This window comes from Oryza brachyantha, chromosome 2, assembly GCF_000231095.2.
Source record: "Oryza brachyantha chromosome 2, ObraRS2, whole genome shotgun sequence".
NCBI classification, from domain to species: domain Eukaryota; kingdom Viridiplantae; phylum Streptophyta; class Magnoliopsida; order Poales; family Poaceae; genus Oryza; species Oryza brachyantha.
Window position 1 is genome coordinate 6,905,312 of NC_023164.2, and position 138,974 is coordinate 7,044,285.

A 138,974-nucleotide genomic window follows, 5' to 3' on the forward strand; every position below is an offset into this window, starting at 1 on the left:
TCTCCACCCCGTCCTGCAACGCCCGCCGCGCTGCCAGTGGCTTCTCCACCCCGACCGACGAGAGAAGGCAAAAAATGACAAGGGTGAAAGGAAGAAGACAAATATAACACGTGGGTCTCACATATTAGATGGGAAGTAAATGGAAAACGTGACACCGGTATGATTTCAATATTATAAAATTTGAGTGGCATGACTATAAATAGATAAATTGTAACGACATTTATCTAAATATGTACAGTTACGATGGCAAATATCGAATTAACCCATAATTTATTTAGGAACATGATGAGCCAATCATGTTGCTCTGCTTCCATCACATTTTTCTGCAACCTTTATCTGTGTCCAATGCTGCACCAACAATACAAGGCTATTTAATTACAGGTGGCAACATTTGCTGCTTTTCTTTCAGCTACTGTTTCAGCTTGAGAATCATCCGGTGGTATTGCCACTGACAACTATTGCATCTTTTTTTTTCTTCAGATAAAAAGCATATAGTTCGCACTTGAGAGCTCACTTCACTTAAAGATCAACCCGAGTCTAACGACCAATACATTTGATATATTTATATATTTATTAATTATTTAATTATGATTTGATTTATTATGATAGTTAATTATACAAAGCTATAATAGTCACCGTTAACTGGTGGTATGCCACTATTTTATCAGTATTTATTTAAATAATTAAATTAACAGATACTTGATAAGAAACAAATTCAAATATTTGGTTTACACATGATTGCATTAAAAAAATTTATAATATCTTATTTACATTATTAAATTGGCTGTAACTTTAACACAAGCATATATAAACTTAAGCCACAACTAAAAACACCCTCCGTTATGCATTTTGTGGGGCCACACATCCACACATACGTACGTGGTTTTCGAAATAACCACCCATGGAACATGCGGTTATCACGGCAGAGCGTTATTTCGCGATTGTGGTGTGTTTGGAGGACACATCGCATCGCATCGCATCGCATGGGTAGAAACGCTGTTTGGTGCAAAAAGCTCATTTTGCATCCATGTGAGTGGAGCGAGTCAGGCAGCCTAGCTGGGACGGACGGACTTGTGCCCACATCTGCTACAAATATGACACTGTCACAACAATTTTTTGCGAGGATTATAAACGCTCATGATTGATTCTCTCGACAGGATATTTCGAGGCAGATGTTGCTGCCTTCATTCCGATCAATAATTCGGCAGCTCAATAAGACATCCAGCACGAGCTGTTTCTGTCTGCTAATTAACTAGCCAAGTTGCCTATCTTTTGGCTTATTCGAGCGTGTTTATAAACAAAAAATAATTTATAACAAAAAATTTATATACGTATTCTTAACAAAATAAACTACGATGAGAAAAAAAACCCAAAATTAACTCCAAATTTAAGGTTAAAATTTTAAAATCTAGCTTACAAGTATAAACATATGTGAAAAGATAAGAGTGCAACTTGCTTTAATTTTCGGAGTCTTCGTGATGATTATAATGCATTTTGGGTGGCATATGCAAATGCTGCACTGCTGGTGCTGGCTTTGGCGATCAGATAGAGCATTCATGTTCGAATTTAGAAGGAAATCTTATAACTTTTTAGAGGGAATCTACCCATATATTTAATTTTGCTTATGCTTGTAGCTAAATTTTAAATTTTAAATTTTAAATTTAAATTTGATTTTAAGGTTTTTTATCCCAGTTTATTTTTAGCCTTAACTTGTAGATGTATAAAGTTATATTTCCAAATTATTATTTTATTTACAAATATGTCGTTAACAATAACAACCCCCACACACACATATGCCCCCACACACACATATGCCCCCACACACACACATATGCAAAATTTAGAGGAAATCTAGCATGAACACCCATCTCGAGAAGTTTCTTTAATATCATTCCTTTTCAGATTCATGTATTGTTTTCCTACAAAGTTTGAGTAATTCAAATGTTTACATTTTTTAGTGTCAAGTCGACGTGCCATTCTACATATCATGTTTTTCTCTTCTTGCTGTTATCCCAAATAATTAATTCAAAAAAGAAAGCTACCCGGAAGATAAGACCATGCGAGAAGTAAATCTAAATTAATAAAAAAATAGCTGCGATTTATATGCTGTAAATTAAATTACTAGCAATTCCATTAGAAAAAATGATAACCATGTTATAATCATGATTAAGGGTTGACTGACCCATCTAAGGCTCACTATCTCGATACCGGGTTAAAAACCACTTATAAACAGTATCACTGGATTTCGCAAAATCCATTGATAAGCTGATGAAAACTGATGAAATCCTAAAATTCAATTTGAATTTATTTGAACTGGACAAAGTATACCAAACAGTTTATATTATCATTACGATCCAGGAAGTTTGGATGTCGAAATCCTAACAGATTTCCATCAGCTCTATGAACTATGGAACCGTTAATGTAGGTAAGTCACAGGTTCGCAAAGTGTGTTGCAAACTTCTCGTCGCATACAAAACAGAGTGACATATTAGTTATCGATTAAAAAAACCCTAAAAAATAAATATAATTTTTAGAACAACTCTTCTATATTTCTTGAGACAAGCTAGGACACGGCTGAAACTAACCGGACCCAAACCAGGTCAATATCCAGCTAGTAAAAAAATGACATTGAGGTTAATGGGGCCGTCCACTTCCACCTTTCACGACCAGTGCGAAACGGCCAACGGTCAGGGACGGGCGGCAGCCGCTTGCTGCGAGCCAGCTAGGTGTGTTATTATCGAACACGAATTTTTTTCCTGATTTTTATAATAATTATTTAATAGTATAATGATAGAATTAAGACGATAAAACCATTCGGAAGAAAATATTTTATTTAATAGTTCGAAAAACGTCCATATGGAAACGAAGTAAAAACATGACAAAAGGCTAAGACAGCAACGTAACCAAGGCCAGCGTGGGACAGTTTGGGCTTGAGCCCTACGCCTGGTTAAAAAAATTCATTAGAGAAGTACTAAGTTTTAGTTAAAATTTATAAAAAAACATATACTCAATTATTGAGCCCTAGGCTTAGGAATTTCGTGGTTCTGCCCCTTGTCCGAGGGCATCTAAATCGAGCCCGAGCTCTTGAAAAGCTAGGAATGGCAATTAGACACACGGTCCGTGGTCCAACGGGTTTAGTACCTAGTGCTACATGTATGGGTAGAGATTTGCACAAATGGATTTACGTGTATAGTGCCCCATAAGCAGTAGGCTGGGTACGGATTTTAGATTTAACCCATAAGTATCCACTGGGGTCCTAAAAATTTAGCGGCACCTTGAAATATTCGGTAGGGAGTATGCTTAATGTCTAGTATTATAAGCCAAGAGTACAAGACTATTGTTTATGTATGATTGATCGCTTTCATCGATATGATTGGATGACTAAACGTTAGAATTAGACGATACTATCGTACTTTTTTCATTTTCTTGTTGCTATATTAATCAATCGACTATATTTATTTGTTTGTTGCCTGTAATTAAATATTTAAAAACTTTAATGTATTCACAGAGATATCTCAATTAAAATATTTTTGTTTATCATGGTTTCACCTGGTGAGTACCCATTGGGTTTCGATATCCAGCGGATATGCGTATATGTTTAATTTTGCACGTATAAATATTCATGGGTATGAGTTTATCGTACCGTCACGGATTTGGTTCGGCAAAAACCCACCACAAACTTGACCCATTTGCCCATCCCTGTAAAAAGCAGAGGGCACCGCGCGCTTTCAACGGCTCTCTTTCGCAGACCGCAACAAACCCCGTCGCGCATACGAGGTATTTTTATCGTCACCCCGTATTGGGTCCCCTACTAGTTGCTTTGCATGTGGAAAAGCTAGCTAGCTGTGCCGTTAATTAATATATTCTCTCTCCCTCTCTTTTTCTTCGGGTTGCAAAAGCGCAAGTAGCGCTGTAAACTAATACAAAAAAAAGAAAGCATCAAGTTGCAGTTTCATATGTTCGTTGGCTGCTACGTACAAAACATGAGCCGATCGGAAGGATAACAAATCCTTGGACAGTTCCAAGATGAGAGCTTATGGAAAATGAGGTTTAGATGCTTAAATACCCGGTTATGTCACAACAGTGTATAGTATATATTATTATCTTTAGTTCAATCGGAGGTGAAATAGCTTTGAGCTAACTTGCTACGTGCATTTTTAAAGACAAAACGAGGCTATAGTAGGGATGACAGCAAGGCTACATTCGGATGTACCCCTACCTTACCTAGATTCACTCGTTTTTCACGCGTACGGTTCTTGAGCAACTAACGGTATCTTTTTTATATTTTTTTATAAAAAGTTACTTTAAAATATCATATTAATCTATTTTTTAAGTTTTTTATAAATAATAATTAATTGATCATGCACTAATCTATATATCAATACGTTTCCCATACCAGATAACTTACCCCAAACGAACTAAAACGAACACGGCCTAAATTAGGTTGGACACGGGTTGAGCAAATTCATGCATGACCACCGTCCGACCTATGCTTGATAGAGTTGGCGGTAGAACTTCATGTCCGTATCCATTACCAGTGGAGCTCAGTATACCTAGCAGGTACCTAGCGGGTCTCACGTATATAATATATGAAATATATAAAATTTAACAAAGAGTTGCATAATCAATAAGTTATAAAATTATCACTAATGGTTCAAAGAGCGACACAAACTATCACCAAGCTAGCATAATTTTATCAAAGTTCAAAACATTAAATGGACCAAGTAGGATTAATGGGTCGTAGAGATAGACAAAAATCAACTCATACATTTATCTTGCGTTAGGCATAAGTTACACATGGGTAAATTATAAACCCGATTGTCATATACAAGGTTTTCAGGTCTTGAATGGGCATTATCAATGAACAAAAAAAACTAAACCCACATACATGCCCATCAGGTGCGGCACCCACATATACCCATATCCACGCATAAAATTGACATTCCTAGGCTAGAGTCTTATGTGATATTATCTGTAGAACTAGGAGTGCAATTACCCTTTAAGATGGGCAAATTACACATAATCCCAATTTAAGCAAAGAAGGACTAAAAAAGATTGGGGGAAAATCAATCAGATCCTTCCCTATTTCCGTTGTCTACCTTCAATGAAGGTAGATTGATACAAATTGATGGATGAAATTCCTGATGGAGAATGATGCAAAAACATGGTAGTTTGCGGATGATGAAGCCTTAGCACTAACCCAATCGGGGCCTTACAAAGGAGGTGAAGGCCTTGGCAATCTAAATAACTATTCAATCCCTTCTTGGATGAGCACCGCCAGGACTAAAGATAGCCAATGTTGAAGTGGACTGGGGATTATGACCACAACTTTGGCAGCGGCGATGGAGGCAAGGATTCCACGGCAAGCTGCAAAAGAATGCACATAGGAACTTACCTGACTGGGGTTTCGACATATTAGAGGTTGATGCTTCTAAGGTACCACTAGAGAAGCTCAACTACTTGTTGAGAACTTGTTGCCGGTATCAAAGAGGTGAATTGTCGCCCTTGAACAAGGTTCATTGGATGTAGGGGAGACGACCGTTGCAACCATCCCTTGACCATTTCTAGCGCACTCCTAGTTAACGGCAATGAAGATCAACCCAAAGACTTAGAAGTTTACCGGGACGAGTTTTGATAACCACCTCCATGCATTCCGAGAAGAGCAAAGAAAGTGGTGATCACCTTCTTACCCGAACAAAAGATTACCCGAACAAAAGAATAGAGTAGCAGGAAACCTCGACTAAACAAGAAGAACCCTACTAAAAAAAATGGTGGATCTATTAGGAGGAAGGAAGCCTGACCCCTCTCCCTTTATTGTCAGTAATGAAGCCATTGGAACTAAGGAAGAAGAGGGCTAGAAGGGAGGAACATTTTTTTTGTCTCTTTCGCTAGAGAATTCACAAGAGCCTTCGCTTCATTGGTCAAGCTTGTGCAACAACCCTCTCTCCCTACCAACTACACGTATTTGGGGGACTCTTAGGGCTAAATAAGGGCACAAGGAAGTAGCTATATACAATTCTTTCTCATGTCATCTAGCCAACCAATGGATGACATAATGGATAGACTTTCATCACTTTACTCATCCTTTTTCATGAGCCTAATCGATTAGTGCTTTCTTTTTACTTCTTGTATTTCCTTTTCTCTCTCTTGTAGGCTAGAACCATAAATGAAGTAGTGCCTTGCGATATTGACGCACAAGAATGAGTAGAGCTTTCTAAGGTCACAACCCCACCTAGGCAACCACCAATAGTAGCCCCACACGTTAGCTAGTGATTCTTGTTGCCATTGTCATGTCCTTTTGTTCATTTCTTTTTGATATCCATGGTAACTTTGAAATGTTTGGGGTGAGCTTTTCTGCTTTAAAACACTAACCTAGGTAAAAGGTTATGTTTCTCATTTTATCCATTTTCATAACAAAAGCTATATTTTAATCAGACTAACTCTTAATTTCACTATAGTTTTGATTATCTATTTTTTAGTATATTTCTTCAAATTTTGAGCCAATGTATTGTCCAAAAATGTAAACCACAATTGATTTATTATAAAATATATCCTTAATATCTAACATTGTAAAAACGCTTCGAGACATGATTCTACCAAATTATTGTTTATGTAGTAAACATTAATCAGAATCCATGAAGTTTACACCATATAATAGTAGTATGTGTTATAAATAAAGATCAACGGAACCATATAATAGTAGTATGTGTTATAAATAAAGATCAACGGAGGACCTATAAATCTTTTCATTAGTTGATTGATTAACCCTTTTTACACACCGACCATTTTTGTTCTCCTGCATTAATTAACCTCTTCAATAATCACAATCCATTACTTGAATCTTCTACTGAAAACCACCACTGAACTCCCTACCACCAAAAAGGTCAATATCCCATGGAGAAACAATTCAATTTCCACACACACACACAAAACCATTAGGAGAAAAAAAACAAGAGTTAAAACACACATAAATCGCTCTCACATGAGATATCCCGGATCCATTTCCTCCAGAAGCTTTCAGAGACAAGAAATAAAAAATAAAAAAAGAAAAAGACGGATAAAAAAAGAGGAAAGAAAAAAAAACAGAAGCCCTCGAAACCAGGCTTTGGCCCCGTTAGTTCTCAAATTTTTTCCTCAAAAACATCACATCGAATTTTTAAACATCTAAATGAAGCATTAAATATATAAACACTAAAACTAATTACACAGTTATAGAGGAAATAATGAGACGAATCTTTTGAGTCTAATTAGGATGTGATTAGCCATAAGTGCTACAGTAACCAACATGTGCTAATGATAGATTAATTAGACTCAAAAAATTTGTCTCGTGGTTTCCAAGCAAAATCTAAAATTTGTTTTATAATTAGACTAAGTTTAATACTTCAAATATGTATTTAAAGTTTTGATATGATATTTTTGCAAATTTTTTTTTCAAACTAACAACCTCTTTGCCTTTGCTTTGCTGTGCTGTGCTGCCACCGGCCACTGTGTGGGCTATACCCGCCTGGGCAGTGAGTGCGTGAGACGGCAAGTGGCCCCACCCGCGGCTTGTATTTTCCCGAAAACTATATATACCTCCCCGCTCCCTCCCCTCCTCCTTTCCCTTTCCTCCCCCACACCCACCCACCACCACCCCCAAGCCCTAGATGTCCCCCTCCCCCTCCGCGTCCACGCGCTGCGCCGCCGCCGCCGCCGCACGCACCCACCGCCGATCCCGCCAGATCTCGCGCGAATCGGCCCCCGCGCCGCCCCCGGAGGCCCGATTCGCCGGCTGCGCCGCCCGATTCGGCGCCGGTTCGGGGGGATTTTGGTAGGCGTGGCCTGGCTGGCACGGCGGGCGTTGCGTTGCCCGGAGAGGAGGAGGGTTTTTTTTTTTTGGGTCCCCGGCGGTGGATGGATGCCGTCGAGCTGCCGCTCCCGGCCAAGGTGGATTTCGGGAAGATTTTGAGTTCCGCCGCGGTGGAGGGGCTGGACGGGGGAGCGGGAGCGGGAGGGGGAGGCGCGGCGGGTGGGGAGGTCTTGAGGCGCTGCGCGGATGCGGATCGACGGCACGGCGGTATGATACTCTCTTCTCGGCTCCTTCTGTTCTGCTTGGTCTCCTGCCATGTGCGGCGGGCTGGAGGGTTCTTCTTATGGCGGAGGCGGAAGAAATTGGGCGTGATTTGGAAGTGTTTACTGGGTGCCATGTTTGACTTATCCTTGGGGCATATGTTGAGTGAATTCTCCTGCGGCTCGTGGATTTTAGTGGGGGATGCTAGGATGATTTATTGCAGCGGGGAGCAGTTTCCTTTCTCTTTTAGGGATTTGGGTTGCCGGTTAGACGTCACAGATTTTGTCGTCTGTGCTCGTGCCTGGATGGTTTTGCGCAAAAGCAATTTTGATTGTGTGTTGCTCCGATTTACTCTCCGCTGTGTCTTTTCATATGGTTTGGTCTCCCCTATGGTGCAGGGAGTGCCACGAAATGTTATGATTTGTTTGCCGTGTAACGATTGACTTGAGGGGGCGTTTTCTGCAATGTTCTCATCGTTCGGGGGAGCTTCGCTAGCTTTAGGGTTGGTGTTTGGTGCTCACCTGCTGTTTCAGGGTGCAGGGTTTTTTTGTTGTAGGCAGCTAGAACATTTGTTGAATTGCGATCCGTTAAATTAAGTGGCAGCTAGAACATTCTAGCTGGTTAGTGAATTGTGATTTGTGAAACTAAGTGGATGCCTCTATGAGAATTGCAAAGGTTTTGGTGTTGCGATTTTGTTCATCATTTGTTTCATGATTTGTTATAAGGTGCTCTCGATCATTGGTGATGTGTAATTAGTTGTATGACATGTCATGCGGTGGTGCTCCTTGTCTTACTTTTTTTTGTGGGTGATTCTGTCTAGCTCTCCTTTTACTGTTAACCTGTAACATTATATTAACCTAGATATTATTGTTCTGACCTTACATCTTTTCTCTTTGCTAGGGATGATTTGGTAGCTGTGATGGCTTAGTGCTATTTCTTGATGAATATACATGTTCTTTTGTTTTCCTTTGAGCATGGTTCAGTGGTCAGTGGTGTAACCAAGAAGAACGTATGTGAATTACGGTCACTATTAGGTCACGTACATTTGACCCCTTGATACCAGTAGGCAATGCATTGTAACTAATTTTGAGGATTGATTTCTGAAATTGATGAAAACACCGACCTGTGTGATGTGCCGACTTGTATTTTGGCATGAGTATTCGCTACGTGGTATATACAAAAGTTCACTTAGATATCTGTTTGGCAGGGCGTGAATAAAAGTTATCTGCCGACAGAGAGCTTATTGTCTATATCTTATCATATTTTAGGTTTTTTGGTTGGCAGTAAGTTATTGCCCCTTTGCAGTATTTTAGAAATTTACCTCAAACATGGGCACTGGTGTACATCTTTTGGAGTGTTTTGACTACAGCTTAACTGTTGGCAGTTCAATTTAGTGCCTGGTTTTCAAAGGGAAAATTTAAGCTATTCATTTTGGAAGAGAAATATATTCAGGTCCATCTAGCTATGAGTATTGTACAGTGGCCAGATTACTCCCTTTTGATTTTTAAGCAGTGAACATAAACTGTTATATTCTGTACCATCTTACGACAAGATAGTATGTCCTTCTGCATTTGGTTTAAAAAGTGATACTACTGAACTGGTGCTTAAGGTTTGGTTACCTGACTCCTACAGTAGTAGGTATTCTTGTTCCTTTGCTATTTTGTGTGACTAGGAATGGCCCTCGCGCATGTCCTGGAACTGGTTCAAGCAATAGCAGCAGTCCAAGCTGAAGCAGCTCCAGTCCAATGAAGTTACATTTAGGCTTGAGATAGTTATTAAGTTAGAGCGTTCTACAGATTTGAGATTAGATACTTAGCTATTTTATCCAGTTATTTATACTTTAATTATACAAACAAGATACTTTCTATCTTAGTTACCTTGTTAGGGCTAATTCTCTGTTTAATGGATAGTGGCGTATGATTATGAATAAAGGATATTAGAGGAGTCTCCCTTCCCCCTCTTGCGCCAGGTGCATGCCTCCTCTCTCCCATTCCATGGCACCAACACACCGTGGCCCTTGGCCATGCTCATTCCCTTTTCACGTCTACAATCTGTACCAATGAATTCGATGTCACTACAATGATCCACCTCTAATTGGGTCAATGAATTTGCAAGGAATGCATGAGACATGACCCAAGAGCTATGGACATACCAAAATTTGGGAACCATTTCACAAGGGTGAATTCCTGGGGATATTACCAGAATATTGGCTATGAAAACTGCAGCAATAGACAAGCTTACTCAAAGTGTTTATAGGTTTCAACTGAATTGTTTCACCTTGAGAGCATAAGTTGTGATCTTCCTTGTTATTTTTTCTGCGTATTTAGAGGAAGAATGAACAAAACTTGTTGCCATGTTATGTTTCCAACTTGTTTCTTTTTTGAGAGAATTTCCATGTCGGTAACCTATGCTTGTGATGGGAAACTTAGCCATACAAACATCCCTGTAGTATGTACTGCCATCTATGTAGCATATAATTATATAACTATGTTTTTATGTTTGATTATTTGATTAAGGGATGCAAGAAATTCGTTCATCTTCAGTTTGGGATTGTGATGTGAACAACATGAGGCAGGCATGGGCACATGTCTTGCAATGTTGGTTGGTTCTGTAGGCATCATCCTGAATCTCATATGACTAATAAATGGGCCACAGCTAAACAAAAAGGTCTGGTACATATGACATGTATCACGTATCCAGTTATCTGGGGGTATCTGGGAGTGATTGAGGACAGCATATGGGATAATGAACGTACCAGGTATCTGGGAGTGATCGAGGACAATATACGGGATAATGCTCCATCCACACTTCACCTGATGAGCAGTACTTTCCTCTGTCAATTGTCAACACAGAGTCAGAAATTTCCAACCCCCATCCTGGATGTACGAATTCTGCCCATGAGAATAGGGAATTGTGCCCCCATTGCCATCCCTAGGCAATACTGCAGCTAAAGCCTTAGACCAGTGTCGTGTTGTCCACTGAAAAATGGATAGTTTCTTTTGTTCCTTTAAACTGATGTTGTGATCCACATTGTTTGAAGAAACTATCAATGTATCTATTGACCACATATTGGGTTGCAGAATTTGCATGAACTCTTCTTGTTAGTGAAGATTAGCCCAGTGCTATGGCCTTCAGTTTGGGAAATATTTTATTTATGATTTCTTTATCCTATGAGTCATAAACTCTTCTTGTTAGTGAAGATTGGCATACCTTTGTGAGTTCAAAGTTCAAACTATTTGATTGTCTTGATCATGCTATCTAAAAATTTGATAAGACATTGCTATGTGACCAAAGAAAGAGAGGTGAACCTACAAGTCTGATAGATCTTTTGTTAGGAAAAATGTGAACCTTCTTTGCACTAAGAAGCATTGCATGGACAGTTAAGACACTTTGTGCTGGTATAGAGTCTCCTCCTTTAGAGGGCATCACGTGCAAATGCACCTAAGTGTGCAAACCCGTTCATGCACACTTGTTTGTGTGCAAACTATTCTCTTCCGAGCTTGAACATTGCAATGTCGTTTCCTCTTCCACGTGAAATTAACTGATGCCCTGTAGACTTTAAACATTTACCATTCCTTCTTCAAAGTAATGAAACATACTTTGTTCCCTTGAAAGTTCATGAGATCCTATATTCTTTTTTTCCCACATGTTTTATCTGCTATCTGGTTTTTGTTTTCTAAAATATTTCTCCTGATTTTCAACGAGTGATTTACTAATCCGCAGACACATGTATTGGCAGATGTCAAGCAACATAATCAGAATGCAGATAGCATTTCATCCTACAGAATTAAAGGGACTTCCTCAGAGGTCTCTATGCAGAAATCTCTTGCTCTTGGCATCAAGTCTGAAAACAATGGCAAACGGGATTATATCGGAACTGATACTGGTCAATCGTTGCATAAGCAAGATACCAAAGTATTGGCCAAAAAGACCATAAAGTTGGATGCCCCTCCTTGTTCAAAAAGGCCAAAGCTAGAGCCAGTACAAATCACCAGAGAGACTGAATCAAAGGGCCATGATTTCTTGTTGCAGAAAAATGTGCCTGAATTGATGCAATGCACACCATCTGGTAAATTATAATCTTCCGTTGAAATTCAATATCAATAGTTGGAGTGTTACTCCCTTCTCATTCTTCACCCTGGCTATTCGAGTAGTTAATGGAAGTATAATTTTTAGGGAGCATAGTCTGGTCTTTTTAGGAGACACTGAGTTAAATTCTAACTAGCAGATTTGCAACAATGCTCAAATATTTAGCGTCGCCATATCCAAACAGTATCTTCATCGGGCCTTTATCTGTTTTCATACTTTAAAGTTCCTTTCTAAATGTTCAATAGCAATTATAGCATATTCATGGGTCTTTATCCATTTTCATCCTTTAGAGTTCCTTTAAAATGTTCATCGTCTTGGTCAATGTTCCAGACCTCCTGTTCCCATATTCTAGTGCGATAGACAATTTATCCATGATCTGAACAAACCAATTAACACGCCCACTGTTGATTTAAATCCGGTAAAGTATGCATTTGGTAGATCTAGTCTGCTATATATTCTTGCTGCTATAGTATTCAAGTGATTTTATGTACACATCATGAGGGGATTCTTGAATGTGATGCTATAGCTCCATGATGGCCATTTTGGATCACATGCGTTTTTTACCATTTTCCTGACTCGGCTTTTGCAATTCATGTTCGATGTAATTCTACACTTGTCCGTGTGGTTATTTGTTTAGTCGTTATAATTCCAGTGCTTTTGTTTACCATGAGGCTTTGACATTCTGACAACAAATGCTTATACTCTTGTCCTAATTGTACACAGAAAAATCTCGTCTGCTGAAGCAGAAGCGCATTTATGATGCAAAGAGAATTGACAAGAAGAATTTTAGGTCTGGTGTCAGGTCTAAATATGATTGTTTCACATCAAGGACCGGTTTAGGAAATTTCGATCCTGGCTTGGGAAACAGCACGCTTGGTATGTGGTAACTGGTTGTAGCTACATTGTAATTTTGTTTATTTATGCATTCTACCTGTTATTTATTCCTTTATTGTCTATATTATAGCTACTCTCATATGTTAACCAGTGTCAAATTCATTAGATCTTCTGTCAATTAAAACCACTCAAATAATTAGTTCAATTTAACATGCAATTTCCCTGATCTGAGACAGTTATTCTTACTCTTCTAATATATTTACATGCACAATCAAATTTCTAAAAAAAGGTTCAAATAAACATCTGGACTTCAACTTGAATGTAACATGGGGTTCACTTTTACTTGAAGCAATCCCCCTTTTTGTTTCATCTACCCTTTAACTTTTTCTATAAAAGGGTACATATTTTTCCTTTGTGCTTTGCTTCTTTTTACTCTGAAGTCATTTTTGTGCTCTATCAAACTTCTGCCTCTCATTGTAGGTACACAGTTGATTTTTTCACAGACCATTGTTTCTAATTCCGTTCTCTTTTTTCTTTTCTTTTCTTTTCTGGCTTTTGAAACCATATTTGTTATCCAGTTAAAATGTTGTCAACTGTGTCTTTTTCTATCTCTGATATTCTTTTGATGATTTACATCCCCTTTTATATTGCTTTGCATCTTTTTTAACTGCACATATTAATATAATAACATGCTGCTGCCAAATTCAACAATTGTTTAAATTTACAGATTGATGTGTGCATTTTTATTAGAATGCATGATTCTTGATCAGCATAACTCATATGGCCTACCAGTGACTTTTGCATTATATGACATCTCTCAGTTTCATCTGATTTGAGTAACTTAAGAATGATTAATAATGTATTTTACAATGATATTTGTTCATGGATTTTTATTTCAATGTGCAATATTTCACATCATCACGGCTGATTGCATGTCATTGCATTTGCATTGTAGCAGAAGAGTATATCTGCCAGTTTCATCTAAAAAATATCAGTGTACTGGAGAAAACTGTTCCTCTTAAGTACTTATTCTGGGTCATTAACTATTCAAATTCCATGTCTATTTCTTAATCCATAATCTAGCCTGGAACATAAAAGTGGTTGACATCTTATTTCAGGGACACATGGCCTTAGATCTGATATCCGTGACATCACAAATCACATTGAGAATCTCTCGTTGAGTGAACTTCTCAATGGAACTTACAAATATTCCAGCTTAGGAAGAGAAAAAGGAAAGAAAGTTTTGCGCACGAAAGATGAACTTCTAGTATCTGTCAGAAAAGCTTTTTCCATGCTATCTGGCAGGGACTGTAGTTATAATAAGGATCCTAATATCCTCCTGAGCCCTAAACTTCCTACAGCAACCATGTCCAGCTGTGACGGCAAAGACCAATGTACCGAACCAATGAAGGTAACTAAAATTATCAATGCTTTGACTATTGGAAATTTATTATGATCTGTCTTTTACTTTACCCTAATGCAACTACTCAGGGCCCTTCACAAACTGAGGTCTGTGATTCCACAATTCATTGTCCAAAAGATATTCTAAACCGTTTAACACTTCCCCAAGGACATGATCTGGACTCTCTTTTATCACCTGCAAGTGAGAGTTCAGCTACAGTTAGGCCTTCTTTACCTTCCGTGACAACTCATGGAGCTAGTTTGCCACCATTTCCTTGGTCGCACTCACAAGCGGGAGGTTATCGACCAGGTGCTGACTGTGGTAAACATGGGTCGAGTAGGAGTAACTCCCAATGGCAGTGGGTGAGAGTCGGAACCAATCTCACTGCTCTAGATAGTGAAGATTCATCTGTGCATAAAATTGATGATCTTCTTCAAGAAATGGATACAGCAAAAACATCCATAATGGATTCGTATGGCAAACAATCTAGTTTATGCTGCACGGAATCAACTTCTGGTTCTCTTGGACAAATTATTCAATCAAGAAAAAAGTTGAACGGGCATAATTCACAGCAACTATTTCCCATGGACAATGGAGATTCCTCAGATGGCTTCCAGAAGCATGACAGCGAATCATTTCTTCTAAGAACACCTCAAGGTATACAGTTCATTAAGGAAAAGCTTGTCAGCATACCATTTTTTTTATAAACTCAACTCTTGTAATCAATTTTAATATCAATCTCCATTAGTTGTGGCTATGAGCTTGCTGTTGACATGTTGGTAGTATAAAAATTTTAGAGAAAATCTAACAAATGTCATTGACAAACATTTAATTCAAAGAAATGCTATCAACGGGCGTGAGTTCTACAGAATGCTATCGTACAAACGAATTTGTCTAAGAAATTCCATCGCCGTTAGGGTTCTGTCAGCATTTCCGTTAAGTGCTATAGTATAAACAGTGTATTTAATGGCACAAATAGACGGAACCCTAACGGCGATGGCGTTTCTTAGACAAATTCGTTTGTACGATGACATTTCTTAGAACTCACACTTGTTAATGACATTTCTTGAACTTAGATGTTTGTCAATGGTATTTTTTAGATTTTCTCAAAACTTTACTGGACTGATGCCATTTGTCCTACAGCACTCGAGCAATACCTAAGAATGCACAAGTTCATGCTGAGAGATTTTGGATTTATTTCTTTTTCCTTCTGTTGTTGGAGCTAGTTGCGTGCAGTTTTTATTATGAACCTTATTTACTACTAGTTGCATGTTTGATATACCTGGTTGCAGTCTTATCATGAATTGCTAATATGAGTTTTTTATGAGCAGCGTCACCAAAGGTATTGCAGGCTGCTGAGATCCTATGTGATATGAGAAGCAGCACAGATGCTTGGAGTTCCCAGGTATACAGCAATGGAACAATCAAGTGGCCAAAGTCACCTTCTGAGAAGGTGATGAAGGCCCGCAAACCTTCATCACCATTTGGTACAGCCGAGAGCTCATCCGGATCTCGGAATAGTGATGCAGCTCGTACTGGAAACAATCACTCCAAAAAAGTAGTTGATAGGAAGAATGATTCTCTACGCATGAATAACCCTGGGAAAGGGTCTATTAGGTGGCCTGTTCCTATTGAAGATGGTGCATCTCCTGTCAAGCCTGAGAGGGGCCTTACGCTTGATACGAGGCAAAACCATGGCAATGCTGCAAGGCATCCGATCCAGGTGTCGTCGCAGGCCAAGGAGTACGAGAACCAGCAGAAGCTGAGGAAAGCAACATTGACCTCATCTCTAGGATCTGCAGGAGATTGGAATAGGGACAGGAACAAGAGAATGTGAATTGTACATTATTCCCCTTGGAAACCATAGTCTGCGATATAGAGTCTGGGGGCAGTGTACCCAGACAACTGTTCCATAAGAGTAACAGAACATTGGGAGATGCGATAATTTAGGTGGCGGATGATGTATTTATTGGGCATTTGTTGGTACAATTGTTGTAACAATTGTAGTTCTTTTTACTTGCCATCTTACCAGAGGTCTCTCCCAGTCTCACCATCTTCTATTGTGTATTAGTATGTCTCGATCTACTTTCAGCCAAAGTAATAATTGCACGGGGTGGTTAATTCCATTGAGGGAAATATTCATGCAATATATTCTGCCTGATCCAAGTTTATGTTTTAAGTGCATTAGGTTTCGTGGAAGTTATCCGTCAAATTTTGATCACTTCAATGCTCTAGTTGTCTGAACTTGTTGGCTGTTGCTGTGGTGAATCTTGAGTAGAGATGATATATGAATCATCGAGATCTATTCATGCATTATTCTCTGGTGAATGGTCAAGGCTTCATCAGCATCAAAGATGTATGTTTGTCGGTTAGTTGGTCCAGCGGAGGATCTGGGTTGTGGATTGATAATTTGGGACTGACCTGTAGAGGTATGTTTTACATGTTCTCTTTGAGTTTCACAGCACTTTAAGAAATACTTGTGTATTAACTGATTTTGTCCATCCATGTTTCCCTTGTTCAGTTGTGCGTGCCCATCTACTTTTATCCACGCCACTCTTGTTTTGAATCCCAAAGAGCTTAAGGTGTGACCCTTGTAGCATCTCCAAGAGATGTTCAAAATAAATCCTAAAAACTAAAATTTAGAAAATAAATTAAAAAATACTTCACCAACAGGTATCTAAATCTATTCCTAAATTTAGGTATTCTTAATAGCACCTCAATTGTTTCCAAGATTTGGGGCAATCTTGTGCATTCCTAAAGAGGTCAAAGCATGCGAAAAGTGAATACATCGCAATATTAGCTGTCACTGCCACTGCTTCAGACACCAACGCATCTAATTCAACCAGTGTGACAGGAGGTATGAGTAGAATCTGTCGTATTGTTTAAGAATATGTAGTTTTGCTCATTAATTTAACCATAGATAGAGTAAGAATATGCAGTTTGGATCTATTAGTCTAGTATGTTCAATGCATTTGCAACACTCATAGTCATAGTCAAGAATTAGTTGAAAAGGGCCCATATTGATGATGTGGCAAAATTTAAAGTTAACAACTCTTAGAGAATTAGGTGACATTTTAGTCCAATAATTTTTTTGGAATGTTCCTAATACATAGAACTCTATTTTTGAACATCTCTTGGAGATTTCTCTCCATTTCAGAACATGCAAGGGTGGTACTAATTGATGTCATACATTTGAAAACCCATGAAAGAGGATGCCAAAACCTTATCAATGATACAACTTGGAAGACCACAGCTTACCAGAACATTCTAATCATATACTCCACTACAGAATAACACCAATCTGCCATGGTTTCACTGCCTTTGGTTACTTATTAATCAGCAAATTAATTAATCTCGCATTCACTTCCACGACCAAACCACTTGCTACTCACCACTTAATCTGCTTTACACTACGCTTCACTTGTACTACCATGCTTTCCTTACCTTCTCTCCAACCCCTCTTTGCTGTCTATCCTGCCGGCCTCGCGGTGACATGGACGCCGGCGCCGCGAAGCCGCGGGCGCGGCGCCTCCGCGTCGCGCTCCTCGCCTGCGGCATTGCGTCCGCCGCCGTCGCCGCGGTCCTGCTCGCCGTGACGCTGACCGTCTTCCGCGTCCGCGAGCCCGTGATGACGATGAACGCCATCTCCGTGAAGGGCTTCGGGGGGGCCGCCGCCGCGGCGCCCACGCCGGGAGGTGGAGGGTCGCCGCCGCTGCTGCTTACCGTGGTGGCGGACGTGTCGGTGAAGAACCCGAACGCGGCGTCGCTGCGGTACCGCGGCAGCGAGACGGCGGTGTACTACCGCGCGGCGAGGGTGGGCGGCGCCGAGGGCCCGCCGGGCACGGCGCGCGCCCGGCGCACGGTGCGGCTGAACGTGACGGTGGACGTCGCCGTCGGCGCGCTCCTGGGCGACCCGGGCTTCCTCGGCGACGTCGCGGCGGGCGCCGTCGCGGTGACCACGGCCACGACGGTGCGCGGGCGCGTCGCGGTGCTCGGCGGCGTGGTGCGCCGGCGCGTGGTGCTGGAGATGAACTGCACGGCGACCATCGCCGTCGCCGACATGTCCATCCGCAACCAGAGCTGCCTGCACCGCGTCTGGTTGTGACATCGTCCACTAGGAGCACATTTACTTCCGGTAAATTGTTCATAAAAATTGTTATTTACGCATGACAAACATCAGCCAGTAATCCACTCTTTAATGAATAATAGCTGCAATGAATTCTTTTTTCAACGTATGCAAAATAGTTGGATTAAATCAATCAGAAATTCGTCTCAAAAAAAAAATCAATCTGAGACTAACGATACACACATTGAACTATGCACGAGAGGTCGATTACATTTTGTCCGTCAGTTCTTTTGAAGATGCTAATAGGGTGAGTGTACGATTACGTATATAAGCCAAGGATATAAGGGTTACACCAAACAATATTCTTTTCGTTATATCGGTGTTCAGTTTTTTTAATTTTGAATGGTTTGAATTCTCGTTTCGTTTATGATTGGTTGCAGAATTATTGATGCGATGAGAATTACGAGAAACTGAGTATCAATCCTTATATTACAAATAAAATTTAGATACTAGAAATATTTATATTTTAAAATGGAATGAGTATTTTATAAAGAAAATGCTATCTTCTTGCTTATAAGCTCATACATATATATATTAATTTTACTTTTACGGATGGCATGCTTACATAGAGCATATATATATTTCTAAAAAAAATTGGAATACATGCATCTAGATGGTTGGTAAGAGATGCATGCACATCTAAAGTTGTACTGGGATTTAAAATGCATGCATGATCTCTGTTTCTAAATAGCTGGTTTAAGATTTGGAAGACTGTGTTAATGTCTACATGTCACAAGGTTCCAATGAGTGAAAACAAGGTTATTACCAACGTACTTTTTGTATCTTATTTTCCTCGAGAAATTTCATGGTTAGAGAGAGATTTTGGCTACATTTAATAAGAGAATAGTAAGGGGTGATTGTGAAAAAACCAAACGGCATATGTCGCATATATGCAAACGAAAAATAATTTATGAACAAAACTTTTATATATGTAATAGGAGTAGGTGAAGCCTTTAGTGGTGGTGGCAGTGAATCTCTGCCACCACCATGTGAGGCTTTTATAGTAGTAAAGATTCTTAGCGATCTAAAATCCAATGTTGAAAAATAAAGTTCGATAAAAAAATCCTAAAATTAACTCTACATTTGAGGTTGAAAATATAATTAGCTTATAAGCATAAGCATATGTAGAAACGAAAGGAGACGTATAATTACATCTCTAACTAATTACATTGAAAATTAGAAATAGGAGACAAACTACTCTCTTCGTCGACAAATATAAGATGTCCCTCCGTTCAGCACAAACTTTAGCTTTTTACTCTCTTTAATTGTCCAACAAAAACCTTATATTTAGAGTAACTAATGTATTGGAGTTAAGTAAAATGAGGAACAAACATACTAAAGATTGCCAACGTAGGGGACCGATACATTAGAGTTTGAAAATGTCGAACAAATGTACTAGAGTTTGTTAAAGCAAAATTTATTCGTCTTTTAGTTTGAACTAGCAAAATGCCCATGCTTTGCAATGGGTCAAGGGAAAAGAGTAAGATAAATTTTACCGTTTCCGTGCACTCAACCATACATTTTTTTAATAAATGCAATTGTAACCTTTTATATATACTACAACAATTCATCAAACTTGCCCCTTTACAATAGTAAGGTAACCATGAATTTATGCTCCAACAACATCATCAATGGAGGTACAGAAATAGAGTCAGATATGGTCTTATAATCAATATATCAAAATAATTTTTTATTATCCCATTATTTTTATCCACCTCATGCAACAAAATTTCTAATAAAGAATGTTGTACATGCCGTGAGACAATTCATTTCAAAATCTGGGATTATTCCCTACCATGACCAATATATAGTAGCTTAGCTTTTCTTGAGATTGATCGATATATATCTGCATGCATTGAGCTTCTACCATGTTTATCTCTCAAACACCGGCGTACTGATATGCCAACTCCTAAAATCAATTTCATCTCAATCAAAAATAAATAACTTAGGTCTTCTATTCAAGATTAACAATATATAAATCTAATCAAGAATGAAAATAACCATTTTATAAACTTCGAATGTTGCTAAAACAGAAATAGGAGCTATCAATAATTTATGAGCTTATGATGCCCTCTCAGAAAAGCCCCATGATTATGCTCTGCTTGATTATGAGTTTAAGGTGGTATATATGCCATTGCTTGATAATTCTCTGCATGCATCTTGCTTCCAAAAGGTCATCAAAAGGTCATGTAGTATAGCGGTGAGTATTCCCGATGTTGATCCGGTGATCCGGGTTCGATCCGGCTGTGCACTTTTTTTCCATCTTTTGCAACGCGCGTAGCGCAAGTGGGCCGACGGCCTGATGGCGAGCGCGGGCGGTGCAACCGCGAAGCAGGCCGTCGAAGCGATGCGAGTGGGCCAACGGCCTAACGGCGAGCATGGGTGCAAGTGGGCCACGAGCGCGCGCGCAGAAGCGGGCCGATGGCTCGGCGCAGAAGCGGCCCACGAGAAAAATACTGGCAGAATCAATACCGCTTCTTATAATATTATAGATATAGATTGGTACGTGTGAGATAAACTAAAAATTAAATCTTTTTATGACACGGAGAGTATTAGTTTTTGGCACACCCTCCAATGTTAAACTTCAATCATGATATTTCTTATGGCATATTAAAAATTAGCATCATACACAAATGCTTACAAACAATAAATAAGTATTAACACCACTTATATGGCACTAAATACATACTCTTCTATCCAAAATTGATTTTCATATTAGACCTTGAGTTCGAGATCAAGGAAAGCAAACCGCTCTTATCAACCTAGTCCATTGTGCAACTGCCTATGCATGCAACACCGTGGAGCTCCTCCTCAATCATGGCCACCATGCATGATGACCTGGGAATCATGAACTTCTGTCCCGCTATACGTATTATCTATGATCTAATTATACTATCTGAATACGACTAAAACACTGCAATCATTGATTAGGCAAAAAGGGTCAAGTGAGTGGTATTGAAGCTGTTAATTAATTAGATCGTACGTAAATCAGATGATTGAGTCGTACGCGTAGCAATTTCCCATGAACTTCTATGTCACCAGTGCAAGGAGTCCACCATGGCAAGAACATCGTCAGACATACACAACCACTCATGACCATGGTGCTTGCTCCTCATAAGAGTGTCTGCTTGCTTCCCTCCACTTTCATGGCACTAGACAACTACACGACGAAGAAGATGTATTGTCATTGAAAAGTGGAAATGATGAGACATTATTATTGAGCTTTATTGCGCAACACATCAGATTGTGGTAGAGTACTTTCAAGAAGTAACACACGGTGATAGAGTAATTCGGAGTACAAACTGAAAAGGCCAAAACGTTGGCCCTAGGACGCAATTGGCATTGCCTAATGCTAATTTCTACAATCTTTCGTGGAGATATGATTCTTGGTAATATGACGATCAATATTGGAAAGTGGGTTATGTTATAATCTTAATTATTATTAAAGATATAATTTTTATTTTTGTAAAATACATGCACATCTTTTATTTTCTAGCGGATAGAATGTAATAATAACTAAAAACACCTCGAGCCAACAAGAAAACCAGACAACTTGTTAAACTAAAACGGCCAAAAAGACCATGAACTCAACCAAAATCCTCTACCATAGCATGGCCACCTACCAAGCTTGTCCCAAACCAAAACACTTTTTGCCCTAGTTCCAAATGTGTTCCTCCAAAACAAACAAAAAAAAAACAAAAGAAAGAAAGAAAGGTGCCAAATGTGTGTTGGATTAGCTGGGTACCCCTAACACTAACCACTTCTTCTCTAGTAAAACTCACACCGCGAGAAAACAAGAAGCCGTAGCAGCTAAGCAAAAAAAAGAGGACACCGCACCGCTTTGCTCAAGGTCTCGGGGATCGCTTGCTCGGCCGCCATGGCTGAACCCGCTGCGGAGGCGTCCCCGCCGGCGGACGGCGTCACGGAGGCGGAGGCGGCGGCGGCGAGGCCAAGGGGGTTTAGGCTTCTTGGGGAGGACAAGTCCGTGCATCAGGCTCTCGGCGGTGGTAAAGGTGCGGGATTTTTGTTCGTTTCCGTGCCTTGTGGTTGCGTTCCGGGGTTGTTGATTGCTCGTTATTAGGACAGGAATTATCTCCGAATTATGTGTTGTTTCGCTGTTACTAGTAAGTGGTACTCGCTGATTGTTTTAGGGTTCTTGGCCGGGGTGGATATGATTACTCGAGTTTGGTTGTCGAGCTCTTGAGCTGTTGGCGTTAGGCCTTATGGCTGATAATACCCAAATAGACGAGGTGGGAATAAGGGCAGCTTGGTGATGTTTGGATGCTCAGCTAAAAGGCAAATTTGGCAATGATTATTGTTGTTTCTCATAATCTCCTTTAGAGAATTAGAGGATCTATCTCTCTCTCTCTCTGAAGAATTATGATCAAAATAGTTTCTTTCTCATCTTATAACTAGTTTTTGATGTGTGTAAAGTGAATTCATGTCTTTCTCTATCAGCTTAGCCTTTTAGGTGCAACTGGCTGGTGCATGAAACTTAACACTAGTGGTTATAGTTTTTCTGTTCTTCTTGAGAGGCTTAAGTGCCATGTGAACTCTGCAAACATTTCTTATGTGCTGATGGGCATTTTCATTTTATATTTATTAAGTGTTATACTTTAGTTTATTTATATAATTATATTGTTAAAATAGAGCCACTAGTTATGATCTCCTTGAGCGATGGGATGTTTTACCTTAGCTGCAGTGCAGATGGTACTAGTTTACAAAAGAATTGGAGAATGGGAGTTTATTTTTAGTAGTTTATCCAGTACAGAGTTATACCAATTACCACCCGAAAGCTTGTACGAAACATTAAAATTAGGCGAACCATAAGTTTGTGATTTACTCACCCAATATCGCAGATATATCATCCTTCCCAGGTTGGTTTTTGGGTTTTCTAGTTATACCAATATTTATTGGAGCCACATGGACAAACAGCCAGCTCTGTGGTTTGTGTTCTTAAACATAAAGAATGCTAAGTTGCTGCTGTTAGCTCGTTGTAAAGATTCTCCAGAAGTTATATTACTTTCAGAAACCAAATCCTGAATCACTAGAACATAGTACAAGGGAAAGTGGTTTTAGCAATTTAATTTTTTTTCTCAAGAATTCAAAGGTCAGAGATGTCCTTTCTTGTTAGATGTGTTTAATGATGGAGGATAGGACGGTAACTGTGGGAAGGTTAGAGACCAAATCATGGCTATAAGAAAATAGAGAGATAGACCATATAGTTGCTCATAGATGGTTGGTTGCTTTGACAAAAAGAATCGTCTGATGTCCATCCATAAAGATAAAGGCATAAATGATCTTTCATATGTAAAGTTGTTCAACATAGTATTCAACTAACCAAATGGCTCCTAACTCATAGTTGCATTGTGTATGAAATCCTGATTCCCTTTTTGCATAATCATCTTGTTGCCTGCATTCCTTTGTGCAGCTGCTGATGTACTGCTGTGGAAAGACAAGAAGACCTCTGCTGCAGTGATAGGTGGTGCAACTGTGTTGTGGGTTCTGTTCGAAGTTGTTGATTACCATTTCCTGACTCTGATATCTCATGTGCTGATTGGTGTGCTGGCCATCTTGTTCCTATGGTCCAAGGCAACCATCTTCATCAAGAAGTGAGGATAATACTAAGATTGTTATATGTTAACACTGATCCAGTTTATTAATGCCAACTATTCTATTGTCAGGAGTCCCCCTGATATTCCAGAAGTAAAGATATCTGAAGATCTTGCTGTGAATGTTGTGCTAGCACTGCGCACCGACATCAACCAAGCACTTCACTTGCTTCGGGAGATAGCTCTGGGGCATGACCTGATGAAGTTTTTAGGCGTATGTTCCTATTTAAAGAATCATTTTTTATTTGATTTGCGTTGACAGATTACTACGTTATTCAGTTTGGCTAAGTTTCTGTAAATCTTTCAGGTGATCGTTGGTCTCTGGATTCTTTCTGAAATTGGAAGCCTCTGTGATTTCCTGACCCTGTTTTACGTCGGTAATGATTCTTTCATCTCTTAACTCTCTTTTTTCCTTGATTGTTAAAACTCCCAATGTTGTTTACTAAAGAAAATAACAAATTTTCATTTTTCTTTAACAGCTGTGTTGATGCTCCACACGGTGCCGATCTTGTATCACAAGTATCAGGACAAGGTGGACCATTTTGCTGGGAAGGCGCATGTGGAGCTTAGCAGGCAGTACTCTGTTCTCGACGAGAAGGTTCTCAGCAAGATCCCTAGGGGTCCAGCAAAAGATAAGAAGCAGAACTAGAAATGGAACCGGTATCACCCTGGAACTTGACTTGGGGAGTGTTGCCATGGAATCTCTCATCAGATATTGCTTTTGCATCTTGAGTTCTTGACCTGGTTTGGTTTCTTGTCGATACTTGGTACATATATGACCTGTCTGTAGATATGTGTGTTGGGAGTGCCTGTGCAGTAAACTGTCGATCTGTGTGGTTGATTGGTGACTTGGTGTGCTGCAACTGTGTAATATTAATATATACAAGATCTTGCTGTAACCACATACCGATAATTAATATCGTGCTCGAGTAAGTGATGTGGCTCTTTCTTGTTTCGCTCCAAGTTGTTTTCAGTTCTTTGTTACTTTTGCTTGGCTAATTGCTTCCAGTGCTCAAATGCTAGGCCCTCGGCCGCCCGAACCCTAGGGCGGCAGGGGCGACCAAATCCTGCCCGCCGCTGCCCCTTCCATCCTCTCCCTCCCTCGCCGTCACCCGAGTGGCCACCGGCAAGCCAGCCGGCCACAATGACGGTGGCGGCGAGGCTCTCTACCTCCTCCACAGGCGCCCGGCAGGGGGAACCGGAGCGTCCGCGACGGAGGGCGTGCGGCGTAGGTCGGCAGCAGCGAACGGCGATGCCGATAGGCGGGCAGGCTCACGGCGGGTGGCGGCAATTGACGCGAATGGCGCGCGGAGGCTCATGCCGGGCGGCGGCGCATGGCCTCGCGACGGCCGGCGGCGGCTCCAAGCGCCGCACGACCGGCGGCGGCTCCAAGCGACACGCGGCCTCGTGACGGGCGGGCAAGCTCACGGCGGGCGGCGGCGACTGGCGCGCGAAGGCTCGCACCGAGCGGCGGCTTGCGGCGGCGCGCGACCTCGCGACGGCCGGCGGTGCCCAGTGGCGCGCGGCCTCGTGGTGGCGCGTGGTGGCTCTCGACGGCGCCCAGCGGCTTGCAGCAGAGGGGAGCGGTGGGCCGCGCCCGGCAGGGCCTGGAGACGGCGTTTCGGCGGCATGTGACGGAGGGGACCAGAACGGCGGTGCTGCCCGGAGGAGCACTGCCAACGCCGCCGGAGGCTATGCAGATCCACTTCGGTGGCAGATCTAACGACGACGCTGGCTGGGGACGACGCTAGATGTCGCCCAACGGCTGGGGGCTATGGCCCCCTTTGCCGGCTTTGACAGTGATGGCGCATGGATGCGGGGTACTAGGACATCGTGAATGGCTGGCAATGACCGGGGGTGTGTGGGTAATGGTTTATGTCTGGGTGGAACTCGCTGGCGAAAGCCATGGTCGGTAACCGACCTGACGACAACGACGCCTTAGGCGCTGTTACCCTCCTTGGAGACGTCGTTTTAGCGTCTGTCCACCAGTCTCTTCTCCGGGTGAAAACCTTGTCCTCTTTGGACGAGCGGTGGCGGCGTTCACGTCGTGTCCTCCTTGGGGGCACCGTCTTAGGAGAAACTTACCTATGTATTGTCGGTCTTCTGCCTCCCTTGCGTCGTTCAGGTAGCCTAGGTTATTCGGCGAGGCTCTCGCTGCCCTAGCCCCTCCCTATCCCTAGTGAACTATCAGCGCTCGAGTTTGGTTGTTGTTAGGTGGAGTCGGAGCTATCTTGCTGTTGGGGGTGCGGTGAGGCTTGGCAATGATAACGCGTTGCAGTTTTTCTCGGGTGCTAGTGCTTACTAGGTCTAGGTTCTGGTACTTGATAGTTAAGGCTGAGGTCCAAGTTGTGACATTGTTGTTGGTTTGGTTTGTTTTGGTTACATCTTGACATTGATGACATGATTGCCGTGCAGTCGAAGCTGCTGTGTCGCGTGGCAGTAAGCTCGGCAACGATGACATGGATATCGTCGAATCATAGCCTTGATGTACCTTGCATCCAAACTAAACCACGTCACCTCGCTTTGGGCCCTGCCTTCGTCTTTGGGTAGTTGTTGTAGAGTTGCGGTGTAGCTCATGTGTTGTGAGTTGCTCCGGCCATGAGTTTTTCTTTTCTGGAACCCGTCAAGGGTTTTTACTTCTTCTAAATGAAATCAATCGACAGTCCTTCCGCCGGTTTTTTTTTTCAAAAAATGCTAGGCCATCCACCTATTTTAGCATGTGCTCCGACTGGCTGTAGATTCGTTTAATTCTTATCAGTTGATTATAAATTGTTGATCATCCTTACCGTTGTGGATCATCTGGTTGGTGATCTTTTCTTGTGAGATTTATTAAGGGTATAAATGACTAGAGGTTTATGGTATTTGCGAGGTATGTGTAGGTACTGAGAGGTCGAGTAATATGGACCGTTGATCATGAGAGTGGCAAGGTATAGATAAAACTATTGTAACAGGTGCTATGCAGTAATTAACTAAAACTATTGTAACAAATGTTAGGCAGTAATTAACTATAAATGAATGGTTATTATTCTTCGTAATTAATAAACAATAATGATCTTTTATAATTCATCAGCTATGCATGCGTAGCCTACCAAAAAATCAAGGAAGATTCACAAAATATATTATCCCTTGAATTATGCACCAAAATATTCTCATTTTATGGTGTATCGTAAAACGAATCAAATATATATTATTTTTGTTCATGTTCATTGGCAAAGAAAATATATACCATGTAAATTTGGTATATTGAGGATGAATTATGTATGCACCAAACCAGTTTTTTTTTTTTTTTGAAGAAACTACTCCATTGGTTTCACCGAGATCTCATGTTATTTAGGGATAAATATAAATCTTAAAAACAAACGTGCAAAAGTTTAGTGATATTCTATCCAATCGTATCCTTAGGAACAAAATGTAAATCTCACAAAAACACACACAAAATATTCTTAACATAAAACCAGTGATGAATTAACTTACCACGTATATACAGTACCTATCTACTGTCTTCGTCTCACAATATAAACATTTCTATTTCTATTTAGTATATATTTAGGTTGAAAATAAAAGACTCAGTACCTATTAATAATGACAAATAGACGAGGGTGAGAGGTAGGTAGAAGATAAAATAGGAAAAAAAATCTTGAATAAGAATGTTCTTATCTTTTTACCTTGTGCTTATGCTTATAAGCCAAAATTTGAATTTTTAAACTTAAATCTGAGTCAACTTAATTTAGGATTTTTCATCGTAGTGTATTTTTTAGCCATTGATTTTAGATTGTTAAGAACACGTATATGCAAATTTTATTTACGAAATATTTTTCGTCTACAAATATGTCATTTAGCTATCACCCCGGAGTAGTTGATACGACAAGTAGTATTATGAATAGTTTTAGAAATGCTTATACTTTAGGACAAGATTTCAAATGCTAGAAATAATTAAATTTTAGAACGGATGGGGTACCTTAATATCTTAATACGTAGGTGCCTATATCAATACTTAAATACCTTTTACATTGTATCTTTTCTCATAAATGACTTAATTACTTACTAATACAAAGTAAAAATTTGTTCTTAAAAAAATCAAATGGGGAACTTTTATGAAACGTATCATCTAATCTGCGAGCTTTGAAAAGCATGTCAACCAAAATCCCAAGGAAGGTTGGGGGGAATTGCTAGGAGGGAATGGGAGTTTAGGTGGATTGAGAGTTTAAGTTCGTAGTTTGGTTGGAGGAGAAAGGAATTTGAGAGGGTTTGGGATGAGTAATTAAGGGGTCCAACTCCCACTGATCCAATACCTGGAGGACCCCAGGTAATTCACGAGCTTAAGGGGGAATGCCCTTATCTCTGTGCCCTCAACCGTTCTCCCGCAAGCCGCGCCTTCACCAGGAATAACGCGCGAAAAAAACAATCTCGCCCCCCACTTGTCATTCACGCGCGAAGAAGCGATACCACTGCCGCCAAAAACAAATCAGGCGCATGCGATTTCTTTTTCGGCTGCAGATGTTACTTTGATTCCCTTTGTTAGGATTCTCTTCTCTCTTCCATCACCATAGCAGTATAGTTGGTCAGATCGTTTTCTTTTTCCCCCATAGATCGATCAAAAGATAGCAGCTAGGGTGAGGTGAAAAGGCTGCGGTACTACTCTGGTGATCTATTCTATAGTTTTCTTTCTTATCCTTTTTCTGTTCATCTGTTGACTGAAGTTTTAGATTTGTTTTTTTAACTATTGGTTTGCAGATCTGCAGCAGAAAACTAGAAGAGCACTGAGGTGATGCTCCTCCTTTCTAATATTTTTTTATTGAATCTTTCCTTCCTTCCTGTACATATGGTTTTTTTTATAATTTTACAGCTTATTTTTTTCTTGTTTCTGTACGGTCAGCTACTGTGCGTATAAATTTTGTTTGACATGCATAAAAATAAATATTTAAACATTAATCTACTACATATGTATTGTAGTTCTATTTGTTATATTGTTTTTAATTTTAATAGGAAGATACATAGTGTGTTCCTCAATTTATTACCCGGTATATACAGAATGGAGGGGGATTTTATCAGTGCCAAAATGCATCATGGGGGTTCTTTCTCAAAGGAAGGTGAACTTTGTTATGTTGGAGGTGAAGTCTCAATTTTTCGCAAATGTGACAGTGAAAGGATGTCATACTTTTGTCTAGTAGACATGGCTAAAGATGTAGGTTTCATGGCTGGAGATGAATTATTCTATAAAATCCCTGGTTATAATCTTGAAAACGGAATCGACAAACTTCATGATGATCATTCTGTTCGTAAAATGTTGAATCTTACAACAAAAAGCAAGTCGGCGGAACTTTATGTTAATCATCTTGAACAAGGTGTAAATGCTACTCCAAGATTTGCACAGAATGTTGAAGATAAGCATGTGGAGGAGGTATTGTACATAGAAACATTTTTTTCCATGTGCATTATTATCTGATTTGTTGTTGTGGTATACTACAAATATTCTGCTCTAAGTTTTTTTTAGAAATTCTAAGTTTTTCTTGTGTGTTCTGCTTGTGCATCTTTCTGGTCCTCATGAGGCATTGCCTGTTAAAAATCCTAATTGGTTCACAATATATTTTTTTTCCACAGACATGGCTCGCCCTCCAAGCAACCCAGAAGTGCTAATCTTGCATAACACAACGAGAAAACGTAGACTGAAAATAATCATAAATGTGTACTTGTTGATCCAAATCCTGGTCATATTACTTAAGAGGTGCCAGCGTAGCATTGTTCGAGTTCGGGAGCCTTCTTGGTATGATCCAATTACCCGATCACAAAATTTGAACAATGTCATCGGTGTAAGTGATAAAGAATGTATATTCTACCTACGGATGGATAGACGTTGCTTTAGAATGGTCTGCTCTTTGGTTAGAGAAATAGGTGGGTTAAGAGATACTAGGAATATGAAGTTAGAAGAAATGGTAGCAATGTTTTTGCACATACTTGGACATGATGAGAAGAACCGGGCAATACACATTGATTTCCAGCGATCGTCTGAGACAGTAAGTCGAAATTTTCACAAAGTACTCGGTGCGGTTTTAAAGCTTTGGACTGTGCTGCTTAAGAAGCCTAAACCGATTAGCACACAGTGCAAAGAAGAAAGGTGGAAGTGGTTTAAGGTATAGACCAATATTCCAGTTCTAGCCTCACATTTCAAATTAAGCTTTGTTTATTATTCAACAAATATTTGTTGTATTGTAGAATTGTCTAGGTGCCTTAGACGGGACATATATACAAGTTCATGTGCCTGCAATTGACAAACCAAGATATCGTTCAAGAAAAAATAATATTGCAACCAATGTTCTTGGTGTATGTGCACCAGACATGCAATTCATTTATGTATTTCCGGGTTGGGAGGGGTCTGCAGCCGATGCAAGGGTACTGCGTGATGCTTTGTCAAGACCAAATGGCTTTAAGGTTTCCCGTGGTAAGAGATCAGTTTAATAAGCATAGTTAATCTTATAATATATTTGACCGTATAAATTATAAGAACATTAATTTCTTTTTAAAATATAGGTTGTTATTACCTTGTTGATGCTGGATACAAGAATTTGTGAAGGGTTTCTCGCTCCATATAGAGGGCAATGCTACCACCTTAAGAAATGGAAAAATCCACCAATAAAAAAGGAGTTGTTTAATATGAAGCATTCATCAACAAGGAATGTGATTGAAAGAGCTTTTGGACTGTTGAAGATACGATGGGCTATAGTTAGAAATCCCTCCTACTACCCTATAGATACACAAGTTGACATAATTTTGGCATGTTGCTATCTATATAACCTTATCAGACAAATGGGTCCTGATCCATTTGAAAAAGAACTAAATGCATTCATGGCAAGACAACAGGATGATGAGGATGATGAAAATATAATCCATTCCACTGAAACATCACCTCATTGGAATGAAAAAAGAGAGAACCTAGCTACTACTATGTGGGAAGCTTCGGGAGCAAAATAATTATATGAGTGATCTGTTAAGCCATGTTCCAGTCATAGTTTAGATGGTGGTTACTTATATGTGAAGGTGTCATATCTCTTATCTGTTGTTTTCACATTTATTTTTCTCAACATTGTTTTTCTTAATGTAACGTGCCTTTATACTTGTAATCTGGATTCTATAAAAATGATCTTATTCCATGTGTTGCTATGATTTTCGCTTTTGAGACAACACATATATGTACATATGTTTATTTTGATTTCAATGCACTAGCAGAGTAAGAAGTCAAAAGAGAGCAAATTGACAGCTAAAAAGATTGACAAGAGAACTTGTACAGCTGAGGAGGAAAAATTGTTGATCGATATTCTTTATGATATGAATGATTCTTCTTGGAAGGTAGACACATGCCACAAGTCTGGCTACCTCACTTTCATTGGAAAGGAGATGGCAAAAAGCATTGCCACATGCTGATCTGAAAGCTGATCCACACATTAAATCAAAAGTCAAAATACTAAAAAAGCAACTTTCATATATCTTAGAAATCCAACAGAATGGCAGTGGTTTTGGATGGGATGATGATAACAAGATGGTTATTGGAGATAGAGAAATATACATGGGTTGGGCAAAGGTAATCTTTGATTACATTTGCATTGCAATATTTTTTTCATTCCAAGAGAAGTGCAATTATTTTTGCTATACTAATTTGTATTATTATTTTTTTGCCATGTAGTCTCGTGAAGGAGCTGGCCCTTTGTACATGAAGCCATTGCTTCATTTTGATAAGTTGTGTGAAATTTATGCTAGTGATTTGGTTAAAGGAGTGAATGCTAAAGGTCCTGGAGAGCAGCAAGCAACAGAGGATTATTCTGTTGTGGATGAAGATGATCATATTTGTCATCCTATTGATAAAACCACAGCTCAAGCACCTGTTACTGAAAACCCAACTGCCCCAGGAGGAAGTAAGAGGGTTTTTGCTGATACTGATACTCTTGAGACAAGCCTTTGCAATGTGTCCAATTCATTTGCAAAGTTCCTGGATGCAGAAAAGGAGAATGGGATCACCTTCAATAGCATGCAAATGGCAATGATGAATAGATCTGAAGCCCATGAGGATAATAAAAAAACCAAGCTCTTTGATGCTATCAAGAAGTTGCCAAACTTTTCTATTGAAGAGGCTGTCATGGCTGTTCGTATCCTTGGTAGAGATGCTGGGAATATTGATCTTTTCTTAGCAATGTCTCTTGACTACCAGGTGGTATTTGTTCGCCAGGAGCTCGCTGAGGCGGCAAAAAAAAGTTAAATGCATATATATGGGCTTCAACTTGAGAACTACAGTTAGTTTTTTTATTCAAGATTGATAGCATATATTTTGATTTGTAATTCAAATCTTATTTCGCTATTTTAAAAATTATTTGGTTGCCTATTTAAATGCATGGTTGAGTTACTTCTGGTAATGACAGGGCACCATTTGGTGCAACCCTGTCATGTTAGATTGTAGTAATATTGATTTTATTGTCCCAAAAAAAACATGGCTCACTATTCGATAGATTGTGTGTATATATGCTTCTATCAATTTTTCTCGAGCCAGCATGAATGTCAAAGTAGTCTGACACATGTATTTCTATTTAGTTGTTCGAAACAACAACTGGATTTATTAATTAGGCCATGGGTATTTTAGTGATGCTAAACTTTCATCCCATTCCCAATCCCACATGCCAAACGGAGGTTTTAAACACATCTCCATTCTAACCAAACAAGGATGGGGATTATAAATGTAACTCGCATGACCGATCCCACCGTCAACTCCCTCTTGCCAAACAGGCCGCTAATGTTATTTGCTTGTAGCTGATGGGCGGAGGTGAGGACCGGGAGGCGGCCTGCGGGGCAGGCAGTGCGGCGGCGGGAGGCAGGGTGGCGCGGGCGAAGGCGGCCATACCTGCACCTGGCAAGCGACCCGTTAACTCCCACCGACCAGGAGCCAAACGCGACCCGTTCGTCTTCCTCGGCGGCGTCCCCTCCACGGCGTCCTTAGACAACTATAACGACGCAGCCAACAACCACTCCCCCGCACTTGCCCCCCGTCCCCACCGCGGCCCGTACTAGCTACCTCCCCCGTCTTCCCAGGCAATGGCGCCGCCGCCGGCTCAAGGTACCGGCTTTTCCTCCTCTACTCCTCCATAGCTATCTTCTTGGATCCCCAGGGGAAGGCCCGAACGGGAAATCCGGTTCCCCTCCCTCACTCCCAATGTCACAGGCGAGCGCCGCCAAAAGCAGCCATTGGCGTCGTTTTGACTGGTCCGATTCCATGACGCGCCGTTTCTCTGTTTTTTTTTTTTAAATCTGTATTCGTCTTTGCAGTGATGGCGGCGTCATCGATCTCAGCAGCCATACAGCCTCGCCGATTCCCTGTGCTGGCTACTGGTGGTAAGAATCGCGGATCATGCTCCTTTATGTTGCAACTTGTATGTGCTGGAAATGGGAGGTTTTGGGCAGTTTTATTCTTCTCCTAATTTGGTACCTGAAAAAGGGGAAATCAAGAACTGCATTTAGATATGCGCATCATATATTGATATATGTATGATAAGCACTGGTACAAGGTTGTAAGCTATAGCTTGGATACTACAGTAACAAAGCTACCTTGTCAGATTTTAAGTATACTGTACCATACCATGTGTTCTTTGTAAAATCTTGTGCATCACTGTTCTCCTTGTTTTCTTCTTATTAATTAACAACTTCTCAACTACATTCTTGGATCGTATCGTGAAGTTATATAAGCTGTACTTATCTACATGTGTTCTGGAAATAAAAATCTTGGCATCACTGTGCCTTTTGTTTTTTTCTTAATTAACTAACAATCTCTCAACCACATCCTTACCTTTCTCGTACAGAGATTATATAGGTTGTACTTATTTAACTAAGTTGTATCAAGTATTCTCTGTAACACAGTACTTCTCATTCACATTATTCAATATACTGACCAGACATGGTTTTCTCGAACAGGGAATTCGGAATTTCCTCTGTTTAAAACATCATGCTTGCCAATGAACCAAGGCATTGTGTGCAATACCATTGCGTCCTCATTACCAAATCAGGGAGGTGTTAAAATTATCCAACCTGTAGTCAAAATGTGTGGCATCACATCAGCTAAAGATGCAGAAATGGCTTTGGAGGCTGGAGCTAAACTTATCGGCATGATACTATGGCCAAACTCGAAGCGCTCTGTTGTGTTATCAGAAGCAAAAGAAATATCAAGAGTTGCACAATCTTATGGGGCTGAATCAGTAGGTGTCTTTGTGGATGATGGTGAAGAGACCATCTTACGAGTGTCTGATTCATGTGACCTTAATCTAGTACAGGTTCGAATAAACTATGTTGTTTTTGTTGTCATGCGCTTCTTTCATGTTGTCTTTGCTGTGCTTGTTACTTGCAGTTTTTCTCATATGCAGCTTCATGGAGATAAATCTCGTGCATTACTTCCTGTGCTTTCGAGGAATAATCGCATCGTTTATGTTCTAAATGCCGATGATGATGGAAAACTTATCAATGCTCCTCCTGATGAAAAATATGAGCTTGATTGGTTCTTGGTAGACAGTGCCAAAGGTGGAAGGTCAGATTTTGCTCCTATTGCTTCTTCTACGGGAAGTAGAGAATTTGCTCCTAGTGCCAAAATCCTGTGTGTTTATTCCTTAATATGAGAGGATAGTAGGATCTATAATGAATGCCCAAAAGAGTAAAATGTGATTCATATAACCTCTTAAATTTTTGTGGTATACCAACTTAAACAGTAACTCTTTGCAGCATTACCATGTATGTATATACTAGTGCTTCTTTGAGTTCAATATTCACAATAGAATAAAATTACTTTAATTCCTTAATCTTGCATAATTTTTTGTTACTAAACCTCCTTGGAGTACATGCTAATTTACTTACATATTTGCCATAAACAAAATTTACTTTCATATTTCTCTGGTAGAAAAAAATATGAGACTAACATCTTTCTCTCTTTGTTTACAGTGGCAAGGGGTTCAACTGGCAGAAGTTTCAGATGCCGTCTGTCAGAAGCAAGAATGGATGGCTATTAGCTGGAGGACTTCATGCTGATAATGTCTGCGAAGCCATTTATGCCCTGAAACCAAATGGAGTGGACGTTAGCAGTGGCATATGTGCTCCTGATGGTATCCGAAAAGATCCCAAGAGGATTTATTCTTTCATGAGCAATGTTAAATCCCTGGGCAGATCACAATGAATATTCTGGTGTTTTGAGCTTAATTTCATTTCTTCTGCATAATGCGGAAAATGAAGCAGAATCCATTTGAAGCAAGCTGTTCACTGGTAAATGCCCGTTGAGGTTAAAGTCGAGATGTGGCCAATTTTTTGTGTGAATTTTGTTACTGATGCAGTAGCTAATAAGTGCAATTCCTGTGCCTCGACAATTGAGGGCAAAATAAGTTACAGAGTTGCCAGAGTTAGATTTTAATGTACTTTATCGATTGTATGTATTGAACAATACAATATGGCTAAATAATTTTCATGTTTCCCACTGGGCTGTTAGTTGCGTAGGTAGAATACAACGTGTACACAGTACACAACGACAATAACGGACTTTGCATTTCTCTGGTTATACGTAATTGATAATTGGGACGACAATTGAATTCGTTACCTTGCATATTTTCAACAAATTGCAATCAAGTTTGTAAACTAGCCAACCGAGAACTACCGAATACATGCAGCAACGTAGTGCGCTTTCTAGCATATGCTATGTTTCTTGGTTGACACCGTGTATGAATGTGTCATGTTATGTTTGTTGGTCGATTAATAGTATGTACCAACATACTAATTTATCATATTGTGTTTATTGGTTGATTTATATATGTGCAACATCCTTCGAGATCAAAATGAATTTGAAGATTATCGTCATGATTATTTTATCATCTTACACGTAATGGAATAATACTTGATACCACAGTTATCTTAAAGGATCCAACGATCTGGAAGTTGGATAGCATTTTCAAAACACGGTGTTATGTTCACCAAAATCTAAACTTATTCAAACAAATTACATGGGGTAATGTTCACCACAACCTGAGCAGAAATCATATCAGAAACGAGTACTGCAGTGAAATGCCAAATATTTGAGGACCATCCTATCAGTGAATTTGTTTTCAATATGTAGCGAACAATCTTGTTACCAGCTTGGAAAGTGCCTTTTGGAATCAGTATGAGCTTCAGAAGACTACAAAGTTAAAGTTACATTATCTAACACATCATCACCAGCAGCGCAAATACAGTTACAAGAAGCCGTCTTGAACAATCCCTCAAATTAAGTGCCAGCTGATCCCATTTAAACGATAGCAGCCTCGAACCCCCAATGGACCAGACTTGATGGGCATCCTTCGTATGCTTCTTAAATAAAAGTCCAAACAACATAATCAGTGGTTGCCCTCAGGAGGTTGTGCATAGGAGAAAGGAGCCTGTGGGGCTCCTGCTGGAGCACCAGAAGTCGGGCCTGTAGGTTGCGGTTGCGGTGGATTTGGTTGGTACATGACTGGAGGAGCCCCACTGTTGGGAATGGGGGCCCCTGGGGCTCCAGATGTTGGAGGTGGTAGTGTTGGAGGCCTTGGGAGAGGTGCCATCTGCATAGGCATGGAACCAGGTACAGGAACTGCTTGTGGCATGGTCGGAGCATTGGGAGCACCAGGATAACCTGAAGAGCATACACACAGAGCAGTAACATTAGATACTCACATTGTTTTGTTTTGCAGTGTTCCTTTGGTAAAAGTGGTAGCTCATTCTCTGTGGCATTGCTTAATAAATTGAAGTACCATGATCCAACTGGATGTGTAAGCTCACCTCACCATCCGTTTACACAATCCTATAATGAAATATAATTTACTATGCTATAGTGAGTTGATTGAGCTATTCCAATAAGAAACTCATAGTTTAGTCAAGTTGTAGCCCAAAACAATGCCTATATTTTCTAATTCGTGTCACCAGATTGGAAGTGAGCCGATCACTTTTCATAGTAGTGACACGTATTTAAAAAAATCGAAGGTCAACCAATATATCCCAACTATATTTTGTCAGCCAACGTGGTTTTAAAAATACAACTTTGACCACTGATTTCTATTGTAATATATTATCAAACCTGACGTGCTAGGGAAGTACATGCTGAGAGAACTATACACGGCATCCCATGATCCAATATAAATAGAAAACGATACTAAACGACGATGATCCAAAAATGAGATAACCAATGCTTAGACCAATAAAAGAAGTTTTTGGTCAAGTTTCCATATTTCAAGCTCTTAAAACAATGTGTACAGAGAGGTTCCTATCTATCTATAATCAGCAGAAAGGAGGATCCATTTCTGGACTAGACTGATTGGCAGTTAAAAATCTCAATCAGAGCTCTCTTAAGAGCTATTTGTAGCATCAGAAATGTTATTCTGATAAAGAAAAAAAATCCCTGAGAGGATCCGATTTGTCCTACTATGTTGTGCAACATGTGGTACGTATATGGTTTTCTTCTTGATCTATACTACTTTTCAGAGGCCGTGCTGCTGGTGGTGATGAATCTGCCACCTTATCTCCCTCACACCCTAAATATCTTTTACAAACTGAACCTTGAAATTCAATACCACAAACTGTTGATTTCTTATTTGGCCTTTCTAAAATACAAATTTAATATGAAAACGTCCAACTTAAACTTCACGTTTATGTGGTATACAGGTTAATTTATAGTTTTTTTTTTATAAAAATGTCAAGCCTTCAATAAGATTGTGAAGGGTGTCTTCAATAAAAAAAACACATTCCTTCGTATTGAACAATATTTAGCCTACTGGGCATTGATTCATTCTTATTCGTAGGAAATACAGAAGCATTTAGCTAATTACCCACAACACTAACCCAAATAATGCCACCCAGAATGAAGCTATGGAAGAGTTGCTAGCGTTGCTACACAGAATATCTATCACATCCCTTCTAAGCTAGAAAGCAAATCAATTGGTAGTATTTTAGCACCAACGAAGGAACAAAACTATATAAGCTATCAAGACCAGGGAAAAGTATAGATCACAAAAATTATACACCATATAATGTACATGAAATCTGGTTTAAAGATATCCAAAATTATGAATAGCAACAAAACTAAAGAGTCATGTTACCTGGGATAGGAGCCGGTAAAATAGGAGGCCTCATGCCTGGCATCAACGGTGCACCAGGTGCTTGAGGAACACCATGTGGCATGCCAGGTGTTGGAAGAATTGGAAGACGAGGACGAGGCACGCCTCCTGGAAATGAGAGCAGATGTTGATTGAAAGGAGCACCAACTTGAAAAGCTGCAGCTTGCCCCAGATGTTCTTTAATTCTTTGATCAATCAAACTTTGAGTTTGCTGCTCCTCAAATTGCTGATAGTAGGTTCGAACATTTGCCTAGAAATGTTCACATGAAAAAAATATCATCAATGTCTATGCAAATAGACACCACGAATAAACTGGAACTATGAAGATTAAGAGAATTAATATAGATACCTTATGTTTGTACCCAGCATTGTGTTGCTTACGGACAGATGGCTGCGGCATTATTTTGACAAAGTTAACTGACATATCAAGTACATATAAAATATATATATCTAGAAGACAAGAACGTAATATACTCTAGCTATGTACAAAAGAGATGGGTTACCATCATGGTTAAGTCTCAAAAGTAACATGATCTATTGAAATTTACAAATCATTTTTTTGTAATTTCATGAATATTTCACTGTACTGAAAAGTAATAAAAAATACTACAAAAAAGATGGTATGTAATTTGCATATATCTAACTCCAGATTCGTACTTCAATAGGTGGCCACCACATGCTTAATTGTCTGTTTTATTTAGGTTATACAAAGCAGGGTAAACTAGTGTCCTGCAGTGTTAGTTAAAATATAAACAATAATTAAACAGGACAAAATTAGTTACAAAATATTTGCATGTACTTAGCACAAATTTATTAAACGACCATGATGGATATTATTTAAGTGGCCCAGGGATATCTTCAGAATAGGTCTAACATATCCTCCCAGTAAAAAGATCATGCACTTTTGACAATGAGCTGATCAACTAATTCACCAACATCATAGCAGTCAGTAAACCAACCATGATACGATTATTTTACTGCATCCTATAGAAACTTAAAAAATGAAGCTAAAGAACCGGCTATTTCATGGCAGTGTAAAGTGAAGTGCGAAGAGAAACTAACAGAGTCATGTGTCAGGTAGGTGTCGCAGTAATCGCAATAGTACCTGCAAGGCAGAAATAAGTTAAAACAAGTAAGAGGATATGACAATAATAACATAATGGCTACGGAACTGAATCCCGTCTGAACGGAATCGGTGCCACGCGGCGAGGGCAGCATGGAGGGTGCGCGGCGGAGATCGGTAGTGGAGGAGACGCCACCGGCGAGCAGCACGGCACGGGTACACAGGGGAGGCAGCGCCGGCGGCTCACTAACTTCTCCCGTTCGGACGGACGTCCGTCCTGGAGTCTACGTCCTGAAAGGGGGAAACGCCGAGGACGGCAGCAACGCAGCGGCCACAAGAGGTCGGCAAAACGGGAGGTTTTCCTCGACTTCCCCCACCGGGCCAATCACCAAACCCAAGGAAACAACACAATCCATGTACGACCTAACCACACGAACCGCAGAGGCCCAAGCTACGTTCTCGAATCCGGCGGCAAACATGACGATCCCACCTAGGGTTCGAGCCAACAGCCCACTACTACTACTACCATCTACCCCCGCCCCCCCCCCCCGACCCTTAACACTACCGCCGCTGCCCCCAACAAGATGAGAGGAGTAGAGGCGCACGGATACTCACCGAGGCATCGCGGCGGCGACGGCGACGAGAGCAAGAGGGGATCCCTGCCACGAACGGAATCGGAGCAGACGATCGATTCGCCCTAAAACCCTCGTGAATTCCGGAGCAGCTCGTGGGTCGGGCCGGGCCGAGTCGTGTCGGTCACTGACATTTTGGGCCAAGCCCAGTTTAGGCCCACGGGCCAAGAGGGAAGCCATAGGCGCCCGAGTTCTGACATCCGGGGCCCACCGTCCAGCGTCAACCCCTGCGGCGCCTCCTCGCTCCTCCCCTTCGTCCTCGTCCGCCGCCGCCGCCGCCGGCGGCGACGGCCGGGGATGGCGCGCCGCGCGCCGTGCCTCCTCGCTGCACGGGGCATCGCCTCGTCGCCTCGCCTCGCGCGGAGGGTGAAGCAGACAGGTGATGCGTTAGCTCGCCTCTCTTCTTCCTTCTCTGCTTCCTTTTTTTAAAAAATAAAAATTCTCAAATATCTTATGTTTCGAGAACTTTGTGAGCGTGGTTACATGCCCATTTGTGAATGTTCCTGGCGATTCTTCAGAATGGGTTAATTGGATGTGTTTCGGTTTGTCGTAGTGGTCTAGTGGAGCCGTGAAGCAAGTCGGAGAAAGCGTGTAAAATTGTAGCGAAATCGCTTTGTGTGTGCTAGTTTTTGTTTTGAATGCAGTTTATTCAGATTCTGGAATCACGGTATCCTGTTAATTGAGACTAACCTGAAATTGAAATCAGCTTTGGAGGATCTTTTAAGTGAAAATTCTTTACCGATGTGATTTAGGGTGTCTGAGAGTGGTGAAAGAACAGAAGAATAAGATTACGCAAAACAAGATATCTCATTAGTGAATGGTTTTAACTTCATTTCAGTTATATGATGTTTTGGCTTTCCGTAGATTCACATGAATACTAATGAATCTGGACAAATGTATAAAGTATATACATTAGTTTATAGATGAATCTAGGAAAAGGTAAAACATTTTATTATCTAAAACGAAGAAAGTAAATTAAGTATTAGCTGTTGTAAACATGAGAAATGGATTAATATAATTTTTTAAAGCAACTTATATATATATTTTGTAAACAACTTACCATTTAAAAGTTTGGAAAACGTGCTTATGGGAAATGAGTAGAGTTTTTCTCCCATCCATCACTGTCAAACGGAACCTTAGTAATGAAATGGGAATACTTCCTTGTTTAAACGGTTAAGTCAATATGGCATTACAGTGGTATCAGACTACTAGTAGAGTACATGGATTCCTTCAAAATTTGTTCCAATGCGGATTATGTTCTGCACTGTTATCAATCCTGTAGAGCACATGCATTCATAACGCTATCTGAATGCCTTGCTTAATCTAATGGCCTTCTCTGCTTAAACGTTTTTGTCTTGTTGCCTTGTTGGTGTGCAGAAAATGAGATTGTTGAAATGTTCCGAACCCCATCTCCTCGGAGCAAGGATGAAGTAGCTGCTATTTCACCAAGGTACACGAATTCTTTGCGTGTATTGGATGAGAGATTCATTAGGATCCTGAAGATATTCAAGTGGGGCCCTGATGCTGAGAGGGCATTGGAGGTCCTCATGCTGAGAGTTGATCACTGGTTGGTACGAGAGGTCATGAAAACTGACGTTGGGGTTAATGTGAAGATGCAGTTCTTTAGATGGGCTGCAAAGAAGAGGAATTATGAGCATGACACATCCACTTACATGGCCTTGATACGTTGCTTAGAGCTAGTAGAGCAGTATGGTGAGATGTGGAAGATGATCCAAGAAATGGTACGCAATCCTATTTGTGTTGTCACCCCAATGGAACTTTCAGAGGTAATCCGGATGCTGGGAAATGCCAAGATGATCAGCAAGGCAATTACAGTCTTTTATCAAGTCAAGGCACGGAAGTGTCAACCAACTGCTCAGGCATATAATAGCATGATAATCATGTTGATACATGAGGGGCAATATGAGAAAGTGCATGAACTTTACAATGAGATGAGCAATGAGGGGCATTGCTTCCCGGACACTGTGACTTACAGTGCACTCATTTCTGCTTTCTGCAAACTTGGTCGCCAGGATTCAGCAATTCGGTTGTTGAATGAGATGAAGGATAATAGAATGCAGCCAACTGCTAAGATATATACAATGATAATGTCTTTGTTATTCAAATTGGACAATGTTCATGGAGCATTGAGTTTGTTTGAAGAGATGAGGTGCATGTATTGTCGACCTGATGTGTATACTTATACTGAGTTAATCCGGGGCCTTGGTAAAGCTGGGAGAATTGATGAAGCATATCACTTCTTTCATGAAATGCAACGAGAAGGCTGCAAGCCAGACACAGTAGTCATGAATAATATGATAAATTTCTTAGGCAAGACTGGTCGTTTGGATGATGCTATGAAGTTGTTTGAGGAGATGGGAGTGCTGCGGTGTACTCCAAGTGTGGTGACATACAATACTATAATAAAAGCACTATTTGAATCAAAATCTCGTGTTTCTGAGGTTTTGTCATGGTTTGAGAGAATGAAGGAAAGTGGGATCTCCCCTAGTCCATTCACCTACTCCATCCTGATTGACGGATTCTGCAAAACCAACAGGATAGAAAAGGCCATGATGCTACTAGAGGAGATGGATGAGAAGGGCTTCCCTCCTTGTCCAGCAGCATATTGCAGTCTGATTGATGCTCTTGGAAAAGCTAAGCGTTATGATCTTGCATGTGAGCTTTTCCAGGAACTAAAAGAAAATTGTGGCTCCTCAAGTGCTCGAGTGTATGCAGTGATGATAAAACACTTAGGGAAGGCTGGGCGTCTGGATGATGCCATAAACCTTTTTGATGAGATGAGCAAACTTGGTTGCACTCCTAATGTCTATGCATACAATGCTCTCATGTCTGGATTAACAAGAGCAGGTATGCTTGATGAAGCTCTTACTACAATGAGAAAAATGCAAGAGCGCGGATGTGTCCCTGATATTAACTCATACAATATTATCCTGAATGGACTGGCAAAAACAGGAGGCCCTCATCGTGGGATGGAGATGCTTTCTAACATGAAACATTCTGCAATAAAACCAGATGCTGTGTCATATAATACTGTTCTTGGTGCGTTGAGTCATGCTGGCATGTTTCAGGAGGCAGCTGAGCTGATGAAAGAGATGAATTCATTGGGGTTTGAGTATGATCTTATTACTTATTCATCTATACTTGAGGCAATTGGAAAGGTTGATCAAGAATAAACTGAAATTTTCAATGAAGAATAGGACCCATTGTTTTTGTTGGTAATTGCAAGAAAACATCTTGATTCAAGACTTGTTTTTCAAGAATCTCCAAGTTTTAATCTTGAATATCATCTGGTTGATATACGTCAAAAGGTTATGCCTCCTTGTCTCCTTGAGTACAAATCTGGTGAGCCATACTAGAGAAATCTTAGAAGACAGTCTTCGAAGGTGTGTATTTTTGTTATTTTTTAGTACCTCTCCCTTACTTTCCAGTACTCTAAAGTCAGTGTTTACCCATTTATTTTGTGAATGGCATCATAACGACTTCTATCTGTAAAGTTGCAAAGAGTTTTTCACTGAAAGTTCCAAACCATTTAGGTGCAATGTTACCTACTGTATATCGAGAGTTGTTTCTTCAGCATGTACTATTGGAATATCCATGTTTCACATTTACAATGCTAAGCATTTCTTTTGGGAACTCTGGGGGTTCTTAAGCTGTACGAATTCAGAAACAAAGGGCTAACAGTTGCATCATTATCATTTCTGTACGCCTGGTTTAGCAAGCTTATATGATCCCCAATATACTGTCTTCATTTTCATTATTGTGTGTTATAGATCTGGTATTGTAACTTAACAGTACCTCTGACCTTATCAACACATTCTTGTCTTTTATAGGGCTTACTCGATTTGGACAGCCGGTAAGCTTCCCAAAACAGCAATTTGGTACGACCAGCCTAAAATCAACTTGGCAGAATATCTTCAGCTACTGCAAATGGGAGTTAGATGTGGACGCCAATGTTGCTTCACAATGGCAGACTAGGAATCTTCATTATCTTCTAGAGCTTGGGCAAAAGTGCATGTAAACGATCATCAATCCATTAAATCCATTAAGGGAGCCTTGATTACTGCAGTGCCGCAGACTATCAGCTAGCGGCTGGCCTGATCCAGCCTTGGATCCACCCCTGCTACTTGACAAGAGGACTTCTCGCTTATAAGCCATCATAGAATCTGGCAAGTTCAAGCATCCAGGTTTGTTTTCTGAGAACCAAAGTCGACAGTCAAGATATGGGGTCATCGACCATGTGGGGTGTGTGTGTGTCAGTGTGTGTGTGTGTGTTATGATTGCCAGCGAGGCACAGTTCATACAACAAGACAGGACCATAACTCTGATGTTTCTATGATGACATGACATGACATGACAAGGGCATCATGTGTAAATCATCTTCTTCTTTTTAGAAGTTAAAAAGATGGATTGAATGTCATCACATGCAAGGTCTATGTATCTTTCGCAAAACATGATACTAGCTGGACCAGCTATTTCAATATTAACGTAGCGTGAATGGAATCTTATGGACTTCTCTTGGTCGTTTTGCATTGTGATTTATCCCCCTAATAGTTCATGTCAAGAGTATTTAAGCCGATCTATATCTTTGGTATCACGGTAGAGCTCTCATGCAATTTATCTATATATGTTCAATCAATATTTACAGTATTGATCTGAATTTCAGATAGTAACAGTTGAACTGGAATATAAAGGGAGCAAGCAACATGTTATATATTTTTCCTATTTTCTAGTAAGGTGGCAAAAGAACTGATGTAAAAGTTGCTCTGTCACCCCCCCTTTTTTTTTTCCTGAATGCGAAATGGGAGATGTTGGCATATGTTTCATTACCTGGAAAAAGCACCTACTTTCAAGTTTCACCTCTAAAAGATGCTTCATAATGCAGGAGATGTATATACAAAGGCTTTATATACCTCATTGGGGAATAAAGGACTACATGCGTATCAGTGCTATTGTAAAGGGCATAAATCTACCAATGTGAATAGATACAACAGAAAGAATAGCCAGCTAAAAAATTGGACCAAATCCCATCATGTCCAAGATTCCAGCAAAATCCTTGATGAACCTGTAACTTTGTCTGATGTAGGTAAGGTTCAGATTATAACCAAAAACTCTCCAAATTAGTAGGCGTCACTGCAACTGCCGCTGTCTGGAGATCTGCTTAAGGCCAGCTTCCAGGTCCTCCAATGTGATTGTGATCATGGTATTGGCATCGTCGCAGTTGAAATCAAGACGTAGATCCAGATTCTCACGGGCATTGATGAGCAGTGTGTCTACAAGGCCTCCATTCATCTGTTTGCGCCGCTCTTCAGTTGTCTCCCTAGCAATCAGCTCTCCAACGACCTCAATGCTGCACCTTGGGTCCAGCTTGAACCCATACAGCAAACTACTCTCACTTGGGTTATTCATCTTCAGATGTAAGATCTCTGCTAATTCGGTTGTGCTGAAATCATCGAAATAAAAGAACTTTGTGACCCTCCTACAGAAGCCATCATTCGAGGCGATGACACGCTTCATTGGCTCGCAGTACCCAGCAAATATGACAACAATCTTGCCACTGTCCATTACAGACATTATCTCCTCCAAGGCCTCCACGCCATAATCCTTATCATCGGATTTTTGCATTGGTATCAACCTGTAAGCTTCATCAACGAACAGAATTCCACCTTCTGCATCCTGTATCTGTAGATAGCTATGATGTCAGTTAATTAAGTAGAGCGATGGCACATTTAATCATAAGCCCAAAATCAAACATGCCGGTATGTTTTCTCCAATGCCCCAGATAACCCAATTTATTTCCAGGTTTAATAATATTTTTTCCAATAAAACTTGAGTCTTTCTAACCAAAGCAAACATTTGCAAGACATAAGAATCCAAATACTGAAGACCACTATAAGAAATAAGAAAGAGTAGTACATTGTATAAATAGTAATAACAGATAAATAGTTGGAGCTTCAATCCTCTTAATCCCATTTTTAAGCATAGAGTTTATGTAGTAACAGTGGAACAAAATTCAGAACTTAATTGAACAGAGAAGACAGATACCTTTCGCCTAGTCTTTGGTCCAGTGTGCCCCACAAATTCTCCAACAAGATCAGTTCGCTGTACTTCAATAACTTTGTCAGTAGGGAGAACTCCAACCATATGAAGAAGCTTTCCAAGAATCCGAGCAACCATTGTTTTACCTACATTACAGGTTGAAATATCATGTGCCTAGCTTTAGCACCTACAGTACAAACAGAAGAATAATCTGTACGGCCTAGTTTATTGTTCCAAAACTTGTTCCCAAGCTTTAGGACAAATTCTTTCAGAATGCATTCAAATAAAGAATCCCATGCAAGAAGTTCGCCAAGAATAGATATTTCTAATTGTGCATCATCAACAGAAATTCATTGATGGAAAATATTAACACACTATGACCATAATAACATGATGATAGATCTCATGCTTTTGAATATCAAACTGAACATAACTGTGGCCATGAATCTTTACCTGTTCCTGGATTGCCAAGAAATGCCATATGAGGAGCCCTTCTGCTAGCAATCCCTAAGCCCATAGCTCGCCGCTTCTCATCAAAAAGCATTCCTCTGGCCCATCTACGCAATTGCATTTTGAGCTCCTTCAATCCTACAATTTGTGATATTGCTTCTTCAAACTCTGCCATTGCTCTTCCTTCACGGCATGACATGAGGGCTTTCCGTTTTCTTTGTTCTTCCATATAGCTAGAGAGGAGTTTCTGCAGCTTCTCATTAGCAGCTCCTCCAGGAATATGATTCAAGGGGGTTTTACCTTCCTGATGGCAGGGTGTGATAAGAACAATATTCAGTACATTCTAACATGATTGCAAAAAAATTAATTTACCATACTATGAATAAAATATATGTACATCGTCCTTTGCATAGCAATCCGCATTGTAGCTTAGTAACACGCTTACGGTCCTGCAATCCCCACCTTGAAGTGCATGCCAGACAGCTAAATGCAAAGGTGCCATGCCATTCTGCAAAAATGAGTTAAAAACAAATTAAATATGAATATACATAAATAATAATAATAGGATAAAAAGGAAAATAAGATTAGATAGATCAATCCTACATTTGCTTTAGCTTCTATATCTGCACCACGTTCAAGTAGCAATTTTGCTGATTCACAAGAACTGTTTTTCACAGCCATGTGCAGGGGTGTCTCTCCATACTGCAGACCAATGGAATCAATAATTTATATCTTAAGCTCAGAGTATGCAAGAAGTGTGGCAGCGGTGCCAATAAGGCTGCAACAAATGTGGATACTTCAATTACCATGTTCTTTGCTTCCAGCTCAATTGTATCTGTGCCTTGGAAGTCAAGCAAGAATTTGACTATGCCAGTATTATTGTAGCCAGCGGCAACATGAAGAGGTGTTTGGGACATCTGCATGGTACATTGTCAAAAGAGAAGGTTAGCGATACAATTATATATGCAGTACAGAACAATATTATGCATTACAAATTTCTAGACACAAACAAAAAAGCCAAAGCCATTATTGTTTAGAAACAAGTCAAAGTCCATGCAATTCAGGTCTATTATTCATGTTACATCTGGTTGACAATCTCAAAAAATATTTTGCTTTTGGAAGTGATCACTGTACATTTGACCACATGCAATTAGTTCTCTTTTCCTCGTACAACCCTACAAAATCCAGCACTCCGATATGTTTCTAACAAACAGAAAGGAAATTAATAAGAAAACACTAAGGACATATCAAATCCTACATTTGGAAATTAAATGTATTGCTGGAATTTGGAGTGTTATGTGTCCATGCACAAATCCTTTTACTGATCTGTTTTGCAAATTTGTTGCCACTCATTCTCGTAAGAGTGGCAAAATGTTAAATTTCCAAATCTTTATCAGCTCGCCGAACATAAACGTCTAAATCACCTCCAAATGCAGAGTGACAAAAGTACATGAAAGCAGCATATCTGCAAAACGTCAGAGCGAATTGCATCAAACTAAATACTACTCCTACTACTACCATATGTTGCATATGTTGGTTGCGACAGTTAGAAGAATCGACAACGGAATTAATCAAATCAAGAGGAAAATTTCCATCTTCTTGGAGATAAAAGGAACTTGCGTCCACATCATAATGTGAGAAAGAAACAGCAGAGAAAGCAAGAAGCACATCAATTACCCACACGAACTGCACCAAATTAAACTGAACGAGCAAGCAACCATAACCGGGTTAGGTTAAGACGCAAGCTGAATGCACACGGAAGGAACAAGAGGACGGGGAGAAAAAAATATATATATATATTCGAAACGAAGCACCTCGGCATTCTAAATAAGGAACGAAATGGGGAAAAAAATAGCCAACATGGGGATAAAATTCCAAGAACGAGCTCAAGAAAACCAAGCCGCAAGCGCACAATCCGATCAAAACAACATTTTTTTTCACAGCGAAACAGACCCCTCTCTCTTGCGAATCTCGTATGCTCACTCCACAGTCCACACTGCAACTGTCAAGAACCGGCAAGAACCATGCAAAGATGGGAATTTTTTTTAACCAAATTAATAGTGGAAGGAGAGAGAGCCAAGAAGCAAGCAAGGGGGGAAGCGCACGCACAACGGGGTTCCGGTCGTTGATGAGGGCGGGATTCTCCCGCAGCTTCCTCCGCACGCCGTCGAGGTCGCCGGCGCGGGCGAGGCCGTGGATGGTCTCCGCCTTGGCCGGCCTCGGCCGCCCGTTCTGGCTCCCCGGCACCGGCATCTCCTGCTCCCTCCCTCCCTCCCGGGGTCCGGTCCTCCGTGTGTGTGCGCGCTCGCTCGCTCGAGCTTGCGCGTGTGGACTGTGGAGAGGAGGTTCCGAGGAGGAAGAAAGGGAGGCGAAAGGCGACGACGGGGACGGGGACCAATCCTTCTTTCTGCGCTTTAAAAACTAGATTTTTTTTGTTCTTTTGCTTTTCTCGTTTTGTTCATGTTTTGGTTTAATTTTAGTTTGTTTCTCGCTTTATTTTTGGCACCTATCCCGGGATTTTCTGGCTTTATTTGTTGTTAAAATCGTTTTTCTATTTTTCTTTCTCTGATTATCGCATGCAAAACCAATTATTGACACTGTTTTCCCCTTTTTTGAGGGTGGATTGACACTGTTTCGGTTTAGAACCCATAAACCTACTTACTAGTGGAGAATGTATCCTTTTGTAATATTTTAAAGTAGGATGATAGAAAAAAATACTACAGAACATAGAGACTCTTTTTTTAGAGCTTTGGATAGCTCCATTTTCTCACGGAGTCTCTCTAAAAGTTATAAAATCTTTTGAACAACACGTAATTTTAAGAATATGGAGTTGTAGATAAATTGAAGCCATAAGCTGAGAAACCATTTTTTTCAAATTATGGAAAATTGACTTCCCATCAACTGTTTTTCAGAATCTTAAACTTTTCAAATATGACCGTAATGTCATGCCTTGCAAAATCTTACCTAAAAATAGTAACCTAGTAGCCCATGCATGTGGGGGCGCTAACCGTCTTCACACATCTTCTATTCATTATTTATCATGATACCATTTGTCTTGTCTCCCTAACTAACAGAGGCATATAAATATTCAATTCGGATCCTCTACAGTACTGCATGTGCAGTACTACTCACTGACAGGTGGGCCCAAAAAGCCTGTGGGGCCTATCTATCAGTGAGCGGTACTGCACATGTAGCATTGCAGAGGATCCAGATCCCATGAATATTACTTAGTGCAGGACGTCTTAGCCATCAATGGCACAAACAAGAGATATTTAATTATTTGTTACTCTTAGATGTAGCACTTAATCCACATGCCTACGACATGGATAGAGTGGCAAGTCATTAAACATGTTATCATAGCTAGTGGCAAATAATTAAATGCCCCTTATTGAAGTGGCAAATCCTAGTTGTTCTTATCTCGAAGCTGTAATTCAACTAGTCATCTGACTTATGTTTTTTGGTAATGGAAAATTATTTGATTTTTTGATAGTTTTAATGATATAAATGATAAAATTAATTAGTGAAAAGTTAAAAATCTACCTAAAAAAGATGAGATGGTAATCTTATATATATATATATATAATTTTTAAAAAAACATTTAGCACTTTGGGAGTGCTTGTGCAAAAGCCGAGAAATAATCTGCAGCTTAGCCATGCAAACGAACACGTCATCAGTTGCATCACTAGATAATTTGTTAGTTTGGCTAGGGTCCCTACTTTCTTCCAATTGTTAGTATTTTCATAACACCATATTGTTATTCTTTATTTAGACTGAGACAAAAAACAGTTTATCAAAGCTTATAAAAAACAGCCACCCGGGCAACATGAACACAATCCAATTATCTAATACGAACTAATTTATTGTACAGCCAGAATTTATGTTGAGGACAGCATATATCTAAACATTAGGATCTAATGGCCCGTTTTTTATTTGATGTTATTGACTATTATGTATATATTTAACCATTTATCTTATTTAAAATATTATATAATCATTAATTATTTTGTATGATTTGATTAATTACTAAAATATATATTTGCATAAAAAATAAGATGAAATGTCAAACATAGTTCTAAAAGTTAATAATATCAAGTAAAAGAAGTGGATGAAGTATTTAGTTTGGATGACTTTCAATCCATAAGAATAGAAAATATAGAGCACTATAAAATATATGTTCACCTTAAAATTTATAGTAAAGAATATAAATTTTTTTAAATAGGTTTAAGTGGATGAAAATTTTTCTATGTTTCTTCTGCAGTATTTATAGGAAAGAAAATTTTCTTTGATTTTCTTATACTCCATTCCTACCAAATGCATTCGATACGAGTTAATTATTATAAATCCAAATTATTTACTCTTCCTCCAAATAAAATACTATCTCTGTCACCAAAATAATTTTCTTATCTCTGTTGTCCCAGAAAAGTTCATTAAAAAATTATCACATCCGAGTTTAGTAAACTATAACACAAAATATAGTAAGAATTGAAAAAGTATGGGATAAATGTGCCGTGGTTTATAAAAGCAAAGAATATATCTGTATAATATTGTATAATTATACATGAAAAAAGAAAAAAATGAAGGTTTTTTTTTTTTACGAAGCGAGTATGCAGACCCGTGAGACACCCACTGGCTCATGTGGACCCGCCCGTACCGAGCCCAGGCCCAGTGTTTGGTCGCCGGCTCGCCGCTGTCGGCCAGCACGTGGGAAAGCTGTTCTCCGCTCACTGACAGCTCCTCCTCTGCCCTGCTCGCCGCATCGCGTGCCAGCGGCGCTTCCTCACTCGCTGGGCCGGGCCGTAGTACGCACCACCCCATCAGGCCCATGTATAGATAGAGAGAGGCCCTAAAGCCCTATCTAGATTGCTCACACCCCGCCCCGTTTCTCTCCGGCGACCGGCGGCGATGCCGCTCCTCCTCCTGCTCCCCCTCCGCTCCTCCGCCCCGCTCCGGCGCCTCCTCCTATGCCGCTGTTGCTCCTCCTCCTCCGCGGCCCCCTCCCCCACCGGTCTGGCCACGTACCGTCGCGCCTTCGCCCGCCGCATGGCCCTCGCCGGGGTCCACCCGCACCACCGCGTCGGTACGTCCGTCGCTCTCCCTCCGCGCTCCGCTCGCTATGAGCGCCTTGCTGCTTGGATGGGTGGAATGGTGCTCTGATGGTTGGTTGGTTGTTTGGTTGCAGCGGTGGGGGTCTCCGGGGGGCCGGACTCCATGGCGCTCTGCGTGCTGGCGGCGGCGTGGAAGAGGGCCGGGGAGGAGCGAGAGGGCGGGGGAGCGGGGAATGCCTCGGGGTTCGTGGACGGGCTCCTGGGGGTCGTCGTCGACCACGGGCTGCGTCCTGAGAGCGCCGACGAGTCGCGGCTGGTGCGTGATCGGGTGCGCGGCATGGGTAATCTTATGGCCTACTACTGCATAAACTCTACATCTACTCATTATTTTTAACAAAACTTATCCTGCACCTGCGCACTACAAGTTGCGATGATGACCGGCGTCCGTTGGCTCTAGTCCTTTAGCTGCATTTGCATGCGACTTGATTGACAACGTATAACTGTATAAGTTTTTGAGGTGCTACGGTTTTATTGTAGGTGTTATGTGTGAGATTGCTACATGTGACTGGCCGGATGGGCGACCAAAGCAGGGGCATATTCAAGAAGCTGCCCGTGAAATGAGGTGTGTTTCCCTCAGCCATGCTACCGGTACACTCCTTGTCAAGGATAATGCTATCTGAACAATTTGATTTGCCGCAAACTCAGTATTTGTGGTTGGTATGACCCATTTTTATTACAGTTTCCAAAACTAACATGCATGCTGTATGGTATGGATATCTGAAAAATGTACCTTGCATACTAACAGCTTTGTATAAAATTTGTGCTAATAAATTGTCTACACAATCAACAATTCTTTTTTTTAAACATGCATGAGATCTGCGTATCATTTCAGAAGGAGACAATCAACAATTCCGAGCACTCAATTTTGTGCTTCTCCTAATATTTAATTTTCTAATCCAATGTGCACCACCTACCCTTGCGACCTTTCTAATCCAATGTGTATATCCTCTATTATTTTTTGTACAGTTTATGCAAAAACTTTGGTGGGCATATCGATGATCTTTGTACAAATGAATATTTTTTATATGTATTCCAACAATTATGGAATCTTTGAGTTCAACTTCTTGATTGCTGGTCAAAAGATCTAATGTTATTGTTGAATTAAAATTCTGAACCATTTACATGTTGGGACTAGCACATTATTATCACAACTTGTTGGCACTGTGGGTATCAGAAATATTGTTTTAGGATTCTTAATGAAAATGACCTTCTGCACTATTTGCAGAATTTTTGAACTACTTCAGAAGGTGTTTTTAGTGACATGAGTTACACCGACTACTAAAATGTATGGAACTTTAGTATGCTATGGCATTATAAAAATTCTGCATTTTTGTTACTGTATATATCTATCTGATATGTGCTCTGTCAGTTCCATGCCAATGTATTCAGAAACACAGAAATATCTTAGCTTGTTTTGATAAGACTTCAGATTTTAACAATTTCAGGTACCAAAAACTGTTGGACATCTGTATAAAGCAACAAATAGCTGTCTTGCTTATCGCACACCACTCTGATGATCAGGTCAATTGGGCGATATGATTTTCTCTTTCTTCCCTTGGTTTTGATTGAGCAGTGCTCCCTTATAGAATTGTGAGTTAACATGTAAAATCTTTGTTACTAAAAGATGTGAAGCTAAATGATATCTGTTACTACGGTCAAATAACTAGCGCTATTTTCTCTTATATTTTAAGTTGTTGTGTACTTGGCAATTTGCATATAGGAACTATTGTTAGATATGATACAATTGTGCCTTTATGTAATATTGGATCTTTGTTTGCTCATTTACTATTGTGAACCCTGGACGGATCTTTGGATTTAGACATAGTTACCTTCTAATTGCCATTGTACCCAATGTAGAATCAAATTAAGGATTCCTGAATCTAAATTATACCTCCATCTTTCTATCATTCTAGGTTATGTTTTATGCGAATATGGTTACTGCATGCTATACATTTTCTCTGAGTGAATTCAGGCTTATAAATGCAGGCCGAACTCTTTGTTATGAGACTATCTCGCAACAGTGGGGTTTTAGGGCTTGCTGGCACAGGCTTTGTATCTCAACTGTTTGCACCTAATTTAAGATATGATGGAGATAACTTCAGTCGTTATGGTATCATTCTTGTCCGGCCGATGCTTGAATTTTCAAAAGATGACATGTATAAGGTAAACTTTGATCTGATGACAAATGGAATCAGCCTTGCATTTACTAGTGGAAAAGCATTATCGTTTTAAATCTTTTAAATGGAGAGTCAGTATTTCATCATTAGACACTTAATTTGAACTTTTGATTTCCTAAAGTTCATTATTAAACATTTTGTATTAAATGACTTGCACTTTTGTATGTTTCTAATAATTATTCAATCTGTTCCAAAATAACTTCATTTTTCACTCATCAGATACCTATCAATACAAAAGCTAAAAGATTAAAATACCCTTCAGTTTATCAAATCCCAATACAATTATCCCCTACTTTATCTATTCCCAATGCATTTATTCCTTGCTTTCACAAACTCCAATGCAATGATTACTAAAAAATGAACTTATTTTAGGATAAACTAAAATGACTAAAAATGACCTTATTTTGGGATGGAGGTAGTACTTGACAAGAATGAAAAAAAATATTCTAATTTCTCCTGATGTTTACTCTTTTTTCTTTGAGAAATAACATAGCCTTTTCTTATAGGAACCTTGATGAGTATGATTTGAGCTGTCATTTTTGTAAAATGATCATATTTGTGTGGCTGTTACTGATTGTCTGCCATACTTGATTCCCCACAGATATGTCAAGGAAGTAATCATCTGTGGGTCGAAGATCCAACAAATAACAGTATGCTGTATGTTAGGAACAGAATTCGCGCATCTTTGAGAAGCTTATCCATAGAAGGTTCTCAATTTTGCTTATAGTGCTGCTTTTGATTGATTTTAAAATCATCATGTTTATTCCTTTTCTCTTCAACTTTACCTCATTTATAATCATTACATAGATCATGGGTGTATGATGAAAGGACTTCCATAAACATTTGACAAATGTATAGAGCTTGACTGAGCATGCCTACGTTTTACACATGCTCATCTGAATTTTTCATCACTATTAATTATTAAATGCCATGTTCAGTTACAAGAACAAACTTGGCCTACCAGCCATCCGCATTTGGGTAATTCCGTATTTCCGTTGAATAGTACTCACTCTGTCCCAAAATAACTTTATTTTTCACCCATCCCACATGTACCAATACAAAAACAAAAAGACTATAATACCCTCAACTTTATTGAATCCCAATACAATTGTCCCCTACTTTATCTAGTCCCAATGCATTTGTATTGTTTTCACAAACTCCAATGCAATGATTGTTCAAAGATGAACATATTTTGGAATAAGCAAGAGTGGACAAAATGATCTTATTTTGGGGTGGAGGTAGTAACTAGTAACTGACTATTGGCTGTAGACACATCATCTTCTGGTACTAGCATAAATGTTTGCTTGTATGCACCAAAATTGTATGATGTTTTATGTTTCTTGTCTAGCTTGGGTGCATATGTAAATTTGCATACTCATTATCTTGTTAGGAGTGATGAAAAAATGCACATTCAGCTGACAAGCTTTTACTTGTCTACAGGTACCTTTCAGTCAGAGCTTCACAAACTGATCTCTGCATGCCGGTTGACACGAGCATTTATAGATAATGCCTGTAGTGCAGCTTTAAAGAATTCTTTAACACTAATGGAGGTATACCCTTTTCTGTACTTGGATGTGCAGTCCCCTTTATCATGTCATTTCCAAATTTTATGGGCTAACATTTTCTCCTCCTGAATATGCGTTTATCGTTCTGCAGCATGGATATGCTGTCATTGACCTGGAAAAACTTGACCCACATAATGTTGATGATCTGTGTCTTTCACAATATTTGGCATATGTATTACAGGTATATCTTTAATTCAAGTAGTTCTTTATTCTAATTCTGTTAGTACCTTTGGGGAGAAAATGTTATTCTGAAGTTCAACATCCTTATATACCTTGTTTCCATGGGACATTGATATTGATTTTTCCCCATTGTAGTTTGTTTCACAAAGGCACAGGCCACTCCGTGGTAGATCTGCTCGATTGCTCATGGATTACATCCGTACTGTTCCCTGCAAGGTCTGTTCTAGTTGACGTGCATGTGCACCGACTTACATCCCTAAGTTTTGATATACTTTGTTTGTAGAGTTTTTTTTAAAAAAATTTCGGGTTAAATATTAGTGAATTGACTGGAAGCTCTGCTCAATCAACTTGATATGAAAACAAGACCTAAGGGCCAGACCTGTTCAAAATTCACCCAAGTCTGGCCTGAAGCTTGACAACTGAAATCTGATAAAGAAATTTTATACTTCTGATCCAGATCAAAGATGCTGAGAAATGAGAATAACATCTATACATGGAACATCTCTGACAAATTTCATACTAATGTATAGTGGACAAAGAGAAGTTGTCTACTTTTGAAAACCCATTCAAACTACAATAGTATTAATGTGCGTGTCCATAAGCATCTACCTGATTGTCTACGATAATTCACTTGAATTGAAATATGGAGCTCATAATTCATAGCTGCAACTTTGGAATCTGAATGCCCTACTCATGGGCAGGCTTGTCATTCTCCATATGTACTGAGATGATGCCCAAAAATATAAGCAAAAACCTTAACAATTTGCGCAAAGCTTCCTTTGCTCTATTGGCCATTGAGTTCACCTAGGGAGTAGGTTTGTTTGATTCCTTGGACAACCAACTTCCTTCATTCATTTTTTGTGCTTATTTGGCTTGGAGCAACCAGCAAACTTGTAAGAGCATCTCCAATCACTTCCCTCTCTCTACAAGCTCTCTTCTCCCCTCCCTCTCTCAACAATTGCTTCCCTCTCTCTACAAGCTCTCGTCTCCTCTCCTTCTCAACAAACTCTCTTCTTCCCTCTCTCACTAAAGTGCATCTCTCCTCTCTCTGCAAGCTGTCCCCTCATAGATCTCTCCCTCCTCTATGAGCTTTCCCTTCCCTCGGTGCTTGTTTGCTTCTCTCTATTTGGCTCAGCAGTGAGCATGTTGATGGACCTCATATTTAGCAACAACTGGAGGTTAGATATGGCAACCGGAAGGGAGAAAGATGATTAATCTGCACTGGTATGTTTGCAAATTTTTTTTTGCTTCAACGGTTAACAACTCATGTTTCACGTGTGAGCGTGGAATGTTTTAACTAGGATTTAACTTCTTCCTATTTTTAATCTTTGGTTTTACAACATTTATTTGATATTTCAGAGGTTGGAGCTCAATGTTTCATAGGTGTAATCAAAATTTTTCAACCTGGATTTGACAGTGTTTCACCTTTTTATTTACTTTAGGTGTTGCACTCCACCTCTCAAGATGTTTCGTATGTGTTTCACTAACATTGCTTTGTTGCACACCAGTTTCTCATATATTTATTTGTCAAATGTTTCAGTTATGGGGCCTTTGGTTTCGCAACGTATAACTTGATGTTTCATTCACGATCAACTGAAACATTTGCCTGACCTTTTTTTTTTGGCTCAGATTGGGCATCCAACACCTAGTCTTGTCCATGCTCTAATAAAGTTAGTTTTGTTCTGACACAAAAATATGCATTTGATTATTCTGTAGGAAAAGCATTATTTGGCAACTTCATGCTTTACAAAAAATAAGATCCTTCATGGTTCATTCAGTTCTGCTTGAATCTCATGCAGGCTGCCCTGACTGTAGCTGGTTGTTACCTTGCTGCTGTTCCAAGGTCCAAGGGTACAAAAGTACTTGTCTGTTGTTCTGTTGACCTGATGGAGTCATCTTCTGTTGATATGTCCTACAAGTGTTCCTATGTAAAGCATCCACTACCAGTATCTGAGATCAACCAGATAGTCTCTGAAGCACGCTTATACTCTGATCAATATCTGCAGAACTACCCAAACATACCTTTTCTGAGTTCTAAATTTTCAACTGATGTTCTGAATAAGGCAAAGGATCTCAAGCTAATGGATGATTGTACGTTAGAAAAACTTAATTACTTGCGAACAGATGAACATAGAAAATTTATTACAACAAAAGAGCACAAACATGAAGAACAGTATTCGGATAAAACAAGCTTTCCTTATTTGAAAGCTTTAAACATCTGGCCTGGTGAAACATGCCACTTTATGGGCAGATTCTTGATTACATGGAGAACTTCGGAAGTTGTTGTGAACGGAATGTGTTTGCATGACAATAAAAAGCAAATTTGCCAGTATTGCATGGTGAATCCTGATGGAAGTCTTGCTGTTAGGAATATGTGTGACGCTGATTGGTTGTTCCTTGCTGAAGTTTGTAAAATCCATTCTTTGGAAGAGAATAAGAATGATTCAAATGCTTTCTGTAACAAATTGGAGGATGATAAACTCGTGCAGCACTCTAAATATTTGCAATTGTCAGCAATGAAGTCTCTTGAGATCCTGAGATCTATTCCAGCTCCTGCAAGGCGGATGCTACCGGTATTGACCAACTCACGAGGTGAAATACTGAGTATACCGGTAAGCATTCCACTCAAAATCACCTTACATTACTTGGTTTTGATTTTGTAATTTTAATATGTTTCATTCAAAGAAAAAAATCTTGAAATTTGCCTTGTAAAAAAATCATTTGATTTAGTAAATTAAACATGAGCTACTGAAAGCTAGGCAGAGGCAGGTGTGGTGATGGCCCTAAGTATTTGTCCTACAAAATTTAAGGGCTGGGTGCAAAAAGGGATGGGCTAAAATTTTGTAGATTTTTGAACTAAAAGTATATTAGGGCTGAGTTGGGCTGTGAAATGACCCATGGGTCTTGGCCCATTACCACCCTGTCTCAGGGCCGCAAGGGTGAGCTAAAAGTCGAACAGTTTCTCAAAGCTCCAAACCTTGCCTTGCCTTTTATTTCTTTGCCAAATATGCCAAACCAGTAAACCCATTTTTGGATGCCTTGGTACCAGGTAAGTTAAAACATTAATACACTACCTTCCCTGGACTGGTTCTGGTTCCTACTGGTTAGCCAGTAGCTTCATGGTTGTCAGTAGTCGCAGTTTTTAACGGGTTCTATACAATTGAAATACTGGCAGGTGACCAGTAATATTGTGCAGTCAGTGACTTTTTCTTGGAACAATGGAACTTGTTTTGCCGATTTATTGGTGGTACCTATAATACTTGAGTGTTTGAAAGTTGTGTTTTATTACAGAAATTTATCATAGAAGTTAGCATAAGAATCATATGGAACTCAAATTGTTTATAACATGGAGCTCTGGAGCAGAAACCCTAGATAAATATCATCATACTTCCTGGCTGGTTGTCTTGAAAATCAACCAAAGAAAATTTCCATTCCTTGAGCTTTAACAAAAAGTATAGATTTCTTTGCTGCCCAAAACCATACTGTCAATCTATGTCATATACTACCTGCAGTTATTGCAAGCATACTTTTCTATAAAGATCGTAGGCTTCATGATAAAGGGGGCCAAGAGAATTTACAAATGTGAGGATTTGGGATATATTAAATGCAGGCTTTCTGGTACCTGTGGATTTTTGCTTTGATATACTGCTAGCATCATTATTCAGCTGTGTAAATTGTGAAAGCAAGTAGACAGTGAGCATTTATGGGTAAACTTCCTTCAGAGAAAGACTACTACTACTGAGCTAATTCTCTATTTTCCCATTTTGCTAAAGAGTATTGACTTCCGATGTTGCCCAAGCCTATCAATTGAAGCAGTATTCATTCCAAAAGTACCACTTGGTGGAGGATACACTTCATATTTATAAGTGGTTGATTTTGATTGATGAAAAAAATGAAGCATCAAGTGTATTATAAGTGCTGCTGAGATATAAGCGCCTGCTGGCGATACAAGGCACTTCTCAGTCAATCATTGCGTGCTGTATAACCATGTCAGGTGCTGAATCACTTGCAACAAACTGTCGATTCCTTGCCAAATGTTGATTTTGATTGCTTGCCATGTTGTTCCGCAGTCAAATCCTGGACTACTAATAGCTTATGCTTCTCCATCCCTGGTTCACCCATATGCTTTCAGGTATGAATCACTTAAACAAGCTTAACAAGAACGGGATTTGTGCAGCATGACAGGAGCCAGTTTTCAGGTATGAATCACTTAAACCGTTACATGCTACACCAGTCCTAATTCTGCATTGGTTTCCATTTCAACACTTTTTGGATGATCAAGGTTGAAATCTTGCCGCTCAGTTTGCAGTTCCAACCAGGTATCTGCGGCGATAGCAAATTGTGGCACTAGACAACTGAAAATGATGTACTGTTGAGCACTGAGAGTATGTCGGCCAGATCACTAACAGAAATCAACAAGAATTAGCTTTGCCAACGCCTGATGTGGCTCAAGTGCCTGATCGTTAAGAGTTCCAGATAGGAGCATGAATACATCAAGTATTTGCCAAGTGGGGGAAGTGTCAGATTTTTACTCCCCATGTATGCCTTGGCCATCTGTTGTGCTACTGTGCTGGTCCCTGCTCCAACTGAGCTGAGCCCTTATCCTGTGGAAGCTTATGTGAACTTGTATTTTGGCGCGTAAGAAACATCATTGCTAAGCTTACCATGGCTCGTTGGTAGGCTGTTCTTCCCAGAAGCCGCCGCCAACACCAGTCGCCTTGAGTGAATTCCACAGACCAAATCTTAAAATGCTAGCTTTGATGCGGTTTGATAGTAGAGCTAAGTACTAAAAATTGTATTAGAGTTGCATGTATAATAGATTAGCTATAATATTATCTTGAATATTTTCTCATCTCTCTTGTTTTCACTTACGTATTTAATGCATGCACATGTAAATTAGCTTTTGGATGCGACAACACTTCTGATAAGCTTATAACTATTTTGCTCCATATAAGCCTATAACTAGTTTATAGCATATTATTATAGTAAAACAAGGTCAATACAAAAAGCTAGTTAACTTATATAATATTTATACATAAATATAAATACATACATCTGTATTTTAATAGATGATGTTATTGACTTTTTAACACATGTTTCACTATTTATCTTATTTAAATGTTTTGTGCAAATTTATGAAAATGTAAGTTATGATTAAAATATACGGAGTAACCCAATTACAATAAAATAAATAATAATCATGTAGTTTTTTAATAAAACAAATGATCAAACATGTATTAAAATGTTAACGATATTATCTAATAAAATATAGGGGGACTACTGCATTATTAATATATGGCATATCTTTTATAACATAATGCCTTGGAGTTCGTGCTATAGCTGGCTATAAATATGTAACCTGTTTTTTTTCTTCTTTTATCTATTTTTTATGCATAAAAATATGTGTTAATTTTTAAAGTTCACTTATATCACTCATTCTAAAGACATGCTCCATGTATATGTGTTAAAATTATCTTAAGTGTTAAGTGTATATGTATTTGTACTATTATTTCCTTATGTATTCGTCTTGTACGTGTATATATTCGTGCTTAGTGGCCTCATATGAATACAAGTACTATTCATAACAACCTGAGTTTTTGCGTGTTGCACTTGCATGCCACACCGCGCCACTCTCTGCGCTCTTCTTGGTCACCAGGGTACGGACGCGCCGCCGCCATCGTCGGAGCCGCGCTATGCGCTCTTCTTGCTCGAGGGTTATGCCATCGCTGGAGTCGTTTGTTCTTTCCACGCTTTAGATAAGCATCCCCAATAGCTTATCTAAATTTGGTCATCTATATCTTTATTTGGATGATCATCTAAATTAGTTTCATCCTTCATATCTCTTTTTACTTCACTAGATCATCTATACATGACATCATCTATATCTCTTTGGAGGATGGAGAGAGATCATCTAAATATGAAGGTTCTCTCTCCTAATATGGATGACATTTAAAAATAGATGATATGATAGCCATTCTGTTGGAGCTCAATTTCTAGTCTTCATCCTCTATTTTCAGGACAGAAGATGGGATAGATGAGCTGTTGAGGATGCTCTTAGCTCCAGGCATATTGTGATGCTACTGGGCTAGTGATTCCTCTGATCATTGATCTCTTTCTGCGTTTTGTGTGTTTCTTGGTGGTTCTCTCATTTCTTGTAAACTACTAAGAAGCAGACAACAGTTTCTCGTTCGAGTGAATAGACTGAGTTGCGTGCTATGACTCTTGTGGCAACAGATGTTACATGGTTATGGTGGTTGCCTGAGGATTTTGGTGTCTCTATTTCTATGCTGACTCCTCTTTTGTCTGATCGTACATGTGCTATCAGCTTAACACTTGATTCGGTGAAGCATAAGCTCAACAAGCATGTTGGTGTTGATGCTTTTTATACATGAGCGCAAGTACAGGATGGAATTGTTGCTTCTCAATATGTGCTTTCGAAGATTTAGTTGGTTGATTGATTTACAAAGACACAGACTGAAACTAGACATAAATTATATCTCTCCAAACTCAGTGTTCTTGAGTCAACCTAAGTTTGAGGGGGGAGGGGGGTGGTTGTTAAGTGTATATGTATTCATGCTCTTATTTTTTTTCCTATAGTTTCTTTATGTACTTGTCTTGTACATGTATGGTTGTGTTTATATTCCAAAAATTTTTGGAACAAATGTCACGTCAGATGTTTGACCTGATGTTGGAAGGGGTTTTCGGACACAAATGAAAAAACAAAGTACAGATTCCGCCAAAAAACTGCGAGACGAATCTTTTGAGTCTAATTAATCAGTCATTAGTACATGTTGGTTACTGTAGCACTTATTACTAATCATGACCTAATTAGGCTCAAAAGATTCGTCTCACGATTTTTCCCATAACTGTGCAATTAGTTTTTTTTACATCTATGTTTAATGATCTATTTATATGTCCAAAGATTCGATATGATGTTTTTCGGAAAACTTTTTGAGAACTAAACCTAGCCTATATATTTGGGCCTAGTTCCCTCATATGAATACAAGTGCTATTCATAACATTAAGATGTCTCATTTTCAAAAGATAGTATTTTTCATTCCTACCTCTATCTATTCTCTCTTTTAGCAGGTTTAATGAGAGAGGATAGTGTTTTTTTTTCTAATGCCTTAAGAGCCTGCCTTAAGCTTATTGCCATGCCGTAGCTTGAGATCATCGTATAACCTCCTTCACAATGTATAAGATCTACAAACTCAGGACCAACCTGTATTCCCACATTGTGGGTGTTAGTGATTTAACTGTATTATGTCCTTAGAGATATTAGACGATATATAGTAGACGATATGTTCAATATTCATGCAAACAACTTATATAGCATAGTTGATTAATATCATGTCTCTATAGGATGGATCTGGTTGGGTGAAGGAGGGGCGCTAATTGTCTTAGCCCCCTACTCGTCTTCATCTCTCTCTTTTTGCTTCCTATCTTTCTCGTATCTTCTACGGGGATCTAACAGATAGTGTGACTTGAGCCCTCCAGCACATACCTTGGATCCACCCCTGCTATAGATGTAGGTATATGTTGAAGAGTTATGTGAATAAGTTATATAATTAGCATATCCAATTATATCACGTCGATCTACATGTATCACATTCGGTTAATCAGTAACATCTGTTGTTTTGAAGTTTTGGACGGTCTATTTTGACCTAATTGCGAAAACCTTTTGTCCTAACAACATATATTAATTATGGTTGGGACTAATCTTCTCTAATCATTTGAGATAACATATAGAAAAATAAACTAAGCAATAAAAATATGGGAGTAACTTTTATATACTATTATTAGCATTTTAGAAATCTAAGGCTAGAAAATAGATTGAATAAACCATAAAATTAACTTAAAATCTAATTTTAAGGTTCAAAATTTTGCTATGGCTAAGCTAGATATGCAGTCCCTATCGTTATATCTTCCCACATCATGTTTTATACCATTGAAAAGAAAAATCAAAAACAGAACAGCCGTTATTTAAAATCGAACGTTTCTACAGCGAAAAAGAGCAATCAAATTCATTTGACCGTTGCCAAGTTGAAAAAAATAAAATCAATACTACACCACTCTAGAACAGGGGAAAAAAATACGTAAAAAAAAAAAAACTCCGAAAGCTTCAGTGGACCAATTCTACCAAACCGACCAAACACCACCTTCCCCGCCACTAGCTTATCCTCCTCGTCTTCTTCCCTCCCATCCCCAACCCAAACCCAACCCAGCGCCCGCCGCCTGCCGCCGACGCCGGCGAGGCGCGCGTCGAGAGCATCACCTCCTACTCCTCCCGCACAAGCCGGGAGCCATGTCCTCCATCCGTTTCCTCCCGGCGACCTCCCAGACCGCCGCCCCGGCGCGGCCCCTCGTCAAACCCTCCCCAAAACCCCTCGTCCACAGCCCCGTCGCCGCCACCGCCGCGTTCCACGCCCGCGGAGGGAGCGACCGGATACTCCCGCGCCTCTTCCTGAGGAGGCGGGTTCGGCAGCCTGCGGCGACACCGGCCGAGGCGCCTCCGGTGGGCCCCGAGGGCGGCGGCGGCGGCGGGGGAGGGGCGGGGGGCGGGGGCGGAGGGGACGAGGAGGAGGAGGGGAAGAAGGGGCTGCTGCCGGAGTGGCTCAACGTCACGACGGACGACGCCAAGACGGTGCTGGCCGCCATAGCCATCTCGCTCGCCTTCCGCTCCTTCGTCGCGGAGCCGCGGTTCATCCCCTCGCTCTCCATGTTTCCAACCTTCGACGTCGGCGACCGCATTGTCGCGGAGAAGGTCCGTCTGCCTTTCCTAACTTCCTGTCGTGTTCTCGTCTTTAGTTACTTGCTGATTGCTGAATTCTGGTTATCACTCGGAACTCCGGTTGAACATTTGTCTAACTGTCCTGATAAATGTGTGCCATTTGATTTTTGATCAGAGCTAGCAATTAGTATGAGAAATTTATACAAATGTGTTCAAGAACTTGCTCAAGAAATGTGTTCAAGAAATGTGTCCATTCGCCTCGTTCACATAGGTCCTTTCCACGAGGGCCAAAGTGTTCAAGAAATTTATACAAATGTGTTCAAGAAATTTATACAAGCTAGCACTGGTGAACTTGTTGCTAGCTTCCATTTTTATGATAATTACATGTTCGCTCAACAAGTTCTTGAACACTTTTGATGTAGTTACCTACGGATGATGGAACCCACACGTCAGTAACTGTAATGGCAGTGTCATAATGGTAGAGGATCTCAATCCTTGTTGGTGGATCTGGATCCTCTACCATTATGGCAGTGATATTATAGTCACTGACATGCGGGTCCTATAGATGATGGAACCCACACGTCAGTGACTAATGGTAGAGGATCTCAATCCATTGTTGGCTATCCTGGTTGCGGTTGCCAAATTGTGTTTGGAAGTCGATAACCTGGGATAAGCTTTCCGTAGGATAATGCTGTGCTAATGAATTTATGTTTTTGATTTGAAGTTGGGTTTATCTGTTTTATTTTGCAAATAGAATGATTAATTTTGTACTCTGGGGAGGGGTCAATCAGTCATATATAGCTTGAGTTAGCTAGAACAAAATATGAATATCATATTTCAATGAGTTTCTTAACATCCGACTGCAACAGGGACGCAGGTGTACGAAATACGAATGATCTGATTGTGGTTAAAATTTTAAGACAGAATGTGTGCATTTTTATGTCTAATTATAAGAAATGACCATCTTTTAGTTAGATACCAATTAACATGCCTCAGTATGTGAAATGCCTCCTGTTGATGGTGCAAACTACAAAGTTCAGAGGTGAGGCTATTCATTTGTAAAAAAAAAAAAATCATATTTGCTTGATGGCACCTGTCCATTGTCTCATTCACTTTTGATCACATTAGGAATGTTTGGAGAAATGTGCAATAACCTGCAAAAGCATTGGTCTTTATGCATAATCCTTAGTCCAAAGTATATGTCTGTTGTTGTGAACACAATATCACAGTTCTCTCAAAACATTTTCTAGTGCAATTCGCACATAGTAGTGCTTGGTTTATACTTTTATCTTACTTGTTTTTCTAATAGTGTCGATTAATTAGTCCATTATTATCTAGCTCAGTCATCACACTTTTAACTAAGGTCAATCCGGATTCAGGATATCACATTCGTTGGGGTTGCTGCTTATTTTCATTTGTGGAGTTCCATTGCCCTTTATAGCTTCCATAGTTTTTGTGAATTTGCAAGATTTTTATATGGATCACTATTACAAAACATTTGCATGGGCGCATACCTTCACCCTATCTATCCTTATTCATGTTGAGTTTGTTTATAGTTATCTTACTAAAGTATGTATTCACTTTATATTGTAAATTTACCATATGCATATTTCTCAGGTTACATACTACTTTAGAAAGCCATGTGTAAATGACATAGTAATCTTCAAAAGTCCACCAGTGCTTCAGGTAATTACATGTTAGCCACAAGTGTGCTGTTTTTGGAATTTGTTTGATGTATGCTGTTTCTTCATATCTTTATGAATGTTTCTTTACAGGAGGTTGGGTATACTGATAATGATGTTTTCATCAAACGAATAGTTGCCAGGGAGGGAGATGTTGTTGAGGTTTGTTTTAAACTCAGAAACGTTCTTTTCATGTGTATTATTTTATATCTTTTAGTCTTTACTTAATTTAATTTATTTCTGTCTATGAATTCTTTTCTGCAGTCTTTTGTTTCATTACAGCAGAAAAAAAATCTTTGAAAATTTTAGGTAGTTCAAGGAGTGTACTAAAACTGGGAAAAGTTTACTTCATATCGCTTAAGCATAAGGGAAATCAGCACGCCTGAATATGTCGTTGCAAAACAGATTTGTGATCGTTCGATCTCCGTGTGCTCACTGTGTGACATATTGCTATGTGCTGCTTGGTGGCCTCTTTCACAAATGTCATGATGGAACTCCACATCAGCTGCAGCAGGCTCAATGGCAAGGCCCTCTATGGCCTTGCCACCCAACTCCACAGCCAAATTGCAGTTCCACTTTGGGAATTCTTGCTTCATCATCTTGCACATCAGGAATGGCATTAATGTTTCTCTTTGAGATGTGGATGCTGGAGCAGTAACACTGGCAGTGTCTAGGGCGGTGATGCTTTCAGTTATGACGAGTATTATATATTGTTCTTGTATGTTAGCCTACAATGAGTCAGAGGTCTTATATTTTTCAGTGTTAGCCCTGGCTGCCATTTTCTGCCCTCTTCTCCTGCATTAAGTTCTCCAGCACTGTTCTTCCTTATCAGTTAATTGTTTTGAGCTAGAGTTCAAGAAATAATAACATGTGCTCAATTATTAGTTTTGGTGTTTTTATTTGAAACACTCAGACTCAAACAACAAATTACTTATTTTCTTTTCTTGCTATATTGCAGGTTCATAAAGGAAAGCTAGTTGTGAATGGTGAAGTTAGAAATGAAGAGTTTATTCTTGAGCCACCTTCTTATGACATGAACCCAGTGGTAAGTTATAGCTTAGTCATCCTTGAATACTACATGAGATCAATAATGTGAAACTGGCCAAATTTAGTTTGAACCCCACTACCCAGGTAAACGAGATGTGCATTTGAGGGAATTAACCCTTGGTTAACAGTTCTGCAAGAAAGGATTAAGAAAACACAAATGTTTTATTGTTTATACCCTAGGACGTTATGTGTAAAGGCTAATATTAGTTGGTATTGATTGACTGACTAACACTGCCATATGTGGATGTGTCAGTGGGATGAATTAAGACATTTGGAGGAGCAATGTCCAACTGGTAGAATGACCAGCTTGTAGCCACCTTGAGTAGATTCATTACTCCGACCATCTTTTGAGTGCTTTATCTGCCTTAATTATTGATGTATAGTCTGACAAATCACATAAAAAACTTGCATTTTGTTAATTCTCTGTTACATGAAACTATGTGTAGTTTACCTCCAACTAAACTGAAGGCATAAAGATAATACTATAAAACATCTCATTAACAGTGCTCACCCAGCCACACATAGTAGGTGTATATGGTTGGTTGCCTCTATGCCCAGATGCATTATCATGCATGGTCCCTTGTGTAGTTTGCATGTTCTGTGCTTCATGCTTGATTTATGTTTCAATCTTTGTAGAAGAAAAAGTACATGATTCTTTTCTGGGGTTATATATATTTTTTGTTTAGCCTACGACCCTATCTTGATACTATGTTTTCATGGCAGCAAGTACCTGAGAATTCAGTTTTTGTAATGGGAGATAACCGAAACAACAGTTACGATTCACATGTGTGGTAATGCTGTGTCTGCTGATTTTCTCTTGTTATTAACTTGTTTTGAATCTGAATTGAATTGGGATGTACAATACTGCTGTTATTTTCCTCAGGGGCCCTCTTCCTTCTAAGAACATATTGGGGAGATCCATTTTCCGGTATTGGCCTCCTGGCCGAATAGGGAGCACTACCACTACTTGCCTCATCCCCGAGACAAGTTCAAGTTCAGACTCGATTATTGATGTCAAATTGGCAAAGTAGAAGCTCAACAATTGATCATTGCAGTGTGAAGTTTAAGCTTCACAGGATCTCCTATTCTTTATTATTCTTCTCTTCTATAAAGTTAGGGGAATATTTGACAGCAGGTCACCTAGAAATCAGAACCTTGATTTCACCATGTACGATAGCAGCCAGCACGAGCAGAGAAACCATTTTGTTTCAAGGTTTCTACTAGCTTTGGCCCCTTCTTGTATATTAAGAACCTGTAAGGATGTTGGCTTAGTGCTTCGGTACAAATGATTCTTCTGTTGTATTTCCCATTTTGTGGCACCCCGCGTGCATCATCTCCATGGTCTAGTAAGGGAGCTACAGTGCTGGACACAAGATGTAACCCAATTCATCCGGCATGTCACCTGATTGCCTTGCATATTTGTTGCTAATGCTGACTGATTTATGAGAATTCAAGTTCTGCCAACTTGTGCCCTGTATGAACCATTGCTCCCCCACAGAACCAAGTGTCCTCATGGTCATGGATGGCATATACCCTCTCCGTAATGTAAGATATTTGACTTTGTTGCTTGTAATGTTTGACCATTTGTCTTATTTAAGAAAAATATGGAAATATTATTTATTTTGCTTGTGATTTACTTTATTGTCAAAAGAACTTTAAGCATGACTTGTCATTTTTATATTCGTATTAATTTTTTTAATAAGACAAATGGTCAAATGTTGTAACAAAAAAATCTAACATCATGTAGTAACTGTTTTAAGTTCAAATTTGGATTTTAAAATATCTTGTCAGTAATACATTTTCTCAAACCATGATGATTGTATATGAACGGAGATCCTTTTTTTTTTTAAAAAAAGAATTTCACACGGAAGAAATCCCGAATCTGTGCAATCCATCCACACGCATGCTGGCCTCACTTAACAGGGTAACGTATTCAGTGCACGTTCACGCAGAAGAGTAACAAGCAAATGCAACGCAAATTGGATCCACTGACCGAAATCGCCTTGGTTTAGTTGCGTTGGCATGGAAGTAAACCCAAATTTAGCCAGATTCGATGCTGTATCAGCAACCATTGCTTGGTCGGTTTTGTTGCACGACGCACGTACCAAGAGTGAATAAACAGTCACTGCCACATGGGCACATGGCCGAGCAGCTAGCAGGATAACGTCTCGTCTCCTCCTCCCTTTGGATCGCAGCAAACACATTATCTCTGACAAAACCAAAACCCTGAAAAAAGAATGGCCGTTTCGGTGGTGCTCCAATTGTAATTTCTACGTGCTGGTTGCTGAATCCGTGGGGGGAATGTATTTTCATCACTCCATTGTATATCCACTACCTTCTTCAATATCATATAAGTAGACATTTTTTTTTCTTAAAATCCTACCGTGAGATGAAAATCCATCTCCACTTTTAATTTTTGATGTCTACCTAGATAACATGCAAGAAATGAGTAGACATGTAACCGAGAGATGAAAACTAATCTCTAATTAATGGTGACGAGGTCTTACTATCCTGCCTAAAAATTAAGATCGATGCTTGTAGATAAAGTGTGGCTGACAACTAGATAGTGCCTACTCATGATCTCAATCCTAGCAACGACTATGTCGATCGAGCCGATCAGTATTTTTCAAAAGCAGAATACGTATGAGGTGATTGTTTGTCTTATTAAAGAACAAAAAGCCAATTAAACGTCATTTGCAAATAAAAAAATTATAGATAAAAAATTTTATGTTTTTAGTGATCTAAAAGTCAATGATAAAAAATAAACACTAATAAAACCCTAAATTCTACTCAAAATTTAATACTAAAAGTTTAAATTTTAGCTTATAAATATGAGCATAAGTATTGTAATGACGCAGGTATACTGCCTTTCGTACGTGTGCATCTTGTGCATCTTCCCCGCAAGTCATGCACATGCATGTGCGCGCCCGCGCGCCCAGCTTGTCTTCGTGGCTAACCTAGCTACGTCGCGGCGCGTGTGGCCGCCGTGGCATGGCTAGCTCGATCTAGCCCTAACGTTGCCGTTCCCGCTCGCCACACACCTTCGCCTTTCTCAATTCTGACTTCCTCCATCCTCGATCCGACCTATATATGCACCGCACGCGCCATGGTCTGCACCTCCAGTTCCACCATTCATTCGTTCCACCCATCTGCACATCTCGATCGAAGGCTCCAAAAGCTAGTTAGCAGCCAGCCAGCCATGGTGAAGCTGGCTGATCACATGCGCGCGGCGGCGAGCGCCGCCGCCGTCTTCTCAGCGCTCGTGGTGGCGGCGGTGATGGTCGGCGGCGCGGGCGCGCTGGAGCCCGGCGGGTGGCTGAGGGCGCACGCGACGTTCTACGGCGGCGCGGACGCGTCGGGGACGATGGGCGGCGCGTGCGGGTACGGCAACCTGTACGCGCAGGGGTACGGCACGCGGACGGCGGCGCTCAGCACGGCGCTCTTCAACGGCGGGCTCGCCTGCGGCGAGTGCTACAAGCTCGTCTGCGACCGCAAGACGGACCGGACGTGGTGCAAGCCCGGCGTGTCCGTTACCATCACCGCCACCAACTTCTGCCCGCCCAACTGGAACCTCCCCAGCGACAACGGCGGCTGGTGCAACCCGCCGCGCCCCCACTTCGACATGGCCCAGCCGGCGTGGGAGAAGATCGGCATCTTCCGCGGCGGCATCATCCCCGTCATCTACCAAAGGTACTCACCAACAAAAAAATACAACATCCACACATTAATATATACTCCTTCCATATCTTTATTTGACGCCATTGATTTTTAGTTGATCATTTTTGTTATTCAAAAAGTCTATATAATTATTAATTATTATATGATTTCACTTACTACTATAAAAACTTTAATTATGATTTATAACTTTGCATACGTGAATAAAATTTTTAAATAAGACGAATGATATAATATAGATCTAAAAGTCAACGACACCGAGTGCGAAATAAACTGAAACGAGTATAATATAGTTCTTGATCAATTCGTAAAATTTATCCCAATGTTTTACATGTAGGGTTCCGTGCATGAAGAAAGGAGGGGTGCGGTTCACCATCAACGGGCACGACTACTTCCAGCTGGTGCTCCTGACCAACGTCGGGGCGGCCGGCTCGATCAGGGCCATGGACGTGAGGAGCTCGAGCTCGGCGGACTGGATGGCCATGGCGCACAACTGGGGCGCCCAGTGGCACTCGCTGGCCTACCTCACCGGCCAGGGCCTCTCCTTCCGGGTCACCATCACCGACGGCCAGACGCTCGTCTTCCCCGGCGTCGTCCGGCCGGGTTGGAGGTTCGGCCAGACGTTCGCCAGTAACCTCCAGTTCAAGTGACCGATCAACCGAATTGAAGCTCAGTTAAGCACAGCTGCTTCATGCATGCATGTGTGAAGATTCATTTAGGCGTCCAGGGCTTTTTACCGTACTTAAAAAGTATTTTGAGGTATCAAAAATTTTAGCGTAAAAATCTGGTACTTTAAGATACTAAATTTTTACATAAAAAATATGATACATTTAAATATTTTTTAAGGATGTTAAAAAAGCTCTAATTTATATATGCATGCATGGGGTTGATTTACTATGTTAATTGTTTTGTAATTAATTGCCTACTTGAAACCGCCGTTTTCTTTGGGCTTGTATGTGTGATGTACATAAAGAGAGAGTTTTATTGATTCTTATGGAAGTATGATCACCATTCGAGTAAAGTATAGCTTTGGTGTTTAGTTGAGTAGACCATAATTAAGTTCGACGTCCTCGAGGAGATAACCAGGTTTCTTAGTGTTAATTTTGTAAGCAACACCTTCTGGCACTTACATATGTAACTCTTTGTTTCAAAATCCGTAAAATAGAAAACCTCAGATCAAAAAACCATCAAATTGAATGAATTGTTAGCGTAGGGGTTGTCCTTTTGGTTTTGAATGAAAAAAAGTAAACCGACATATTTGCCAATAAAAAATCATTTATGAATAAAATTTTTATATACGTGTTTTTAACGATTTAAAACTAAAAAATAAACTACGATTAAAAAAAATCCGAAAATCAATCCTAAGTTTAACGTTGAAAATTCAAAATTTGTCTTATAACTCCAGCTGTAGTTAGATCGTGTACCGTTAGTAATTCTTGCATTGTCATTAGTTGTTAATCACTCCAGTTGTTACAGCCACGCGACGACTCGACATCTGTTAAGATATTTGCAACGGGAGGTATAACCTCTCAAGCTAGCTTGCGCAAAAGATATATTAGTTTGGATCAAAAAAAAAAAGATATATTAGTCAAAACGGTGAAGTATATAGGTTGAAGTTGAAGAGTAAGCGGTCAGACTCTGCAGCTCCAAGCAAGGTAAAGCGTTGAGAATTCGTTCGTTCCCCGGCTGCGTCATCGATCCGATCCGTCACATGCATGCATGCATGCGATCGAGAGAGGTTCGGTTTTTTCTCAGATTGAGAAAACTGATCGGAATCGAATCGGAGTCGCACGAGCGTACGTAAAAGATCTGATCGAACTTCAACTGCTTGGCGTATAAGATCGATCAGCTCGATTGATCGCGGCTGGCTTAATTTGATCGAATTAACACCGAGTAATTTGCGCACTGTCCCGGAGATCAAAACCGCCGGGAACATCGATCGATCGGTCGATTCCATGGCGTCGTTCTCAGACCTCCCGCCGGACCTGCTCTGCGACTTCAGCGGCCGCCTCCACGCCGCCGCCGACGTCGTCCGCTTCCACGCCGTCTGCAGGGACTGGCGCGCCGCGCTCGACTACCGGCAGCCGCGGCCTCACCCACCGCCCGCCCTGCTGCCGTTGCTCCTCGCGCCGGCGCCGGCGCCGACGTCATCCGCCGGCGGCGGCGGCGTGCAGTGCCGCTGCGTCTTCTCCAATACGAGCTACCGCGCGCCCGGCCTCGCCGGCCGGGACAGGAGGGTGTCGCACGCGGATGGCACCGCCTCGTGGTTCGTCGACGGCCGCTTCGTCGACCTTCTGACCGCCATGAGCGACACCGACGCCGCCGAGCGGTACGAGTGCGACTGGATCGATCATGGAGGCTTCTCCCACCGCATCGTCTCCGGCGACGGCGCCTTCCACGTGCACCGCCTCTCGGAGGACAAGCACGTCCGGGGCAGGCTGTCTCTCGACGGAGTCACCTGGTGCCCCGGCAAGAAGAGAAACAAATACAGGAGGCGGAGCGCCGGGAGCTGGGTGCCGAAGAGGCTCGGCTCCGTCGACACCGGCCGGTGCTGCGCCGTCGCCTACCACGACGACGCCACCCTGTGCGTGGATCTGAGGAACTGTTACATCTACGAGAAGCACTTGGACCAGCTGGGACACAGGAGCTTCGTGCGGCTGCCCGATGAGCCCGGCAAGGCGCGCCAGTGCAGCTACCTCTTGGAGTTCCGCGGCGAGCTGCTGCTGGCTAGCGTCCTACAGGACGCCGGCGGCCGGCGGCTGTCGGTGTCGGTGCACGCGCTCGACCTGGACGCGGCCCTGCTCCCTCTGGACTTCCAGCCGGCGGCGGAGCAAGCGTGGGAGAGGAGGGATAGTGCCGACCTCGGCGACCTCGTCCTCTTCCTGGGCTACCCGGGCAGCTTCGCCGTGGAGGCCGTGCGGTTCCGCGAGGAAGTCCCCGCCGGCAGCGCCTACTTCGTCGTCAAGTCGGAGCCGTGCCGCGTGTACAGGTACAGCTTCGTGGACGACGCCGCCGCGGCGACGCTGGTGGATACGCTGCCCGCCGGCTGGAACGACGAGAGATGCATGTGGTTCCTGCCCGACCCCATGATCGCACCAGTCAGGCCGCGGGCGAAGACGGCTGGCCACGGCGGCGAGACCCAAGAAGAGGAACAAGCTCCGGGGAGCCACCGGCGGCGAGACCTGACGATCTACGCCGGCGATCTGCACCCGCGGGTGGACAGCTCCCAGCTGCGCGCAATGTTCAGCAAGCACGGGAGGGTGGCCCGGGCGAGGGTTGCCACCGACAAGTGGGGGCGATCGCGAGAGTACGGGGTCGTGACCATGGCGACGCAGAGTGGCTTCGACAATGCCATTGCTGCCGACGGCGATGCACCGGAAAATGTCTGCACCTACTTGACTTTTCTTGTGCTGCTGCTGTTGGTGAACGATATTACCGCTAGATTTAATAGGTTGATTGTCGCTTGGATTTTCTATTTTCATTTCGGTTATATTACACATGTACGTAGATAAGCTATCAAAAGAAGTTTAGTAAATGTAAAATACAGTTATTTATTATATACAGAGTATATTACTGTCCCTAAATGTTTAATACCGTTCACTTTTTGACACGTATTTGACCATTCGTCTTATTCATTTTTTAAATATATAAATCTATATATATGCATAAAATTATATTTAATAATAAATAAAATGATATAAAAATAATTAATAATTATGTAAATTTTTTGAGTACGACGAATAATCAAATGTGTATAAAAAAGTCAACGACGTTAAATATTTAGGGACGGAGGGAGTATAATAGAAAATCATAGTTAAAAATATGTTTTGGAGACCGTGTCGCTATCCAAATTGATAGAAATTATCAAATTGAAGCGAGTAACTTAATTAAGGGTAATTGTCACGTCCTGAGTTTTACTCGAGCCAAGAAATAATTAAATAATGCATTAAAAATAATTTGTTAATTAAAGTTCAAGAGAAAACCCTATGTAAATTAATTTAATTTAATTGGAAGCTTTTCGGAATGTTCTAAAATGTCCCAAAAGCATTTTAAATTATTAACAGGATTTAAATTTAAATCTCAGTTAATAAAATTTGCTTAAATAAAAATCGGCAAGATTGGAGACAATTTTTTTCCCTTCTTCTTTTTTCTTTTCTTTTTTCCTTCTCTCTTTTTCCCTTTTCTTTTCCCCTTTTCCTTTTTTTTTCTTTTTTCCCCTCTACCCTCTCCTGATTGTGCGATTTCCACCCCCCCCACACCTTACCCTGTCGTGCTCTCCTCTCCCCTCCTCCGTGCCATCTCTCCCAGTCCCCCAACCCTGGCCGATCTGGTGATCTCCCTCCTGCGCCCTCAACTCCTTTCCCTCTCCCCTGTACGTGCGCCACCTCCACCCCCCTTCAGCCTGGTGTACGATCTCCACCTCAACTCCCCTCCAGATCACACCCCTCCCCTGTCCTCTACCGTGGGCAGCCCTATCTCCACCCCTTAGGTAAAATCAATTCCAATTAATCAGAACTCTATTTCTTATTTCTTTGTAACTTTATCTATTCCTTTTTAATAGAAGATGGATTTCTAGATTGATCTCTAGCTCTCTCATATAAATAGACTCTCAAGCCACCACCGTTTTCCCTATTTTTTAGCAGCGCCGTGCCCACGCCGTCTCCCTGTCGATTCGCCTCCCCTGCCAAACAGCAAGCAGCCACTGACCAATTTCCCCAACAAAAATTCATTGATCCCCGGCTGCCCTTGTTCGCAGCAGCAGTACGTCACCGCCGGTTTTCCTCAACTGAATTTCAAGTTCACATATGTTTTATTCTTGCGAATCAATCTAAACTAATCTACCGTTTAATTGTTTAGGTTTCCTAGCCGAACAGCGTGGAACAATAGCAATCTGTCGCTGATCACTCCACCAAATCTCAGGTTCGCGTACGTTTTACTCATGCGAATCAATCTATCCTTGATCTACTGTTTAATTACTTAGGTTTTCTAATCTAATTAGCTAGCGTGAGATTGATCTACAGTATGAAATTTAATTTTGTACATGTAGATTGATTTTACGTTAAAGTCGTTTAGTTTCAGCTTAGCGAGTCATTAAATATCGATTTATCGGGTCGTTCGATTCTGTCGTTGTTCCGCTAACAGTTCACGGTTTCGCATTTCGGATCTGGTTCGTCATGCGAGTCTCTGATTTGTGTATGTTTTAGTTCTGTCGAGCGAAGGCGCGTTCTGTTCACAACTCCCTGAGATGCGGCCAAACCCGCGCTCGAAGTCCTCATCGCCTCTCCCGGCCTAGCTCTCCCACCGGCCCACTCCCTCCACTGGCCTGGCAGCCAGCTCCTCCCGGCCCATCTCCCTCTCTCACTCTCCCATCGGCCTCCTCCTCTTTCCCGTGTGGGCCGAGCTACGGCCCAATTCCTCCTCCCTTGCGGCCGGAGTCTGGATCTCCTTCCACGGTCTCCTCCCACCCTGATAGGTGGGACCCGAGGCCCCACCTATCATCCCCAACCTCCAGCTGCCGCGCACGCCCGTGTAGCCTCTGCCTCGCCGCACGCCGCCGTTGCGCTATGCCACTGGCCTCCCTCCGTTGCTGCCGTCGCGTCGTGCCACGTTCCTGCGCCGCGCCGCTCCCTGGCAACCGAGCTACGCCGCCACCTCCCCATGGCTGCCACCGGCCGCTGCCTTGCCCTCGCCGACTGTGCTTGCGCCGAGTCGCGCCGAGCCGTGCGTCATGCGCCACCACTGTCCCTCTCGCGTCGCGCTCGCACCGCACGCCACCGCTCTCCTGTGCTGCACCCGCTGCCCGCTGGTGTTGTCGCTGAAAATAACAATCAACGGTCACACATGTGGGCCTAGGAATCAATCTTACACCATTCCAGTGCAGGACCTAATTCTTAGAGATACCGGGCATGCTAGTCAGTTTGATTCTGTAACTGACAAGATATACCATAGAAAAAGCAGTTAACCCTGAACTCACTATCGGCCGGATAACCGATACCGCTCCAGGACCGTAGACGATGGACCAGACGATCGGCTTTGCAGGAATTTCATGATAACAGGTAAAATATGCTCAATCGGCTGAGTCAGAAGCAGGATAAACACCAGATAAGTCAACAACATGTATGCCCATACCAGATCTAGAAGATCGAACCTAATCGAGACAATACAGATCTAAGCATAACCACGCATGATATCAGATAAATATCGTAGCATATGAATAATAAGATAACAAAGCAGTGTAATCCACCAACCAATCTATTAAACTCAGCTGATCGGACAAACCTCTATAGCTAGATCGCACCAAACACATAGATCAGACCTAACCGAGACAGTATGCGACCTAGCGCGATATAACCACAGAGGCACGAAGACCAGCAAGATTAATAAACCAGTCACTAAATTACTCAAGATAACGCTGGCTAGAACTCCAGCAGCAAACCCTCGCAGGACCCTAATCCAATATGATAACATGAATCAAGCAAACCTAATTGATCGGACTAAACCGAGACAAAATTAGATCAACAAGACTCTCGCGAACAGATCAGACAGAAGAACTTGCGAGAACTTGATCGAGAACTACCATTGCCTTAAACCAAAGATAAATCAAAACAATGAAAGAACTCAGCCCGCCGATCAACTAAATAGAAGATCGGATATAACCGAGACAGTTCTGCCTTAATTGATCGACGAGTTCTGACGAACTAGAACATACATTGCGGAGCTGAGAAACCCTGCGCCGAAAGCTCAAGCAAGTCGATGATTTGAGGCGACGCGCTGTTCAATTGATCGAGAGATATCCCTTACAAAGACCCCGGGCACTTATATTTATAGCCCCGGGAAATAACTAACCGGATAAGAATCCGCTACTACCTAACTTTACATTATTCGGACTCTAATTAAATAACAGAATCCTAAACAAACTTTGAGTTAAATACTAATTAATCTACACGGACTCACGGTTAAAACTTATCTCCACGCTCTGGGCCCAATCAGACTCCCATTCTTGTCCGATTCAAACTCTATCGGCTGCAACCCTTTTGCGTCTAGATTCCTGTTCCAACCGATTCAAGCTTCCTGTTCCCATCCGATTCGATCTTTAACCGTGTTTCAATCAATAACGCCCATTTGCCAAAATCTGGTGTTAACACATGCCCCTCAATTTTGGAATAATTCATTGTTCCAAAATTTCCTCTTTTGTAACTGATCCTCGCTATCGCTTACTGCCATAACGGTATAGTTCAATGGTACCCCTGTTTTGGCGCACCGTGCTAACGGCTCTTCTTCGCCCGCTTGCTCTATAAGATCTCATTTTTCTCCGGAGTGAGGCACTTCCACCACTGCATTTTCCCTGCTTCTCAATCCTTCGCGCCCCACACTCCTGCATCTGGTACGCCTACCACCCCTCGGGTTCGTGCGCCTTCGTGAGATCGCCAGGTTCATCACCACCACGCCACGAAGAACTTCGACCCCCGTCCCTTCGAACCTCCACCAGCATCAATGGCATCCGCAAGCTCATCGCCGGACACCCCGTACGAGATCCCGGAGGTAAGTCTTCCCCTTTTCTCCATTTTCGCTTTCCGCCACTAGATACCCTGTTTTCTGCTCCTACGGTTTACTGTTAGCGAAATTTCTTTACACCCTATCATCGATTGGCCCAACACCTGATTCCTCTACTTTGCAATGTTTTCTTTTCAGCACCTTAGAAACCAGATCATGATCCCCAGCCCAAACCCTAGGTTTCATTTCCTTGGGTTGATGGGTGACCCTGATCCCATAGAAATCATCTGTTCTGAAACCAATCGAATCCCCTTTAAGAATGCCCAACTGAATACCTCCGATTGGACACAATTTTTCCGATCGTTCCCAACTCCCTTGACCGGCTGGAGGGATTGGTATAACCGGATGTACAAAACATATGGGACCCAGTGGGAAGAATTAGACATCGGTCATTGCATAGGGTTAAGTTTGTCTGAAATGGAAAAGGATGAGCCCTTGCTAGCTGCTGCCTCATACTTTTGGTCTGATGCTTTGAATGCGTTTGTATTTGGCCATGGTATTCTTACTCCCACTCTTGTGGACGTCCTCATGTTGACTGGCCTGAATATCATGGCTCCTGTAAACCCCTTTAGCTTGAATACCAAATTCCAGCATTGGCTGCAGACCAAAAATATCGGGGGTTGGTCCAAATATATTGAGGCTCACCGCAAATACTCAGGGCTGGCCGACCACAGGGAACACAGTGCCTTTCTAAACCTTTGGCTAGAAAGGTTTGTCTTTTGCGGCCAGACCTTAGGCCCTACCACCAACATGGAGAACTTAGGTCAACGATTGGCCGATGGGAATCCTGCTCCTCTTGGACAGTATCTGTTAGGAGCAGTCTACCACATGCTTCACCAAGTCTCATCCAAGCTCTCTATCAGCCAGCCAGTTGGATACGTCGCCGGGCCCTAGTGCTTTCTTCAACTTTGGCTCCGCTTGTACTTCTCTAGAGTATTAGAGTTATCGGCCTTTCATCAGCGGACCTATACTTCTCTATCTTTTTTAGAGTCAGAACCAGTGGTGAGGTGGTCTCCTCTTTCCCCGGTCACTGGATGTCAGCAGCTCGCCTAGCCCAGGTTTTCAAGCTGTGTTACCTTGGACCAGAACTTAATGCATGTATTTGGTTTGCATACCCGGACTACGGGGATTATGAGGTCCCTAGCTTCTTCCGACTGAACGAAGTCATTTCTGACAAATGCTCATCCGAAAATCTTGCATTTGCACTTAGCCCCTGCCTGCTACCCGTCAGCTTTCATGCTGGTCGATCGGCCAGGCCATCTTATGAGTTCTACCTCTCGGCTCTTGCGTCTCGGCAGCTCGGGTGTGGTCAACTGCCAGCCGATCTTTTCTTCTTAAGCAAGATTGAGATAAGGGGCCTCATAGCCTCAGCCTTGGAGTTCGACCGGATCAACAAAAGAGCCGAAGTGATCCCATTTGGATCAATATCTTCCTTTTCTTTCGGAAACACGGTGTTAGACCTCTACGTCGGCTAGTGGGAAGAACTGCATCAACATTTGTTTTCAGCACCGGTGAGCTTCTTCTGCAATCGGATTGACTCCGATTATGAATATTCTGATTCCGAGGTAACTTTTGTACCACTTCACATATTTTCTTTTGTCATGTCTTTCCTGTGGTCACCGATTTTCCTTCCCTTTGCAGCCAACCATCGCACTTCCCGTGGTTAGTAGAAGTGGCAAGCCGATCGAGTATTCTTTATCGGCTCTTCCTTCTTTGGGCCATGGAGCGCCTTCTCCCAACGAGTACATCAAGAAACTCTCGGGGCCACCAAGTCAGGCTAAGAGGCCTCTTAGGAGCAAGAAAGTTACTTTGGCTCCGAAGAAGAAGAAGGCCAAAACGATGGCAGTAGCTTTGCCGGTTCCTTCGACATCGGCTGATTTAGATGCTGTCGTTGATGCTGCCGCCGAGGAGGTCTCTGACACCGAGGTTCGTCAGCAGGTGATTGCCTGTCTCTTCCCTTTTCTATGGGTAACTGCCTTTTTAATCACCTTTTTACGACTATATTCTGTCCGCTACCCTACTTACTTTGTTTTTGGCAGCCCCCTGTTAAATCACCGGCCGATGATACTCTGGCGTCATCTACTACCACCGACCCGGCTCCTGCTGCCGTTGTACCACCTGCGCCACTGAGTCTGACCTCTCCTACCAGCCTGTCTCTGAGATCTGGCAAGAGGCGAAAGAGGGTGGCTCATCGGTCTCCTAGGCCAGCTACCACCTCTGCACAAGTATGTTTCCAATGACGCTTCTTTTATTTGGTTTTTATGTCCTCGGCTAACGTTCTATTTCCTTGTGACAACCTCCCGATGCTTCTAGTTTACTGACTCCACCAGCCGATGCCGATCCTACACCAGTACCCAACACAGAGGGAGTTCCTCTGCCTGCTAGTGCGTTATCCTGTCGGCCGACGCTACTTCCGTGGCCCAGGTGATTTTCTTCAGCTTATCCCTTTGCTCTTCTTATGCCCTGGCTCACTCGTTGTCTCAGTTTCAGGATTTAGGTGATTTCTTCTCTTTCGACGTTGGCCAATACTTGGATCCCTCTGAAGCCGATGCCGATGAGCCTGTTGATCTACTGACCGACCTTCGAGCACAACTTCAAGATATACTAGCCCGATTGGACTACCCAATCGACATGCTGATCAACGATGCCGGACCAATTAGATCCAGAATCGAAGAAATCCAAGATTGGCTGCCTGATGATCTGGTGGATGCTATAGCTCCTACGGGTTACATCGAGTCTCATCGGATCTCTGTGCTTCGGGCGTGGCAAAGGATCACCGATCGCGCTTCCCAGGCTATCGCTTAGGTGCGGGTTCAAGCAGACCGAGAATAGGCCATAGCTGAGAAGGCCAAACTAGACGAACTCCAATCGGCTGCGTCGGGCATATTGACTTGCATTGAAAGGTTGCGGAGGGAAAAGGCCAATCTGGAAGCGCGGCTGGCCAAAGGCACCGAGAGCTTACTGGCCGAGGAACAGAGGCTGGCAGATCTTCCGTCGGGCGTAATTGCTCAAGAAGGTATTCTGAAGTCTGCTGTTCAAACTGCCATCCACAGCCGCCGATCCCTGAAGTCAATCCCTAGCACCGATGCTGATGATCTGAAGATCATTCACAACGCCGATGACGTCTGCCTGTGTGCGATTGCTGCCCTAAAGAGACACTTGGGCTTGTAATTTTAACTTCTCATTCGTAGCCAGCTTACAGCTTGACACGTTATTGTCCTGTGATACTTTTGGCCCTTAACGAATGGCTGCCGTTCCCTCTTGCTTTATGATAAACTTTAGTTTGATGATAACTCTTTTTTGCATTTCAACCGTGATTTGTCTTTTGTCCTTGGGTTGTGATGAGTTTTTGGTCTAAGGGCGATGTATTGACACCGACCATCTTGAGGCGATACTTGGTCGTATCGGCTTTCACGTTAATCGGGTTCAGCCGATCTTGTGTTTATCCATACGCTCGGGTAGTATTTCTTTAGATATTTCCCGTTTAAAGCTCTCCCAAACACTTCTCCATCCAATCCCTCTAGCATATACGTGTTTCCCGGGGCGCACTTGTGAATCCGAAAGGGGCCTTCCCAATTGGGTGACCATTTGCCGATGACGTTATCTCTTAGCTCCGATCGACAAGACCAGCTTCCAGACTAGTTCACCTTCTTCGAAAGTCTTCGACTTGACTTTCTTATTGTAGTGTCTTGACACTCGAGCCTTGTTTTCTCTGATTTTTTTCTAGCGCCCTTAACCGGGAATGGGCAACTTCTTCTGACTCATCCATCATGAGATTATAGTATTCATCGGCCGTCAACTGATCTTGCAACATCAATCTCTTGGAGCCGATGTTGTTCTCCCATGGGAGTACTGCTTCATGCCCATATACCAGTTGATAAGGTGGGACCTCCTGGATGGATCCATGACACGCCATCCGATAAGCCTAGAGCGAATCGGCCATCGAGGTATGCCATCTCCTAGGCTGTTCGGCAATTTTTCTTTTTATTAGCTTGATCAAGCTTTTGTTCGAAGCTTCTATCTGTCCATTAGCCTGAGCGTAGTAAGGAGATGAGTTGAGTAGTTTAATTCCCATACCGACGATGAATTGCTGGAACACTTTCGAGATAAACACCAATCCTTGGTCTGTGGTTATGGTTTGAGGAATCCCGAATCGGTATACGATATGTTCCTTTATAAAACTTATTACATCGGCCAAAGTTACTTTCTTGAGTGGTATGGCTTCGACCCACTTGGTGAAGTAATCTGTAGCCACCAGTATGAACTTCTGTCCTTTGCTCGACGGGGGATGTATTTGTCCAATCATGTCGATGCCCCAGCCCCTAAACGGCCAAGGTTTGATGATCGGGTTCATAGCCGATGCCGGTGACCTCTGTATATTCCTGAACTTCTAACAGTCCTGACAGCTCTTGTAATATTTAAAGCAATCTTCCAGCATAGTCGGCCAATAGTATCCTACTCTATGCAGCAACCACTTCATCTTGTAGGCTGATTGGTGAGTGTCGCATATGCCATCATGTACTTCACACATTACGACTTTGGCTTCCTCCTTGTCCAGGCATCTCAGCAGCACGCCATCAATCGTCCTATAATACAGTAGGTCCTCGAGTAGTACGTATTTGAGTGCTTTATATCTCACTTTCCGGTTAGCCGATGCTGATGGGTTTCTTAGATAATCAATAATTCCCCGTCTCCAATCATCGGCTTTTGAGCATAATATGCTTGCCCCTTCTGTTAGATCTGTTTGTGTTATTTCTACTTTCATTCCTGTGTTCATCGGTCGATAGCCCGATGCCCCTTGGGCGAGGGAGTTTGCTTCAATATTCTGCTCTCGGGGAATATGGGTCAATGTGACTTGTTTGAAGTTCCCTAGTAGTTCTTTAGCTGCTTCGTGGTAAGTTCTGAGGACGTCATCTCTGCATTCGTATTCCCCAGATAGCTATTTGATTACTAACTGAGAATCTCCCATGACTTCGACCGCCTCGGCGCCTATCTCCTTTAGCAGCTCCAACCCCCTGATCAGTGCTTCATACTCGGCCTGATTGTTGGTTCGATATGGCTTGATTGTGTATGTGAACTCGAAGCATGCCCCTCGAGGCGAGATTATCATTAGGCCGATGCCGCATCCATGTCTGCAAACTGATCCATCAAAGAATACCATCCACGGCACGACCTCAACGTAATCGGCTTCCTTGTGGTGTTCGACTATGAAGTCGGCCATTATCTGTCCCTTTACTGCTTTGGCCGACTCATATTTCAAGTCATATTCTGTTAACACCAGAATCCATTTACCCATCCTTCCTTTCAGAACCGGGACCGATAGCATGTACTTTACCACATCGGCTTTACACACGACCGTGCACTCGGCTGCCAGCAGGTAATGCCTTAACTTGGTGCATGAAAAGTACAAGCACAGGCATAGCCTTTCGACTTCGGGGTATCTGGTTTCGGCATCCAACAACTTTTTGCTCAAGTAATATACCACCCTTTCCTTGCCATCTACTTCCTGGATCAGTACCGAGCCGATAGTTTTTTGATCGGCCGATAAATAAAGTTTGAAGGGTACCTCTTTTTTGGGTGGCATAATAACTGGAGGGTTTTTCAGGTATTCTTTGATCTTGTCAAATGCCCTCTGGTGACTCCCCCCCATGAGAATTCTTGATCGGCTTTTGATTTCAGCAAGGGAGAGAAGGGTTCGATTCTTTCGGATAGATTTGAGATGAATCTTCGGATGAAATTAATCTTGCCGATCAAGGATTGTAATTTCGCTTTGCTTTTCGGAGGTTGGGTATCATTTATCCCTTGGAGACATCCTTGGGTTACTTCGATTCCTTTCTCATGCACCATGAACCCTAGGAATTCTCCGGCTGAGACAGCGAAGGCACACTTGGTAGGATTCATCTTCAATCCATATTGCCTTGTTCTGTCCAATACCCGTCGAAGGTTGCCCAAGTGTTCATCCACTGTCCCAGACTTGACTACAACATCGTCTATGTAGATCTTTACCAGGGAACCGATTAAATCGTGGAAGATGAAGTTCATGGCTCGCTGGTAAGTCGCTCTGGCACTTTTTAATCCAAAAGTCATAACGACCCACTCGAACAAGCCGATTGCCCCTGGGCATCTAAAGGCTATTTTGTGGACGTCTTCTTCCGCCATGAAGATCTGATTGTAACCGGCGTTACCATCCATAAAACTTATAATCTTGTGCCCTGAGGCTGCATCTACCAGCTGATTGGCTACTGGCATGGCGTACTCATCCTTGGGAGTTGCCTTGTTCAGATCTCTGAAATCCACGCAGACCCGCAGCTTGCCATTCTTTTTGAGTACCGGGACGATGTTGGACACCCATTCTGCATACCGACAAGGCCGGATGAACTTAGCGTCGTATAATCTTGTGATTTCTTCCTTGATTGGTTCATACATGTTAGGTTTGAATCTCCTTGGTGGTTGCTTGAAGGGCCGATAGCCTGGTTTAATCGGCAGCCGATGTTCCACGATCGATCGGCTCAATCCTGGCATCTCATGATATTCCCATGTGAAACAATCCACATACTCTTTCAGTAACTTTATTAATTCTTCCCGGAATTCCGGGGCCTAATTTGCACTTATGTAAGTCGACCTTGGCCTGTCTCCAGGACCTATGTCTATTTCTTCTAGTTTGTCAGCCGACATAAATCCCTGGCCTAGCTTACCATCTGGGTCGTCTACTGCTCCGCTAAAAGTATTTGTTGGGACTTCTGATCGCGTATCGGCTGGATCCTAGTGTCCGATACGCTCAGGAATTCCCCCGACCAGGGTTTTCCGGAGATGCACTCATAGCCTTCTGCTTCCCAGGTGGGAAGGTCTGTTGTGGCTATGTTGACCGATCGGTCGGCTGGAATTGTCTCCATTTGATCGCCGTGCCACTGTACCAGGCTTTGATGCATGGTGGAGGGGATGCAGCAATTGGCGTGGATCCAATCCCAGGCTGTAGGATCCTTTCCCATCGATGACAAAGAATGTGGTTGGCAGTGTTTTACTCCCGACCGTCAGTTCCACGTTTAGGCACCCTTAGCTTCTGATGAGTTGCCCCCGAAGTCTTTGAGCATCATGTTAGTCTTGATAAGATCTTCGGGGGTTTTGCTCAGCTTTCGGTAGGTGAAGTATGGCATCGGATTCACCGCTGCGCCGCCATCGACCAACATCTTCGCCATCGGCTTTCCATCGACGTGCCCCTGGATATAGAGTGGTTGAAGGTGCCGATGGTCTTTTTCTGCCGGTTTCTCGAAGAGGGCTGGTTGTGAGGGTAGCACTAGCTGGGCTGATGCCTCTTGTACCTCATCATCCGACCAATCGTCCCTAAACTCAGCTAGTAGAATAACTACCATGTTCACATCGGCCGATGGCTTGTGGACTTCTGACTTGATGTGCCATTCTTTGCGTGTCCTTTTGGGTGCCGGCGGCTGTTCTTCTCCTTGCTGCCGCTGGAGTTCATGTTAGCGAAGACATTGCAGCCTTCTCTTCTAGTTTTTTGTGAATAGGCCGCTGGGACACCATTGACCAGGCCTCATTGGCAGCTGTTCTTGATCATCGTCATAATGCTGGTCTCGTTCTCGAGGCCCAGCCTGTCGTGCACTGACACGTGGCGCCTTGGCGGCGTACTTGGCCTCCTGGATCGTATTTGCCGGCTGGTGCAGCTTTGTTCTTCGGGATTGCATTCCGGGCAGTCTTCTCTTGATGGCAGCCGTATCTTCTCTTCCCAGCAGAATTGGAAGAACGGACAATCCCAATGATCATCATATCTGTGAGGGCTCGATCCTGGATTAAATCCAAGCGTCCCTCGATTCACGTAACCGCCTAGGAAGTTCAGTTACGCACAGAATGATACAGAAACAGTACTTCGATTAATTATACAAACCGACAAGGTTTTAATACAACTCCAGACTAAACTAAAACACACGCAACGGGCCTACAACCTTACACTACAAACAAAAAAGCGCAACTTTGCACCACAGGAACAGCCTGAGCGTAGAGTCGACCTAAAAGTCGAAGCCTTCATCTTCGCCCCACTCCTAGGGGTTCTCAAACTCTTCGATTTCACCTGCAACTTCTTCCTGACCCACTGGAGCCAAAAGCATGCAAGACTGAGTACACAAGTACTCCACAAGCCAAGCAGGGAAAATAGTAAACTAGTAATGCATGATTAACAAAGGAAGGAACTGGTTCAACTCTCTAACCTTAGCAGTTGTTTACAAATAAACCCAGATAATAGCCCAACAAAATAATCAAGTATAAGCATTATTTTATGTCATTTATCTACCATATTAAACAATAACTCCAAATTTACCTTTTTGCCAACACACTGGATTCACCCATAGACATATCTCCATTAACCGGGAGCACGGCGTATTCGAATATCAAACGACTCTACAACGTCTACCTAGCTTTACCCACACGATACCCATAGCTAGCCAGGCTATGAATAACACATCACAATACAGCCCCAAGCTTATCTAAAATCTGCCTAGCGGGTTATAGGACTTTGTGGCTGTTGGCCCCGTCCCGAACACAGAGGGGGTGTGTTCCAACCCGCCACAACTTCCATCCACTATTGAGCATCTCAGAGGCACATCAGCTCCTCCTGACCTCTTTGGGCATACGCAACGCCCTGGGCACACGCAGGGCCCTCACTCAAACAATTACAATACTCACAACACTCAGTGGCCAGTACACACCTAAGGTCAATATTGCCATATACACAGATAGGCTGCAGATCATCAACTCACTGGAGCAACATGTGTTATGGCCGAGCATCTCGATCGTGTGGATGGGTGTAAACTATGTCACATATACTGGCATAAGGTGGTTAAGTCCTTATAGTTTTTCAAATAAACTATATAACATCTATGCTTTCACATGAAATAATGATAGCCATATAATAATCATCTATCCTACACCAGGGTTATCAAGGCATAACAGGCATAATATCAAGGTATGGTAATATTTAAAGCAATATAATAAATGGGTAACTTCTAGTAAAGGTGATAATTTAATTAATTAACACATGCAAGCTATATATGTACTTCAAGGTAAGTACGACTACCCAAAATATGACCTAGCTCCAGATTAGGTTCAAATATGATCAAAGAATACTTGACTTGCCTTCAGGGTCGACGTACTTGTCCCAGACTTCTCTCCCTACAACTACGGTGTCGTAGGTGTCGGCGATGAACTCCGATCTTGCTCCTTCTGGATCAGTGGCGATGTAGTCTATCGATACACAAATAAAATAAAATAGATAAGCGATTAACTCCAATTAAACACCAGAACTTTAGAAAGTGCATAAAAAGGGGAAAAGGATGCTAGGAATGAATTTTGGGAATTTTGGGATTTTTATTGGTCGCAAGCCCTAGAAGTCAAAATTAGGGTCGCGCCAACGGATGCTCGGATGGTGATGAAAGTGGTTTCATTGGACTCGGAATAATTCAAAAAGTCTAGAATAGGTCTCAGATTTGGAGTCGGAGGTCAAATGGATAGGTAAATAGGTTTAAAGTGAAAAGGGAATTTCTAGAATTATTCTCAGATAGGAAAATCCCTATTTTCTCTCTCTTCTCTTTCTTCTTCGTTCTTTTCTTTTTCTCTGCTTCGTTCTTTTCTCTCTCTCGTGCACAGGGGAAGCGACCATGGAGGGATGGGCGCTGGTGGTGAGGATGGCCGGCTCCGGCCGAGGAGGCAAGATTTAGCGACGGGAGGTCGAGGAGGTCCCCCTCCCCTCGGTGGCGGCGGCCTAGATCTGGCGGCGGAGGCAGCCGCGGCGGTGGCGCTCCGGCGAAGATCCGGCGAGGGCGCGGCGGTGGGGAGGTTCAGGGATGGGTGGAAGTGCAGGCAGGACTAGCAGCTAGGCTCGGGAAGGCGCGAGGCGGCGAGTCGACGTGCAAGCCGACGACGCCGAACAGGGCAGAGACAGAGCAGCAGCTCCGGCGGTGGCGATGGCATAATTCCGGCGACAATTTCGCCGGGGAAAGTAAGGGAAAAGGAGGGATGGAAGATCTAGGTTCCATTTTTACCACTAATTTTGGAAATGGAGCAGTGTGAGCGACGAATTTTGCGGTGGAACGCCGGCAACCAAAACTCGAATTCAGGCGAAGTTTAAACGAGTTGCGGCGACTCCGGTCGTGGAAGGCAGCGCGGGTTCAAGAGAATGAAGAAGGAGATCGCTGCAGCCTTCTTCTCTGAGCATGGCAGCAGCAAGAGAGGGGAGACAGAGAGGGAGTTTGGAGGAAGCAGCAGCATCGGCAGCAAATAGGGAGATGATGATCATATATACTCGACTTTGAGTCAGTTGCGATACCTTGGTTACGAGGTAAATGGATGTGGATGACAACGGTGATTGCTTCATCAAGAAGCAGATGAATTCTCCCCTCGGTTGAGACTTGGATGAATAGATGATGATACGTCTCAGCCGAGCACTTGCGTGGCAGGATGAGAACGACGACGGCAAAGTCGGTTTGCGAGTGGGGGCGGTGAAATTTTTTGGGCTGGACTGGGTTGGGCTCAGCTTGGGCTGGTCTGGACCGACTCAGTCCGGATCAGTATAGGTCAGAAGAAGAAAAAATAAAAAGAGATGTATTGATTTTAACCGATTAGACAAAAATGAGTCGGTACTGAGAGGAAGAAAAGATGAGCTGAAACTCGGCGATAGGACGGATCATCGGTTCAAGGAAGAATTTGAGGGAGGAACTTTGCACTTTCAAAAGGAAACAAAAACAATAAAAGGAAAACGAACGACTTTTTCAAAATTGAACGAAACGAAAAACTCGACGCGCGAATTTTTAAAACTCACGAGAAAATAGAAACGGTTTTAAAACATAGCAAATTTTAGGGGTGTTACAATATCGATACGGCCCGTCGTGCCTTTGGTTTCTTCTGAACCGCCGATGGTACCTGTCTATCATTGAGGTGTATGTGGTGTTATTGGCACTTGGACGCCTCCTTGAACCACTGCATGACCCGTAGCCGAACTCGGGATGAACCATGTTGACAGGGAACGGATGCCCGTCTATCTTCATCGGCTTCTTGGTTTCCTCAAACTTGATGCGTCCCTGCTCGACTGCCATTTGGACTTGCCGACGGAAAACTTGACAATCATTCGTATGGTGGGAGACGGAGTTATGCCATTTGCAGTATTTCTTCTTTTTCAACTCCTCAGCCGATGGTATGACATGTCCTGCCGGTAGCTGGATATGCTTCTCTTGTAGCAGGAGGTAAAAGATTTTGTCAGCTTTATTGACATCGAAGTCGAACTTCTCCGTCTTTTTCGCTCCCTTGACCCAAGGGCAGTTCACCGGCTTCTTATTCCTGGTCCATTCTGCCAGCCCTATATCGGACTCCTCGACATCAGAATTTGACGATTCTACGGCCAGATAGGCGACACGGCGTTGGAATTTATCTTTCCTGGCCTCCTGGTAATGGATTTCATGAGCCGATACCTTCTGGACGAGGTGAGCTAGACTCTCGAACTCCTGTGCCGAGAACTTCTCCCTGATCTGGCCAAGCAAGCCCTGGAATGCTAATTCGGCGAGCTGTTGATCACTTAAGTTTAGCCGATAACATCGGCTCCTCACGTTGCGAAATCTTTGGACGTAATCGTGGACTGATTCATCCAGCTTCTGCCTGACTGTAGTGAGATCGGTCAGTGTCATCCCCTGTACTCCTACAAAGAAATACTTGTGGAATTGTTTTTCAAGATCGGCCCAATTCCTAACCGAATTTGGGGGTAGAGACGAGAACCAGGTGAAGGTCGACCCCGATAGCGAGAGTGGGAAGAAGCGCACTTTTAGTGCATCCTCAGCCGATGCCTCACCACATTGAGCTAGGAATCAGCTTACGTGTTCGATGGTCGACGTACCATCTTGTCCCGAGAACTTGGAGAAATCCGGTACCCTGTACTGGTGAGGTAACGACACTCTCTCAAACCACTCTGGGTATGGGCGTCGATACATAGTTGTTTGTCCTTTCGGCCTTAGGCCGAAACGTTCCTACATGACCTCTGCAATGTGGTCTACCCAGTCCTCATCCCTAAACTGGCCTCTGGGCACCGGATCAGGTTGTCAGAACTGGTTTTCATACACCGGCTCTTGCCGATGGGGCCATGCCGGAGGCGGCTGATACTGATGGTTGTCCCGGTAAAAGGGATCAGCATGGCTAGCATTCCTCGGAGGAGTTCTTTCCTGGTAAGGTTGTCTTGGCCTTTCTGGGATCTCCTCCAAGTGTACATGGGGATTGCATGGTATCGGCTCGTCCTCCCTTGGATTTCTTTCATCTTCGTATTGCCGATACTTAGGCCTTTCCCCATTTGGGAAGTATCTAGGCCCCCTTTGGTGCGACTCCTCATCAGGAGCTCCATCGGCCACCTGCTGGATTAATCCTGACATGGTGTTCACCAGTACCCCCGATTGATTGATGAGGGCATGGTGCACTGCCGAATCTACCATGTCTTGTAAATTCGGCTGGTCTTCCCGGGGATGGTTGCTGCAACCTCCTTTCTTAGCTCCTTTTCCTGCTTCACCCTCTTTCCGACGATCTGAGCTTGGCGTCGGCAGCTGAGCTTCTGTACTGGCCCGCCTCGTGTCATGCTGGAAGAATCGGGGCACAGCTTCTGAAACTTGTCCATGTGGTGCTGCACCAAGGCCCGTTATTCATCGGTGAGGCTCTCCCAGGTGATGGGGAGAATGTTCTCCGCGCTGATTTCCTTCGCGGCCATTGCTGTTGTCCTGTCTTGACGTGTGCTTGACTGACTTGAGCTGGGTCCTTGACACGGGTCCCACCAGGCATGCCAAAAATGTGTTGTCGCTGAAAATAACAATCAACGGTCACACACGTAGGCCTGAGAATCAATCTTAGACCATTCCAGTGCAGGACCTAATTCTTAGATATATAACATAGAAAAAGCAGTTAACCCTAAACTCGCTATCGGCCGGATAACCGATACCGCTCTAGGACCCTAGACGATGGACCAGACGATCGACTTTGCAGGAATTTCATGATAACAGGTAAAATATGCTCAATCGACTGAGTCAGAAGCAGGATAAACACCAGATAAGTCAACCAGCAAACTAGTCTCAAAAGATCGGACCCAACGGAGACAGTTTTAAGATTACTCGGCCAATCCGACTGCTCCAACATTTATCATCGGCTAAATTATTAGACGATACGAGACTAAACATGGAATTTATACAATAAACTAGAACATGTATACTAATTATTCACATAAAAGAACATTAACCAACAACATGTATGCCCATACCAGATGTAGAAGATCGAACCTAATCGAAACAATACAGATCTAAGCATAACCACGCATGATATCAGATAAATATCGTAGCATATGAATAATAAGATAACAAAGCAGCGTAATCCACCATCCAATCTATTAAACTCAGCCGATCGGACAAACCTCTATAGCTAGATCGCACCAAACACATAGATCAGACCTACCCGAGACAGTATGCGACCTAGCGCGATATAACCACATAGGCACGAAGACCAGCAAGATTAATAAACCAGTCAATAAATTACTCAAGATAACGCTGGCTAGAACTCCAGCAGCAAACCCTCGCAGGCCCCTAATCCAATCTGATAACATGAATCAAGCAAACCTAATTGATCGGACTAAACCGAGACAGAATTAGATCAACAAGACTCTCACGAACAGATCAGACAGAAGAACTTGATCGAGAACTACCATTGCCTTAAACCAAAGATAAATCAAAACAATGAAAGAACTCAGCCCGCCGATCAACTAAACAGAAGATCGGATACAACCGAGACAGTTCTGCCTTAATTGATCGACGGGTTCTGACGAACTAGAACTTACATTGCGGAGCTGACAAACCCCGCGCCAAAAGCTCAAGCAAGTCAATGATTTGAGGCGATGCGCCGAGTTCAATTGATCGAGAGATATCCCTTACAAAAGACCCCGGGCACTTATATTTATAGTCCCGGGAAATAACTAACCGGATAATAATCCGCTACTACCTAACTTTACATTATTCGGACTCTAATTATATAACATAATCCTAAACAAACTTTGAGTTAATTCCTAATTAATCTACACGAACTCACGGTTAACTACTAAACTTATCTCTAGGCTCTGGGCCTAATCGGACTCCCATTCTTGTCCGATTCGAACTCTATCGGCTGTAACCCTTTTGCGTCCAGCTTCCTGTTCTAGCCGATTCAAGCTCCCTGTGTTCCTAGCCGATTCGATCTTTAGCCGTGTTTCAATAGATAACGTCCATTTGCCAAAATCTCGCGTTAACAGCTGGTGCTCGCCTCCTCACGCCGCATCGCCACTGCCGCGCACCTTCCTCGCCGTCGCATCGCGCCGACCACGCCCGAGCCATGCTGCAATGCACGTCGCCGCCCGCGCCAAGCCGCGTCGCACTGGTTCGCCACGCCAGTCGCATCCGTCACGCCGCCTTGCCTGCGCCCAGGCTGCTGCCCTCCTCGGCGTCGTCGCGCCGCGTCGCCAACGTGTCTCGCCTCCGTTTGCCTCGCCTGCATCCGCGCCATGCCGCCTCGCCCCGCCCGCGTCCCGCAACGGCCGCGCGCAACCATTGTGCCGCTTTTCCCGGCCGCGTCTGTCACACCCGGAGTTTCGTCCTAAGCCTAAATCGTAAAAAGAAATCCGTAAATAACAATTGGCTTAATTAACTCAGGAAGAATCCTTCTAAAAGGAATTAATTCAATTAAATCGAGGCTCGCAAATCGACTAACTGGATTTAAATTCAAATTGCAGAAGTATAAAATTTGGCCAAACAAATTAATTTAAAACTCGGCAAAAGTGGGGTTTTCCTTTTTCCCTCCTTTTTCCTTTCTTTTTCCCTTCCTTCTCAAATTGGGCCGAAGTCCAATTTTTCTCCCTCTCTCTTTTTCCTTTTCTTTTTCTTTTTCTTTTTTCCTTCCCGGGCCGGCCCAGCCGAGCCGGCCCGTCTTCCCGCTCGGCCGGCCCAGCCGCGCCGGCCGCTCCCCTCTTCGCGCGCGCGCCCCGCCTGGGCCGCTGCTCGGCCCAGCTCGCCGCGTCACCCGCGCCCGCGAGTCTGCGCCGCCTCCCTCCTCTCTCTTGCGCCACTGACAGGTGGGGCCCACCTGTCAGTGACCGTTTTGCCCGCCCGCGCCCGCGCCGCGCCGGCCGCGTTTGAGTCCGCCGCCGCGCCGCAACCGCCGCGCCGCAACGGCCGCCGCCGAGACCGAGTCGTCGCCAACTCGGTCTCCAACCTCCACCCGCCCTAGCCGGTGCCGCCACCCTATAAATCCCGAGCCGCCGCGCGCCGTCGCTCGCTTTCCGTCGTCGCTCGAGTCGCCGCCGCGCTGCCGCCGTTCGCCGCCGCCGCGCAATCTCGCCACCAGTCGCCGGTCGTCGCCGCCTAGCCGTGTCATCGTCTCCGCCTCGGTGTCGCCGACCTTTCCCGGGCTCTCGTCGTTGTCGGTGGACGTCTCGCGCCCGCCGCAGCTCCTCCGACCTCTCCGCCGCCGCGTCTCGCCCGTCGCCGTCACCCGTCGATCTCCGCCGCCGTTGCCGATCTCCCGCTCCGACCCACGTCGCCACCTTCGCCTCGATCTCGCCGACCCATCCGCGCTCTCGCCGCCGCCGGTGAGCATCCCCATCCTCCTCCCCTCTCTCTCCCCCTCTCCGGCCGACCGCCGCCGAGTCGCGCGCCGTCACCGGACGAGACCGAAGCTCGCCCCTCCCGCCGGCCGCCGCGGTCGTCGTCGCCTCCGCGTCACCGACGTCTGGCAGCCGTTGCTTGCGCCCGCGCGTGCCGTGCCGTCGCCGCTCGCCAGTCGCCGTCGTCGCTGTTCTTCCATCGTCGCCGTGCGTCGTCGCCTCGGCCGTCGTCGCCGTCGCGCCGTCGCCGCTCGTCGGCCGTCGCCGTCGCGCCACCGTCACCGTGCGCCGCCGCCGCCGCGTCGCCCGCCGCTCCCGCCGGTCGCCGCCGTCCGCCCGAGCCCGTGCGCTCTGCTCCTCTCTGTTCCCTCTCGCTGACGGGTGGGCCCCACTCGTCAGTCACCCCGCGCCCCTCCTTCCTCTCTCCTCCCGTGGGACCCGCCTGTCAGCCTCTCCCTCTCCCCTTCTCTCACCGACAGGTGGTCCCCACCTGTCAGCCGTCAGCCTCCTCTCTCCTCGCTGACGTCAGCAGCCCCATTAATTGCGCAATAATTGATTTAGGACTTTTCTGTTTAGCTAAAAAACCAGAAAACTTCTAAAATTCATAAGTAATTCATCTAGTCTCCGTTTAGGTCCATTCAAATTTCATTAAATTCATAAAATTATCAAGAATCCATTAAAAATAGTTTCTTTTGCTGTTTCAGTAGAGTTTGTGCCTGTTTTATTTATTTTTGTGCTTTGTCGCTTAGATTCGGACCCCGCCGAAGAGCCGGTTTACTTCGAGATCATCGCTGAAGTTCCCCTAGGGCCAGAGCAAGGCAAGTGACACTCATCCTTGAACATATTGAACCCATTATTGCAAATTCCCCGCTTATTTATTTCAAATATGCATTGTTTTAATTAAAGTACTTACTTTATGCTATTTTCGGGTAAACCTTATTATTATGCCGTTGTTTACCCAACTTTATTTATTGCTGGACCAGGGGTAACTTGACTAGAGATAGGCCTAGGTTAATGCTTAGCCTTGCTTAGAAAAAATAGCTCATGGGATCACATTTAATCATGCTTAGTTCTGAATAGCTGAGATAATGATTCACTACCCGGTTCGGGTTAATGTCAACTAAAATATTGATAATGGTGGGCTGTGGGTGCATGGTTTTGAGAGTCGCACCCATGGCGATTAAGGACCGGTTCACGGGAAACCCTGGAAGTCATTAAGTGCTAAGCACATGCCGAAATGGGTAAGGTGGGATTTGGAGCATGACTTCGAACTATTTGACGTACCCAGGCAAGGGTAGGCGTGATGGAGTATGGACGGGCAATCGTGGTGTAACGAAAGCTTCTCCTGCTTCCGGATCTACCAAGGCACAAGAGGGGACTGCCCGACTTGGTGTAAAGGAGGGGGTGAAACCTGAAGTGTGGTACGATTAAATAGGGAGGGTTGTGTAACGGGTCCTATCACGGTCTCCTTTCCGGTATGCCGTGGTGGTATGTCGGCGCACGTTCAAGTGTAGTGGAGTCGTGTCTTGTGGGTACAGTAGTACACCTCTGATCAGAGTATAAACTATTCGAATAGCCGTGCCCACGGTTACGGGCGAGCTCCCAGCTTCACTGTGATTAGTGAACCCTAATAACTTGAGTAAATCAGTTATCTCTCGGGACTACTGCAACGTGGTGAAACGTTGAGTAGTGGTTGGGCCTGTTGCAACGTGGTGTAACGTTGGACAGTGTTGTGGTACTTTACAACTGCTTATTTTATTTGTGCTTTACTGCTCTTAATTACCTTTGTTCTTTAAGCTCTGTTATTTATTTAAACTGCTGCTTTATTGCAACTAACCCAAGCCTGTCCTTGCAAATCCCGTTGCATCAGTTATCTTTTTCCCCTTGTCCGTGTTACTTGTTGAGTACGGTGGTTTGTACTCAGCCTTGCTTAACTTTCCCAACCCAGAGCTAGAAGCAGAGTCCGATGGAGGTGCCTCTCAGGAGTGAGCTGTTCTGCCGTCGAAGTGTTGCCTGTGGACTGGAGCCGTACCCGCTGGAGCTAGTCTACCTTTGTTTTTCTTTCCGCTGCATTTCCGCTAGAATAAGTGTAATTTTCAGTTGTTTCTAAGAACGATGGTTATGTAATCAACATTGTCTTTTTGTGTACCCTGGCTGGTCCTGGACAGGGATTTAATACACAATTAAGTTCAGAAATTCGTGTGAGGAATTTCTAGGCGTGACAAGTTGGTATCAGAGCCTCCTTTTGACCGTAGGATCAGCCCAATGGAAGCCCTAAGAGCCCTCTGCTTTTCATGTTTGTGCATAGTTTGCGAAAGTGGGAGTGTTTTGAAAATGGGTCAGTGCTTTCCAAAAGCGTGAGTGTTTTAAAAGACAAAACCCCTTTGATTGAAAAGCGTGAGTAAATCGATTTACGGGTAAAACTTTATTTACTTTCTTTCTTTTATGATTTATTTATCTTGAAATAAAATTTTGCATCTATTGATTCCAAATCCTTGTGTTCTTTAGATGGCCGACCACCCTTTGTATCATCGTGGAAACGGGATGGCTGGATTCGTGGCAGAGTTGGCAAGAGTCTCGTTCACAGCAGGGTACCCCTATGAGCCGGAGTACACCACGATCCACCCTCTCGAAGGCGAGTTCCCCCACCGAGTCAGATTGGAGCTACATGGAATCCCCGGTTTCCTCCCTAACTTGGAAGCAGAAGGAGCTGGAGGTTCGCATGAGCATGCCTGCCAGGAAGCTGCTTACAGTCTGATGACAACGCTCAGGGCCAGGCATGACCTAACGTTTCGACATTCGGCTTACCGGTATCACCCTGGTCGTGGACCCAATTCCATGGTCAGTAGGTTTCGGTCTACCCGAAGTGAGCAAGACCCTACCTTCGGTAGGATGTGCACGGTGCTGCAGGGTCTCGACCAGATGCATCACGACCTCCACGAAGCGTCCAAGGCTCTGAACGACGCCAAGCTCACCCAGATCGTTCGTCTGCAAGATGAGGTCGACCGGTTGAAGAAGGAGAACGCCAGGCTCAGAGGACTCCCAGAGCCCGGAGGTGCAAGGTGTCGCACGACGGCAAGGAAGCGAACCCGTGGGCTGCCAAGAGTTCAGTCTTACCCTGGTGCTCCAGATGAACCAAGACCCTTGATGCAGATGGTGCCAACCTCTCCGACCCCAGTGCCCGAGGAAGGTGTCTCCCCGTTCAACGCAGCAAGGAACCGCAACAGGGTCGTCTCGGTCTCTAGCAGCAGCAAGTCCGCTTCTGGTGAAGATGAAGATGGTCTCCCCAGCAACTCAAGAAGCCGCTCTGAAGACGAGGAAGAAGATCCGTCCCCTGTCATCGGTCGTCGCTCTCCTTCCGTGCTCTAGACGCCGCCCTTAGCTTCGTTTTAGTCGTTGTGTGCTAGTTTTGGTGTGTTAGGTTTGCTTCGCTTGGGGCTAGTGGTGAACCATAGCAGTAGTGGGGTTATGGTTGTGCCGCCAGGAGTTGTGTGGTTTTTAAGTGTGTTTCTTAAGTAAGACAATTACAGTTCACTAATTAAATAAAGCCCCTGTTTGCTTAGTCGTTTCTTTTTCTTCTTTCTCTTTCTGCTCCTCCCGCCCCGCAGATGGTGAACACCTGCCACGGCAACCGCGACACCGACTAGTCCAGCACCGGAGGACCACCCCCGCCGCCTTCACCAGAGAACCCGTCGCTTGCCCAGATTCTTGCTAGCCAGACGCAGATGCTCTCTTGGATGATGCAGCAGATGCAACAGCAACAGTAGCAACATCAGCAAGTGCTACAATAGCTTCTAAATCAGAACCAGAACAACCAGCAACAGCATGGACCACCCCCTGTGCAGTCCAAGTTACCAGAGTTTCTCTGTGTTCGTCCCCCAAATTTCTCAAGCACCACCAACCCCATGGAGGCAAGTGATTGGCTCCATGCCATCGAGAAGAAGCTCAACTTATTGCAGTGCACTGACCAAGAGAAGGTTTCCTTTGCCGCACATCAACTGATGGGTCCCGCCTCTGCTTGGTGGGATAATTTCCTGGTTACCCGCACCGCTACCACGGAAGTGACTTGGGCGGAGTTCTGCCTTAACTTCCGCAAGGCCCATATTCCCGACGGGATAGTCACCCAGAAGAAGCGTGAGTTCCGCGCTTTGCAGCAAGGTACCAAGACGGTGACAGAGTACCTTCATGAGTTCAATCGCCTAGCGCGATACGCTCTCGAGGACGTCCGCACTGACGCCGAAAGACAAGAAAAGTTCCTCGGAGGCTTGGACGATGAACTGAAGAAGTAGTTGCTTTCGGGCGACTATGCTGATTTTGAGAAACTAGTAGACAAGGCCATCCGTCAAGAGGACCAGCACCTCCAGATGGATAGAAAGAGGAAGGCTTCGCAGTCCAGGTCTAACCAGCCGCCTCCTCAGAAGCCCCGATTCCACACCGGCTCCTATCCTTCGAATCAGCAGCACGGGCAATCAACCTTCATTGTCCGCCAACATCGTCCTTACAATCCCAGCAATTTCTCCAGCGGCACATCCCAGCGTGCTCCACCTCAACGCACTCTTCCAGCACCAGCTCCCTGACAACAGAATGCTCCTCCACCAACAGCTCAACCTCCTCCGGCCAGGAAGGATGCAGGTGCAAAGCCTAGAGTGTGCTACAACTGTGGCGACCCAGGTCACTTTGCTGACAAGTGCCCGAAGCCGAAGCGCAGTGGGCAAAGGTTCGTGCAAGCTCGCGTGAATCACGTCACCGCCGAAGAAGCACAGGCTACGCCAGAAGTAATACTAGGTACGTTTCCTGTCAACTCCGTACCTGCCACAGTACTTTTTGATTCTGGTGCTACACACTCTTTTATTTCAAGGAAGTTTGTGGGATTGCTTGGGTTAAAAAGGGAAAAGTTAAGAGACCCGATGCGGGTTAATACTCCAAGGCATAGTATGTTTTCGGACCTTTATAGCCATGATGTGCCCATAGAGATCCAAGGGATATCCTTTCTAGCCAATCTCATCCTTCTCGAATCTAAAGACCTAGATGTCATTTTGGGAATGGACTGGCTTACCAAGCATCAAGGAGTGATTAATTGTGCCAAGCGTATAATCACCTTGACCAGTGAAGAAGGTAAAGTGGTGGCTTATCAGTCGCTGGAGTCAGTGACAACCAGGACTGGTTTGAATCAGATAGAAGCCGAAGAGCAACCCTCGGAAAAAGTTAAAGACCCAAAGAAGTTGGAAGACATACCAATAGTTTGTGAGTATCCGGAGGTGTTTCCAGATGATCTCACAACGATGCCGCTAGAAAGAGAGATTGAGTTCCGTATCGACTTGGTACCCGGAACCGCACCGATCTATAAGAGACCCTACAGGATGGCCGCCAATGAGATGGCAGAAGTGAAGAAGCAAGTGGATGAACAGCTCCAGAAAGGTTATATCCGACCGAGTACCTCGCCTTGGGGTGCCCCGGTCATTTTTGTTGAGAAGAAGGACAAAACTAAGAGAATGTGTGTGAACTATCGTGCTTTGAACGATGTCACTATTAAGAATAAGTATCCTCTGCCAAGGATTGATGACCTATTTGATCAGTTGAAGGGAGCCAAAGTTTTCTCCAAGATCGATTTGAGGTCAGGGTATCACCAGTTGAGAATTCGGGAAGAAGATATCCCTAAGACGGCATTCACTACTCGCTATGGCCTGTATGAGTGTACGGTAATGTCGTTTGGACTTACTAATGCCCCAGCATTCTTCATGAATCTCATGAATAAGGTGTTCATGGAATACCTGGATAAGTTTGTGGTTGTCTTGATCGACGACATTCTTATCTACTCCAAGTCAGAAGAAGAGCACGAGCAACATTTGCGGATGGTGCTAGAGAAGCTAAGAGAACACCAGTTGTATGCCAAGTTCAGCAAGTGTGATTTTTGGCTGCATGAAGTGAAGTTCCTTGGCAATGTGATCAATGCCAAAGGTGTAGCAGTAGACCCCAGTAACGTGGAGTCAGTGATCAAGTGGACCCCGCCTAAGACGGTTTCCCAAATCCGGAGTTTCTTAGGACTTGCGGGCTATTACCGCCGGTTCATTGAGAATTTCTCGAAGATAGCCAGGCCAATGACACAGTTGTTGAAAAAGGAAGAGAAGTTCAAGTGGTCAAGTGAGTGCGATAGGAGTTTCGAAGAGCTCAAGCAAAGGTTGGTTTTGGCACCCGTGTTGGTTTTGCCGGATCAAATGAAGGACTTTCAGGTTTACTGCGACGCATCCAGATCAGGACTGGGATGTGTGCTAATGCAAGAAGGAAAGGTGGTTGCTTACGCCTCTCGTCAGTTGAGACCACATGAGGGTAACTACCCGACTCATGATTTGGAACTAGCAGCTGTGGTGCATGCCCTAAAGATTTGGCGACACTACTTGATCGGTAACAAGTGTGAAGTATATACGGATCATAAAAGTTTAAAGTATATCTTTACACAACCAGATTTGAATCTCCGCCAGCGAAGATGGTTGGAATTGATCAAGGATTATGATTTAAGTATCCATTACCATCCAGGCAAAGCAAATGTAGTTGCAGATGCTTTGAGCCGGAAGAATTACTGCCATGCTGCGGTAACAACAGAGGTATGTGAGCAGTTACAACAGGAGTTTGAACGACTAAATTTGGGTTTAGTCGAAGAAGGTTTTGTGGCAGCTCTAGAAGCGCAGCCCACTTTGGTGAATCAAGTTCGCCAATCCCAAGCAAATGATCCGGAGATAGCCGAGCTAAAGAAAAATATGCGAGTTGGTAAAGCTCGAGATTTTTCAGAAAATGAACATGGAACAATCTGGATGGGAAACAGGTTGTGCGTACCCGATAACAGGGAGTTGAAGGAGCTGATACTCCAAGAAGCCCATCAAACCCAGTACTCTATCCACCCTGGGAGTACTAAGATGTATCAGGACCTCAAAGAAAAGTTTTGGTGGGTTAGTATGAAGAGAGAGATTGCAGAATACGTCGCCTTGTGCGATGTTTGTCAACGAGTCAAAGCAGAACACCAAAGGTCAGCAGGATTGTTGCAACCTCTCCAGATTTCAGAATGGAAATGGGAAGAAATCGGGATGGATTTCATCACTGGTTTACCAAGGACTGCTGCTGGTCATGACTTGATTTGGGTAATTGTTGATCGATTGACAAAGGTCGCTCATTTCATACCAGTTCACACTACCTACTCGGGGAAAAGATTAGCCGAGATTTACTTGGCTAGAATCATGTGTTTACATGGAGTACCGAAGAGGATCGTTTCTGACCGTGGAAGCCCGTTTACTTCAAAGTTTTGGCAGAAGCTACAGGAAGAATTGGGAACCCGACTGAATTTCAATACGGCTTATCACCCATAGACACATGGTCAGACAGAGAGGGTAAATCAGATTCTTGAAGATATGCTCAGGGCTTGTGCTCTCGACTTTGGTGGAACTTGGGATAAGAATCTACCGTATGCAGAGTTCTCATACAACAACAGTTATCAAGCCAGTCTGCAGATGGCACCTTTTGAAGCATTGTATGGGCGAAAGTGTCGTACACCCCTCTTCTGGGATCAAACAGGAGAACGCCAAGTTTTTGGGACTGAAGTTTTAAGCCAGGCGGAAGAAAAAGTCAGAATAATCCGTGAAAGGTTGAAAATGGCCCAAACCAGACAGAAGAGTTATGCAGATAATCGTCGAAGGGACTTAGCCTTCGAAGCAGGAGACTATGTGTACCTCCGTGTCACACCTTTGCGAGGAGTACACCGGTTTCAGACCAAAGGAAAATTGGCACCACGTTTCGTGGGACCATACCGGATAGTGGAACGCAGGGGAGAAGTTGCGTATCAGTTGGAACTCCCCGCTAACATGGCCGGAATCCATGACGTGTTCCATGTGTCGCAGCTCAAGAAGTGTCTCCGTGTGCCTGAGGAACAGACCAACACCGAGCACATCGATCTACAGGAAGATCTAACTTATGTGGAGAAGCCAGCACGGATTCTAGAAACCAGTGAAAGGAAGACTCGGAACCGTGTGATCAGATTCTGCAGAGTCCAGTGGAGTCACCACTCAGAAGAAGAAGCAACATGGGAAAGAGAAGATGAGCTCAAGGCCGCCCATCCGCACCTCTTCGCCAGTGCCTCCGAATCTCGGGGTCGAGATTCCGTTTAAGGGGGGTAGGTTTGTCACATCCGGAGTTTCGTCCTAAGCCTAAATCGTAAAAAGAAATCCGTAAATAACAATTGGCTTAATTAACTCAGGAAGAATCCCTCTAAAAGGAATTAATTCAATTAAATCGAGGCTCGCAAATCGACTAACTGGATTTAAATTCAAATTGCAGAAGTATAAAATTTGGCCAAACAAATTAATTTAAAACTCGGCAAAAGTGGGGTTTTCCTTCTTCCCTCCTTTTTCCTTTCTTTTTCCTTTCCTTCTCAAATTGGGCCGAAGTCCAATTTTCCTCCCTCTCTCTTTTTCCTTTTCTTTTTCTTTTTCTTTTTTCCTTCCCGGGCCGGCCCAGCCGAGCCGGCCCGTCTTCCCGCTCGGCCGGCCCAGCCGCGCCGGCCGCTCCCCTCTTCGCGCGCGCGCCCTGCCTGGGCCGCCGCTCGGCCCAGCTCGCCGCGTCACCCGCGCCCGCGAGTCCGCGCCGCCTCCCTCCTCTCTCTCGCGCCACATACAGGTGGGGCCCACCTGTCAGTGACCGTTTCGCCCGCCCGCGCCCGCGCCACGCCGGCCGCGTCCGAGTCCGCCGCCGCGCCGCAACCGCCGCGCCGCAACGGCCGCCGCCGAGACCGCGTCGTCGCCGACTCGATTTCCAACCTCCGCCCGCCCTAGCCGGTGCCGCCACCCTATAAATCCCGAGCCGCCGCGCGCCGTCGCTCGCTTTCCGTCGTCGCTCGAGTCGCCGCCGCGCTACCGCCGTTCGCCGCCGCCGCACAATCTCGCCACCAGTCGCCGGTCGTCGCCGCCTAGCCGCGTCATCGTCTACGCCTCGGTGTCGCCGACCTTTCCCGGGCTCTCGTCGTCGCCGGTGGACGTCTCGCGCCCGCCGCAGCTCCTCCGACCTCTCCACCGCCGCGTCTCGCCCGTCGCCGTCACCCGTCGATCTCCGCCGCCGTTGCCGATCTCCCGCTCCAACCCGCGTCGCCACCTTTGCCTCGATCTCGCCGACCCATCCGCGCCGCCGCCGCCGGTGAGCATCCCCATCCTCCTCCCCTCTCTCTCCCCCTCTCCGGCCGACCGCCGCCGAGTCGCGCGCCGTCACCGGACGAGACCGAAGCTCGCCCCTCCCGCCGGCCGCCGCGGTCGTCGTCGCCTCCGCGTCGCCGACGTCTGGCCGCCGTTGCTTGCGCCCGCGCGTGCCGTGCCATCGCCGCTCGCCAGTCGCCGTCGCCGCTGTTCTTCCATCGTTGCCGTGCGTCGCCGCCTCGGCCGTCGTCGCCGTCGCGCCGTCGCCGCTCGCCGGCCGTCGCCGTCGCGCCGTCGCCGTCGCGCCGCCGTCGCCGTGCGCCGCCGCCGCCGCGTCGCCCACCGCTCCCGCCGGTCGCCGCCGTCCGCCCGAGCCCGTGCGCTCTGCTCCTCTCTGTTCCCTCTCGCTGACGGGTGGGCCCCACCCGTCAGTCACCCCGCGCCCCTCCTTCCTCTCTCCTCCCGTGGGACCCGCGTGTCAGCCTCTCCCTCTCCCCTTCTCTCACCGACAGGTGGTCCCCACCTGTCAGCCGTCAGCCTCCTCTCTCCTCGCTGACGTCAGCAGCCCCATTAATTGCGTAATAATTGATTTAGGACTTTTCTGTTTAGCTAAAAAACCCAGAAAACTTCTAAAATTCATAAGTAATTCATCTAGTCTCCGTTTAGGTCCATTCAAATTTCATTAAATTCATAAAATTATCAAGAATCCATTAAAAATAGTTTCTTTTGCTGTTTCAGTAGAGTTTGTGCCTGTTTTATTTATTTTTGTGCTTTGTCGCTTAGATTCGAACCCCGCCGAAGAGCCGGTTTACTTCGAGATCGTCGCCGAAGTTCCCCTAGGGCCAGAGCAAGGCAAGTGACACTCATCCTTGAACATATTGAACCCATTATTGCAAATTCCCCGCTTATTTATTTCAAATATGCATTGTTTTAATTAAAGTACTTACTTTATGCTATTTTCGGGTAAACCTTATTATTATGCCGTTGTTTACCCAACTTTATTTATTGCTGGACCAGGGGTAACTTGACTAGAGATAGGCCTAGGTTAATGCTTAGCCTTGCTTAGAACAAATAGCTCATGGGATCACATTTAATCATGCTTAGTTCTGAATAGCTGAGATAATGATTCACTACCCGGTTCGGGTTAATGTCAACTAAAATATTGATAATGGTGGGCTGTGGGTGCATGGTTTTGAGAGTCGCACCCATGGCGATTAAGGACCGGTTCATGGGAAACCCTGGAAGTCATTAAGTGCTAACCACATGCCGAAATGGGTAAGGTGGGATTTGGAGCATGACTTCGAACTATTTGACGTACCCAGGCAAGGGTAGGCGTGATGGAGTATGGACGGGCAATCGTGGTGTAACGAAAGCTTCTCCTGCTTCCGGATCTACCAAGGCACAAGAGGGGACTGCCCGACTTGGTGTAAAGGAGGGGGTGAAATCTGAAGTGTGGTACGATTAAATAGGGAGGGTTGTGTAACGGGTCCTATCACGGTCTCCTTTCCGGTATGCCGTGGTGGTATGTCGGCGCACGTTCAAGTGTAGTGGAGTCGTGTCTTGTGGGTACAGTAGTACACCTCTGATCAGAGTATAAACTATTCGAATAGCCGTGCCCACGGTTACGGGCGAGCTCCCAGCTTCACTGTGATTAGTGAACCCTAATAACTTGAGTAAATCAGTTATCTCTCGGGACTACTGCAACGTGGTGAAACGTTGAGTAGTGGTTGGGCCTGTTGCAACGTGGTGTAACGTTGGACAGTGTTGTGGTACTTTACAACTGCTTATTTTATTTGTGCTTCACTGCTCTTAATTACCTTTGTTCTTTAAGCTCTGTTATTTATTTAAACTGCTGCTTTATTGCAACTAACCCAAGCCTGTCCTTGCAAATCCCGTTGCATCAGTTATCTTTTTCCCCTTGTCCGTGTTACTTGTTGAGTACGGTGGTTTGTACTCAGCCTTGCTTAACTTTCCCAACCCAGAGCTAGAAGCAGAGTCCGATGGAGGTGCCTCTCAGGAGTGAGCTGTTCCACCGTCGAAGTGTTGCCTGTGGACTGGAGCCGTACCCGCTGGAGCTAGTCTACCTTTGTTTTTCTTTCCGCTGCATTTCCGCAGAATAAGTGTAATTTTTAGTTGTTTCTAAGAACGATGGTTATGTAATCAATATTGTCTTTTTGTGTACCCTGGCTGGTCCTGGACAGGGATTTAATATACAATTAAGTTCAGAAATTCGTGTGAGGAATTTCTGGGCGTGACAGTGTCTCACGCCGCTACCAACCACCTCCCATTTTCACCGCGCCGCGTCTACCCCGGCCGCGCTAACCGCCCCTCAGCCCTAAGAGCACCAACGTCGCGTCGCCTCCCTATAAAATCCTCCCCTCGGCCACCGCTCGCTCCCCTTCGGCTCGTGCTCGCGCTGCCGCGCTAGCGCCGTGAAGCGATCTCCGCTCTCGCCGCTGATCTACCTCGCCGCTGGCCGTCACAACTTGTCCCCGGCCCTCGCTGACTTGCCGCCACCGTCCCCGTCGCCCATAAGCCGTTGCCGTCCTCCCTCTCCCTCTCTTTTCCTCTCCGCCTGTGGACGCCGGGCCAGTGCCGCCGCCGTGCCCTCGCGCGCTCTGGCTGTCGTCATCGTCTGTCCCGGCGCCATCTCCCTCGCCTCACCATCGCCGACGCGACCCCGCCGTCGCCAGGGTACGCTCGCATTCGCCGCGTCGTCGCCGTCTCCGCCCCGCGCCGTCAGTCGATGTCCTCCCTTTGTGTGCCGCAGCACCGCCCTCGGGTCACCGCTGCTCTGCATCGTCGTCACCGTCGTCGTTGTCCCCGGTGAGCTCCTCTCCCCCTTCCTTCTCTCTCTCACTCGGTGCTCACCGTCGCACACACATCGTGCGCCGCCGTCGCCGTCTAGCTATGCCGCCGGCCGACTCGTAGCCATGCTGCCCCGATCCCTCTCCCTCTCGACCGTGTCTCCATGCCGTCATTCCCTACTTCGTCGCCATCGCCGTCGTTTTGCCGCCCTCGCCTTCTCGCACTGCCGCCCCGCCGCATCCCCCTCCTCTTCCTTCGTGCGCGCGCCGCCCGGCCATCGCCGTCGTGCGCTGCCTGAGGTCTCCGCCACCCCGGCCTCGGCCGTCGTCGTTCCCACCGCCGGCCTTCGCCGTGCGCCGCTCCCCTTCGTCGTCGCCGGTCGACTTGCCGCCGCTCTTCCCCCTCCGCCCGTGCGCCGCCATCACGACCGCCGCCGCCACTTAGCCGCTCCGTTTGCCTCCGCCACCACCGATCACCGGCCGTCGCCGGGCGTCCGCTGGCGCTAGTCGTCGGACCCTGCCGCTGCCGCTGGTCGCCGACCGCCACCGCCCGGCCGCCCGCTCCCCGCCTCTGTTCGGCCGGAGCATAGCTCCCCTCCCCTCTCTGTTTCCCCTCTCTGTCTTGTGGGCCCCGCCCATCAGCCCTATCTCTCCTCTGACGGGTGGACCCCACCCATCACTCTCTCCCTCTCTCACCCAAGCTAGGGGCCCGCTCTGTCAGCCTCTCCCTCATTCTCTCTCGTGGGTCCCGCACGTCAGTCTCCCCTCACTCCCTTCCTCTCTCTCCCCGTGGGCCCCATGTGTCATTCTCTCCACCCTCCTCTCTGTCACCGACATATGGGCCCCAGCTGTCAACCGACCCCCTCTCTCTCCTGTGCTGACATCATCCCTCCAATTAATTGCGCAACAATTCATTAAGGTTTTCTGTTTAGTTTAAAAACACAGATAATCTTCTAAAATTCATAAGTAATTCATCTAGTCTCCGTTTTAGTCCATTCAAGTTTCATTAAATTCAGAAAAATGCCAAGAATCCATTAAAAATAGTTTCTTTCTCTGTTTCAGTAGTTTTATATTTTGTTTTTGGTTGTTTTGCCTTGTTTGTCGTAGGTTTTGACCCCGTTGAAGCGCCGTTCGTTCCCGAAGTCGTCTCCGAAGTTCCTCGTGGGTCTGAGCAAGGCAAGTGGCACCCTTTTTGGATCATATTGAACCTATGATTATAAAATCCCTCGCTTTTACATTCAAACATGCATTGTATTCAAATGTATTTACTTTGCTTTATCTATTGGGCATTACCTTTATATACCCGTTGATTCCTGCTTGTTATTATTGTCATCCCAGGGTTAATTTGACTAGAAATAGGTTTAGGCAATGCTTAGCCATGCTTAGTTCAACTAGCTCACCAATTATCATTTAATTAACTGTTAGACTTTTATAGACCTTCAATGGTTGTAATCATGATGAATTTTCCCGATGTGGATTAATACAACTAAAATATTGCTTATGGTGGGCTGCGGGTGCATGGTTTTGAGAGTCGTGCCCATGGCAATTAAGGACCGGTTCTCAGGAAACCCTGAAAGTCTTACACGTACTAACCACAAGCCAGAGTGGGCAACGGTGAGACTTGTAGTCTAGCTTGTCCCTATTCGACGTATCCAGGCAAGGGTGGGCGTGATGGAGTATGGATGGGAATCCTGATGTAATGATGGTCCTATGCTGCTTCCGGATTCACCTAGACACCAGAGGGGGCTGCCCGACTTGGTGTAAAGGAGGAGACGAAACCTGAAGTGTGGTGCGATTGTCTAGGGAGGGTTAGGCGAAAGGTCTTATCATGGTTTCCGTACTAAGGTATCGTGGTGATACGTTGGGGCATGGTAACATGCTTGGGAGCCATGTCTTGTGGGTAAAGTTGTACACCTCTGCAGAGTAAAACTATTCGAATAGCTGTACCCGCGGTTATTGGGCGAACCGACATATTCACTGGGATTAGTGAACCTTTCAATAACTTGATGAACTTGGAACTGGTTAGACCCTGTCAACGTGGTGTAACGTTGGCAGTGATTCGGGTCTGTCGCAACGTGGTGTAATGTTGGGCAGAGGGTTGACCCTGTCGCTACGTGACGTAACGTTCAACAACGGTTTGGGCTTGTTGCAACATGGTGTAACGTTGGACAGTGGATGATTATTTTAAATGTTTACTTTACTTTTTATTCAGTCTATTTGTATCTATTGTTTTGCTAAATTACTATAGCTTTGTGCAATTTAACCCTAGCCTATCCTTGTTACCCTCTTGCATTCATTATTCTTCCTCTCTTGGGTATTACTTGTTGAGTACGGTGGTTTGTACTCAGCTTTACTTAATTTTTCCCCCACCAGAGCAAGTGCCAGAGCCTGAGTCAGAAGTCAGAAGAAGGTTGTTCCCAAGGTTGAAGTGAGGTTCAATCCGCCATCGAGAATGCCTGCGGTGTGGAGCCGTCATCGCCAGCCGAAGCTGAAGATTAGATAGTTTAGTACTGTTTCTTTTTCCGCTGCATTTCGATAGATAATTGTTTTTATTAGTTTTTAAGTCATGGAACTATGTATTAATTTTTCATAGTGTGTACTCGGGCTGATTCCTAGACCGAGATTCAATACATGCTATTGTTCAAAAATTTGGTGTAAATTTCTGGGCGTGACAGTGTATATAGGAGAAGTTTTAGGAACTCTCCCTCGATGGCACGAAAGACGTGGTGGCTTATTACCATATGATTAATTAAGTGTTATATTATAAATCTTAAAAATTAATTAATATAATATTTCAATGTAACATTCTATAATTTTTAAATTATTTATTGATTTCGAAAATGTGCCTATGTGTTGACACCAAAAGCTGATTTCTGACGGGTCACATACAAAGGCTTGGAAAACTTCTTTGACTACTTCAGTCCAGGACCTGAATTCTTAGAACCTTAGAGCATCCCCAGCCGTTCGTCTATTCCGTCCTCAATCCTGAAAATAGGGGATGAAAGGTAAAAATTGAGTTTTAGCAAAACATCCATCTCATGCTTTATTTTTGGATTTGGAGAGAGAAACTATATATTTGGATGTTCTCTCTCCATCCTCCAAAAAAATATGGAGGATGTTATATATGGATGATCTGCTGGAGTATAAAAAGATACAGAGGATGTAGCTGTTTTAGATGATTATCAAAATAAAAATATGGATGACCAAATTTAGATGATCTTATGGGGTGGCTCTTAGCTAGAAAATAAGCGTGTCAATTAATTTGACCCTACAACTGATAAGATGTAAACGCGTGAAAGTATTAGCCCTAAAATACTCTATCGGCATGGCAGCCGATATCGCTTTTAGGACCTAGCCGATGAAACGCATCCATCGGCTCCGAAGGAATTTGTGATGATCAATCATAAACATACCTTATCAGTTAAATCATAATATAATAACCAATCAACCAATCAATCTGTTGGAGTTAATTTTAGAAGATCGAATTTAACCAAGACGGTTCTAAAACCAAACCAACGAAAGACCAATTCATTGATTATTATACCATTAATTACCAACTGATAAAGCCATAAACCATGAATAATAACCTAAATTATCACCTTAACTATGAACCGTACATAATATCGGACAAGCATAATAGATAATTGCTCTAAAGCTAAAAGATCGGACTAAACCGAGACAATTTAGGTTTAAATACAATCATGAATATACTAAGAACGGTATTACATATCATTGACAACTAATTGTTAACTCAGGGTGGCCCACCAACTTGATTAGCAAACCTAAGGAGACTATCATTTTGATCGGCCGATTACGGATAATTTATCGGCTGAAACATCGATAAAACAATGAGCAATGTAAATTAACTTGATATAAATTATCTGATAAACATAGTTTAGTAGGTCGGACCTAACTGAGACGGTATGAGATTAAAAATATCAATCAATAAATATCAAGTTAATATAAATTACTTAAAATGGTCGACCAAATTAACGTAAGATATAATAGTAAGTTAGAACCAAACCGATCCGTAACATAGCACCTCCTTCGTCCTTGTTCCTGACCGGCGCTTATTCCGACAATTCTAGATAGACAATATGACCACTATTCCTGCAACCACGTCGGTTCATCCCATCGGTGTTTTCCTCTCACTTCCTCGTTAAACGCTTGATCGTTTTCTGGCATGAAAATCTCGATTTTTTACAAGTGCAATATCAGCTGACCTGTCAATAGTGATGCCGAAAAATAAAATAGTGATGCCGAAATTAACCTGTATTTTATGCAACTAGCAATTATTAGGCGGTGAACACAGCTTCCTCTTAGTTTAACTATATTTAAATATGCCTTAAAGGTGACTCCTCTAAACTCCATTTTCCTCCGAATTAATCAATTTACGCCGGTGGGCGCGATTAATGTTGCTGGCCAGATGCAGAATCACCCGTGCGATCCAAGGAAACACACGACATCCTTTATTAGGTAAGGAGTATCCGGACGTAGAATAATCTCTGCAAATAATTAAGCCGTCCATTTCAGGATTTCACCATCGGAAGTCAAGCAAACCAAGAGATATTCTCCCAAATTACATCATTGTTTGTGTCAAGCAAATCAATTGTTTGGGCTACACGTGTCTGCGTGTTCATTAACTTCCAAAGCAAAAGAAAAATAAATCATTGGATAAACTAACCCGTAAGACCTGCTGCGGCTGCATGTGCACACGCCACACGCTTCGTTAACTCAGGGTGATCGATATATATCTTGTTGAATTAATTAATCCAAAGAGGCTATATATATCGACCTAGTAATTATTCATCTCACCATCATATCATCGATCTCACAGTTAAATTAGCTACTCATTGGAACCAAATCCACACAGCTAAATCACACGTTCGTACAGTCTACACTAGTATCTTGAAGCTGCAGCTTGATTTCAGAGCTAGCTACAACTTTCAGTGCCTCTTGGTCACGCCGACGGACATGGCTCCGGCAGCTCGAGCTTTCGCGTTGGTGCTGGTCGCATTCGGCTGCGCGCTGCTGGCCTGCACAGCCGACGACGCGGCCAACACGAAGACGGCGACGGCTCCGACGTCGCCGTCTAGTGCCGCCGCCGCAGACGCGGCGCCGGCGGCCGGTGGGTGGCAGAAGGCGCACGCGACGTTCTACGGCGGCGCGGACGCGTCGGGCACCATGGGCGGCGCGTGCGGGTACGGCAACCTGTACTCGCAGGGGTACGGGACGCGGAACGCGGCGCTGAGCACGGCGCTGTTCAACGACGGCGCGTCGTGCGGGCAGTGCTACAAGATCGCCTGCGACCGCAAGAGGGCTCCGCAGTGGTGCAGGCCCGGCGTCACCGTCACCGTCACCGCCACCAACTTCTGCCCGCCCAACTGGAACCTCCCCAGCGACAACGGCGGCTGGTGCAACCCGCCGCGCCCCCACTTCGACATGGCGCAGCCGGCGTGGGAGAAGATCGGCATCTACCGCGCCGGCATCATTCCGGTCATGTACCAAAGGTATGCATGATCTACACCTTATAACCCAAAACAACATAGTGAGTTTTTTCGTGAAAAAAGTTAAGCGACATATTTAACAAAAAATAATTCGTGAATAAAAATCCTAAATAAACTCTAAATTTGCAGTCAAAAATTTAAATTTTAACTTATAAGAATATAAGCAGAAACAAAAAAGATAAGATGATACTCCCTCCATATTTTTATATATGACACCGTTGATTTTTAGAATCACATTTGACCATTCGTCTTATTTAAAATTTATATCCAAATATGCAAAATTATAATACATAATTAAAGTTTCTATAATAATAAATCATATTATAATAAAATAATTAATAATTATATGATTTTTTTAATAAGACGAATGGTCAAACGTGGATCTAAAAATCAACGGCGTTATAGAGGGAGTATTTTGTTTCTCGACATCGCTTACGACAATATGGCATATTTATAACACATTATTTGTGACACGGTTCCACAGGGTTCCATGTGTGAAGAAGGGCGGGGTGCGGTTCACCATCAACGGGCACGACCACTTCAACCTGGTGCTGGTGACCAACGTCGCGACCACCGGGTCGATCAAGTCGATGGACGTGATGATGGGCTCCAACTCGACGGACTGGACGCCCATGGCGAGGAACTGGGGCGCGAACTGGCACTCGCTCTCGTATCTCACCGGGCAGATGCTCTCGTTCAGGGTGGCCAACATGGACGGGCAGACGCTGGTCTTCAGGAACGTCGTGCCGTCCGGGTGGACGTTTGGGCAGACATTTGCAAGCACCCTGCAGTTCCAGTGAGCTCTTGATCCGGCTGGCTGGATATGCTCAGCTGATCGACCGATTTGGGATGGGGATTTGCATGTTGTATTATTGTGTGTGTGTGTATACGTTGTAAAGGTCGGTGCTTTGATTTAGTATTGCACCGCCTCTTGTTTTTTGATGTTGTTTATGGCTGATTTGTTTGGTGTATATGTGTACTTCTGTTCATCTTCATCCTCCTCATTGTATAAAGAATTCTTTAAGTTAATTTGTAGCACTTTATTTTCAGTCTCACCTTCAACTAAGTTTGTTATTAAATTAAGATGGATAGTTCATAAATAAAAGGTAATTAAACGTCTGAGTTAATACTCATCAACTGTCTCATTCCGATTAGACCTATCAACACTCTACTACTCGTCATTGTTTTTTTATAGAGTTTTTTATTGTCCTTGAAAAAATATCTCAGGGTATCACACTTCGTAGTGTAAAAAGTGTGGTACCTTGAGATACCAAAAATTTGTACTAAAAAACTTAGTACCTTGAGATATTTTTCAAGGATGGTAAAAAACCATTTTTTATAGGAGCTTTTTTTCCATCCTTGAGTAGGTACCATAAGATACCACTGTTTTCTATATAAAATTTGGTATCTCTTGGTATCTTAGAGCAATTTTATCAGGTACCAGGAGATACCACTGTTTTCTATGTAAAATTTGGTATCTTAGATACTAGAAAGTATCAAATTTTTCATAGAAAACATTATATTTCGTGGTACCTAGAAAACATTATATTTCGTGGTACCTCAAGGATAGAAAAATGCTTTTTTTATATGACGCCGTTGACTTTTATGTTTACATTTGATCATTTGTCTTATTTAAAAAATAATTCAAATATATAAAATTATAAGTCATACTTAAAGTTCCCGTGATAATAAATTAAATTATAAAAAAATTAATAATTATATATTTTTAAAATAAGACGAATGGTCAAATGTAAACATAAAAATCAGCGATATCATAATAAAAACATGGAGAGAGTACTAGATAAAAATTACTCAATATATTCAAAATCGGTGCTTCGCCCATACAATTTGCCATGTCCTTCCAGCAAGTTAGTGCCTTTCAAGTCATTTATAATATTAAAAATATTATGTAGCTGTCTAATGAGAGAGAACAAGAACATCTATGTTCATCCTAGCCTTAATCTTCAACATAAGCAACACTATGCTCTCCGTCCCTAGAAGATTGTAATTTTAGACTAAAAATTCTCATAATGATTATATATATAGCGGTACTATTTTTCTTGTTTTAACAATCGAACTAGTAGTATTCCTCCCTCCTTGTTTTCTCTTGCTCCTCGTTTCCTCTCCACATTAAGAAGCATGTCGTAATCTTTTAATCAATCTCGTGCGTAATATATCCTTGACTAGCTAAAAAACAGTTTTTTTAAGGGACATATTAGAGGGTATGAGATTAGCTCTCGCTCGTTTGAAAATATATTCCACGAGAGTACGAGATTAGCTGCCGGTTTAGACCCTGATCAAATCGTGCCACGTTGGCATAACCGTCAAATATACTCCCCTCGTTTGATAGGGTAGATTTATTAAGGGTAACTCTCCGGTGCATTTTACCGGTAGTTAAACTACCAACTACCAGTAGAAAAACAATATTATTGTACTCTGTTAATTACTTGATTAGCGGTATCTTGTAATTTTGTTTTTTTAATAAAGATCACAACAAAAAGGACAATATTACCCCTTCAAATTTCTACTACACCTAATATTATTGGTAGTATAATTTAATCACAGCCGTTCCATAAAAATAGATCAACGATATGGATTAAATTCGACTACCAGTAAAATACACCGGAGTCAACCCCATTTATTAATGCATCTAGACATATAAAAATGTATGATCAATATATAAACTAAAAGATCAATTTTACATACCAAAATTTATATAGAACAGTGATACCTCGTGGTACCTCCTCAAGGATGAGAAAAATGCTCAAACTAAAAAGTCTTATAATAAGAAATGAAGCGAGTACAGTTTTAGGTTGGCTCAATACTTAAACAGTTTTTTTTTGCAAAGAAGAATTAATTTCCGTCGCGTCCTCGGGGTTCCTTTGTGTGAAAATGACCAAAAGCAATGGCACTCAAAAAAATCACCCATAAATCATCTTAGTTTATTTTGGTACCAAGAATATAAGAAAAATATTCTTATCCCATTTCCAATATTATTTAAGACTTTTAATTTGCCTAGTTCATCTCTTGACTTAAAATAATAATTTCTAAAATTCCCATTTCCTCTATAAATTTAAACTAGGTTAAACTTGGGATGTGACGGACTGACATGTGGGTCCTCTTACAAGTACATAGTGAATTATTATATCGGTTTACTCTTATTTATGACTACATTGTGTTTTATCCTTCATTTGATAGATAATCCATGTCTTGCACATACTCTCCAAGGACAAGAGGAACTACATTACTATAAACAAATATATGCGTAAGAAATACTAGCTATTCTTTTTTGTCAGAGATAATTGATAGACAAATTTGGTACTTAAAGAACGTCAACATAGGCTTCTCTTCTTCTAGAGCCATAGGTGCAAGTGCGTTGGAGATTTGCGCATTGAGAGGTTGTGAGAATAGTATTGGTTGAGCAGCTAGAGATTGACCTTGAGGCTATATATTGGAGCTTATTACTCTTGGAGGTCATCCTGTTATCTGGCTGATCGTGTGGATGCCTAGGAGTGTTTCTACAATTCTCCTTCAACTCCGCAAGGAAAAGAGGAACATCTGTTCACACACCTCTATATGACTCAACAGTTCTTTCAATGAATCGTCGAATCTCATGCCTAGATGTAGATCCATGCTAGCATCATTCCCAACATGCATAGAACGATATCGCCATGCACCCTGAATGTGTCGATAAAATTTTGTTTAATTCATCACCCTCATTCTAGTCACTATTCCACCCTCATCACTCCTAGGAAAAGAAACAAAGAGGAACTGTCTCATAGACACCATCTTCACCACCTTTTCCTCATCAACTACGGGGAAGATCATCGCCACATTTACACGAGTAAATATAAGAACATAATTTTATTTTACATGAGGTGAAGGACATAGTTTTATTATTCTAAAAAAATTAATTTCATTATATTTGGAGCTATAGTGAATTTCTTATTAATTTTGGAAGTTAAATCTATTCTCCATTCCACAAAGCCATACAACCCATTTTCTTTATTTCTCTTGATTGAAATCTACCAGCCCCACTGGTTAGTGACTAGAAACTTTGCATAAAAGCTCCCCAGTTTACTAAAATATAACCCATACATTGCACGTGTGTTAAAAAATAATAATATATGCTCCAAGTTTCAGATTATTGCATTATTGTCCTTGGGTCCACATGTAAATGATAGTTCTTCCTAATCAATACTCCTAGGTTTAAAAAACTCTCTAACATGGGTCCATGACGCTAATGGGAGTGGGCTTACATGTCAGTGACACGGAGCCAATGCGAGCAAGGGTAATTTGTAGTGTTATAGATATGATATTCCTCCTACTTCTATGGTAATGTGTCCCCAAGAATACCACATACCCTATTGCATATGGATTGGTATCCTAATAGTTTGGAAAGCATATGATAAAGGAAGAAAATCTTGTTCGGATAGGAAAAGATAGCTAGTCCAATATAGGCATGATCCAACCTACCTAGTTGTATTACCTTTCATGGTTCTTATGTGGAGAAGGAGGTACCTCTTGTTATAAACACAAAGGCTTCCTAGGTGGATAGGAGGTTGAGTCTAGAGAAAAACAAAGGTCACATTCAAATCCCATCAAATTCGATATCACATAGTAGTTGGATAGGCTAGAAGAATATTTGCTCCCATCTTCTGTTCATTCTGGTTCTCACCAAATACATGTAATGTTACTGGTAAGCCCTAGAGGCAATCATAGAGTTGATTGTATGACATACTATGTTTACAAATTTATCATGCATTATTCTCTCAGATAGATGACTTATTACTGATTAATGAATATATGATTCATTTATTGGACTCTTTATGTTGTAAGTTACTATTTTTTCAAAGGTTCCTTGATCAAATATCACATGAGAAACAAATGTGATTAGATGCATGATTAACACATGTATTGATTGATGATTATGTCTCATGGATCATGATATAAAGATACCAAATCGATCATGTGGACACATGTTGGAGAACATGATGTTAGATAGAGCAATGTGACACACTACGAGAGCAATATGTGATGCGCCATCAGTGTTCTCATTGAGTGTCTATGTATAATACTTAGAGTTGAGATTATAATGGTTTCCAACATGTGTAGTGGATTGCTTAGGGACTACTCAATGCTATATCGTGACTGGGTAGTTATAAAAGTTGTTTTTGGGCATACTATGAAATATATAGTGGGATTGAATAATCAAGATGTAATTTGTCTCTCTATTGGAGAGATATCTCTGGGCCTCTCGGTTATTATAGATTATGGAAGTGCATGGCCAATATCGTGAGACAAAGGGATTAATACAAAGATACACAATAGGTTCAGCTGATGTGATCTTTATGTTTGCTCGATGGGTCAATATGTTTTGCTAGGAGCCGCTGTTGGCACATGGACTAAAAATGATTTTTTAGATTGCAACCGAGTATTCATGAACCTTCGGGTCGCATGCTTAATGGGCTGGAATACAAGAATTGAATGTTGATCCAATACATGCTCAATTTGGATTAGGATCTCATGTGGGTCTTGAAGGCCTAGTTTCGGGTATAATATATACAGGGGCGAGAAGGCTGGTTTGGGGCATGAGAAAACCCTAGCCATCGTTCTCCCAAGAAAAACCCTAGCTGCACTCGATTGCTAGCACATCTGCACATGACATTCCTTCCCTTGACGTGTGGACAATAGTAGGTGCATTGCTAGATTTCCGTGTTGATCGACATAGTTGCATCATGAGGTGTATGCGTTTGGAGAAGTTTTGGCTATAGCGACCGACTACTTCCCCCACATTGGCGCACATCAGATCACCGACATTCCTTCTTAGCACATTCTTCCATTGCACCTCGCGTCATGTTGTAATGATCCATGATCCTTTGCTTGCATGGTTCTTGGTTTACATAGTAAAAAAATTGTTTTACGCTATTGTAGCCTATATGTATCACTACATGTAAATGGGAGTAGGGCTATTAACTATCATCAGGGGCCCAAACCTGCATAAAAATCTCTATATTCTTCTCATTGTTGTCTCGTGTATACCTTGGTATCAGCCAATCCATACTCCTCAAATACTATAGTAGTATCTCTATTGATGATGCCAATGGTAGTCGGAAAGCTTCTCATGAGTGCAAGCGGCAAACGACTCGGAATAGGTTGCAGCGACAGATAAAATGTAGCTAGCATCCTTGCAATCCCATGGGTAGCATTTTTAGGCATATTAATGACAGAGACACCTTTGATGAAAGGAAAAGGCAGTGGCTGTGGCAAGCTGCGTGTGCATGCTGGAGCTAAAGTGCGTTTCAATGTGAACTACAACATGCATGTGATCATAGTAGTCTCTAGGAAGCTCACCAAGTGAAGGACCCATGCAAACACAACTTGGGCTGTGGCAACGACGAGCGGATCTACTGATGGTGCTCTGGTCTGTAGCCTTGCTAGTGGTGGTTGCCTTCGTTTGATGATTTGCTAAGTAATGTCATGCGTTGCTACCTAGGAAACGTGCATGCGCAAGTAATCAACCAATGGTCCACTGTACCACATGAATGGAGAGGTAGGGGCATGCATGTGCCTAGCCAAAACCAAACAAGACGTCAACTGAGTTTCCACCTCGATGGACCCTTGAACATTTTTTTGGATAGGAAATGAAGATGGTGTCAATAGAAAGTCGATGTTAGCAGTAGCACCCTGTGGGCTCTGATGGCATTGTGGTGTTCCTGATGACCCACTGCATGGTAGAGGCTGGATTTAGCACAAATGGTAGGGTGTTGAGAGGCAATCACAAGGGATTAGTCATGGAGGATGTCTTGACCTAACGGTGAACAAGAAAGTTGTCTTCCTGGCGGTCAGCGGGGGAAAGGCTGTGAAGATGGTGCCTAGGAGCCATTTCCTCTCTATCCCATTGCTCATTGGTGAGAAGGGTGGATGGGAGATCGAATTGAGGATGATGAATTAAGAACTTGATCTACACGTTGAGGGTGTGTGGTGACATTGTTCGGCGCATGTTATGGCTTGGTGGTGATAGCCATGAGAGTGAGTACAATGACTTAGTGAGAAGTGTAAGTAGTAGATATGAACAAGTTAAGTAAGCAAATGCAAAACATAAAATTTCCTTGAAGATAGAGCATCATAAGAAGAATTGAAGGAGCATGATATCACTACCGACGCCATGTAGCTTGTTCCCATGGAGTCCAGCCTAGTAGCGATCTGCCCAAACATCTCTGCTCGCATGGAAAAGTGAAGGGGGTGGAGAACATCCATTGTCGGTGAACAAGCAAAGGGAGGAGGAAGGAGATGAGGGGAAATATATAAGTTGCTCTAATCAGAGACGTGTCAAATGAATTGATGCAAATAAGTGAGGAGATAAGGATGAACTCTGTATAGCTCATGACTTTTGTGCTAGATATTAGGAACCACAACCATAAATGTATGCTTACTATTATACCCGACAGAAATATGATCTCATTTTTGCTGGTTCATACCTATACCTGTCACAAATAGCTCGCCTGTCTAGTTTTTATACCTGACACAAATTAGAAGCCCGCCTATTTTTCAGATATTTTTTATACATGGCACAAATGATGTATTATTTGTGCTGGGTAGTGTGTATACCTAGCACAAATATATAAGCTCCTATCCTTTTTAGCCTACCAAAACTCGACACAAATAAGGTATTATTTTGTGACGGGTCATGCAAATACCCAACATAAGTACATAGTTAAACTTTTTGTGATGATTATTTATAACTCATCATTTGTGATGGATATTACTTTTGACACATGGGGTGCTCGGTTTTGGAGATATAACATATAGGTGATGGGCTTTCAAGAACCGGCACTAATGCCCTGACCTTTTGTCCAGTTCTGTAGTAGCGAATCCATGTTTCTGCTCTTCGCTTCTACTATCTCATGCATACATTAGCATAAGTTAAACCGTATGTCTTCAAATATCATATTAAGATCCCTGACCAGCAACAATATTGTTTTAAAGGGTTTTGGCGTCTAATGCTTTGTGTGTTGATTTTGTGATTTTGGCTTGGCTATATTCCTTAGTGGTACATGATAGATTAGTTTGCATGTTGGTAGAAGGTCACTAAGATATTAGCTAGGGTTGATTTAGTTGAATTAATTCCAATTTATAGATGACTTCAGATAATTTATTGATGCCTTAAATAAAGAGGTAAAATTGTGAAAAAAATTCAAGTAAGCTCCGAATGACATATAATATTTTGAGCAATTTTCCAAGATTTAATGTTGGACCAAATATTTTTAGAATTTTATCTTCTAACCATTTTAGTGCATATAAACTTATTATTTGAACCACTGTAACATGATATCACCCATATAAACCGAATGAATAGAGAAGACAACTGTAACATTTTATTAGTGCATCAAAACCTCATAACAGAACTATTGCAAAGTTTCATATACTTGCAGATTTTATTTTTGGATATACCTATACTAGTTCATTATTACATCACTCTGAAGCCTCACTTTCAGATTCATTCGACAGTCCTGGGTAGGACTGTTGTTCAAATTTAGGAGTGAATGCACCAAGCTCTTCTCCTCTATTGTTCTTAAGGTCGCGGGCTTGTTCCCTCGAGATGCGATAAGCATTAGCGACCACATCCACTGGCATGGCACGAAGGATTGAGTTCTTCCCTGCAAGTTGGCTCACTATGGAGTTTGCATTGGTCTTGAATGCAATGTATTGGCAGCCTTCCCGCTCTGCTTTCTTCAAGACAACGTAGTGTTGTGGAATGATCAACAATTGCCCGGGACGAAGAACACTATTAAATACCGTCTTTCCAAGGTTACTAACAACCTGAACTCGAGCATGCCCTTGAACCATATACACCAAGCTATGGGCATTCACATTCCAATACGGTGAGAGAATAGCATTCTGTAGAGAGCAGAGAACAATGCTATATTCAAATTATGATATGAATGAAAGAATTTTTGTAGAAAGAGACAGAATGACACTTCTCATCCATACATACCTGGTACAGGTTTACTCTAGTAGCACTCATTTGTACGAGGTTGAGGATAGGGAATTTCTGATTGTTGAGATGTGTGATCCTTCCGGCACGTGGGTTGTAAGTATCAGCACGGCTAGGATTCTCTATGTTCAGCCTCGCATTGATTGTGCAGAAGTTCTCATCCAAACCATTGCAACGAGTAGATTCTTGTTGTTTCTCACTATATTGGACTTGATATTGAGATTGTGCTTGTTCTTGTTGTTGTGTAAAAGTGGGTTTCAACAATTGAAGGCCATTCCTTACGCGTATGATCTCTCCCCTGTGGTCGTTTTGCCCTTGCAATCTCTTTGCTGCCAATGTGCTGATGCCTAATGCCTCACTTAGTAGCTCATGGTTGAATCCGCTAAATATATTTTGCCCAGAGTGTTTCTCGATTGAGCGACCATACACTTGTTGCTCGCGATTGTTGTTACCGGCCAATAAGAAGTCCTAAAATTTTTATCAATAGGAATTAACTACAATGTTTTGCCATGTGAATTGCAACATATGCATATGTATGGACAATGCAATACAATTACCTTCTGTCTTGGTTCAAGCTGATTAGCACTATTATTTATGTCAAAGACATATAGAGCAACAACAGGTGTATCGCCTTCATTGTAGAACCAATGCGCAACACCAGCTGGGAGTGCAACAATATCTCCTTGCCTAAATTGGTGGATCTTTTGGTGCTCATCCCTAAACTTTTGGCTCTGGCTTTGGCCTTCTGGCAAAAATTGTTGGAACTGTTGCTGGTAGGTCGCTGGGCAACCAGGAAATGTTAATCCCATAGAACCTCTCCCTAAAAGTTAAAATGTACCTGTTAGTTTCAAAAGATATAATAAATTTGAGCCAAATTAACAATGTATTTCTCTATATGAATGCTAGACAAACCTTGCATAATGTAGACTACACCAGGAGTATTGGTGTATCTAGGTACCAGAAGGCCTTGAGGCTCAATGACACGTCGGATGACAAATGTACCCGTGCATTGGAACTGTTCATTCCTCTCATCAAAGTACTCAGTAACCCCAGCTTCTGACCTCACTCTCCGAAGTGGTTCAAATGCTTGTAGTCTATCAAATCTACAATCCCTAGAACCACCTCGCCGAGAACTATGCCATGGATTTAGGGTCGGACTAAATAGCTGGGCCATAGAGCCATGGCATAGAAGAAGAACACAAAAGTAAATAGAAAACCGAGAGAAAGTTGTAGTCGCCATAGTTAGAAGAACTGATCGGAAACTTAGGCTGATTGATGTGAATTCAATTACAGAGAGGTAGGTTATATAGGGGATAAAAGCATCTTTAGATATGGGTCAAGGATATAGTTTTTTGATGTGTATACACAATATCTAGCCTATAATACAAAAATGATAAACAGATAAAAGGTCACTTTGCAATATTGAGATATACACACTATGACTCATGATGACATGTCTTGCACTTTTGGAGCAATACAATCAAAGATGGTTGAAAAAAATGTATACCCACAGTGTCGAGATGTGCCTTCGCCTTGTACATAAGTTTCTCATTCCTCATAAAGTTCCTATGCCTGATTAATAAGCAAGTCTAACTTTAAAATAACTATCATGTAACTATGACGTCATATTTGTGTGGCATATCATAGATGATAAGTTTTTTCTCCCTACAAAAAAAATTGTTTGTTTGTTGTCATTTTTGCATGGCATACTACTCTTGATAAGTTTGTTGTACTGTTAAAATAGGAAACTTGTAAATTTTTTGTCCTTTTATGTTTGCATATTATTCTCCTCTACATGTAAAGTAAATGGAGTAAAGCATATTTTGTCCTTTTTTGGTGGCATACTACCAATTGATGAAGTAAATGGATGATTAATGATTTTGCATATCTGAGAAGCATTTCTTGGTTTACTTACCGGAAAAATGAAAAAACATCAAATTTATTTCAAAATAATAGGTATAAGCAATGGAATAATGTAAATTATTATTATTATTATTATTGTTATTATTATTATTATTATTATTATTATTTTATTCTTGCGTGAAATCATCGAATATCGTGTGCGTGTGATTAATAAAATATGTCATCTGCTTTACTTGCTTTCACTGTTGACCATGCCATACTTAACAACATAATAGAATTAATTGTGTAGTCTTAAGTGACCAAAAATGACCTCATGTGGTGTGGATTACAATATATTTCCAATTGTTGTTATAATTATATTGGACCATAAATGGTTAAATCATGAAATGCTACGTCAAAACAGAAAAGTGAAAAGTACTCAACCTTTGAAAATTGTTCCATAATATTCCATTCAGTAAATATATTTGAGGTTTTGGAGAATTTCAGTCAACCTTTGAAAATTCCCACCATCAATAATTTCAAAAACATATCGGTTAGAAATAGTGGGCTACCCAGAATTATATTGCTAAGGTGTCCATGATTGACACCATATATGCTCATGCATATGTGATCCATTCATGCATAATAGCCACATGTCACCCTATGTTCCATTGCGCATGATTAAGACCTTTCAATATAACAACTGGGTCACAGGGAAAGGTATAAAAGAGATAATCACGAGTAGGCTTGCCAGTCATTTCCGTCATATGCACGTTAAACATTCAAAGATACTAACTACCGCATACCACAGTGAGTCAAACTAATAACCCACTCAGATCCCCTCAATTATACTCTACTCGTACTAGTGAATAGTTAACCCAGGAACAACTAACCACTCATGTTCATCTTAGCAGGCAATATACAAAATTATAAAGAGTAATTGAAGTAAATATTGTATATATATAATACACATATTATATAATACACATATAATTGCTTAATTAGCACTATAGATGTGTGGTCATTCGGAAGCTTGGCTACCCAAGTTCACAAGCATCTGCCTAGGAGAAAACCCTTAGTTCAGACCTCTTCTACAAGTCCTGGGCCGCGTTTGCCTAGGGGTGTAAGTTAACTTAACTCCCTCATTTTCCACGTACACGCTTCCTGAACTACTAAACGGTGTATATTTTGCAAAATTTTCTATAGAAAAGTTATTTTTTAAAAATCATATTAATCTATTTTATATTTTTAAGAATTAATAATTAATTAATCATGTACTAATCCATTACTACGTTTTCCATGCCGGGGTAAGTTAACTTACTGCCCCTTAGGCGAACGCGGCCCTAATCATCCCTAGTACACATACATCACCTACAATCACCTATAGAGAAGCATACATATAAAGAAAAGCAAGGACCAACACCTAATGTATACTAGCAATATCACTGAGCAATCTTAAGTTAATCTCATTCAAGGTTAAATATCAAGAAAGGATATATGAGGAGTTTAAGTTTGGATAAAGCTAGTTTTCTTTCAGATTTTTTTCATATTCAAAGAGATCATTTAAAAACTAACTCAGAGGGATAGGAGAATATAATATTATCATCGCAGTATTAGTTAACTTTGTAAATCAGTATTACAACTCAAATATCACATCACCATTTTATTTTCATCTCATCCATTCTCCACACAAATCAATATAAGTACTTCATTCCCTAATCCCATTTCTTAAATCGGTATAAACCATAAAACTATACTCGATGAACATAACCATAACGCTCATGACCGTGAGCATGCTAATCGACTAGTTCTAACTCCTTAGAGTGTGTGCATCTTTACCCACCCAATGTGAAAAGGGCCCCGAAAGGCCACATGCCCTAGTTGGATTGGTACGCATCGACACCTGACACATGCCCTAGTAAGGATTAGGTTTCCTACGTTCGCATTTCCATAACTAGTAGAACTAAAGTCAGACAGGTTTAGTCTTATGTGATTATGTTTTATCTTTGTAACCATGCCCCTCATTATATAATGGGATGCAGGGGGTCCTCGAGGGATCATAGCGTAGCAGGTTGTTCAACATATTGTTTGCATATGTTTCCACCTCATAATACAACATCCGAAGGATTTGGGTATTATCTCATCTTGAGAGCCTAAACCTGGGTAATTCCTTGTCTCCTGCACACCATCAATTTCTATTACCCTGTTATTACCGTTGATATCAATCACCGATAGTTGACACGCTAGGTAGGGTTGCAGTGAGGAATTTTTACAGATTCGATGGATCCAAACTGCTAGATCATGGAGACCTAGTTCGCTCCTAGGATAACCTTGAAGTTTGCCAGAATCTGACCCCAAGCCAACGAGTACAAGGCACTTTCTTTCACTGGTTCAAAATCAGCCGAGTTAGGACAAGAGGTTTGTTGGTTTGAACCTGGCTACTCATCGCGGCCCAAGGACAAGATCCAATCTAGGTCACAATCCACAGAGATGCAACCATCCGAGAACAAGGGGCATAAAGATAAGACCGCCCAATTGGCTGAAAAGAGGCGCCAAGACGAGGAGCGACGTCACCAAGAAGACAACGAAACAAGGCATCGCGAGACTCAAATTCGTGAGGAACTCAGGAACCAGTCATGCAAACTTCTTCATGACATTCTTCAGACACAGGGTGAGGGCCGTGACATGTTCAAAGCCCCTCAGCAGAATGTGAATTCTCTAGCTGCATCACCCGATCGAGGAACCATCCATAAGGCCAAAGCGATGGTCATCACTGTAGTGATCCAACAATCCTAGCATCATGCCAGAAACACGCCATCCAGGTCGGAAGCGCACTCATCGTGATCGAGGGTTGACATAATTTATGATTTTCTTATTCAATGCCATTACGATTATATGTAATACCCAACATTGACATAATCTGTGATTTTCTTATACATAAATAAAAACAACCATCAAGGGTTGCAGCACTGGCTCCGAAGTCTCTGCCTCTACCACCATCGCCACCACCAAATCCTCCACCCAAGCCAACATCTCCACCCAAAAGTCCACCCTAGACGCCATCCCCACCAAAGCCGCCATCCTTAAGAAAAGAGACTTCCCCACCTAAGCCACCATCCCCACCAAGGAGCTAGTTCCATTGGCACTAACTATCGAGTGACCATATATATCAAAGAAAATACCATTTGTCTAGCAGCCATCATCCTCGCCCAAGTTGTGATTGTCCCCACCCAGTACTTGGGAAAAAATAATCCCCAAGAGGATATCAAATTAGGATCCAAAGTCTATTGACCTGGATAAGAAGAGGGCGATGGTGACTGCTTTCAAGGTGAGAAGTAAACTGGAGAACTTGATTTTAACAAGGGACCAAAAGTCAGTGCTGAATACGCAAGAAGACTCACAAATATTATAAAATTTAAATACCATGGGGGCTTCCCCCACTATCTTCTGTTAAAAAAAAAAGAAGACTCACAATTATGGTGTCCATGGAAGTCCCGAAGGAGTAGTCAAAGGGCAAGTCTTCCTACCGAAGCATTTATTGGGCGAATTACCATATCAAATGTGCTAGTTTTATTAAAGAGCTTGAATACATAATAGTTAAGATCCTAGAGGAAGCTTTCATGTGTGAACCTCACGGCCTATACTGGATCGACAATAGAGAGCTTCATGCTCTAGACACTTATCAGAGAATGGAAATTAACATCGTCAGTGCAAGGTGCCCGTAAGTAACTACTTCATTTATCGATTGCCCATGAAAAAAAAATCTAAATTATGAATCATATATCTATCAATCATTTTGCTAGAGCTCTCAATTTCACGACACTGAACAGGCGAGAGAACCGATCAGGTATCTCGACCCGTGCAGTATTGCCAAGGCACAATACACACTTGTGCTTACTAAAAACTAATTGGGGTTAAAGGATAAGACACCAGAGGAGAAATAGGAACAAACATAAAAACTTCATAGAACTAAAAAGGTGGACATCGCTGTATACATGGGAGTAGCCTTTTTATCTTAGTAAGACAAAAATAATAGATTTGCTTCCTACTATTTTCAGTAAGTCATACGGGCCATCATTGAGAATATATATCTAGCGACCACTACATTCTATTGATGATATATCCGAAGAATTCATGGCGATAAACCCTGCGCACTACTCCCTCCATATTTTTTTATATGATGCCGTTGACTTTTAGTTTCACGTTTGACCATTCGTCTTATTAAAAAAATATATAATTATTTATTATTTATTATAATATGATTTATTATTATAGAAACTTTAATTATGCATTATAATTTTGCATATTTGGATATAAATTTTGAATAAGACGAATGGTCAAACATGATTATAAAAGTCACGGTGTCATATATAAAAATATGGAGGGAGTATGATCTTAAAAGATAAATGGAAATACTCTCTAGTCTGCAATTGTAAGTCCACACCTGAACTTTGATGCATTACTTCTTATCCAATATTAACTACTAGTACATGTTTTACCTAATGGCATTTACTTCTTTAATAACAATGGTCGTAGGTATTACGAAGGAAGCGAGGTGTAGTCGAGGAGGCAAAAAGAGAATGTCTTGCTAAAGCCAAATGGCCAGCAATAACGAACCACTTTAATGCCTTATTTCGTCTTTGTCTCGATGCTTCACTGATTTAAACACTTTTTCTACAAGTGCTTTAAGCAATCACAGGGTTCATTACTCTGTGAATACAACGTCTATGAGATGCTTAATACATTATAGACCCCAACAATGTGAGTTCAAATGAAATAAGCCAATAAAAAACTCATCAAGAAGAGTCCGAGTTCAAAAATGAATCACGAGGACTAAGGCGTGACAATTTAATTTTATCTATTAATTAGGCTTAGTTTAGAAATTTTGCTTTATCTCTAGAGTTAGAGTTCGACCGGGACTAGGGATGGTAATGGGCCTAACCATTTTGCCTATAAAATTTAAGGGCTGGGTTCAAAACGGGTTAAAAATAAAATTATATGGAGTTTTGAGCTAAAAAAATTTAAAAATTAAATAGGGTTGTTAAAAGAACTCAAGGGCCTTGGTCCATTACTACCCCTAACCAGGACTTGTTATTTCCTTTTATCTATTAGAAAACATGTGTCGGATCCAATAGGGACCAAATAAGACTTGTTATTTCCTTTTATCTATTAGAAAACATGTGTCGGATCCAATAGGGACCAAATAAGACTTGTTATTTCCTTTTATCTATTAGGAAACGTGTGAGGTGTTCAATATGGACTAGGATACACACATGGGTAAAAATATGTACACTCGGGGCCCTGTATAGACATCTTCGTATATCCATAAAATTACTCTCAGTGCATCGCCACCCTCCTCACCGAGATTTTATCACCGGCGGAACTTGACACATGACGTGGGGTTACATCGCTTCGATCTCCAGCGGAGGGCTAAGTCTTACGTTCCGCTAACCCTGATGATCATATCGGCTAGATCAGAATTGTCTTGGTTCAGTTCAATCTTCTGATCTGGTTGGCCGGCATGACCTGAGTGCTGGGCCATACCTAGGCCACACCCTCGGCAAGCTGGGTTGGCCTGACACGACCCGGTTTAATTAATAGGGATAAAAAAATTATTAAAAGATCTAAAATAGACTTAATTTAGTCATATAAGGCTTAGCCAAAAATAGAGGTATATAAAATAGACTTATTATAGTCGTCCGAGACACAACCTAAACAGGAGGGTTAGACAATAGACTTATTCACACAGCTCAAAAAGACAAGAGAGGGAATATAGATTTATTTACTGAATAAGTACATTGGGTCATCGTTCCTCCAGGCCGGCCCGACATAGCCCGAGCGTTATTCGGCTGTGCCAGGGCTTCGGTGCAGCCCACAGGCCACCACGGCACGGCCCGGTGTGCTGATTTGGCCCATGCTGGCTTGACCGAATTAGCCACGAGCCCCGTCGTGCCTGGACCGTCCCGGACCGGGTGGCCCATCTATACACATGAGGCTAGACGTTCCTTCTCTAACCATACCACTCGGACAAATAAGATTAGAACAAATTTCATGATCTGATCCGACCGTTCTAACACCAACGATAGCCACCAACAAATGAATTTGTGGTACATTTTTCAAACGAAAGAAATGTGTACACATAAAGAAATTTTTATATATACAAGCATATAGGTATATTCATTGGGAAACAAGAGGCAAATACAGCAGTAACAGATGCCCTGGTGATGCCCGTTCAAGCTTTCTCCTCTCACTTGAACTGCAGCTTGCTTGCGAATGTCTGTCCGAACTTCCAACCCGGAGGCACGATGTTGGTGAAGACGAGCGTCTGGTCATCGGAGTTGGTGACTCTGAAGGAGAGACCCTGGCCGGTGAGGTAGGCAAGCGAGTGCCACTGAGCACCCCAGTTGCGTGCCATCGGCATCCAGTCCGTCGAGTTAGAACCCATCACCTCCATCGACTTGATCGACCCGGCCGCCGCGACGTTCGTAACTAGTACCAGCTGGAAGTAGTCGTGGCCGTTAATGGTGAACCGCAGGCCACCCTTCTTCACGCAAGGAACCCTGTAGAGAGATTATTATAAGTAAGATATTAGATAACATGTTATGCAAGCACTGGTCCATGATATGTTGACTCCAAATTAAATACCTTAAATAATAACATGTATGTATTTGAGTTTGTAGTTGGTACCTTTGGTAGATGACCGGGATGATGCCGGCGCTGAAGATGCCGATCTTCTCCCAGGCCGGCTGCGCCATGTCGAAGTGGGGGCGCGGCGGGTTGCACCAGCCGCCGTTGTCGCTGGGGAGGCTCCAGTTGGGCGGGCAGAAGTTGGTGGCCGTGATGGTGACGGTGACGCCGGGCCTGCACCACTGCGGAGCCCTCTTGCGGTCGCAGGCGATCTTGTAGCACTGCCCGCACGACGCGCCGTCGTTGAACAGCGCCGTGCTCAGCGCCGCGTTCCGCGTGCCGTACCCCTGCGAGTACAGGTTGCCGTACCCGCACGCGCCGCCCATGGTGCCCGACGCGTCCGCGCCGCCGTAGAACGTCGCGTGCGCCTTCTGCCACCCAGTCGGCGCGGCCGTGGCCGCGGTGGAGCTCGAAGGCGCCGATGCCGTCGTCGTGGTCGTCGCCGCCGTGACCGTGTTGCTCGTGTCGTCGGCCGCGGCCATCACCACCAGTGCAGAGGCGACTGCGAGAAACACCAGCGCGGACGCTCGAGCTTGCGCCATGTCTGTCGTTGTGATCAGATCGATCGATCGATCAGTGTGGACTGACCCTCAAAACTAGACAAACAATGAAATTATCTAGAGTAGAGCTCTGAAAGAAATGTGCTGTTGCTTTGTGTTGTTGATGTGCGTCGAATGATTGTCTGATCATCTCCTGATGATTGGGTGGATATATATAGGCCGTCTTACAGTTCATTAATTAATCATTAATTGCGGTTGCATGCAGCTAAATGAAATACTACGTATCAATAATCAGGTGAAGTGAACTCTGGAAAACCACAGCACGAAGGTAGCGCGCGGCGACGCGCATGTGCATGCATCGCCGGCGCCGCCGTAAACTTGCAAAGTAATCCGAAAAAATTTGTGTCCGCCGGCCGCCGAAGGCGTAAGGATGTCACGCATGTTTTGTTTCTGTTTTCCTCCTTCACTAGCACAAGATTTATTAATAACAAAAGAACGCCTTTTGACGTGTTTCTCTTCTTATTCTCCGGGATATAAAAGTCAGTAGAAAAGCTACCTACCAGCTCCAAAATATTTTTATGTTATTAAGAGCTAATATAAAGCTAACTTATATAATAATTATATACAAACACATATATTGTTAAACAGAAATAGTAAATTATAGTCAATATACAATTAATTTAGAAAAAACATATTGCATCGGGAAGCTTATAATTAAGAATAGTAAATTATATTCAATATTATAAATAAATTAAATAAGCCGGATGGTCTTTCGACAGCGAAAAAAGATAGATGCACGTTAAACCATGTTATGTATTTTCAACTAAGACTCCCTTTAATTTTTTATTTGATGAGAATATTCAATATTGTTTAACAATGACGGCTGCCAGTAACCTTCTTAATTTCCAACTTTTTACCTACCTCGTTAATTTCTCTTTTCTTTTTTCTTTTTTCTTCTCTTTTTTACTTTTCTTTCTTTTCTCCTTCTTTTCGTCAGTCTTTTCCCTTTCTTATTTTCCTCAATCTTCTTTTTCCCTTCTTATCCACCGTGTAAGCACTTCTTCTATCCCGTGCAAGCATTATATATCATCAATTTTGAGACATGAATTTCATGTCATATTCAGATGAAATATCTGCTTGGTTTTCTTTTAGAAAAACCATAGAAACATAATCCTAGTGCTATTGTGATTTCATTTTTGTTGTTGATTGTATTACTATTTGAATTCTTTTTTGAAAAATATAAGGAAAACTATGTTCCCACTTTACTGATTATATTTTTTTCATCCACGGGATGGCTGGCAAGTACAAGCGCTGCAAAAAAATAAAATAATAAAGATGACTTCGCTGCGATCAAACCGAAACCTTTCGTTCAGTAGACCAACGTCTTATCCATTGGGCCACCAAGTCATCTTGTTCTGTTATTGGGTGTGATTCGTATTGAACCAAGGAGTGGTCACGGGATTCGGTCTCGTACTCATATGTGTGCGAACGGATTGATGTACCATAGAAGTGTTTTGTATTTTTTATAATAGTAGAGATATAGAATACTGATTAACCAATACTGAGTCCGGCTACCATGTCTTTCGGCAGCCCTTGAAACAAATGTTGCCATCAGTTTCAATCATAAGACTTGATTTAGATTAGCGCTGATTGTACTACAGCGAAGTGCTGTCGAAAGCACGGTAGCCGGCGGACTAGTTAGCCACAATGAAATAAGTAGATAAGATATACACTTGCAAGTCTTGTTTGCCTGAAGGTGACCATTATTCCTTAAGTTATCTCACCCACCACGCTGCATCGGAAAAAATTCTATGCAGCCAGGCTTCAACAGGCCTCCTCTGGAACATCGAACTAGATATGCAATGCATGGATAGGCCTACCAATCCAACAACGAACTTCACTCAGTTGTAGATGGGCGGTACGTACTACCTCTTTTGATACCATTGACTTTTAGGTTTGCATTTAATCCTTTGTTTTATTAAAAATATGCATATTATTAATTATTTCGTTAATCTCATGATTTGGATGGTAGGGTCTTTGTTGGGTGCTACCCAAATGGTGGATATGAAAACCACAAGGAAGAATACCTTTGGAAGAATTCTCGTGGCTGTTTTAAGTCCAAAATTGGTGCCTATGAGTGTGGATGTTGCGATTGGAGATCATTACTTAGAGCTTGAATTTGAGTTAGAAAATAAGGGATATGATGAAAAGAAACAAGGGAGGAAAAGTGAAAGTGATCTTCAAAAATAAGAAAGAGATGTTTTGCAATAATTTATAGATGACTCACGATAATTTATTGAGGAATTAAATAAAGACATAAAATCATGTAAAAAAATCAAGCTAGCTCTAAGATATGTAATATGTTTGACAATTTTTCCAAGACTTTATGTTGGGCATTTTATTTTTCGAATTTTCTCCTGTAACCATTTTAGTGCAAATGAACTTATTAACTATTCTTTAATTTGAACTACTGTAACTCAGTATCACCCATATTCACTTAACGAATAGGTAAGACGGTTGTAACCACTTATTAATGCATCAAAACCTCATAACAGAACTGCCACAAAGTTTCACATACTTGCGGCATTTTATTTTTGGATATGCCTATACTAGCTCCTTATTACATCACTCCGAAGCCTTGCCTTCAGACTCATTGGAGAGTCCTAGGTATGTTTGTTGTTGAAGTGTAGGAGTGAACGCACCAACCTCTTCTCCCCTGTTGTTCTTAAGGCTCCGAGCTTGTTCCCTTGAGATGCGGTAAGCATTAGCGACCACATCCACTGGCATGGCACGAAGAATTGAGTTCTTCCCTGCAAGGCGGCTTACTATAGAGTTTGCATTGGTCTTGAATGCAATATATTGGCATCCTTCACGCTCAGCTTTTTTCAAGACGACATAGTGTTGTGGAATGATCAACAATTGCCCGGGACGAAGAACACCATTGAATACCGTCTTCCCAAAGTTACTAACGACCTGAACTCGAGCATTCCCTTGAACCATATACACCAAGCTATGGGCATTAACGTTCCAAAATGGTGACAGAATAGCATTCTGTAGAGAGCATAGAACAATGTTATATATAAATGAAGGAGTTCTTTAGAAAGAGAGAATAACACTTCTCATCAATAGATACCTGGTATAGGTTTACTCTAGTAGCACTCATTTGTACAAGGTTAAGGATAGGGAACTTCTGACTGTTGAGACGTGTGATCCTTCCGGCACGTGGGTTGTAGGTATCAGCACGGCTAGGATTCTCGATGTTCAACCTTGCCTTGATTGTGCAGAAGTTCTCATCCAAACCATTACAACGGGTAGATTCTTGTTGTTCCTCGCTATATTGGTCTTGGTATTGACGTTGTGCTTGTTCTTGTTCTTGTTGTGTAAAAGTGGGCTTTAGCAATTGAAGGCCATTCCTCACGCGTATAATCTCTCCCCTTTGGTCGTTTTGGCCTTGTAATCTCTTTGCCGCCAATGTGCTGATGCCTAGGGCCTCACTTAATAGCTCACTGTTGAATCCGCTGAATATGTTTTGCCCCGAGTGTTTCTCGATTGAGCGACTATACACCTGTTGCTCCCTATTGTTGTTACCAGCCAATAAGAACTCCTAAAATTTTTAACACGAATTAACCACAATGTTTTGCCACATGAATTGCAACATAAGCAAATGTATAGACATTTCAAAATAGTTACCTTCTGTCTTGGTTCAAGCTGATTAGCACTGTTATTTACATCAAAGACATATAGAGCAACAACAGGTGTATCACCCTCATTGTAGAACCAATGCGCAACACCAGCTGGGAGTGCAACAATATCTCCTTGCCTAAATTGGTGAATCTTTTGGTGCTCATCCCTAAACTTTTGGCTCTGGCTTTGCCCTTCTGGTAAAAATTGTTGGAACTGTTGCTGGTAGGTCGCTGGGCAACCGGGAAATGATAATCCCATAGAACCTCTTCCTGAAAGTTAGAATGTACTTGTTAGTTGCATATGATTTTAAATAAATTCTTTTGACGCGAAAAGGCATAATTTTGAGCCAAATCAACAATATATTGTTCTATATGAATGCTAGACAAACCTTGGATGATGTAGACCATGCCAGGAGCATTGGTGTATCGGGGCACCAGAAGGCCTTGAGGCTCAATGACACGTCGGACAACAAATGTACCTGTGCACTGGAACTGTTCATTCCTCTCATCAAAGTACTCTGTAACCCCAGCTTCTGACCTCACTTTCCGAAGTGGTTCAAATGCTTGTAGTCTATCAAATCTACAATCCCTAAAGCCTCCTTGCCGAGGACTGTGCCATGGACTCATGTTCGGGCTAAATAGTTGGGCCATAGATCCATGGCATAAGAGAAGAACACAAAAGTAAATAGTAAACCGACAGAAAGATGTATTCGCCATAGCTATTTGATGATGGGTTGTAGTCTTCGGTTGATTGATGTGAATTTAATTATTAAGGACTGGTTATATAGGGGATAAAAGCATCTTGAGATATGAGTGATGGATAAAGTTTTTTGGCATGTATACACGAGATCTAGCGTATAATGCCAAAAGGATAAACAGATAAAAAGTAACTTTGTAATATTGAGATATACACACAATGACTCATAGATGACATGTCTTGCACTTTTAGAGCAATACAAGCAAAGCTGGTTAAAAAAATGTATATCCACACCCTGACGTGAGCCTTCATCTATAGATAATTTTTTTTTACGTAAAGTTCCTATATCTAATTAATAAGCCATGTCTAACTTTAAAATAACAAACATGGAACTGTGATGTGTCATTTTGTGTGGCACATCACAGATGATAAGTTTGTTGTCCCTACAAAACAAAAACTTGTTTGTTTGTTGTCATTTTTGTGTGCCATACTAAGCTTGCTAAGTTAATTAGTTGTGTGTTTAAAGTTGGAAACTTACAAGTCCTTTGTCATTTTTGCTGGCATATTATCCTTTTGTGCACGTAAAGTAAACCAATGGATGAAATACATGGACAACTGACGATTTTGTATATTCGGTAAGTACTACAGGGTTTACTTTCAGGGAAATGGAAAATTGTGAAATTTATATATTCTGTAATTATGTCAATTTGTATTATGATTATGATTATATTCTTGCATGCAATCGTCAAATTGCTTTGTAAGTGTATTAGTACTTTATTATTTAAATCACTGGTAATAAATTTTGTACTTTGTTTTACTGTCATTCACCGTTGACCATGCCATAGGTAATAATGCATTAAAATTAATTATGTACTCTAAAATGACCAAAAGTGGGCCCTATGTGGTGTGGACTACTATAATACCCCTAGTCCATTAACAATGTTTTGGCCCGTTTGTATGTTCTTGTTCTCGTTCAGGCCATTAATTAGACACAAGTTTTAGGTTGGGGAGATTAGTCAATGTCTATCGTGATCAGATCAATCATATCTATGTAGGCCCTGAACGCAATGTGCTGGTTGCTCTGTGTTTGATGTGCTTCGGGTTATTGTTCGATATCATCTCCTCATGATTGGTTGTGGATCGATATATATATACACACACATAGGCTAGCTTCCAGTTAAGTTCATTACTGTTGCATTGTGTTGGCAGCTAATTAATTCAAATCTCAATAATTTAATCATGTGAAGTGGACTCTGGAAAGCAACGGTACGTACGAAGCTAGTTCGCGGCAAAGCGCATGTGCATGCACTGGACATGGTCACTAGCGACGGGCCTAAACCTTCACCTGTGATGGTTTAGACCATGGTCAGTGATCAGTGGTCACTGGTGAGTGGAGTCACCTCTGACAGGTCAAAAGCCGTCTGAGGTGACTCTCACATCTGACGGGTATATATTTGTCGGCCCGTCAGAGGTGTACAATTCTGGAACCCTTAGGCTAGTTAAGATCCATCAGAGATAACACATCTGTGACGGGTCCAAAGGTAGCAGCCGTCACAGGTAACATACCTGTGACGGTCCTTAAGTGAGAACTCGCCATAGTAGTAACTAGCTACGATGGATTTTAATACCGACCCGTCAGTGATGAGTTAAATTCAGAAAAAAATAAATACTAAAAATTGGCTAGCCTCAGGACTCGCTAGTCATGCCCTCTGAAAATACACAGATACACATGGCAGTAAAAATCACAGGTAATTAAGTAACATATTGCCCAAATTCACATATTCTCTCCAACTTGACATATTGCACAACTTCACATACGGCAGTACAAATCACACATCCATATCAACATATTGCCCAACATATACGATTGAAATTGGCAGCATTTTACCCAGCAAATGCATGAAAGCCACAAATTCATACCTTGCAAATATCATGTCGCCGTTGTGAACCTCCATGTATGGCTGTCGTATTTAAAATTGAGAAACCATTTGAATAGTCCAACGTAATTAGTGATTGATTAAAACTGACAAAAATTTAGCAAACTGCCGTAATATTGTACAAATGAGTAAATTACATAGCATTCCATAGCACAGAAACATAAAAACAAGGACAAATTGTATTGTGCTCATATGTGCATCACAAGTTAATAGTTAATTTGTACATCACAATAAATTAGACTACTTCAAATGTCTAAGTGGCGTGGAAACGTCCTTTCTTGTTCATTATATTGGCAAGAATGAAGGCACACAATTCTCCTCTGATAGCAGGAGGGTTGATGGTACAATTTTCGTGCTAGCTTTATCTTTCTGTTAAATAAATCAGGGGTTAAAATGGCTAGTAGAATAAAGTTGATGCCGAAATGAGCTTTGCCATTAGCAACAACCTCAGGGTCAAAATCTTTCACCGCTCTTAGAAGTGTTGACATGTTGTGGCACACATGGAACCCATATTGGTCTCCGATCTGTTGTGCGCATGCGAACTTGGTGTCATGATAAAGTTCGTTCTTACCATCCTTGCGCCTACCACCCTTTGCCACATATGGGCCCCAAGCCAAATTTAAGGCCTTGATGATTTCAGTGAAATCATACTTTTTGGCCTTATTGGAGTTAAGATAGGCGACCCTACTCCATTTAGGTATGATGACTAGGACAATCCAATGTTGCCTGCAGGGTGGTTAGCTAGCGTTAGTACTAAGAACCGTAACTTCAGAATTGATATACACGAAGGGTATTGGGTTCTTACTATTGGTTGTGTGCGCACATGATGTACTCCTTGTCTTGGTGGGCCCATAAACATCGGTTGACATATTCAACTACGTCGTTGAAGCTCTGCCGTAAAATAACCCCGTTAATCATCGATGGATCAAGGAACCCAACCTGGTTACTAATGCGACGACTCTCGATCCAACACAACCTTAAATCATGTACGTATTAGCACTAATTTAAGTAGGACATACTTCAGTAATATCGGAAGGAGTAAGTTTTGCACTTACAAGGAGTAGCATTTTAGAAGACCTGTGTCCAACTTTCGGATCCTGAACAGGTTGAAGAGGTCATTAAAGCCAATAGTTATATAGGCGGGCGCTGACAGGAAAGGCTGGTGGTCGTGATGTCCTACTATTGATGAGTCCCTCATTTTTCGCTTGGCATTGCTCAGCTCCATGTATTCTTTATGTAGCTCTCTGCAAGCAATGCCCATCATGACTAATAGATAGTCGCCCACCAATGGCTTGCCCATTTCAAATTGGGCCGGCGCCTTCTCGACTTTCCTTGATTTGGTGTCCCCCGCTGAAGTTGCAGCCTTCCCCCTTTTGGGTGCCGGCGCCGACTCCTCGACCTTCCCCTTGCCTTTAGCGCCCCCGCGGTCATGTTTCTGTGGTCCCTTGATAACTGGTGGGGAGCTATTGGCCTTTCTTGTGGTCTTGATCGGAGCCATGTTTTTAGTAATATCTCCGAAATCCATATCAGGTACATCTGGTGAATGCAGTAACGAGATTGTCGGTCCATGCGGAGCCTCGATAGAAAGCTTTGACTTGGGAGACTTGGGAGTTGTGAGCTCCATCGGCCACTGTATGAATGTCTTGCACGCATCACCCAAAGTCATGATTTCATCATTGGGGGCACATGCAGTGGATAGGCTAACCAGTTATCTTTTACTGAATCGATGGACACCTTGGCGTACCCAGATAGCAGCGCTACGCCATGGACCTTTTCTGTCACCGATGGTTTGAAAGCCATGCCCTCGGCGACTGCCTGAGAGAAAGTTGGGTGGACCCTCACCAATAGGGCACATTGCGCTACGTTCTGCATTTGTAAAGTTATGAATTAATATTTGAACGTGCAAAGGTGTTGGAGTACATTTGGATCGGATAACATCAATTACCTCTATATTGTCCACTGCCGCTAGTGGTGGTGCGACAGGCAGAACAGGGGCCATCACCTCTGTGGATGCACAACTGCTCCTACCAGGGATAGGGCTCGCGTCATGATGTGCTCGAGGAGTTGGATGAACAACTTGTGGTGTGCCTCCGGGTATGTTCATGTCGGCCAAGGCTTTGTTAACCCTTTCTTCCACCTTGGCGTCCATGGTTGCCTATAGCTCTTGAATTACCTTCACCTTAAGCTCAGCCTTCAAACGAGCTTCCCTCTCCTCCTTGGAGACTTTATGTTTCCTGTACTAGGAGCTGTACTATGGCAGGCATATTTCCAGGGCACGTCGACGCCGATTTCCCGTGTCCGGCCAGGATGTTCTTTGGTTCCGAGCGCCTTCGTAAGAATGTCATCCTCGCGCATCTTTGGCACGGACTCCACCTCGCTCTGTGAGGCTTGTTCGGCAACCAAATTCAACTATAAAAAAGCGAGAAAGGTTTTAATAATCATTCACCTCATACTAACATGAATTACTAATGCTAAGGTGCGATCTTACCAGGTCCTGATAGACGACGGCATCACTTTTGTTCTCAAATGTGATGGAGCCGTCCGGGTTGACCTTACCCCTTGCCCTTGCCCTTGCCCAGTTGCGAGCTCGAGGTTCTAGAATGTCCGAGAACGGAGCGGGGAGATTCGCAGCTACAGTGGCCGCATCCTCTTGGGCCTATATCTGCTCCTTGCCAATGTACCCGGCCGTGCCCAGACGATGCGGGTGCTCATTCCGCTGTTGTAGTCGGCGATGTGCCTCGCTTGACTCCCTAAACTCGTCGGTGTTCTTCAGCTGGCGGAACTGCTCCCACGCTGTATCCGTAATTTGAGGGTACTCGGCGAACGGCATCCGATTGCCGGGCGGGATGACGTACTCGTTTAGAAGCTTAGACTTCCAATTCTTCCAAGCTTTACCCATCTTCTGGATTGCCTTCCGCTTAAGCCTGTCTTTTGCTTCATTCGGAAATGTGAACCATTTCTCCATAGCCGTCCAAGCTCGCTCCTTCTTGGCTTCCGAGACCTTCCCTATATCCTTGTGTAGGATGCCAAAATTGCCACGTGCCGCCACCCCACAGCAGTTAGACCATCTTGCTATGACACTTCTCGGCGCTGTAGGCCTACCACTAGCATTGACATTTCTTATGACCTGCACCGTGGTCGGCCATTTGTTTTGTGTCTGAGGGTTTCTACTCGACCTACTTGCACTACTCCCCCGACATCGAGGTCTGTTGTTCCTGCGGCGCAGCTGTAACATAGACAGGAGGTTGGTGTTGCAAAACTGTCATGTATTGCAAATTTGTCCTACAATTTACCTCGAGGTTCGAGTTGTCCGACCGCCGTCATCGTCGACGGA

The 138,974-nt window shown here is 42.8% G+C and overlaps 16 protein-coding genes and 1 long non-coding RNA gene across 21 annotated transcripts; 12 read left to right on the forward strand and 5 right to left on the reverse strand.

The window, feature by feature from the left end:
* The first annotated feature begins 7,748 nt into the window (after positions 1-7,748).
* On the forward strand, positions 7,749-16,546 carry LOC102716377. Its single transcript, XM_006647075.3, has 6 exons — positions 7,749-8,056; positions 11,790-12,119; positions 12,863-13,015; positions 14,092-14,384; positions 14,465-15,032; positions 15,707-16,546. The coding sequence occupies exons 1-6, from the start codon at positions 7,894-7,896 to the stop codon at positions 16,210-16,212; spliced, it is 2,013 nt and encodes a 670-aa protein (XP_006647138.3). The 5' UTR covers positions 7,749-7,893; the 3' UTR covers positions 16,213-16,546.
* A 1,208-nt stretch (positions 16,547-17,754) lies between these two features.
* On the forward strand, positions 17,755-18,786 carry LOC121053641. Its single transcript, XM_040521374.1, has one exon. It carries the CDS (start codon positions 17,869-17,871, stop codon positions 18,478-18,480), a length of 612 nt encoding a protein of 203 aa, XP_040377308.1. The 5' UTR covers positions 17,755-17,868; the 3' UTR covers positions 18,481-18,786.
* A 3,481-nt stretch (positions 18,787-22,267) lies between these two features.
* LOC102716654 (reticulon-like protein B2) lies at positions 22,268-25,073 on the forward strand. The gene is made up of 5 exons (XM_006647076.3): positions 22,268-22,514; positions 23,933-24,113; positions 24,186-24,327; positions 24,421-24,490; positions 24,593-25,073. Exons 1-5 carry the CDS (start codon positions 22,379-22,381, stop codon positions 24,760-24,762), a joined length of 699 nt encoding a protein of 232 aa, XP_006647139.1. The 5' UTR covers positions 22,268-22,378; the 3' UTR covers positions 24,763-25,073.
* Positions 25,074-28,370: 3,297 nt separating this feature from the next.
* On the forward strand, positions 28,371-32,588 carry LOC107303592 (protein ALP1-like). Of its 4 annotated transcripts, none has more exons than XM_015833554.1 (5): positions 28,371-28,745; positions 28,848-28,878; positions 29,145-29,514; positions 31,338-31,689; positions 31,792-32,588. In XM_015833554.1, exons 4-5 carry the CDS (start codon positions 31,648-31,650, stop codon positions 32,359-32,361), a joined length of 612 nt encoding a protein of 203 aa, XP_015689040.1. In that variant the 5' UTR covers positions 28,371-28,745; positions 28,848-28,878; positions 29,145-29,514; positions 31,338-31,647; the 3' UTR covers positions 32,362-32,588. The 4 variants fall into 4 exon arrangements, with proteins under 4 accessions (XP_015689040.1, XP_015689039.1, XP_015689038.1 ...); XM_015833553.1 differs by lacking the exons at positions 29,145-29,514; positions 31,338-31,689; positions 31,792-32,588 and adding exons at positions 29,715-30,244; positions 30,327-30,552; positions 30,642-31,325 and having other exon boundaries at positions 28,371-28,756; XM_015833552.1 differs by lacking the exons at positions 29,145-29,514; positions 31,338-31,689; positions 31,792-32,588 and adding exons at positions 29,715-30,244; positions 30,327-30,552; positions 30,642-31,325.
* Positions 32,589-32,880: 292 nt separating this feature from the next.
* LOC102705320 (N-(5'-phosphoribosyl)anthranilate isomerase 1, chloroplastic-like) lies at positions 32,881-35,698 on the forward strand. The gene is made up of 5 exons (XM_015833544.1): positions 32,881-33,210; positions 33,420-33,485; positions 34,062-34,417; positions 34,508-34,668; positions 35,076-35,698. Exons 1-5 carry the CDS (start codon positions 33,189-33,191, stop codon positions 35,305-35,307), a joined length of 837 nt encoding a protein of 278 aa, XP_015689030.1. The 5' UTR covers positions 32,881-33,188; the 3' UTR covers positions 35,308-35,698.
* A 480-nt stretch (positions 35,699-36,178) lies between these two features.
* LOC102705601 (U1 small nuclear ribonucleoprotein C-1) lies at positions 36,179-39,976 on the reverse strand. Its single transcript, XM_040520298.1, has 5 exons — positions 39,921-39,976; positions 39,305-39,347; positions 38,592-38,633; positions 38,225-38,492; positions 36,179-36,765 (listed from the first exon to the last, which is right to left on the reverse strand). The coding sequence occupies exons 1-5, from the start codon at positions 39,926-39,928 to the stop codon at positions 36,491-36,493; spliced, it is 636 nt and encodes a 211-aa protein (XP_040376232.1). The 5' UTR covers positions 39,929-39,976; the 3' UTR covers positions 36,179-36,490.
* Positions 39,977-40,159: 183 nt separating this feature from the next.
* Positions 40,160-44,636, forward strand: LOC102716931 (pentatricopeptide repeat-containing protein At3g16010). The gene is made up of 3 exons (XM_006647077.3): positions 40,160-40,316; positions 41,315-43,341; positions 43,789-44,636. The coding sequence occupies exons 1-2, from the start codon at positions 40,235-40,237 to the stop codon at positions 43,129-43,131; spliced, it is 1,899 nt and encodes a 632-aa protein (XP_006647140.3). The 5' UTR covers positions 40,160-40,234; the 3' UTR covers positions 43,132-43,341; positions 43,789-44,636.
* A 164-nt stretch (positions 44,637-44,800) lies between these two features.
* LOC102717214 (protein CbxX, chromosomal) lies at positions 44,801-48,868 on the reverse strand. The gene is made up of 7 exons (XM_006647078.3): positions 48,554-48,868; positions 47,251-47,361; positions 47,048-47,146; positions 46,842-46,952; positions 46,448-46,748; positions 46,001-46,140; positions 44,801-45,637 (listed from the first exon to the last, which is right to left on the reverse strand). Exons 1-7 carry the CDS (start codon positions 48,695-48,697, stop codon positions 45,086-45,088), a joined length of 1,458 nt encoding a protein of 485 aa, XP_006647141.1. The 5' UTR covers positions 48,698-48,868; the 3' UTR covers positions 44,801-45,085.
* A 2,478-nt stretch (positions 48,869-51,346) lies between these two features.
* On the forward strand, positions 51,347-59,435 carry LOC102705885. Its single transcript, XM_015833401.2, has 11 exons — positions 51,347-51,521; positions 51,624-51,830; positions 52,027-52,111; positions 52,995-53,070; positions 53,536-53,712; positions 54,328-54,433; positions 55,167-55,276; positions 55,383-55,472; positions 55,607-55,687; positions 57,271-58,083; positions 59,245-59,435. Exons 1-11 carry the CDS (start codon positions 51,347-51,349, stop codon positions 59,335-59,337), a joined length of 2,013 nt encoding a protein of 670 aa, XP_015688887.2. The 3' UTR covers positions 59,338-59,435.
* A 4,233-nt stretch (positions 59,436-63,668) lies between these two features.
* Positions 63,669-68,474, forward strand: LOC102706170 (chloroplast processing peptidase). Its single transcript, XM_006648463.3, has 6 exons — positions 63,669-64,235; positions 65,820-65,888; positions 65,978-66,046; positions 66,843-66,929; positions 67,655-67,722; positions 67,815-68,474. Exons 1-6 carry the CDS (start codon positions 63,777-63,779, stop codon positions 67,960-67,962), a joined length of 900 nt encoding a protein of 299 aa, XP_006648526.2. The 5' UTR covers positions 63,669-63,776; the 3' UTR covers positions 67,963-68,474.
* Positions 68,475-70,130: 1,656 nt separating this feature from the next.
* LOC102706450 (expansin-A13) lies at positions 70,131-71,330 on the forward strand. The gene is made up of 2 exons (XM_006648464.3): positions 70,131-70,621; positions 70,944-71,330. The coding sequence occupies exons 1-2, from the start codon at positions 70,131-70,133 to the stop codon at positions 71,254-71,256; spliced, it is 804 nt and encodes a 267-aa protein (XP_006648527.2). The 3' UTR covers positions 71,257-71,330.
* A 277-nt stretch (positions 71,331-71,607) lies between these two features.
* Positions 71,608-74,192, forward strand: LOC121053470. The gene is made up of 3 exons (XM_040520409.1): positions 71,608-71,622; positions 72,523-72,752; positions 72,840-74,192. The coding sequence occupies exons 1-3, from the start codon at positions 71,608-71,610 to the stop codon at positions 74,116-74,118; spliced, it is 1,524 nt and encodes a 507-aa protein (XP_040376343.1). The 3' UTR covers positions 74,119-74,192.
* Positions 74,193-74,839: 647 nt separating this feature from the next.
* Positions 74,840-75,531, forward strand: LOC107303701. Its single transcript, XR_001549693.1, has 3 exons — positions 74,840-75,095; positions 75,250-75,367; positions 75,464-75,531. It is a non-coding gene; the product is annotated as an uncharacterized LOC107303701 (long non-coding RNA).
* A 35,232-nt stretch (positions 75,532-110,763) lies between these two features.
* LOC102707285 (expansin-A14-like) lies at positions 110,764-112,096 on the forward strand. The gene is made up of 2 exons (XM_040520925.1): positions 110,764-111,299; positions 111,781-112,096. Exons 1-2 carry the CDS (start codon positions 110,764-110,766, stop codon positions 112,094-112,096), a joined length of 852 nt encoding a protein of 283 aa, XP_040376859.1.
* Positions 112,097-119,737: 7,641 nt separating this feature from the next.
* On the reverse strand, positions 119,738-121,604 carry LOC102717866 (glutelin type-B 4-like). The gene is made up of 4 exons (XM_006647079.2): positions 121,207-121,604; positions 120,852-121,114; positions 120,295-120,762; positions 119,738-120,197 (listed from the first exon to the last, which is right to left on the reverse strand). The coding sequence occupies exons 1-4, from the start codon at positions 121,532-121,534 to the stop codon at positions 119,772-119,774; spliced, it is 1,485 nt and encodes a 494-aa protein (XP_006647142.1). The 5' UTR covers positions 121,535-121,604; the 3' UTR covers positions 119,738-119,771.
* A 6,779-nt stretch (positions 121,605-128,383) lies between these two features.
* On the reverse strand, positions 128,384-129,368 carry LOC102718143 (expansin-A23). Its single transcript, XM_006647080.3, has 2 exons — positions 128,824-129,368; positions 128,384-128,696 (listed from the first exon to the last, which is right to left on the reverse strand). The coding sequence occupies exons 1-2, from the start codon at positions 129,363-129,365 to the stop codon at positions 128,384-128,386; spliced, it is 855 nt and encodes a 284-aa protein (XP_006647143.2). The 5' UTR covers positions 129,366-129,368.
* Positions 129,369-131,873: 2,505 nt separating this feature from the next.
* On the reverse strand, positions 131,874-134,233 carry LOC102718425 (glutelin type-B 5). 2 transcript variants are annotated; one of them, XM_006647082.1, is made up of 5 exons: positions 134,230-134,233; positions 133,396-133,745; positions 133,014-133,276; positions 132,457-132,927; positions 131,874-132,374 (listed from the first exon to the last, which is right to left on the reverse strand). In XM_006647082.1, exons 2-5 carry the CDS (start codon positions 133,721-133,723, stop codon positions 131,949-131,951), a joined length of 1,488 nt encoding a protein of 495 aa, XP_006647145.1. In that variant the 5' UTR covers positions 133,724-133,745; positions 134,230-134,233; the 3' UTR covers positions 131,874-131,948. The 2 variants fall into 2 exon arrangements, with proteins under 2 accessions (XP_006647145.1, XP_006647144.1); XM_006647081.1 differs by lacking the exon at positions 134,230-134,233 and having other exon boundaries at positions 133,396-133,761.
* Positions 134,234-138,974: the final 4,741 nt, after the last annotated feature.

What these genes read in the sequence shown, in the direction of transcription:
- LOC102716377 (XM_006647075.3), top strand. Translation starts at nt 7,894, where the DNA reads ATGGATGCCGTCGAGCTGCCGCTCCCGGCCAAGGTGGATTTCGGGAAG. An exon ending in CTTGGGAAACAGCACGCTTG is followed by an intron (nt 13,016 to 14,091) that starts GTATGTGGTAAC and finishes ATCTTATTTCAG; the next exon opens with GGACACATGGCCTTAGATCT. An exon ending in AATGTACCGAACCAATGAAG is followed by an intron (nt 14,385 to 14,464) that starts GTAACTAAAATT and finishes GCAACTACTCAG; the next exon opens with GGCCCTTCACAAACTGAGGT.
- LOC121053641 (XM_040521374.1), top strand. Translation starts at nt 17,869, where the DNA reads ATGGACGCCGGCGCCGCGAAGCCGCGGGCGCGGCGCCTCCGCGTCGCG.
- LOC102716654 (XM_006647076.3), top strand. Translation starts at nt 22,379, where the DNA reads ATGGCTGAACCCGCTGCGGAGGCGTCCCCGCCGGCGGACGGCGTCACG. An exon ending in GGCTCTCGGCGGTGGTAAAG is followed by an intron (nt 22,515 to 23,932) that starts GTGCGGGATTTT and finishes TCCTTTGTGCAG; the next exon opens with CTGCTGATGTACTGCTGTGG. An exon ending in ACCTGATGAAGTTTTTAGGC is followed by an intron (nt 24,328 to 24,420) that starts GTATGTTCCTAT and finishes TAAATCTTTCAG; the next exon opens with GTGATCGTTGGTCTCTGGAT.
- LOC107303592 (XM_015833553.1), top strand. Translation starts at nt 29,717, where the DNA reads ATGGCTCGCCCTCCAAGCAACCCAGAAGTGCTAATCTTGCATAACACA. An exon ending in AAAGGTGGAAGTGGTTTAAG is followed by an intron (nt 30,245 to 30,326) that starts GTATAGACCAAT and finishes GTTGTATTGTAG; the next exon opens with AATTGTCTAGGTGCCTTAGA. An exon ending in TGGCTTTAAGGTTTCCCGTG is followed by an intron (nt 30,553 to 30,641) that starts GTAAGAGATCAG and finishes TTTAAAATATAG; the next exon opens with GTTGTTATTACCTTGTTGAT.
- LOC102705320 (XM_015833544.1), top strand. Translation starts at nt 33,189, where the DNA reads ATGGCGCCGCCGCCGGCTCAAG. An exon ending in GGCGCCGCCGCCGGCTCAAG is followed by an intron (nt 33,211 to 33,419) that starts GTACCGGCTTTT and finishes TCGTCTTTGCAG; the next exon opens with TGATGGCGGCGTCATCGATC. An exon ending in CCCTGTGCTGGCTACTGGTG is followed by an intron (nt 33,486 to 34,061) that starts GTAAGAATCGCG and finishes TTTCTCGAACAG; the next exon opens with GGAATTCGGAATTTCCTCTG.
- LOC102705601 (XM_040520298.1), bottom strand. An exon ending in CCTACCTGACACATGACTCT is followed by an intron (nt 38,634 to 39,304) that starts GTTAGTTTCTCT and finishes ATAATGCCGCAG; the next exon opens with CCATCTGTCCGTAAGCAACA. An exon ending in TTTACCGGCTCCTATCCCAG is followed by an intron (nt 36,766 to 38,224) that starts GTAACATGACTC and finishes TATGCTCTTCAG; the next exon opens with GTTATCCTGGTGCTCCCAAT.
- LOC102716931 (XM_006647077.3), top strand. Translation starts at nt 40,235, where the DNA reads ATGGCGCGCCGCGCGCCGTGCCTCCTCGCTGCACGGGGCATCGCCTCG. An exon ending in GCGGAGGGTGAAGCAGACAG is followed by an intron (nt 40,317 to 41,314) that starts GTGATGCGTTAG and finishes GTTGGTGTGCAG; the next exon opens with AAAATGAGATTGTTGAAATG.
- LOC102717214 (XM_006647078.3), bottom strand. Translation starts at nt 48,697, where the DNA reads ATGCCGGTGCCGGGGAGCCAGAACGGGCGGCCGAGGCCGGCCAAGGCG. An exon ending in TCAACGACCGGAACCCCGTT is followed by an intron (nt 47,362 to 48,553) that starts GTGCGTGCGCTT and finishes TGTACCATGCAG; the next exon opens with ATGTCCCAAACACCTCTTCA. An exon ending in ATTGCTATGCAAAGGACGAT is followed by an intron (nt 46,749 to 46,841) that starts GTACATATATTT and finishes CCCTGCCATCAG; the next exon opens with GAAGGTAAAACCCCCTTGAA.
- LOC102705885 (XM_015833401.2), top strand. Translation starts at nt 51,347, where the DNA reads ATGCCGCTCCTCCTCCTGCTCCCCCTCCGCTCCTCCGCCCCGCTCCGG. An exon ending in GAAGCTGCCCGTGAAATGAG is followed by an intron (nt 52,112 to 52,994) that starts GTGTGTTTCCCT and finishes TAACAATTTCAG; the next exon opens with GTACCAAAAACTGTTGGACA. An exon ending in GTGAAATACTGAGTATACCG is followed by an intron (nt 58,084 to 59,244) that starts GTAAGCATTCCA and finishes ATTTTGCTAAAG; the next exon opens with AGTATTGACTTCCGATGTTG.
- LOC102706170 (XM_006648463.3), top strand. Translation starts at nt 63,777, where the DNA reads ATGTCCTCCATCCGTTTCCTCCCGGCGACCTCCCAGACCGCCGCCCCG. An exon ending in GGGAGGGAGATGTTGTTGAG is followed by an intron (nt 66,047 to 66,842) that starts GTTTGTTTTAAA and finishes GCTATATTGCAG; the next exon opens with GTTCATAAAGGAAAGCTAGT. An exon ending in AGTTACGATTCACATGTGTG is followed by an intron (nt 67,723 to 67,814) that starts GTAATGCTGTGT and finishes TATTTTCCTCAG; the next exon opens with GGGCCCTCTTCCTTCTAAGA.
- LOC102706450 (XM_006648464.3), top strand. Translation starts at nt 70,131, where the DNA reads ATGGTGAAGCTGGCTGATCACATGCGCGCGGCGGCGAGCGCCGCCGCC. An exon ending in ATCCCCGTCATCTACCAAAG is followed by an intron (nt 70,622 to 70,943) that starts GTACTCACCAAC and finishes TTTTACATGTAG; the next exon opens with GGTTCCGTGCATGAAGAAAG.
- LOC121053470 (XM_040520409.1), top strand. An exon ending in GCGCCGGCGCCGGCGCCGAC is followed by an intron (nt 72,753 to 72,839) that starts GTCATCCGCCGG and finishes CGGCCGGGACAG; the next exon opens with GAGGGTGTCGCACGCGGATG.
- LOC102707285 (XM_040520925.1), top strand. Translation starts at nt 110,764, where the DNA reads ATGGCTCCGGCAGCTCGAGCTTTCGCGTTGGTGCTGGTCGCATTCGGC. An exon ending in ATTCCGGTCATGTACCAAAG is followed by an intron (nt 111,300 to 111,780) that starts GTATGCATGATC and finishes ACGGTTCCACAG; the next exon opens with GGTTCCATGTGTGAAGAAGG.
- LOC102717866 (XM_006647079.2), bottom strand. Translation starts at nt 121,534, where the DNA reads ATGGCGACTACAACTTTCTCTCGGTTTTCTATTTACTTTTGTGTTCTT. An exon ending in AGCTTGAACCAAGACAGAAG is followed by an intron (nt 120,763 to 120,851) that starts GTAATTGTATTG and finishes TAAAAATTTTAG; the next exon opens with GACTTCTTATTGGCCGGTAA. An exon ending in CTAGAGTAAACCTGTACCAG is followed by an intron (nt 120,198 to 120,294) that starts GTATGTATGGAT and finishes TGCTCTCTACAG; the next exon opens with AATGCTATTCTCTCACCGTA.
- LOC102718143 (XM_006647080.3), bottom strand. Translation starts at nt 129,365, where the DNA reads ATGGCGCAAGCTCGAGCGTCCGCGCTGGTGTTTCTCGCAGTCGCCTCT. An exon ending in ATCCCGGTCATCTACCAAAG is followed by an intron (nt 128,697 to 128,823) that starts GTACCAACTACA and finishes ATCTCTCTACAG; the next exon opens with GGTTCCTTGCGTGAAGAAGG.
- LOC102718425 (XM_006647082.1), bottom strand. Translation starts at nt 133,723, where the DNA reads ATGGCGAATACATCTTTCTGTCGGTTTACTATTTACTTTTGTGTTCTT. An exon ending in CATGGTCTACATCATCCAAG is followed by an intron (nt 133,277 to 133,395) that starts GTTTGTCTAGCA and finishes TCTAACTTTCAG; the next exon opens with GAAGAGGTTCTATGGGATTA. An exon ending in CTAGAGTAAACCTATACCAG is followed by an intron (nt 132,375 to 132,456) that starts GTATCTATTGAT and finishes TGCTCTCTACAG; the next exon opens with AATGCTATTCTGTCACCATT.